Source organism: Cyprinodon tularosa, unplaced genomic scaffold, assembly GCF_016077235.1.
Source record: "Cyprinodon tularosa strain WSP-4 unplaced genomic scaffold, ASM1607723v1 ctg6, whole genome shotgun sequence".
NCBI classification, from domain to species: Eukaryota; Metazoa; Chordata; class Actinopteri; order Cyprinodontiformes; family Cyprinodontidae; genus Cyprinodon; species Cyprinodon tularosa.
In genome coordinates, this window is record NW_024039340.1 from 1,041,837 (window position 1) to 1,186,015 (window position 144,179).

Below are 144,179 nucleotides of genomic sequence, written 5' to 3' on the forward strand. Positions count from 1 at the left end.
TTTACTTTATATTGTTTATTTAAATTAACAAACATGTCCATTTTGGCCTGTATTTCCTCAAGCTTTTGGAAACCACTTTCAAAACCCTGCTTAAAAACTTGGACAAAGTAATGTACTTTTTATTTTCTTTTGCCTGTAAGGCACTTTGACTTTTCCTGTTGTTAAAATTTACTATTAGCTAGTAGTAGATTTATTTGGTACATTTTACACATTGTTGTGCATAACTTTGCAGTGAAAGGAAAAGGTACCTGATTTTGTTTTTTAAATATATATCTGAAAAGTGTGGCATGCATTTCCATGGATCGCATTGATTCATCTATTTCTACAGCTGTTTAAGGGTTTCTCTCCACTAACTTAGCAAAGATAAGGATCTGGTGAGATCTAAGGGAGGTTGGATGGAGACCTGCTTTGAACATCAGTTTTAAAATCTTGCCACAGATAATCGCATTTAGGCCTGGAATTCGGATGGTCTATTCTAACACATCAATATGCTTTGATCTATATTTCACATTAATTCTGTTTCTATAGCACCAATTTCACAACACGTCATCTCAATGCACTTCACAGAAACAGAAGATCATCCGGCCAGAGTGGTTAAAAGTTTTCTCAATTGCATCCAGTCATTGATGACTCCTTCCTCCTCTATGAACATTTGGCATCAGTAGATATTTCCTTGCATTGTGTCATCGACTCTACAGCAATCCTTCACGTCAAGCATGCATGCAGCAACAGGGGAGAGGAAAACTAATTTTTGACAGAAAGAAACCTGCAGAACGAGGCTAAGAGTGAGCAACCGACTTGGGGTTCAACGATACAAAAGCAGGCAAACAAGAGGATCATAAAAGTACTGATCTGTAAATAGCTGTTATATTTGAAGGTTTTAAACCAGTTTTCATGTCCATACATACTCCATCCAACTTTCTGACACCATTGACAGATTAAGTGCACTGTCGTGATACGGGGGGGAAAAAAGCCTAGAACATAAGAAGAGAGAACATAAAGTTATATGTTGAGCTAACAAATACTGCAGAATGGGAGAATAGAGATAGAATGTAACAGAAGGATGAAAAGGGGTCCTTATGTCCTCCAGCAGTCTAAGCCTATAGCAGCATAAATATCGAGAGTTTTTAATTTAGTCAACTTCCTGATAGCAAAGGATTAATTCAATTCAATTCAGTTTATTTCTATAGCGCCAAATTCACAACGCATGTCATCTTAAGGCACTTTACAGTTCAACCAGATCATACAGTCAAATTGATTGCAAGTTTTCTATCTAAGGAAAACCAGTTGATTGAATTGACTCATTGACTCAAATACAATCCCTCATACTAAGCATGCTTGTAGCGACAGTGGAGAGGAAAAACTCTGTTTTAACAGGAAGAAACCTCCAGCAGAACCAGGCTCAGTGTGAGCGGCCATCTGCTGAGGCCCACTGGGGTTCAAGGAGACAGAAGCAGAGATACAAAAAGCAGCTGTAAAAGGCGGCCCCGTCCAGGAAACACACAGCCAGGCAGACGAGCTGGGCTGTGGATCTCTACAGCCCATCTTAATGGTATCATTGGCCTCTTGATAGCTTTTCTTTATTCAGCCTGCTGGTTTAGGTTGATATGCTGTGTCCATGCTCATAAAATGGTTTGAATCTGTGAGATCTTAAATCTTGAGATTTTCTGTAACCAAATCCTGATCTATTCAGCTGCATCTGTAATGAGATTAAATCACACAGAGAGGGACTCTATATACTAACTGGTTGACTTCTGAAAACATTAGGGTTTACTTAGAATTGTAAGAATTAAGGGTTCTCGATAACTGAGAAAGAAAAAAAATGGGGTGAATACTTTTGTATGGTTCTGTATTTGTCCATATAATGTTACTTTTATAACCCCTAATGGAAACTGCTTGAGATTAGTTTCCCCTTTCCGATATACAGTACATAAAGTAAAGAAAATTGATCTGGAAAGGGGACTCACAGCTTTACTCAGAATTATTTGATTACTGTTAACTAGGCTGTAGATACCATGTGATCAAGATGTTTACCACATTTTTGACCCCCTACTCCCAATACAATTGGATTTTCGGTAAATAAGAGTGTCCTTCAAAGGCCAAATGAAAGTGAACTAAATTCAATAAAAAGCTTCAGGAGCTTTTTGTAATAGTCTTTTTAAATAATTTATCGAAATATCAGATTAGAAGAAAGGACGTCATGCTAAATGTCTCTACCTAATTGACTCCTAGTAAAAATAATGTAATCATACCCAAAGTTTTCTGAAGAGAAACAGAGATACTTTGGTTTAAGTTTATTAAACTCACTATTAAAAAGATACATAAATTGCAGCTTCATCAAATGCACAATTGTACAGAGTTTAAAAGGACAAACAAACAACTGAGTCAGCAACGGAAAGCAATGGATTTCAGATTAAATCTGTCTATCAGTCATATAAGACAGCTATAGGAGAAGAACTGTAGGCCTTTGCATGATTATGTTCTTCAGACGACTCAGTGGGAAAAGTACAAAATTACAATAAACAATAAAGCAACTGAAAATGAGCTGAGTGGTCATCTCACAGTCCACAAAGGCAAATGTTTGGTTCTAATTTTCTCCTTCATATGTCAGTATGCTACTGGGCAAGGCACTTAACCCCTTACCTATTGACATATATATGTATATGTGTGAATTTGAGAGGAGGTAAAGTGGCTGTAATGTAAACTGCTTGGAGTGGTCAGAAAGACTTGAAAACATGCAAAAAAAATTTGTTGTTTACTGTATTATAAGTTTTATGCAAAAATAAGATACATTTATTCATATACCACATTTCTGTAACACAACAATCAAAAGTACTCTACCTGTTAAGAAAAAGAGAAGTACATTGCAGTTGCACAAAGGAACAGAAAACATCTAAATAGATAAAAAATGAATAATTCAAATAAGATTATTTTTACTAAATAAGATAAACATTTTGGGGGTTTTGGGTTTTATTTTGAGTAAATTCTTATGGGTAGCTGTTCCAGTTGCGTATGCATAGCAACTCTACATCTCTAATGACTTTAGTCACCCTCAGCTCCAGGACGTTCTAAAGGAGTAGCTACAAGGAGCTGATACATAAGCCAGCACTGCAGCAGCATCATCCCGGACAAGCCCCCAAATATCTTACAGTCCTAAATTAATGTGGCTCTCAGGAGAGAGAACATATCAAGATCAGGCTAGTAGCAAAGGATGAACAGAGATAGTACATAAATATGATGTTTGGAAACAAACAAAAAAGTAAATGAGGGGAGTTCTCTCCAAATTAGACCATCCAGGCTGTTGTGCTTTGGCTCTGAGTTTGTTCTCTGCCTATTTAAAATATAACAAGCAAAAAAATAAAACAGGACTATGGTAAACTCCCAAATGAAAAACAAGCAAGCAAACAAGGAAGTGTTGTGTATTAATCTGTACTAATCATAAGATAAAATAAAGTTAATGTTTTATAAGTTTAAAGTTGTTTTCCCAAAAACTGTTATAAGAGCAATTCGGGGCCAAAGAGGAGAGAAGCAGAGTGAGTGTGTGTATCTGCTGCAGCTGGCGCCAATGGGAGTGAGATCTACAGGACAACGCAGGGTTAAGGCCCCTTAGTGATAAGAAAGCACCCTCAATAAAAATGAAATATTTGACATCTCAAGGTAGCCCAGCTCAGCAAAAATCTGGCCATACAAAGGAGTTGTTATTTTCAAAGCACACGGAGCAGTAATGGTCTCAGAAAGGGTGATTAGACGAGGGGGGAGCAGTATGGAAGACTGACATGGCTTGAAGCAAGGGCTGACATGTTTTTGACTAAACCGTCATAAGTTTCTGATTTGAATGCACCAGATGTTTTCATGGCCTGAGAGAGTGCTCTCACAAGTATGAGATGTGTCTATGAATGTCACCGTGTTTTGCAGATAAATATCAATGTGACCTTTACCAATGACTGAAATATGTTCTGAAGGGGGTTTTTCCACCGATAAGAAATGTATAAAAGGGAGCTGGTTTCACCATTTGTCAGCTTCGGCTCACCGCTGACCAGCTCATTGTAAATGTGTTGTGTTCAGCAATAAACTCACTGAACCTGGACTCAGCGGCCTCTGTCTAAATTTTTTGATCCTTGTTTGAGTCTTTTTCTGCTTTTTAAGAACTTTGAATTTTTATAAAACTTAGCTTCAATTTTAAGTCGTCAAGAAGAGAATTATAGACGACAGAAGCAAACAAACAAACACCAGAGATTGGTTCAAAGGGCAGTAGTACAGAGGAAGTAAGACCTACAAGAGAAATAGTTGTTTCCAATGGCCAGGTGACTTGAAGATCAACATAAAAAATTGGAGCCATTACAAGGATGCTATTTTTTCAAAACCGAATGAACAAATAACAACAGGCAAACAAACTGTAGTGAACCTCTAAGTGCTAATTAGAGAAAATGAGGATGTGGCCCAGAGTTTCAGATCCACAATTTCAGGGAGAAATTTGGAGGTTATGAAGAAAGAAGGGAAAGATTATCTGAATGTTTCCATGTAGTCATTATCTGCTCTCAACTCTTCTTAGAAAAGCTGCGTTACACGTGGACACATAAACCATGTGCAAAATCCACACAGAGACAAGATTAAGTGTAACCAAAGTATTTTGTTGTTTAGGTTGTGCATAAGAACAAATCTGGTATTTTAGAAGAGTATAAATAATGATTTTTTTAAATCGAATTCCAGAGTGGAAATAGTCAGATATTGCTGGTTTCATGTTACAGCATGCACCTTTTTTTTTTAAAACTATGACATTGTAGTTCATTGTAACCCCAATGCACTAGTTAACCATAATGTTGCTGTCAACCTTGCATGAACTGTTTGTGTTTTTGTCAGGTGGTTAGATGTGATTCTGTGGAAGTTTAACAGAAAATATGAAAGATAATGCAATCAAAATCAGTAAATATGATTAAAAAAATACATAATTTAATCTTCACTGATAAATAATCTATACTAATATAATTTTCCTCATCGTCCCTTATTTCTTCAGCAGTTGGACTCTAAGTGTCCCCCTCCCCCCTGATCATCCTGGTCTCTCACATTCTTCTTTCCTCAAATCCCACAGTCTTTTTTTTTAACTTCTCAATTTTTTTTTTATTTCTCAATTTTTAAATGTCCTTTTCGTTGTGCTCTGCAATGTGCAAGAAGTCTGAAATGATTTATCACATTCACACAGGTCACTTAAGTAGTTCTCCTTAGAAATCTTGTGCTCCAAATTTGCCATGTCATATATTATAATAGAAACACATGCTTTAGCATCCATTCATCCATTCACAGATACACCATGGACAGGTCGCTAGTCTGTCACAGGGTGTGCTTTAGTATAATTCATATAATTTTGGTAAATAATGTAAACAATGATTATTTGAAGGATAAGAGGCAAACAAGGGATTAGTAATTCCAAGTGTTTTATTGACATAAAAGTTGTGCCGTTTCAAACCTTCTTACATTACCATTAAAAAACAACTAAGGAGATAAAAAAAGCATTTAACCCTGGAATTTATGGAACAAAACATAATGCAGAAATGGCCTTATTTGAATAGTCTCTTTTAAAGACATTATAAATCTATATTATACCTCAGATTTAGGCTGTCATATGGGAATGATCGTCATTATGAGGTTAATCTTCAAACAGCCGATCTAGAAGAATAATACCAAACATGAATCAAAAGGATATGTTTAAAAAAATATTACGTTGTTTTCTTCAATCCTAGAAGAAACATCATAATATTATATTATAGTGCTGCAGGAATTTATCTTAAATAAATCAGATTGCTGGATAATGTGTTTCTGAAACATTAATAAAATATTTCCCTTTAGGCCAATACTAAGAATGAAGTAATGTTAAATGTGCATGGTTGGCATATTTGATAAGGTCTGTGTCCATATGTCCCTCTTGCTTTGGGTGATTCATATAGTCTACATTTATGTGTGTCATTCTATAACATGATGAATCAACTCAAATATCTATAAAGCACAGAAAAAGTCATGCATGTTTTTAAAATGAAAGTAAAAAGAGACTTTGTTTAAATATAAACTAGAAGTTGAAAGTTTACCGCATGCACCAAAGTCACACTTTGAAGAACCACCTCTCATTGCTGCGGTGGTCAAAGCCTCCATGGAGCCCTGAGCTATTTTTGAGTTTGGGGCCCTCTATTCTGCCAATTATATGATTTACTGCAATCAGATTTTAAGAAAATTCAAACGAACATTATTTTTTGTTTAAAAGATCACTCTAAAAAGCAAACTGTCCCAGACTAATCAAAGTAGCTGGCATTAACAGTGAACCAACATACCTGTCAACAGGTGCAGAAGTTGAACTGAACATTACAGAAAATATCTGATTTCAGTGATTATCTCAAAGTGTTGCTCAACCACATCTTAGTTCAGCTCCATCAGGCTTCTTTACTTGTACACTTGTATGTATATATAAATAAAATCAAAATAAATGTAATTTTCTTTCACATATTTTGTACTTATAATTACTTTGTATAATTGCTTTTATATATATATATGGTAGTGGTTACAGCAGATCCCTTGAAATAGATCAGACATCTCGGGTCCAAAAGAGTGCAGTTCTAGGAAAAAGCAAAGATACTGCGCAGAACGCTCAAGCTCCCAGGACCCGAGGTTGGAGGAAAAAAGGAGAAGATGTGTGAGGTAGAGTTTTTATATATATATATATATATATATATATATATATATATATATATATATATATATATATATATATATATATATATATATATATATATATATATATATATATATATATATATATATATATGTGTAGGTAAAATATATACTGCAGGGTGTAAGAGGCTAGCTGGGAAAGCTTACATGGAGCACCATAACCAAGTGGCTGGAATAGTGTACAGGAACATCTTTGCAGAGTATGGGCTGGAAACCCCAAGGTCAAAGTGTGAAACACCCCCAAAGATGGTAGAAATTGATCAAGCCAAGATCCTGTGGGACTTTCAGATACAGACAGACCGAATGGTAATGATAAACCAACCAGACATTGTGATGGTGGACAAAAAGCAGAGGAAAGCAGTTGTAGTTGACATAACAATCCCAAGTGACTGCAACATCAGGAAAAACGAACTAGAGAAATACCAGGGGCTCCAAGAGGAGCTGGAGGAGTGGTAGCCGTGGGGCACTCAGGGCAGTGAACCCCAAACTTGCTGTTATAGCAGATCCCTGAAAATTCATCAGACATCTCGGTCTAGAAAAGTGTAGTTCTAGGAACAGCAAAGGTACTGCGCAGAACCCTCAAGCTTCCAGGCCTGTCTCTCTCTCGCTCTCTCTCTCGCTCTATATATACATATATATACATATATATATATATACATATATATATATATGTATATATATATATATATATGTATATATATATATATGTATATATATATATATATATATATATATATATATATATATATATATATAAATACTCTCTATTATTAACAATAATCTTTAAATTAAATGAACAAAGAATGGATCATTTTTTTTCAGAGTGCAGCCAAAGTGGGTCTTTTCCCCCTGACTTTAACACATGGAGAGTTTCCCTCACCTTCTGTTGTCTTCTACTACTAACTGAAACATAGATTATATCCAAAATAACCCACTGGACACCAGTTACAGATCACCAGCAAAGAGATAATAAATTAAACCCAGCAGTGAGCAGCAAATATAAGAAATTAGCAGCAACACGTTAACGTCAACCAGTGCCGACAGAGAGAAGCTGACAGAATGTTCAATATCCTAGTCGGCTGAAATTAACACCTCTGAGCTGTGAGATCCCAGGAGCTGCAGACGATTCATGAATCAGCACGGATGAGGCGGAGTTCAGTAACCTGCTGTTAATATTTAACCACCGTCTTTCATGGAACAAAAAAATATGGATATTACTGATCCAGTGCTATACGCTCCGGGACACTTTTCCTCTCGATTTCAAATGGAGTTTGGAGGAACTTTAGATAAAGCTGCAGCTCACCGCCTAGGTCTCTTAAATCTTTTGTGTATTTTTTGTATAAACAAAAATATTGTGTATATATATATATATATATATATATATATATATATATATATATACACATATACATATATACATATACACTTATATGTCAGATTTTATCTCACTATAATTCATTATAGTTTCTGGTCTATGTGTGAATAAATATCCTCCTGAAAACCAAAGAACACAACAGACAGATCGGGGAGAAAGTTGAAAAGTAAAATTTTATTAAGTTCAGTTTATTTATATAGCAGTATATATAGTTATATACCAGTTCAGATGTCATCTCACGTCATCTCAAGGCATTTACAAAAACAATACAGTCGGATTGGTTAGGAAAACTGGTTAATTTCACCCTGTCATTGACTTGCAAGATATGCTCCTCCTGGACGGACGATTTCCCCTTACTTTACATGGGACAGAGGAGAAGAAAAAAAACTACATTTTAACAGTAAAAAAAACCTCTAGCAGAGCCAGGCTCAGGGTGAGGAACCATCTGCTGAGGCCGACTGGGGTTTAAAGCAGGGTTAGGATCTAAAACCAAATCCCAAGCTTAGAACATGGCCCAGTACACTCTTCAATCCATCCGCTATCCTGAGTAGAAGATGGACCAACTGCAGACCTTCCAAGACATGGAGGCACATCTAAACTGACTGGTTAGAAAAGAACAGCAATAATAAAAGACCAACTAAGAGGTCTATTGAATCATTGGAAGAGCTGCAGAAACATACAGCTCAGGTAGAAGAGTCTATTGATGGGTTTACTGTCAGTCTCTCCCTCCTAAACCCCTGCCTTCATGTAAAAGCTGCAACGTGAAGTCAAACACAGAGGATTTGATTGTTATTTTGACTCACCGATAAAATGCCAGATATTTATTTTGGAGGATAGATGGAGCTACACAGTATAATCCACAAAGCTGCATGGTGTCTGGTGTATGCACGTTTGTCCTTCTCCTCACATTCCAGGGAGTGATTGGCAGCCGCAGCCTTGGCAGCTGGACTTTCAGACTCTCATCTCCATTGTTACTTTTTTCCTAGATCTTCTTAACCACACCTCTTGCAGGCCACCTGTTGATAGCTTCACTTATCTAATCCATCCTCTAATGCAGGATTCCCCAAACTCGGTCCTCGAGGGCCGCTGTCCTGCAGGTTTTAGAGGTTTCCTTGTTCCAGCACAGCTGATTTTAATTGAAAGCTGATTAACAGGCTTCAGCTCTACTGCAATCATGATAATCAGCTGTGCTAAAGCAGGGAAACCTCTAAAACCTGCAGGACAGCGGCCCTCGAGGACCGAGTTTGGGGATGCCTGCTGTAATGTGTCAAAGTTTCTCTAAATCTTCACCATACACAAATCTTACCTGTTCCTGAAACTATATCCTCCTCATCACCAATAAGGCCTTTTTTTGCATTGTAAAACCTACTTCTGATGTCCGTAGTTGTTGCTTGCATAAGAGCTTTACTTTCAGAGCAATCCTGCAATAAAAGAGCTAAACAAACAGTCAGAGCTATAATTTGATGGACTAGATTAAAGCATGTTTATGTTAAGAAATTGCCTAGTCAAAGTCCAGACCTAAATCCAACGGCAAATCTGTGCCAAGACTGGAGAACTGGTTTTTAAAACTGCTCTTTTTCCATTTGGATGAAATGATTCTCTTCCTAAAGAAGGATGGTCAAATCTAATTCAGGTGTATGAAGCTCATTGCATTGAAAGGAGGTTCAACAAATTAAGGTAGGCTAATCAGTTTCTTCTTTTAATTTTCTATTAAAAATGTTATGTTATATTTTTTGTAAATTATATAATACACTTATCACTCACAACAACTTTACGCTTACAGGTGCAGAGATTATGTTGTAATATTTTTTTCTCCATCTTGGCACCATTATTGGTGACCCTCCCTCTGGACTCCCACAACAAACTGTTTAAAACAAATCATCAAAGCAATAAGCCTAAAATACTCTTCAACCAGGCTGGAAAATCTTTTCTTACGAATCTGGAGGAAGAACTTCAATTTAATAAGCAGAACCCTCAGCCTGCAAGATGCAAAAGACACACTGTTAATATTTCTGACACTCCAGAATAGCTCCATGAAAGCCTCTTTTGGGGAGAAAAATTATAAAGCAGTTATAATGACCAAAGCGTTGTACATTAAAATAGCAAAACCAATTTTATCTACAGAAAAAAATGAACTCAGGGAGCTCCAGTTTTTATCAGCATGCTTCAAGAGTTAAATGTTTAATGGAGCCTAGGCGGAAATTCAACTGTATAATCTAATTATTCGCCTACATCCACCTACGACACGGCCAATCAGCTTTGAACCACACCTCCACGAAAGCCAATCAGCATCCAAAGTTCATCTTAAAAGGCCTCAGATCCATAACTCGTCTGCTACCTGGTGTGCTGGCGATGGTTGCGGCGTGTGACTTCATTCAGATGACCCCCGTTTCAACCCCCCTCCAGCGCTTCCTCCACCATCGTAGCTAAAACTTCATCAGAGTGTCATTCCATCACATTTCAACCGGTCCGGCAGAAGACCGCCATGTTGAGCCTGGTTTTGCCAGGGGAGTTTTTCCTGTCCACTGTCGCTTCATGCTTGCCCATCATGGACAGGTTCTCTCAACCTGTGTTATCCAAACTGGACTTCCATCTTCCAGGTCCCTGAGTGAAGCTCTAGTATCAGCTCACGCAATCCACTGGATCTCCCCGTAAAGCTCAGCAGACCGTCTCTCCAACCAGCAGTCTACAGACTGACCAACTTCCTCTATCTCCACTCCATCACCAGTTTCAGGCCTGGGGGGAAACAGCCCTGTTCTTTACTCCTGTTCATGCATATCTATCAAAATTCAGTGCTATGTTTCCTGCCGAGGTCTGAGCGCTAAAGACCAAATAATTGTATCAATAAATTTCTTCTGTCATTTCTCTCCGGGTGAGTTTTTCAGATTGAAATAGAGTAATAACCCATTTATCTGTACTTTATTGTTATCTTCATGCACTTTTTATAGGATGTTTTTGAGAGTAAAATCCTTCTCTGACTAATCAGCTCAGTTATGCCCTGACACACACTCATATATGTATTCTATATTCATGCCTCCCTCATTACTTTGTTATATTCTGCAGAGACTGTTCCAGAGGTGGTTCATAATAAGTCAGCTAATTAGCCCTGGTTCTCTGGGAATCTGTTTGCCCTAATCTATTACTGTAAGACATACTGGGTGAGATGTGTATGATGGTGTATTTTCAGGTTATCACGATCACCTTTAGCTTTGAACTCTGGATAAAGAGATTACCCTGACGTTCACTTTTAGATGACATTTGTTTAAGGGACCTTTTGTTTTTTAAATATAGTATCAAACAATGGGTTCAAAATATTTTTGCCTATAAACCTAAACAAATTTGCTCCTGTGTCCTGTTTCTTTGTAAAAAAAAAAACAGATAATTTAACCAATATTTTAACAACTAGGGAATCCCATGCCTGTTGATTTGGGATAGGTGAAGCACCTTTTAAAGATGGCAGTTTAAAGATTGATCATCTCTGCATTGAGGCTCTGAGCGGCCTATTGCTGATGACATAAAAGGTCTTCTTGGCACCTGAAACTGATGGAAACATGAGCCAGAGGAGCAATCCGAGAATAGTTCAGTGACATGTTCGGTTTCCCACAGGAGCAGAAATCCCACCAGAAAAGGCAAGATGTAGAGTTAGGCCACTGGAAGAGCAAGAAAACATTTTTTTTCCAAGTCATCTAAGTGAAAATTATAAACAGCTGGATTATAATGTAATTTCTTTGAAAAGAAAAAGTTGTTTTTAGTGCCTGCAATCATGTCAATTATCAATGTCATGTTGCTCTATAAAGTGGTGAAAAACCATGATTCATCAATTTTCAAAGCAGTCAGAATCATCCAAACAAATCATAAATATCTTTCATTGCCAAATATGAAAAGGATAAAAATATACTTTATTGGCCTTTTGGGAAACTTCCTCCAAACCTTCCCTTCGCATAAAGACAGGCTAATCATTTATGTCTGAGCTAACAAACTACAGTCTCTGTAGTAATTTGATGAGATAAAGACATAATCTAAAATGGGTTTGCCTTAAGGCTTCGTTAAACTGCCAACTTATTAGATATTTTATTAAAGAAAAAGAAAATATACCAAACAATCACATTGAATACAGTTCACAGATGCGGTCTTTCTTAAAGCTTGCCTGGACTCACCATTAGCCTTTTTGACCAAAACAAAAATCCCTTTGAGCCAATATGCATACATTTAAAAAAATTTTTTCTTTGGGCTCAACATTTTGGGATTTTGAGGCAGAATCCGCCAAAATTCCAGGAAGCTAATGTTATATATATTTTTTTCGGAGGACAATTTATTTAAAAACTACAGAAGAGGATTAGGGACACTAGAAAAAAAAAAAAGTTAACTTTTTATTTTATTTCAGTATAGTATGGGAAAAGAGTCAGACTTTAATCTCAGAATTCTGACTTTTTTCTCAGAATTCTGACTTTTTTCTCAGAATTCTGACTTTTTTTTCAGAATTCTGACTTTTTTTTATTGTCAGAATTCAGCAGTGTTGGGCACGTTACTTTGAAAAAGTAATTAGTTATAGTTACTAGTTACTTCTCCCAAAAAGTAACTGAGTTACTAACTGAGTTACTCCACAATAAAAGTAACTAGTTACTAGTAAAAGTAACTATTGCGTTACTTTTGAGTTTCTCGCCCCCGTAAACCTCACCACCCAGCCCCCACCTTCTCGCCGTGTGTTTCCAAAGCCAGCTGAATAGAGCGGACGACAAAGACAAGAACTTGCAGAGAGTTTAGCATTTATTGCAACTCAACGTAAATGACATCAGGGGGGAACGCCATGTGAAGTTTTATAACAGGACATTCAGATCTGGTGAGTATATGAAATTAATAACTGGGGATGTCTAATTCTGAAATCCTGTGTGTTTGGGTTGTTATAGATACTGCAACATCTATCTATCTATCTATCTATCTATCTATCTATCTATCTATCTATCTATCTATCTATCTATCTATCTATCTATCTATCTATCTATCTATCTATCTATCTATCTATCTATCTATCTATCTATCTATCTATCTATCTATCTATCTATCTATCTATCTATCTATCTATCTATCTATCTATCTATCTATCTATCTATCTATCTATCTATCTATCTATCTATCTATCTATCTATCTATCTATCTATCTATCTATCTATCTATCTATCTATCTATCTATCTAGATGTATACTCTGTGTGTGACATAAAATATGGATCTCCATCCCTGCCACAAAGGCCATCAAATAATGTTTAAAATAAAAAAAAACAGTAGGTTGAGAAGGCAGAGTATCCATCCATCCATCCATCCATCCATCCATCCATCCATCCATCCATCCATCCATCCATCCATCCATCCATTCATCCATCCATCCAACCATCCATCCAGATTTCTCCCTTTCTCCATATAGGCTATCATTTCTGGCTGTTGTCAGGTTCATTTGATCGTTCACGCTCTCCATAGTTCTCCTGTGGCGCGAGCACAGGGCGACTGTTGCGCGCCTTTAGCGAGCATGCTCGTTTCCTGTCGCTTGCGCGGTGACTCTTGCCGCCTGCGCTGTGTGGAGATGCAGAGGAAACCGTTATGTGATGGGGAAACGCAGCTCTACGTAACACCGGTATTTCCATGTGGAAAACGCTGTTTTGCTGCTGGAGTCATCCTCACTCTCCATCTCTCTGTGTGTGCTGTACGTTAACACCCGCCAGCAGAAACACCCACCTATTCAACTGACAGACGGAATCTCACTATTCATCAGCCATTCTCATCCTCCCCTCTCAGGACAAGGCGCGCACCTCTGGATGACCTAAAATAAATCTTTAATATCTCTTAAACAAAAGTAGCACAAACAATATTTTTTTCTGCACAAATCTGCACTAACGTTGCACTAACCATTCAGTCTATTTGCAGAGTTTTTTGACGTGGGTGGGGTGTCAGCTTCACGCAGCTGCGCACGAGTCCTATCATGAAAAAAGGTTCATTGTGCGACCTGAGTAACGCGCAGTAACGGGGTGCCTGCAATGGTAACTGCGTTATAGTTACAGTCAAAGTAATTAGTTAGATTACTCGTTACTAAAACAAGGTAACGGCGTTAGTAACGCCGTTACTTTCAACGCCGTTAGTCCCATCACTGGAATTCAGTCAGAACTCTGAGAAAAAAGTCAGAATTCTGACTATTTTTTATTGTCAGAATTCAGTCAGAACTCTGAGAAAAAAGTCAGAATTCTGACTTTTTTCCCCATACTACACTGAAATAAAATTTAAAAATCAGTTAACTTTTTTTTTTCTTCCCCCACTGGCCCTAATCCTCTTCCGTAAAAAACTAATGAAACTATATAAGAAAAGTAAAAGACAATTAAAGGCTTAATTTCTGTCATTACTCTGGGAATTACTGCATGTTAACCATTTTAATAATACGTAATGTGCTTAAACAAGAAAATTTCAGTTGGATTTGATTAAAGACATTGGAAAAAATTTGAAGTTTTAATTGATGCAAACAAAATACCTGAACAAGTAAAATAAGGATATAAAGATGTAAAAAAAAAAAAACTACAAAAGAAACTAAAACCGAATTAAGAGTAACACCAATAAATTATTTCTACAAAATAGCTATGTGCTTAGATGGACGGTGAACCTGTCATGTTTTATTAGGCAGCACAATGATATAGAAAATACTAGGTAGAAAAAACCCCTCAAATGAATAGACATGAGGCATGAAATGACACGACTTGGCTCATCTCGCTGCCTAAATGAAACCTTTCATTTTGGGTAATTAACCCCCATAACTACAGTCCTCTGTCCCATCCACCCTCATCACTCCATCTTCCTCTCTTCACTCTCTTAACGTCCTTTTCCACTGTGACGTCCAGCAGCTGAGGGTGAATAACTTAACTCTGGGAGTTTTTAACTCATCTCCAGATGGTGGGATTATCATGAGACCTTTGATCATTTGTGTTTTCTCTGCATGGAGAGAACTTACTTTCTTATCTCCATAAAAAAAAAAACACCTGGACTCTGATGTGTAGAAAAAATAAAATGCTTCAGTTAACTGTGATGATTTGCTGCAAAACCAAAGGTCACCCTTGAAATTTTCACATATTTCACTGTTGCAACCACAAACGTTAAATAAGACCAACATAAAACCATATGACTATGAAGTGGTCTCAGTACTTTGTATAAGAGAAGTTGATGTTTACTCTCATGTGAGAGTGTTTTCGGGTTAAGTCTCTGACAGCTCTGAAAAACTAAAACCTTCATTCAGTTGACACTCACTATAATTCCATTCACCTGTCTAACCCTTCCCGGTTTCTCATCACTGCTCATATGATCCACCTGCTCCTGCTTCTACTGTATTTAATGTGCTTGGATCCAGACCTGTTCTGCCTCTCAACCACTGAGCCTGCCTGTTGATTGATTGACTTTATTGATCCCTGTTCCTGTCTGATCTCAGTGGTGAGAGTGTTTTTAGCTTACCTCAGTGTTTCTGATTATCTGATCCTGACCTGTTCTGCCTCTCAACCACTGAGCCTGCCTGTTCCTGTCTGAACGGATTGCCTGAACTGTCTTTTGACCCCTGGACCTCTGAACCCACCTGTTTATGTTCTAATCTGTTTGCCTGACCTTGCCTCAGAGTACCACTGGTTCTCTTTTCTCTGGGGCTGCAGCATCTGTGAGACTCTGCGCGGCGCCCACCGCATCTTGTTGGCAGCCCATGGATGGATCCTACCTCGTTCTTAGGAGACGGGCTGAACTGTTAAACCACAGTTTCCTGTGATAGATGCCCTAAATGCTGCTACTTTGATTATAGTTCTAGATTATAGATCATAGTTCTAATAGATGCTTTTTGAATTATCCCATTGTCTGTCTTGCCTTGAATACTGGGTCTTCTGTTCAGAGTCATCACGGTCAGTTTGGATGGATAGCCTCCATCTAATTAAAGTTTCTGAAGTGGATTTAGTTCTGGACTTTGACTGGGCCATCTAGCATCATTACTGCCCCTGAAATTTGTTCCTCCATGATTACCAAGTAGCTCCATCCATCAACTCTAACAGGTTTCTCTGTCAAAGATCCTGCTTTCTAAGCCTCCTAATGTCATTTATAGGCATAAATAATGACATATTGGTTTTAGCATTATAGGGAATTCATTTGTTATGAAATATTTGTTGTTTTCTTCCAATTTGGCAAAAAAACTCACTTGCCTTCACTGAGACTGTCTCTCCTGGTGTCAGTTGTGCCTTCCTCTTTTCATGCTCATATAATGGACAGAGGTAAATTTTAGGAGATGATCAAAGCTTTAGAACCCATAGACACTTATGCTGTGTTCCTTTGTCTCCATGATGCTGTTTGTTCACTAATATTCTCTAACTAACCTCTGAGGCCTTCTAAGAACAGCTTCAAACTACTGCATTTGTTATTACTCTTTTAACCAATGAAAAAACCAGTAACCATCCCAGAACATATAGTTATCAGAACCATTTGTCATTTCAAGTCTCCCCCTTTGCCTTCTTACTTTGTCTCCACATAGAACAATACTGATTGCTTCCTATATCGCTTCACCCTCAGATGCTGGATAAGCTGTAAAACCAGCTATACTGACAGTGAACGCTGTGTTGGTGTTTGCAGTCCTACCGGAGTGAGGAGGCTGCAGTCTGACACCTTCCTCCTTCTTCCTGCAAGATAACTTCAAGGACATTGCATCACAAAGGAGCCTGGAGGGAAGCAGTGTGACGCATCAATACGGTGACCATCACACCTATCAAGTCGTAGGATTGTGAAGTTCATCCTACTTTACTCTACATCAGGGGTCACCAACGCGGTGCCCGTGGGCACCAAGGTGCCCTCAAGGACCACATGGGGGGCCCTCAGAGTCTTCTTAATAAAGAACAACCCACCAGTGGGCTAAGTTTGAAATTTTATTTTATGCTGTTGCTCTTCTTTTTAATCATTTATAGAGATTTTCAAAATGACAATGTCTAAATAAACTTAGAAATTAACAGAAACAATAAAAATATGTTGATAATGAACAAAGTTTAGGCTAACGCTAACCCTTGCAGCTTATGGGTCAGTAATGGTCGCCCTTCCTACATCTCGGTGCACTTGAAGTGGCCCTCAGCCTTAAAAAGATTGGTGACCCCTGCTCTACATGATAAACAGCCAGAACATGATTAATGACCAAAGCATTATTTCAAAATAAAGCAAACAATAAAAACAAAATACTGAACTCAACAGTTTCTGGGAATACTACAAAAGTTGTGTTTTTTTTTTGGCTTTTGACTATTCATAGTTTTCCAAGCTCAAGCTTAACTATATGGATAGGTTATTAATAATTTTACTTCACCTGACCAGGGTAAATTGTAGAACCATCAGTTTAGTTTTTCAATTAAATTCACAACACACGTCATCTCAAGGCACTTCACAGTTCACCAGATCATACAGTCAAAGTGATAAAATTTTCTATCTAAGGAAAAACAGCTGATTGCATTGACTCATTGACTCAAAGGCAATTCCTTACACTAAGAATGTTTGCAGCGACAGTGGAGAGGAAAAACTCCCTTTTAACAGGAAGAAACCTCCAGCAGAACCAGGCTCAGTGTGAGCAGCCATCTGCTGGGCTTTCCAAAGGGAAAGTGTTTTTCTCTGAGGTAGATTTTACTGAAAGGACTGGAAATGAGCAAAGCAGAAGAACATTAGGTCTGCATTGATTGACAGTTTACCTCCTTGACCAAACAGATGTGTCATTATAAGTGACGTGTATGTTTCCTGAAAAGAGCCTTGTGGAGTGGACTTATAAAGCTTGTATTTGTGGGCGTTTTGCCTCAGCAGTCTAAATTTTGACAACACGCAATGACGATGTTGTGTTTCTCCTCCTTCTTAGTCCTGTCTTCCTTTAAAACCGCCTGAGCAGGCGGCGCGAGGCGCACAGCGTGTTCTTGGAGACGTCCGGGAGGTTTACGCACGACAGTCTGGAGCCGGAGAGAGACGCAGTTTAGTTCGGGGTTTAAATCAGCATCCAGCGCTTTCCCGTGTTTAACTCTTCTGACCATTTCCTCCCGGATCTTGGCCTCTTTTGTTCGGGTGACTTTTGCACGGATCTCAGGCTCGCTGTGACTGTTTTAGGCTGGGGGAGTGGAAACCAGCTTTTTCAATCAGAGCGCAGAAGGAGAGGATGATTCCGCCGGTTAACGCAGTCCAGGACGACAGCGGAGGCAAAGAGGACGAACGGGACCAGGATGAGGCTCCAAAATCCCCGACGATGAGCGCCAGCCAGCAGGAAACCAAGGTCTGCCCTGTAGCCATATGTTTTCCCATTCAGCTCACGGTTTACAGCAGGATGCAACTCTTAGAAAACTGCGCAGAGTGAAGAAACTTCTGTCAACAGAGCAGGGGTACCAGTTCACTTAAGATCTTTTTTTTTTCCTGTTATAACCCAAAACAGAAAAAGCAATTTAAAGATAATTTTTAATCAATTGTTGGAATATGTCTGAAGGATCTTACAGTTTTACTCCATGGGGAGAAAAACTGTAAGATCTGTAAGCAAAAGGGGTGAGGAAGTAATCTGTAATTAAACACTATAAATATCACACAACTGATTAATTCATATAATGTTTATCATATTATATCATTATATATTAGTTTAGATCAGATCATAATGAGATGATTTTATAAATGCCTGCTTGGGGAAAAAAAAAAGAGTACCATCTTTACGTTCTGGGGTTTGATGATTTTAAACATTTATTAGAAATATGTTTAAAATGATATTTAAATCTAAGCTTGTTCTAACAACAGATTCCACCATGTCATTATGAATTAAAAAAATATGAGACAAAATATAACCAGATTCATCCTATGGTCCAACACCTTCCATAAGCACAGCAAAATCTCTCCTCAGTCATTCCCTGTTTGTCTTTGTCAGTTTCTCACATTAATGTTGGGAAATGTTGGTCTACTTTTCTCTCCAAACATGCTTCCTGCACTTCTTTTTTTAATCAGCTTAATGCACAGACTTTTACTGGGTTGTTCAAGCACTTTGATTTAGTTTTTTTATGCTGTGCTGTTATAGATTGCTGTCTGTGTTTGACATCTTTGTCCCACTGAAGACCAAGTTTGGGACAAGCTTCAGCGGTCAGACCTGGCCTCAGATTTGTTTATAAACTGTTTATCTACGCAGAGATATTCCTACAGGACTTATGTTCCGTGTCTGGGAAAAAAAGCCCAAATCATCAGCTTTCCATCTCCATGCCTACCTGTTGGTCTTTGTGCTCATAACTATCTTAACTTTGGCCTATTATGTCCAAATTAAGCATTCCAAATCAACTATTTAGATGCATCTTTGCAAATATAGTTTTTTTTTTGGAGCTCCAACACCAGTTGACTTGCTAATGATCTGCGAGTCGATGCGTATAAATAGTAGCACCTGCTCATTTCACTTCTAATTCTGAAGGAAGCAGCATGGAGTATGTTAAAAAAAATCATCTCAATTTAATGAACTATGACGGTGTGGGATCTGTTCTGTGTGTGCAAGTTTGATTTAATTAACTTTAGAAGCAGACTGCGTTGTTATATCCTAACATGTGCACCCCTAGACCTGAAAGAAACTGAGGTTTCTGTTCATAAAAGGAGCCGAACATTAGAGTTCTCTAGGAGACGGAAGAAAACTGTAGGACATTATATTCTAACTTTAGTTTTAGAGTTTTCTTTGTATAGTTTTTTTTTTTTTTTTGCATTATTCTTTTTCTTTAAATCAACAAGTTACAAAATACTTTTTAAAGTCATGATAGAAGACTGGTTCATTTGAGTCTAACGACGTCAGCGGTCTTAGGAATTTGTGCCTCATCAAAAATAGTTTGTTATTTCTGCTTGTGCCTGATGGAAGCTGAGCAGCAGAGATTTATAACTGCCTCCGGCATTGTCTATGTGGGTCACATGTTGGACAGCCTCCTACAATTAGCAGCACATTATTGGACTGTAGTCATCAGTGTGGCAGCAGCAGCCGTCTGCTCTTCTTTTCTCCTGTCCCAAAAACTCCCACACAGGACCCAACAGGCCTGCTCTCTCTCTAATGACCGTATGCGAGGCTAAGACGATAGGAGGTTGGTCCACTTAAGTTTCCTCTGTAAAGATGTTTGGCTGATGGCTGATTTGAAATCAGTTTAACTGTTCTAAAATGAGCCGCAGACCTACAGCGAAGGCTTTGTTTATATAAAAAGGTGGAATAAGTTCCCCCAAAACCAACAAGTAAAGCTGTGTCTGTGTTTTCATTCCTCCTTTTAAGAATACTGTGAGACCTGAACATCACAAGCGCAAGGTGAGCCTCCAATCTTGTGTAAACCCAGCTGATTTTAGCCCTTCCATTATAGAAGCATACCTGCATGCACATATAGATAAAAGCTGTTTTCACATGATTAACATAACTTTTTAAGTCAAATCACTTTACAGGAATCCAGTTGAATCCATCATCACCCGTACATTTAGAAGGCACCTCCTCTGCATGTGGATGTGAATTTACATTTACAGATAAAAGTAGTTGCTGCGGTTTGTTTAGCAGAGCTCCACATGACCCCCATTAACCCTCCTTGCTTTATGATGGGTCCCATAAATCTGATTCCATGAAACTACGCATGAGCTGCATGCGCACATTTCCCTCACTGCTCTGTATCCACTGCTTCGACACAAAGAAGGATGCTTCTATTACTATGATAACATTACACAAATGAAGATAAATCTGCCAGCTGCAAAACTAGAAATGGGATGATCTTTTTTTTTCAATGAGAGAAACTGAGCTCTTTGTTTTATTTAGTAAAAACAAATTGTGTAACACAGCCTTACAAACTTACTTTTCTTCAGATTTTGTTACAGTAAAATTTCAAACCTTGATGTCTTATATTGGGTCAGATTAGGGAGAAAAGAAGAGATCTACTGATGCAGGTATTTTCAAGGCCAATGTAGATACATATTCTTTTGACATTCTAACCGATCCTTGATATTTGCTCTCGATGTTTTTTTGTTTTTTTTTTTCCGGAGGGTTGAAGCCAATATTGCTTCCTCCTCCTTTATTTACATGATAAAAATTTTACAAAAATGTGAAATAAAAAAAATAAATAAATAATTTTGTAACAAATCAAAGAAACCACAGTGATAATGGACAGCAAATGGGGGCAGCAACAGATTTCCAGATGGATTTGCTCCGCATATCCATCTGGAAACCTTCCGTTGAAGTAATTTTGGGAAGGGGCGAAAACACTGGCTAGCTGATTGGTCTATGTTGGTGATAGACGGGCCAAATAAACCAATAAGATCAACGAAGCGTATGACGTACTAACAGAGCGACAAGAGGAGCCAATTGATAGATCAAACTCTTGCCGAAACCAGTCTGGAGAAGAGCAAAAACATCTTTTCCTCTGAGAAAAGCCTCCAGAGCAGTGTTTTGCTCTTCTTTCAGTGAAGAAATACTCTGTAATTCCGATAAAACTTGCTCGATAGCCACGCTAACGCTAGTTTCATCGGCTGTAGCCACCATGTTCTTTAGACTGAACTGTCGCGCTTCTCGTTGCGTCACACCTCAACCCGCCCCTAAAAGCCAACGCTGATTAGACGTTCGTTTGGTGAACTGCTCCAAATTTTCTTTAACGGAGAGTCTCAAGACTGATTAGCGAGTGAAATCTTGAAAGCTCGCGAGATCAGGATGGTCTCACGAGGCTAGCTGAACGCACCAATGAATCGCGAAAGTACACATGTATCAGCCAATTCTGATGCTAGAAAATATACGCTAATTTCAGCCAGCTGCTGTTGTATCACTCTATCTCTGAGTTCAACCAATCTCATTTGGGAGAATTTTTCTTTGAAGAGCAGATATTGGTTCTGCTCTTCACAAATATGATCTATATGAAAGGGTAGCGGGAAGAAAGCGAATGGAGGTCATATTTGGCACACGCTCCCTTTTGTGATCCAGCAAAATTGTGGAGGAAGACGGGTCCTGGTCAGATGAGGCCAAAACTGAAATTGATATGTAGCCTAAAAACATAAAGCATTACTCTGAACATACATTTTCAGAGTGGCGACGGCAGCATCATGCTATGGCGATGCTTCCCCAAACATAGAGGCTGATTAGAGCTGATGACAGGATAGATGTTTCTAGATATGAGACAATCCTGAAAAAATTCTGCCAAAGGGGCGGAGTTTAATCTTCCAACACAATAACCACCCTAACAGGGGCGGATCTAGAAAAATATTTATGGGGTGGCAAGAGGGGGGCAGGAATTTTTTAGGGGTGGCAACATATGGCATTTGTTTACACTGAATTTAATCAGTTATCACAGTTTGGTGAGAATAGTATGTACAGTACTAGTGTTTCATGTGAAACAGTTCATATTAATAATACATCGTACAATGAGATCTCACTTAATGGGAGATAGAAGAATGATAACACTACTTCTAGAGGGGCCTTATGACAGGAAAGGTATTAAGGTAAGACACAGGTGCTGAGTCGCAGATGTATGAGATTGACTGTCAGAGAGGCAGCTTTGCAGCATTTGCACAAGAAGAAACGATACAAAGAAAAAGTTTCCCATCAGAGATCTATGGACTGAGCTGTACTAAAGTGAGCAGAACTACACAGTAGAAATAAATGGGTCAAGGCACCCGAACAAGGTACTGGACATCTATGTAATGTTTACTCTGAACACACATTTACCCCATTTTTTCCTCAGTAACTTGACATACAGCAGTTGAGGCAACATGAAAGGGACATTTCATGCATGTAAATATGCTGTAGATAGAGCTGTATATGGAGGACCAACTCCGCCATATTTAAAAATAAATACAGAAATAAATAAATGCTCAATAAATAAATAAGCATACAATTAATTGCCACCAAAAATACAATCAACAAATAAATGTAATTAGAAATTATATTATAATGGCAGGCAGAAATGTTAAAAGGGCAGGCAGAAAGAAATAGCGGCGAAGAAATAACTAGGGTAAAAAAAATACAAAGGAAGAATAAAACAGACAAAAATATGATAACATGCACATAAATAAATACTTAAAAATATAAGTAATAAAAAAATGAAGTTGAAGATAATAAATGACAAAAAAAAAAATAAGGTAAATATTAAAAAGGCAAAGAAATAAAGAAGCCAATTAAAAGAGTGATGTACCTTTATGACTAGCTGTATAATTTAATTTCTACTTACATTTATTTGTTGTTTGTATTTTTGGTGGCAATTAATTGTATGCTTATTTATTTATTGAGCATTTATTTATTTCTGTATTTATTTTTAAATATGGCAGAGTTGGTCCTCCATACTGCTGTATCAACAAATCAACAAAAAGGCGGGTTCTGTATGTTACATCAAAATCTCCACAAATCTGAAAAGAAGCAACAAATACATTTTGCTTGTGAGTAGGTTCATACGGGTAATTTCTGGATAGTTTCATATTATATATACAAAAAAAGAAACAACAACACTGCTTCATATTAAGCAGGATTTACACCAGTATCACATTTTAACTTTTAACACTTTTGGTTTTATTAAAGGAAATATCAGATTTTCTCAGGTGCCAAAACAAAATGTAACAGCTCTGTAAAGGCTCACCAGAGAGCATAACATAAAGTTAACATGACTATAACAGCTGAATGCAGTGATTTCCATGATGCTCAGCAAAACGCTTCACTAATGTATTTAGATCCAATGCCTTTGTGCGTTTTGATTTGAGTAAAACAAACTTGATCGTCTCTTTTCTGTCATAGTTGACCGCAAATATGTCTTTCTGAGCCTGAGACGTCAGGCCTAACTAACATCATAGTTGGAGAAATAACGTTCTGCAACCTGATTTTTATCATCTCAAAATCAGCATTGCAGCTATGCTAGCAGCATTGTGCTCTCATTATGATTTTATTTCTCGATAGATAGTTGATCAGTTTTTACCTGTTTCATCCCGTGTCTCCTCCCCCCATCACCCCTGGCTCCCTCGCTTTGCCCCATTCGGTTTTCAAAACAATCAGTCTCAGTCGCTCTCACGTCATCTCGTGCTGCATTCACTGCAGTCCGACATTAGAAATTAGCGGTCGTAATTCTCAAATGATCCATAATTTATAAGCCTCGCCACCCCTACCGCCAACTGGGGTGGCAGCTGGGGTGGCAAGGCTGTCATTTAGGGTGGCATTTGCCACCCTATGCCACCCCAGTAGATCCGCCTATGCACCCTAAATATATAGGCATAGATATAGTGTTAAGATCAAAGCATGTTTATGTGTCAAAAATAACCTAGTCAAGGTTACCTAAATCTAACTCAAAATCGAATACAAGCCTTGAAAAATGCTTATAGACACTCCACTTCCAATATTATACCTGCAGCTGAGATTTCTATACATGGTTTTACAAAATTTTGAGTCATGTTGCCTGAATGCAGATGTGAAACACACTTTGTAAATATTAACATGAGGAGAAACCGCATCATTTTGTTTCCATAAGCCAACTATTTTGTTTTGGTCTAATAAGCATTTCCATAAAGCATAACAAAATGATGTGGTTTAAATGTTAAAAATATTTATAGTATATCTATATGAAACACTAATTTCTAGGCTTGACATTCACACAACTTACCTTTTTTCCATCCTTTCTTAATTTGATGTCCACTTTTATTAAAGGAGAAGTGAAGTACATACAGATGTGGATTTTAAATATGTCGTAGATTTACCTAAAGTTTCGGATTCAAGCATTTATCTTTATTTTTTAATGATTTTCCTCTTCATGATGCAGGATAGACTTTGAATATAGAGCAGGTCTGAATGCTGTCACTGTAACTAAAGTCAATACATGAGTTTCTATTGTTTTGAAAGTTCCACTTTACAAATAACTCTCTCTAAATGTAGTTAGACAAGGCTAAGCCTGATTAATTAACCTTAATAGTTTACCACTGAATGCTTTGAATGAAACTCTGGCAAAAAAGTAGTTTTTTTTTTTATTCATCGCTTTACAAATAAAGTCTGTAAAATGTGTGGGTCATTAGTCAAGTGCTAGCTATTCGTTTTGGCGTGACAGAAACTGGGATTCTGACCTCATCTAACTATTTACCATCCATCTAGATCTCTTATTTTCTATTTTTTTTTAAACACCTTTATTAAGGACTGAAACAGTAATCAGATTAATGCTAATTAATCGACTATTAAAATAATCTTTAACTTTTAATGTTCTATCAATTGTAAGCAAAAAAGCTATTACACGGCGTTGGCTAAAGAAACTCCCTCCCCAGCTAGACCATTGGTGGGAAGTTGTGAAGGAGATTCACTCTCAAACTGACATATCTTTGAAATATAAGATATACAAGAGCAAGGAAGCATAACTAGGTATAACATCTTGTAATATTTTCTTTTTTTCGTTCTTCAAATTTAACTACGAATCAGTTCTGTATGTTTCATTATAATGAAAAATCTTAAATATAGAGTATAAAAAAAGAAAAAACTTTAACTAATCTCGTGATTAAATACTTGATAACTGGAGTATACAGACCTTTAAAACCGTGGTTCCAACTTTTCTTGCAGGGTCCCCCGTTTTTATTAGAGAACTAAACAACAACCTCATTTATATCACAAAACAACTAACGTTAATCTTCGTATAGTATGCTTTTAAGCCTTGCCAAGTCTAGGCAACTATAAGATGAAATTCAGATATGTTGTTGTCGTCGTCGTCTTCTGCCTCATCCATAACTGTATTTCGGGGCAGCAATCTTAGCACAAACTCCAAGATTCCCTTCTCTCCTGACACTTTATCCAGCTCTGATGGTAGAAGCCCGAGTTACTTTCAGGCCAGCTGAAAGAAGTAGTCCCTCCAGTGTTTCCTGGGTCGTCCAAGGGGCATCCGAAAAAGATGTCTGAGCCACCACAGTAGGAGAAGCGACTTAAATCCGAGCCTCTACCCAATGACAATGCTCCTCACCCTGTCTATGAGGGACCCTGTGGAGAAAGCTAATTTCAGCCGCTTGTTTTCTTGTTTTTTCAGTCATGATCCAGATTTCATGACCAACGGTGAGGGTAGGAACGTAGACCGACCGGTAAATCAAAATGCCTATCTTTTTGCTTAGTTCTGTCTTCAAAACAACAGACTAGTAGAGTATCCACACAGTTTACCAATACATGGGTTTTCATTTGTTAGGTAATATAGCTGTTTTTTCCATTTTCTTTCAAAGAAAGTGCTCGCTTCTCCCCGTCTGGGTGCTGCCTTTTTCATAATTGGCTATCAAACCACTTATTTAGGTGGAACAATGTCCAGATCTCTAGGCCAAAAACAAATTTTTAGACACTTTGATATTCGCTAAAAAAGAGATAGCTGTCCTGTGCAGATTAGCCACTAGAATCGTCCCTTCTCTGATTGGAGAAAATACATGTTTGCATGGGCATAGTCTGGTTCCTGGTGGAGGCAGTCTTAAGTAGTTATTCTCTGGCTGATGTTTTGGCCACTTTTGAATGTTGGGTGTGCTTTCATGCTACCTCCACCTTTGTTCAAGGAGGAACAGGAGGAGCACTGCCAGAGGCCTGTAAAATGACCCCCAGCAGGCCACATATGTGCATGTGTCTGCACAAAAGTTTAGAAACTGACTCCATGAGGATGGTATAAGGGTCTGACCTGTACAGACCCTTATACCTGTGTGCTCACAGCCCAACACCTATAGGAAGCTTGGCATTTGCCTAAGAACACCAGGATTGGCAAATTCACTACCGGCACCCTGTGCTCTTCTCAGATGAAAGCACGTTCTCACTGAGCACATGTGTGTCTGGCGACACGGTGGAGAGCGATCTGCTGGCTGCAAAATTCTTCAGTTTGACTTGTTTAGCAGTGGGTTAGTATGGTGTGGGGTGGCATTTCTTTAAAGCGCCACATAGCCCTGCATGTGCTAACCAGAGGTAGCATGACTGCCATTAGGTACTGAGAAGAGATCCTCAGACCCCCTATGAGACCATTCCTCCTAATGCAGGACAGTCCTAGACCTCTTGTGGCTGGAGTGTGTCAGCAGTTCCTGCATGATGAGGGCATTGAAGCTATGGCTGGCCTGCCTGTTCCCCAGACCTGAATCCAGCTGAGCACATCTGGGACATTATGTCTCTATCCAGGAGTTGGTGGATACTTTAGTCCAGGTATGGGAGGAGATCCCTCAGGAGACCATCCACAACCTCATCAGGAGCATGCACAGGCGTTGTAGGGAGGTTATACAGGCTAGAGGCCACACACAATACTGAGCCTTATTTTGACCTGCTTAAAGGTCATTGTATCAAAATTGGATTAGTCTGTAGTGTGTTTTTCCCAATTTAGTTTTCCTGTGAATCCATTGAGGATTTTTGTTTGATTTTGTTTTCAGCACATTCAACTTTGTACAGAACAAAGTATTCAATGAGAATATTTCATTTATTCAGATGAAGGATGAGTTATTTAAGTGTTCCCTTTATTTTTTTAATAGGTTATTATAGATAAATATGTTATTTATTATCATCTATGAACTGAGAGTCAATTTTTATGTTTGTGTTGCCTTAGAAATTTGAGGCAGCCATTATTTGCACTTCAGCAGAGCTGACAAAATAGTGACTATAGAGATCGCCATTATGCTTGAATGTTACTGGAGCAAGTTAGGCCTATTATTTATATTAACTAAGCTCTTCATCACTTGACAGAATAGGTGATGAGGATGTTGCAGAAGCCATTTTGTATCACAACAGCCTCTGTATTGTTGGAGGGGGAGAAGCCGAGGGGGAACGGTACATGTCGCTGCAGTCTCACCATTAGATATAACTAAAATTACACACTGTAGCTTTACCTAAGACAATATTCTTTTAGATTTGAAGATGCCTAAAAAATATTGACTATGCTAATTGATGACTAAAATTAACACTTCTCAGTGATGGGTTTCTATTTGACATACTTTCCTGTTTGAATATAGACTAAAATATTCATACAGAATCAACCTATTAGGAAAACCTTTTTAGTTGCAGCCATCTTTTCTGCACTATAAGATTATTGTTTAAACTGAATGACTGATATATACACTCTGGTAAACAAAAGAATAATTTTTTGCTGGTATTTCAGCTTTACTCACCTGTATGATGGTCAGCATTTTGTTTTTAAGGTATGCAGTGAGCTGCAGCCTCTTTCCATTTCTAATTTCTGCATTACCTACTCCCTGTCTGCAGCAGGTTCCTTTAGGCAGTAGCTACAGAGGTGGACTGCAGACAGATACCTATATGTTCGGATGATTGAGACTCAATTATTTATTTAAAAAAACATGAAAGAATTATCAGAGACTAATCCCCATAAAATCAGATACAATGTGAGTATCATCCTGATCTTCACACAGACTCTGATCTTCATATTTATTCATATTTAATATTTATATTTATTTATTTACTTCAAAAAGCAATATCTGCTGCCACATCAGAACAACCAAGCACATGCTAGTGCATGGCTTTTGCACTTGCCTTTTTTGCTCAAAATCCATCTGAATCTGACTGCAGAGGACATCCATTAATTTAAACTTAAGCATAGTATTACCAGAGAACTCCAAAGCTCATGTGACTCTACTAATCCTTATTTCATTATAGTTTTTTAGCACTGCCTGAGAGCTTTATGGTTACACTTATGCAACATTAGTTTCTGGCTATTTTCTTTGCATGGTAATTCTTCTACGTATTACGTAATTTTGCATGAACAGATATGTATCATGGCGAGGCTAGGAATGCTGCTTCTTCTATGACACTTCTTTCTTGTTACAAAACAGTCTCCTTATTGTCAAATTAGTTGTGGACATTGCAAAATTGATCTAGAAATAAATAAAACTTTCTTAATGTAAGTGTATTTACTGAACATTTCAGCAACTAAATACACTTGTTTTCCAATGGAATTAATATTTTAGCCCCTAAAACCAGATAATTAGATATTATGTATGTGAAATAAGATAAAGGAGCTCCTTTTTTCTTATTTTTATCATAAACTTCATCAACTTATTCCATTGGCAAATTGTCTTACTTGTTTAAAGCAAAGGAAAATAGACTTATTTTATAAGACATATATGTATACATATATCCCACAAGTTGGATTAGTTGGATGGGCCCTTCTTGCGTACCATACGATCAAGCTGCTCCCACAACAGCTCAATGGGGTTCAGATCTGGTGACTGCAGTGGCCACTCCATTACCGATAGAATACCAGCTGCCTGCTTCTGCTCTAAATAGTTCTTGCACAATTTGGAGGTGTGTTTATGGTCATTGTCCTGTTGTAGGATGAAATTGGCTCCAATCAAGTGCTGTCCACTGGGTATGGCATGGCGTTATTCAGAATCCCCTTTACCCTGTACAAATCTCCCACCTTACCAGCACCAAAGCAACCCCAGACCATCACATTACCTCCACGATGTCTAACAGATGGCGTCAGACATTCTTCCAGCATCTTTTCATTTGTTCTGCGTCTCGCAAACATTCTTCTTTGTGATCCAAACATCTCAAACTTGGATTCATCCGTCCACAACACTTTTTTCCAGTCTTCCTCTGTCCAATGTCTGTGTTCTTTTGCCCATCTTGATCTTTTTCTTTTATTGGCCAGTCTCAGATATGGCTTTTTCTTTGCCACTCTGCCCTGAAGCCCAGAATCCAGCAGCCGCCTCTTCACTGTAGATGTTGACACTGGTGTTTTGCGCGTACTATTTAATGAAGATGCCATTTGGGGACCTGTGAGGCGTCTGTTTCTCAAACTAGAGACTCTAATGTACTTATCTTCTTGCTCAGTTGTGCAAAGCGGCCTCCCACTTCTTTTTCTACTCTGGTTAGAGCCTGTTTGTGCTGTCCTCTGAAGGGAGTAGTACACACCGTTGTAGGAAATCTTCAATTTCTTAGCAATTTCTCACATGAAATAGCCTTCATTTCTAAGAACAAGAATAGACTGTCGAGTTTCAGATGAAAGTTCTCTTTTTCTGGCCATTTTGAGCGTTTAATCGACCCCACAAATGTGATGCTCCAAAAACTCAGTCTGCTCAAAGGAAGGTCAGTTTTGTAGCTTCTGTAACGAGCTAAGCTGTTTTCAGATGTGTGAACATGATTGCACAAGGGTTTTCTAATCATCAATTAGCCTTCTGAGCCAATGAGCAAACACATTGTACCTTTAGAACACTGGAGTGATAGTTGCTGGAAATGGGCATCTATACACCTATGTAGATATTGCACCAAAAAAAAGACATTTGCAGCTAGAATAGTCATTTACCTCATTAGCAATGTATAGAGTGTATTTCTTTAAAGTTAAGACTAGTTTAAAGTTATCTTCACTGAAAAGTACAGTGCTTTTCCTTAAAAAATAAGGACATTTCAATGTGACCCCAAACTTTTGAACGGGTGTATATATATATATATATATATATATATATATATATATATATATATATATATATATATATATATATATATATATATATATATATATATATATATATATATATATATATAAATTATTGTTTTGTGCTGAAATTAAAGAACAATCGTTGCTGGGTTTTTTTGGTTATTGGCAATTCATTTTATTTCAAGTGTAACAAATTTAAGGTTTTTCTCTTTTTAGCATTTACGAAATACAAAATTTTTCAGCAAATGACCTTTATTTTTATAATCAGTTTGTGTTTAAACTACATTTGCATATATTTTGCAGCAATGAGGCTGCAACAGGAGAAATGGTTGTTGTAGATTTATGTTTGTCTGTTTATTTGTGTAAGAATGTGAGTGTGTGTGGGTGTGTGCATGTGTGTGGGTGGGTGGCTGGTAATGGTAGAGAAAGGCTCTAAATTGATTGTTTCCAGAGTGACCCGGGGAATTGATTCACCATATCCCAGCTGCAGTGACTCAGAAACAATTTGCACAACCATGTTCAGAAAGATGACAAGCAAAACCAGTGTGTGTACAATGTGGTATTTCAGCTGACAGCGCTGCAGTTTAAGTCTTTAATATGTGTGGCTATTAAACTGAATCCATATGCAAGAGAAGTGTACAGCGTCTGGAAAACATATTTATAGCTTTTGAACGATTCCCAATTTGTCACAAATGAACACTAACCGTAAAGGGGCCACATACTTTGAATTTATGAATTTGTAAGACAGTAGCTCAATCAAAGGCTTCACTGCAAAAAAAAAAGGAATTTAAGATGAGTTATAAATCCCTCAAAAAGGTGTATTTAATCTTCATATAGAATGCTTTTCTGTCCTAAAAATCAGATACTAAGTATTATACATTTAAAGTAAGATGTTTTATCTTTATTTTACCTTAAGCATGATTCATCTTATTCCACTGGCATATCGTCTCACTTACCTTCTCAAAGGAAGGAAAATATTATTAATAATTCAAGAAAAACAGACTTAATTTCTTGCTGTCTTTCTGATTAAATTTTTATACCCTGTTGAACTAATAAATATTATTTTCTATGTTTTATACTCTGTTTTTATTTCATTTGTTATTAAGAGTAAGTGTTATTAGTATTTACCATGATAACATTACTTGACAGGAAATACAATAGTGTGCAGGAGTGTAAATAGTAATCAAGGAAGTAATGGAGCCAAGCAACCCGCAGCAGAGATGTGAAAAGAAAGAAGAAAATGTAATTATGGTAGTAAAAGTACTTGTTTCTATATTTAAATGATCAAAGAATGCTAAAATACATCTTATAAAAATTATCTAATGGCTTTTCTGAAAGAACTATTTTAATTTCTCTCCGTTTAAGTGCTTGTGTGACGTCATTGTGGGTCATGATCAGAGTAGTTTGGCAGAATATGATTTCATCGTGTTTGTCTGCATTTTATTTGCTTTTTTTTTTAGAACATACATTATTTATCATAAAAGTACAATGAAAGGGAACCATAGAACTTAAAATTACTCCATTTATTTAAAAACCCAAAGCCTAAAAAAGCCAGAAGAAGAGTAAGATCCCATTTCTGGGACAGATTGGGGACAGACGAGTACATACAGGATGTAAACACATTCATTTTCTCAGAAAATAGATTAATAAAATTTATACAGAATGTAGTTTAGTATACTTATTATGATAAGGGAGAGAAAGAAAATAATTGCAGTCCTTTTTACAAAGCACGATTGATGGTGACTCAGATTTATCTTTATTTTTGCATCCGAAAATTAGTTGCTGCTACGGCTTTTGCGTCCGGATCGGGTAGTTTTTTATGTAGGCATAGTTCCTGATTGGGCTCCTTTAATCAATTTGACTGGGTTTGTGTGCAAAAAAGAACAAATTTTATTTTTCTAACTCTATAAAGTTTGTCATGCATCTGTATGTATCCCAGTTGCAGTCTTTTGTGGTATCTTAAAAGGCTAGCACATGTAAGAACAAAAAATAGCCTATTTCTTCTTTGTAAAACAAGAAAAACTCATGAAAATTTATTTCAAAGTCTTGCCACACGTTTTCAGTCAGATTTAGTTTCAAGCTTTCTATTATATCTACATGAACATATTTTGATTGAAACCACCCGTTTTATCCCTGTCTTTAGAATGGTTTTCCTGGTGAATCTCCACCTCAGGCAAAAGTCTTTATTTTTTAGCCTCATACAGATTTTCTTCCAGAATGTTCTTGTTTTTAGCACTTATTCTTTCGGAAACAGCAGGGTGGACTTCAAAAGCATCATGCTGCCTCCTCTTTGCTTCACAAAATGTTCCTAAATGATGAATAATGGGTTCAGGTTGTTGATTTTCCATCAAATGTAGCTATTTGCATTTAGATCAAAAAGCTTCATTTTGGCCTCATCTGACCAGAGCAACTTCTTCCACATGTTTATTGTGTCCTCTAATTTGGTCTGTAGCAAATCTAATATAGGATTATTTTTAAAATTAGTTTCTTGTTGCAGTTCCTCCACATTAATAGGTCTCCTGTCAAGATTCTCCCACCTGAGCAGTAGATCTGTGCAGCTCCTCCAGATGCACCTCTTTCTGTTAGTCTGTCACGTAAAATCAAACACATTTAAGTGTGTAAAATGAAAAAAGTATGTAAAAATTATTCAAAAGGTATGAATACAAAGCAATGTAAGACACATTTTCATCAAAATCAGCAGTTCAGTATTAATATGTTTTAATATTTTTTGATGTTACCTAAAAAAAAAAAAAAAAAATGTACACTGCAAAATTTTTTCAATCTAAGCAAATCTTATTATCTTACTTTCATACAATAAAATCTTTTTGATCTTTTGGTTTTTGTTTTGAGATTGACACCCTAAGTAAGAGTAGATTAGATTATTAATCTTCTACTAATACGTTTCTACTTATAAAAAAATACAATAATCTGCCAGTGCAGTAAGTGCAGTAAATAAACAAAAATAATAAAAAAATAAAGCATGATTTCAAAAGATGCTATTAACTTACTGCTCTGATAGATTACTAAAATTATTTGCAGTAAAATCTTCTTATTTGTCCTTTTATTGGGTGTTATTCATTCATTGCATGCCAAAGATAATATTAATATATTAGAGATAAATTTCCGATGAAAAGGGTTTCTGTTAAATGTCAAAACAAGAACATAATGTAGCATTTAAGAATAAAAACCAAGATAAAAAAAATCTCAGAAATGTCTGTACTGCAAACCAATTTCACAGGTCTTACAATCTTTTATCAAACCAAAATGTATTTTTAACCTTGTTTTAAGATAGATATACTAAGCAAAAGTAGATCATGTTAAATGATTGATCTTTTGTGTAGAATCTACTCAAAACAAGTACAATAATCAGTGAGGAAATTTCACTTGGTAAGACTTTTTGAAATCATTTTCTAGATTATCAAAACAAGAAATCTTATCAAGTGCATTTGGCTTACTGCACTGACAGGTCATTGCACTTGTTTTGAGTAGAATATTATGAAACGAAGATTAATAATCTATGAGAATCCATTTTGGTCTGGTATATAAACTTCTGAACAAGATCAAAAAGGGTTTTGCTACATATATGTTTGTAAGACTTGGTTAGATGGACCATTTTTGCAGTACAGACACTTCAGAGAAGCATTTTATCTTAGTTCTTTATTCTTAAATGCAACATTATGTTCTTGTTTTGGCATTCAACAGAGCCCATTTTCATTGGAAAGTTATATTTAGTGTGTTAATGTTGTCTTAGCCATGTTAATGAATGAATAATATCCACTGAAAGAACAAATAGGCTTTAGGCTGAGAGGAATTCTGGCTCTATCAAAATGTCTCTCTTTACTTTGTTAGGGACAAACTCGATAAACAAACAGCAGATAAGTTTTTTTCCAGCTGCAGTCAACATAGATCCTTCCCTCCTGACTTTAACTCATGAACAGTTACTCTTACCTTCTGTTGTCCTTTACTACTAACTGGAAAGCTATTCATCTTATGAATTATCAACTAAACCAAGCACTGAGTTTACCAGTTAACTAACAGGAACAGCTGCAAAATATGGTGACTTTTTTATTCCTAACATGACAAAAAGTGAGAAGTGTGAATACCTTTAATCCTTCCAGGTTGTTTATATTTGCAGGGAGGGAGGGATAAGTTTGTTCTTTGGAAACATTTCTACAGGATAATTAGTAATCCACTTCTTTTTGTTGTTGTGTAAAAGAAAAATAACATAAACTCAGCTTGTTTACTGCTTTATAATCAGTGTGAACCTGCATGTAAGTGAATGTCACACGACAGGAAGAGCATGCTGAGAGGTGGAATGAGCTTCTCAGAAAGTTGGCCATTATCAGCAGTTTGAGGCTGAAGCCTGATGAGGTTGATCCTGACTGCAGCCATAAATGGCAACATCGCGTGTAAGCAGCAGTTTAAATTTAATGCACTGACCCAAGCTGGAAATCTTATTACATTCCAGGTAGGAAGCAATCTCCCCCGCTGAGAGGTGATAGGTTGACCCATGTGGAAGTCTTTTATGCCCATGGAGCTCTGAGTCAACGACAGCCTTACATACTGCACTTGTCGTTTATTGGGTTATGACAAACTAATTCCTTTTTCATCAAAGTGAGTTGCTCCACATTGTTCTCTCCTCTTCATCTCCTCCTCTCTGCTTCCAGCTGCAGAGACTCAAACGCTCCCTTTCCTTCAAGACCAAGAGCATCCGCAGCAAGAGTGCCGACAACTTCTTCCGTACTAGCAGCGAGAACAAGACGGAGCTCCTCTCTGATGTGAGCAGCAGCACAGGCCATCTCTGCAACATTGGGATGGCCCCGCCGCACACTACCAGCCTGCCCATTCCTCCGGTCCCTCCAGCCATTCCCTCCGCTCCTCCCCCCACGTCCCGCTCCCAGGCACGCAATCCGCTGCAGGTAGACTCAGCTGGACACTGCTTCATGGAGCATATCTTCAAGAAACCCACGTTCTGCGACGTCTGCAACCACATGATAGTAGGTATGGGTCAAACACCAACTTCTGTTGACAAAGCTTTAGAGAATCTAAAGCAGGGAACACAGTCTTGGAACTGTGTAGTAGGCGCCACTGTATTCCTGGAAGTGGAAATAAAAAGTTAAAAGGCTGCCTCTGCTTTGAAAATGCAATGTCCTGGGTAGGAACTGAAATTAGCTAAAAAGTAATGCAGGAAATTAGGCAAACTTTATTGTGGAAAAATATTTGTCCTCTACAGTTTTTTTGCTTTTTAAGCATCAGATAAATGAATATTATTAAATATTATCATTAAATACAAAAAATAATTGCCAAATTTTTACTATTTTTTTTATTAGTTATCTGGTGTAAAAAAAAGGTATATATACATATGTGTATATATATATATATATATATATATATATATATATATATATATATATATATATATATATATATATATATATATATATATATATATATATATATATATATATAAAGTTATTCTTTTTTTTTAACGAGATCTGAGTTTTCAGTCTTACAACAAATCCATCTTGAAAGACTCCTGCTAGTACTTCTTCTCCTAACCATCAGAGCTTGCGCTTGCTTTTTAGCACAAAACTGATACATTTTTGCTGCAGACAATACAACAAATGACACAGTACTCAGGTAGCACTGCAGCAAAAAGCCAGAACAGCAGAACACAGGCTCAACTGTGTGCTGAACCTCGCTGCAAACGCTGCGCAAACTGCGTCCTGTGAGAAAGGCCCTTTTGAAGGGGATTGATGGAAGGGCCTAACATTCTGCTCTCACTTGTTCACCTACTCTTATCCAACACTATTGCTAACTAACTTTTTTTTTTCCAAAAATCTAATCTAGGGACTTTTCTGTGCATTGTTGGAGACTTTTACGACAAAAGAAAGCATTGATCGCTTTTAGTTTAGTACTCGAGCGAGTAGTAATTGATTCTGTAGGGCAGCCTCACCCTGCAGCAAACTCTTCCTACAGACAGGGTGGAGACCGATTCCAGTCTGTTTCCCCATAAAAAGTCATGCATGAGCAAAGCTTCCGTTGATACTTTCCTGGATTACAAACTGTGGTAAATATTACGTAATCTTTAAAGTAATGGGTTTTTATTTTCACTAAACTCTTCCATGTAAATAGATCACTCACTGCAATTGATTCACACAGCCTCAGTCATTTATTCACTTCATCCACTGTGGACGCCTCTGCTATCCTTTGGTTACATTTGATAATATAACAAAGCCGATCAATGTAGTTTGGGTTCAAGTCAAATTTTTATGAATGCTTACACTTATTTTGTATAGTTCGCATTTTTGTTTTAAGCAAAATTAGATTGTTTTTAATCTCTTTCTGGTTTACCAATTTAGATTTTTTCAATGATAATACAACATACTCTTTAAGATATGGTGTTATAACATTTTCCTTTATAGTTATTCATTTATATAGCAGATTTATTAGTTTATTATATAAAACATTTATTTTGTACCTTAAATTTAATTTGTGTGCCTTTGTTCCAAATTTAGAAAAATAAACCATTTCATTATTTGCCTTTTACTCTGTTGATTAAAAAAAGTATCAATAAGGGTATAAATTAAATACCAGGTTGATCTAGAGAAACATTAAAAGTAATAGAATGGATAAATCCTTATCAATACCCCTCACTATCTATCAGTATAAAATGGGTAATGAAGCATTTCTTTAACTTTGTGACCCCAGTCAAAGAATAATACCTAAAGTGCTTAGAGACTCTCTTTCCCAGTTATTTAATTAATCGAGAACAAATAAGACTGCTGACCAAAAACACCTAAAACGTCTGTCCCACATTTGTCCCACATTTGCTCATCTTGATGATCCCTGGGATTTTGGAAACTGACGAGAACTTTCTTAAATGCACGTGCCATGATCTGGTAAAACCAACAGAGCAGAACAAAAAACATCATAGAGATAGTGAAACATGGCGGTGGTGGTGTGAAGGTCTGGGCCTGCTAGTCTGCTTGAGGACCCAGACAACTTCCTTTGGTGAAAAAACTTTATTCTGCTCCTTTTTGTTAAAATGAATGTCAGATGAAGGTCAAGCTAAGCTTTATTGCTTTATTATTTGAAACAAATGAGAAGTGAAGGTTTTGGAGAAGCTGAGTCAAAATCTGGACTTAAATCTATATCTGTAATAAAAAAAAAAAAATAAAAAAAAAAAACAAGATCTGGCCAGATGATTCAGCCAGAGTATTGTACAGGAAATGAAGATTAAATTTCTTACTAACTTGTAAAAGTATGTGGACTGTTCCTGCAGACCTAATTTTTTTTTGCATACAGAAAGGCTTATCAAGGTATAATAATAGACTATAGGGAACCCATTTAATAGATATATATATTTCAATAGTCATTTATAATTAAAAACAAACATGATTTTGCGTTTTTTTCTTTTTTTTTTTTTTTGACAGTGTCCTGTCTGGCAATGTGGCAATGACAATAATTGTCTTGATGCCAAAAAGAGCACAACAGATTTTACTTTCACAAGTGGAGCAGTATGGCAATTGCCACATCTTGAAACTATCGCTAAAGTAGTATTATTAAGTCTGACTTTGCGTTATTAACAACTTTGATCCTTGACAGTCCTCTACCTCTGCAGCACAATGCTGCAATTTTCTCTAAGGTTTGTTTCTTCAGTGAAGGAACAGTTTGGTTGTAATTAGCATAGCTAATGACCACTAACCAATGCTGAGAAAAATTTTGTAGATAACACAAAAATACATATTATTATTGTATGATTTGTGGTATAGACAAAAGCATTGCTGGTGTTTTGATATTGATATTTGATATTGCTGACAAAGATTGCTGCATGCCAGATGGACAGCATCTGAATACTTAATGTCAAATGTTATCAACCAAACCTGTTTTTTTAATGAATGAGTATTTGTTCTCTAAGCAGGTTAGCGTCAAAGGTTTCCACAGTTTCCTCCGAGACAGTATAACAGCTTCATTTCAATTTCTTAAAAGGTTTCCTTTATTAAAAGTCTGCTGACCTGTATTGGTGTGAAACATGAGGTGCTCATTAAAGAACTAATTACTTGATCTAATTCCAGGCCGACTGAAGAATTGCTGCAGGTTTTGTGCATTGCCTCCTCTGCTGCTGGTGTTGTGGTTATCTGTTGTTGGCAGGCAAATGCCTCAGCTTTTGCTAGGGAGAAAATGTCTAATCATACCAAGATCCACCATCATATCAGCCAAAATCGGCCCAACTCCAAATGATAACTTGTTTCTGCCCAGATTGAGCTTGCACTTCCGAAAAGGAAGGGTGAGATTATTAGTTTCTCCTGATTAAAGAGAAATGTTCTTCCTCAACTTAAGAATTTGCATAGATTTCTTAAGTTATTGCAACTTTAGTCATTAAGCAGTAAAGATTTGATGTGATTTGATTCCCAAACCCCCTCATTCCATCGCATCGCCCCAGGATTACAGGAGCTTAGATGCAACAGCAGCAAAAACGCAAGATATCTGTAATGTTTAAATCTTTTTTTTTTTACATCAGTAGTCTTGCTTTCTGAAAGTCTTCAGTTAAAAGTTTGGGATGTTAATTTTTAATTATAGTCTCGCTCATTGTTCTGTAGTAAGGAAGACTCAAACTACTCTGTTAGTAACACATGAGCCTTGTAAGGAATTTAATCATTTTTAAATAGCTCGCAAATGCGGTTTAATAAAAAAATGTAAGCAAGGAAGTTAAACGCTTTTAGATTTGTTAAACATAGTTCTTTAGGATGGGTTCATGCAGCTTAATGGACCTACTTTTTTGGTATACAGTTCGCAGTCTTTCCTTATTTAATAGCCTCTAATTTTTGCAGGGCTGTTTAACCCTTTAAAGCCAAGTGTATCAGATTTGATACAGGAGATTTTGAAACCTCTGCATCATCAGTGGGATGTTTTGGTTCTTGAAACCCTGACTTACATAATCAGACACATGTAGTGAACAGAAAACATATAAAAGATTATATAGAAATGCGTAATATATCAAAATTGATGCAAATAAATTATGTAATTTAATGTTTTTACAAAATTTATATAGTTATTTCATTTTTCACAAAGTTCAATGACAGTTCTAATTTTGGAAAATGTGAATCTTTTGTCACTTATTTCCTGGTTCAGGCTTTAAAGGGTTAACTGTTAATTGCAGTGATGACCTAATTCTGCAGAACCATTACAATGCTAAACATTTGACCAGATCATCTTCAGTCCTCTCTGCTCTTCCCATGCTTACTAGTGAAAATCAATTGTCCTTTTGCGTAACTCTATTTTCACACACTAACATGAAGAGTTCCTATAGATTATTCTGTGAAGAGCTTGTGATGCATAACTGGAACCACAAAGACTGTACAGTTGTCTACAGTCAGTGGTAGTTTGCTATATTGGGGCTGCTATTATCTGCTATTTAAGTTGTACATAGTGTAATAAAATGAAGCCTGTAGTTATCTTTAGAAAGGTTTAGTTAAAGTACAACCTAAACAAAAAAGTCATATTACGCCATTAAGGATGCTTATTGTGGCTGTGATATAAGTTTATTTCTCTAACTGCTTCTCTTTATTCTGGAATGACTAAGATAAAAATACATATTATATGGTATGCTTGCTTCAATGTTTGTGAATTTCGAAACAATATCAATTATTTAAATGTAACTGAAAGGAATTCACCTGAATGAAGACAAAGGAAGCATTTTCTTTGAATGAAAGTAAAAACATATACATTGCAACTGATTTAAGGAATGCAAACTGAAGCTTGTATCCCGGTGCACTTCAAACATGGCAACACCCTGAGACAAAAAATGGTTCACCCCAAAGACAAGACACCCAGATACAAGACAGACAATTTGGTCTATGCCATTGAGTGTAATGAAGAGTGCACAGGCGTATGGCTCAACACAGGAGGACCAACTCCTCAGGACAGGACTCAGCTGTTTACCTACACCTGAAGGCTAAAAGACACTCGTTTGAGGACAACAACGTTAACATTCTGGTCAAGGAAAACAGATGGTTTGAGAGAGGGGTTAAGGAAGTCATCTTTGTTAAACTGGAAAAAAACATCTCTAAACACAGGAGGTGGTCTTAGATATAACCTGTCACCTACTTACAAAGCACTTTTAAGAACAATAACAAGAGGAATCACCAAACACCTGCCCTCAGGGGGTTAACAACCAATCAGAACTCCCTAATGACCACCAACCCCCCAGGTGACCTCCCCTCCTAACTCTTTGTTAGACCTACAGTATATTAATCTCAGTGCTCTCCACCACTAGTTAGAACTGACGAAGCCTCTTGGATGAAAGGTACTAGCCTCGTGAGACCATCCTGATCTCGCAAGCTTTCAAGGTTTCACTCGCAGATCAGCCTGGAGACTCTCCGTTGAAGAAAATTTGGAGCCGTTCATCAAACGAACGTCCAATCAGCGTTGGCTTTGAGGTGGGTTGAGGTGTGACGCAACGAGAAGCGCTACAGCTCAGTCTAAAGAACATGGCGGCTTCAGCCGATGAAACTAGCATTAGCGTGGCTATCGAGCAAGTTTTATCGGAATTACAGAGTATTTCTTCACTGAAAGAAGAGCAAAACACTGCTCTGGAGGCTTTTCTCAGAGGAAAAGATGTTTTTGCTCTTCTCCCGACTGGTTTTGGCAAGAGTTAGCCTGGCTTGTGGTTGTGTTTTCGTCGTCGCTCTGTTAGTATGTCATATGCTTCGTTGATCTGATTGGTTTATTTGGCCCGTCTATCATCAAAATAGGCCAATCAGCTAACCAGTATTTTCGCCCCTTCCCAAAATTTGTTCAACGGAAGGTTCCCAGATGGATTTGCTCCGCATATCCATCTGGCGGAGTCCGGTTAGAAAGGTACAACCTCTTCTAGAAAAATCTTTTATCCAGTTGCTTAAACTTAACTTTTCAAGGTAGAGTCTAACTAAAAGCATCCTATATCAAAAGTATCTTAAACAAAATTCTATTACCGTATGTAATTACTTTAAAATTATATTTGATTACTTTTGGACCGCTTGGAATATTTTTACACATAACTGCATGGCCATTTTGAAAGGAACCCGACTTCCAAAAAAGAAAAAGTCATTGAGACTGAAAGCAAAATACTGCATAATACACAAAACATCAAAAAAGGCCTGCAGGTGACTAATGGACAGAAAATAGTTTTTGTTTCAGACAAGAAAAAGTAGAAATTTCTCCTAGCCAAATGTTTCTGGAACCCAAATTTCCCCTATATGTCTGATGATCCTGCCATCCTTCTAGTTTTTACAGTATTCCTCATTTACCTTTTTATTTTTTTCTCTTACATTTTCTTTCTTTTTTAATACTGAGACACATCAAATCTCTCTTCTACTGTCATGAAAGTTTTGTTCTCTCCACCCTGTCATTGTAGGTTTTCTTTCCATTCCTGCAAGCTGTTGTTTGTTTAACATTATATCTATGTAATTTCACCCATCTACTAACAAAAGCACAGCTACAGATGAAAGACAGGCAATTAACAAAACTTTAGCTCCTAAATCTTTTGTTCATCTAGAGGTTTCTCTGTTATTTATAGTCAGAGATGATGTTTCAATGCAGACATAGCTCTACTTGTACTTATGTTCAAACTGATTTACAGAGTTGATCAAATCATAGTTATTTTCTGCTCATATATACTTGGAACTGATCCAGATCCTCTTGCTCTGAGGAAGTGTGCAGAGATAGTAAAATCATGAATGATGTAGTATCAGGAAAACTCTACAGAAGATTGAAACTTAAGTTATTTATGCAGGATTTTTTTAACATCTAAACCTTTTCCCACCATTTTTTTGTGTGTGTATCAGGAACAACAGCCAAACACGTGGTGTTCCTGGCAGGAAACACAGCAAAGCATGGGCTGCGCTGCAAAGCCTGCAAGATGAGCCTGCACCACAAATGTGAGAATGGAGTCGGGCAACAGCGTTGCATGGGGAAACTGGTGAGATCCGTGACACAGACGGCATGGTGCATGCACTTTTACCAGTTTAGGAGCGTCTAAGCCCCGTGGATACAGTCATAACAGTGTCGCTGCAACAGAAACCAAAACAGACTCATAAAAATATGAATACTGGCTGTGGGACCATTTCCACCAGAATGTGCTTATTCAGAAATCACACTTTATATGTCAGTGTGCCAGCGCATCTGTGACCAATGTGCACTCTCGTCATCCTCCTCGTTATCGTTATATCATAGCTGCTTCTGTGTTAGATAAGAACACTGTCTAATAACACAGAGCTCTTCATCTCCATCACATCCAGCCAGGGCCAGAGTCGGCTAAAAACAGAAATAAAGACAAATGTGAACGCCTTCGGAATACTTTGTAAAAATAATGGGTCTGTAACTAAAAGATACAAATCCCAAAGTAATGAGAGTAACATTTCAATTTACAAAAGCCTGTGTTTAGGAAACAAACTAATTTAAACTTTTTTTAAGTTAAAATAATTTTTATGTAATGTGCCACTGATAAATCTAAGACGTAGTTTTGTAGTGGAAGGAAAAAAACGTACAAGCCGTTCAAAAATCTTTCATGAAAAGCAAAAAAAAAAAAAAGACAAACCTGAAAAGCGTGGAAAGAATTTGTGTTTATTTTGATAGACCCTAAATTAAATTCACTGCAAGCAGCTGTCTTAAGATGTCCTCTGATTGGTAAATAGAGAAAGGAATTTAAAACATCTATAACTGTTTCTTCCACTTCATAATATTGACACCCTTGTGTTCCTCTGTCACATAAAGCCCAAATAAATACAGGCTTGTTGCTGGAACACGTCAAAATGTTAAGGGGAATATATTTTGTAAGGCACTGTGTGTGGTAGCAAGCTCTTTATCCTCCTGTACAAGTCTGATTTACATTTTCAAACACTTTCTTTGGGCTGATTCATATGCAACATACAGAAAAACCACTATAAAGCTATGATCATGTCCTCATTATGCAGAGGAATTTTTGTAAAATTTGCATGGCAACAAGTTTGTGATGTTAAAACCATCTATTTAGCAATATTAGTCCCCAGAAACTAATCTTTGTCACTTTCATTGCAGAATGTAGATCATTTTCTTATAGATTAAAAACAAGGATCTGGAGTTAATATGTCACACGTTTTATCACTTTACATCATTCATAAACTACATTAAAACATTATCCTCTGGTTAAGGGATGAATCGGTCAGGGTGGTCCTGGTGTTTTTACAAGGCATGGTTTGGCCACGCTGGTAAAGGCCAAGAAGCACTTTCCATTGTCATACTGAAGCAACAAATTAACAGAAAGGGCTAAACTGGGAGACTGCACCTAAGCTTCTCAAGTCCTTTAAAGTTGGACGATTTATGATTACCTCCTCTTGTTTTAATGGCCCTTTGTTGCCTCTATTATGCAATAATAACTGGAACTAGTTAGGAAAACCTGGAATGGGCTGAGTTGGTGTCAAGCAAGATAAAAGCGTATAAATGTCATGTGGAAACGATGTAGCAGTAAAATCAACAATACGGCCCAGGCTTTCTCTTTTTTTTTTCCTTGTTATGTTTTTTTTTCTTTTTTCCCTGGGTTGCTTGAGGGATGAGGCTCGAAGATATGACCAGCTCTCAGGAGTGGAAAATCAGGCTGAGAGGTCAAGCATATAAAGAGAAGTTTTCCCAGAGGAGTATGACTCTAACTTTTACAAACTCTATACTTGGATGCTTCTGCTAACATGCATGTTTCTCTTGGCTAACTGAATGCACCCAGTGTAAAAGCAAGTTACTTCATGCTCCAAATCTGTATCAGTGCTGCAGCTTATTTTTTCCAATAATCTTCTGATTTTTCTAAGAACTCATCACTCCGGAGAGCAATGACATGGATGTTAAGATTCATGAACTTCAGAATCTTTTTTTTGTTTGTTTGTTTTGAATCAAACTTGAGTGGGTTACGTCATCCCTTTTGGAAGTTAATACAATAAAAGTTCAAAAATATTGATATTTGCCATTCCAAGTTTGATCTAAAAAATTATAAAGATATAACAGTTAATTAGCTGCAAGACCTTGCAGCCTGGTACCCTACTCTGAGATTTAAAAGCTCACTCTGGTAACCCCAAAATCTGAAAACTGCAGTACACCACAGTGCTGAATACTGGCTTCTGACAACAAACAAAAAAACAAAAAACAAATTAGAAACATAAAGTTTCTCTGTACATTCAGAGAAGTATTGGTTCTAATGCAGTTTAACCAGCATGATTAGCTTACAAAATATTAGCCTAATAACAGCGACTAATAACAAAGATGGCTCAGGCACCGCAATGTGGAGGAGGAGTTATGTGACCAACGGGTAGCAAAAAGCAGTGATCATCTGTCCAAACGGTAAGTTAACTGAGTTCCCTATAAAGGCCACTATATAGTCCCAACTCTGTATAGGGATTGTGGCATTTAGGGGTTGGGGCAGACGTTTCGGCACAGTAAGCTTGTATGAGCAATGAGAACAGCAACTTCTAAACGGAGTTTGCACGAGGAGAAATGGGCTCTTGCATGCACATTTCTGATGTAAGATGGAGCTTGGCCATTTAAGGCTTTATAAGTGAGAAGGAGGATTTTCGGATTTTCCGATTTAATAGGAAGCCAGGATAGGAGAGAAATAATCTCTCTTTTTAATTTTCATCAGAACTCTGGCTGCAGCATTTTGGATCAGCTGAAGGCTTTTAACTACAGTTTATGGACTTCCTGACAGTAAAGAATTACAATAGTCCAGCCTTGAAGTAACAAATGCATGGACTAGTTTCTCAGCATCACCCTTGGACAAGATATTTCAAATTTTTTAATATTAAAGAAGTATTAAAGAAGGGACCTCTTTGATATGGGATTTAAATGACAGGTCCTGATCAAAAGCAACACCAAGATTTTTTACTTTATTATCTGAGGTCAATTTAAACCGGGCCAAATGAAGTGACTGACTAATTAGCTTCTTTTTCAGACTCTGGTCCAAAGACTATAACTTCTGTTTCATCTGCAATCAGTAGCAGAAAGTTAAGAGTCATCCAGGTTTTTATACTATTAACAAAACCTCATGGTGGCTTTGATGGTCTGGCTGCTGATTCCCTGCTGTATCAGCAGTAATTATAGCATAACCCTAAGCCGTTTATATTATTCATGCACTTGAGTGAGATTCCAAGTATTTTATATTCTTGGATCCAATGATCTTTTTTATGTGGGAGAGTCAGGAGAGGCCCACGCCCACCTTAATGTTTTTTTTTTTTACTTCCCTAGAGCTCACCCACATTTCCCATATGTTTAGATCCAGAATCTTTAAGGCACAGGGCTCACTCTGCCACTTTTCTGTACTGCCAATAAGTGATAAAACATGCATATTCATTTAAAGTAAAATTATTTGTTGTAAGAAGGCAGTCTTGTTCAACATTGTATTTAGTTACAGGCTGAGTAACCATATTTACATTTGCCTTGACTTTGTCAATATATGGAAATTCATATCTGGATTTCAAAGTGATTCAAAAGGCTTTCCTTGTGTCTTAAAATTTCTATTTCAAAAACACAATTTGACTTTCTCACACTTTCAATATTCTTTATTTTTCTGACTGTGAAATAGGGAATTTTCTCTTCATCCAAACCAACATGTCTTAGTTTTCTCTGAGTCACTGAAACTCTTGACAGCAGTGCACTTGTTGGACAATATTTCCAGTGACAAGCTTTGAAAAGGAATCAATTTGATTCACGCTCATGATGAAATCAGTGATTCACTTTTCTGGATTTTTGGTGATGAATGTTTTGTTCCCAACATTGAGAAATACTTGCTGCAAACCTTCGCAGCTTTCTTCAGGTTTCTTCCAAGAACAGCAAATGTCTTTCACTACATAACTGTTTTTATTATTTATTTGACAGGGACAGTGCACATTAAAAAGCAGTCCTGCAAATGCACCAGAATTAGCAAAAAGGCTATTTTTCATCTGTTGTCCCTGGACAGATCTTAAAATTGTCTACCTAAAAAAAACAAAAAAACACAACAGTAAACATTCTACAATGAAATAAAAAATAAAATAAAATACAGAATAAGTGTTCGCTGGAATAGAATAAAACCTTTAAACTACACTCACCGGCCACTTTATTAGGTACCCCATGCTAGTAACGGGTTGGACCCCCTATTGCCTTCAGAACTGCCTCAATTCTTGGTGGCATAGATTCAACAAGGTGCTGGAAGCATTCCTCAGGGAGTTTGGTCCATATTGTCATGATGGCATCACACAGTTGCCGCAGATTTGTCGGCTGCCCATCCATGATGCGAATCTCCCGTTCCACCACATCCCAAAGATGCTCTATTGGATTGAGATCTGGTGACTGTGGAGGCCATTTGAGTACAGTGAACTCATTGTCATGTTCAAGAAACCAGTCTGAGATGATTCCAGCTTTATGACATGGCGCATTATCCTGCTGAAAGTAGCCATCAGAAGTTGGGTACATTGTGGTCATAAAGGGATGGACATGGTCAGCAACAATACTCAGGTAGGCTGTGGCGTTGCAACGATGCTCAATTGGTACCAAGGGGCCCAAAGAGTGCCAAGAAAATATTCCCCACACCATGACACCACCACCACCAGCCTGAACCGTTGATACAAGGCAGGATGGATCCATGCTTTCATGTTGTAGACGCCAAATTCTGACCCTACCATCCGAATGTCGCAGCAGAAATCGAGACTCATCAGACCAGGCAACGTTTTTCCAATCTTCTGTTGTCCAATTTCGATGAGCTTGTGCAAATTGTAGCCTCAGTTTCCTGTTCTTAGCTGAAAGGAGTGGCACCCGGTGTGGTCTTCTGCTGCTGTAGCCCATCTGCCTCAAAGTTCGACGTACTGTGCGTTCAGAGATGCTCTTCTGCCCACCTTGGTTGTAACGGGTGGTTATTTGAGTCACTGTTGCCCTTCTATCAGAACAGCTCGAACCAGTCTGGCCATTCTCCTCTGAACTCTGGCATCAACAAGGCATTTCCGCCCACAGAACTGCCACTCACTGGATGTTTTTTCTTTTTCGGACCATTCTCTGTAAACCCTAGAGATGGTTGTGCGTGAAAATCCCAGTAGATCAGCAGTTTCTGAAATACTCAGACCAGCCCTTCTGGCACCAACAATCATGCCACGTTCAAAGTCACTCAAATCACCTTTCTTCCCCATACTGATGCTCGGTTTGAACTGCAGGAGATTGTCTTGACCATGTCTACATGCCTAAATGCACTGAGTTGCCGCCATGTGATTGGCTACTTAGAAATTAAGTGTTAATGAGCAGTTGGACAGGTGTACCTAATAAAGTGGCCGGTGAGTGTATATATATGCTCTATACGGTATATATATATATATATATATATATATATATATATATATATATATATATATATATATATATATATATATATATACACACACAGCAGGGACACAAGTGGCAGAATGGCTTGTTAATGATAGACATTCAACTAATGCTGACATGACTGATGTGTTATTTACCAATTTTTTAGATGCTTTTTGAAAATAGTCTATGTTATAAGTTCTCTGATGTTCTGAGGAACAGAGTTCCATTCCTGAGATGCTGTAACTGCAAAGGCTCTTTGACTAAAAGCATTTAAAGCTCTTAAATATACTGATATCAAGGCTGCTAAGCAAATATAGCATAGGTGAAAAGTTTATACACTTGCTCATTAAGGGCATGAATCAAAATGTTTGCCTACTCTTATCATTCCAAAAATTTGTTTTGGTGTGTGGTTGGGATCTAGAATAGACCAGAATAGAATAGAATAGAATAGGCAAAAACTACTAGATAGAATTCAATTCAATTCAATTCAGTTTATTTATATAGCGCCAAATTCACAACACATGTCATCTCAAGGCACTTTACAGTTCAACCAGATCATACAGTCCAATTGATACAAAGTTTTCTATCTAAGGAAAACCAGTTGATTGCATTGACTCATTCACTCAAATACAATCCCCCACACTAAGCATGCTTGTAGCGACAGTGGAGAGGAAAAACTCCCTTTTAACAGGAAGAAACCTCCAGCAGAACCAGGCTCAGTGTGAGCGGCCATCTGCCGAGGCCGACTGGGGTTCAAGGAGACAGAAGCAGAGATACAAAAAGCAGCTGTAAAAGGCGGCCCTGTCCAGGAAACACAGCCAGGTAGACGAGCTCCAAGGCAGCTCCCATGCCAGAGGACGAAGAGAGCACATCCACTCAGTCACGGTCAGAGAAACAGGACCACACTGGAAAACAGGCCGATCTCCAACATCTATAAACAAGGGTGTTGATAGAAGCAGCACAGCTGATGTTTCTTTCCAGGATGACGTCACAGCCAAACAGGAACAGACAAGGCAAAGCTACTCTGAGGAAAAGCAGAGAGAGCAGAAGGTTAGAGATTGAACTAACAGATTCTGCAGAATAGGAGAACAGAGAGAGAATTAAGCAGAATGATGAAATGGGGGTCCCTATGTCCTCCAGCAGTCTAAGCCTATAGCAGCATAACTATAGAGATACACTATATTGCCAAAAGTATTTGCTCACCCATCCAAATTATTGGAATCAGGTGTTCCAATCACTTCCATGGCCACAGGTGTATAAATTCAAGCACCTAGGCATGCAGACTGTTTTTACAAACATTTGTGAAAGAATGGGTCGCTCTCAGGAGCTCAGTGAATTCCAGCGTGGAACTGTGATAGGATGCCACCTGTGCAACAAATCCAGTCGTGAAATTTCCTCGCTCCTAAATATTCCACAGTCAACTGTCAGCTGTATTATAAGAAAATGGAAGTGTTTGGGAACGACAGCAACTCAGCCACGAAGTGGTAGGCCACGTAAACTGACGGAGCGGGGTCAGCGGATGCTGACGCGCATAGTGCGAAGAGGTCGCCAACTTTCTGCAGAGTCAATCACTACAGACCTCCAAACTTCATGTGGCCTTCAGATTAGCTCAAGAACAGTGCGCAGAGAGCTTCATGGAATGGGTTTCCATGGTCGAGCAGCTGCATCCAAGCCATACATCACCAAGTGCAATGCAAAGCGTCGGATGCGGTGGTGTAAAGCACGCCGCCACTGGACTCTAGAGCAGTGGAGACGCGTTCTCTGGAGTGACGAATCGCGCTTCTCCATCTGGCAATCTGATGGACGGGTCTGGGTTTGGCGGTTGCCAGGAGAACGGTACTTGTCTGACTGCATTGTGCCAAGTGTAAAGTTTGGTGGAGGGGGGATTATGGTGTGGGGTTGTTTTTCAGGAGCTGGGCTTGGCCCCTTAGTTCCAGTGAAAGGAACTCTGAATGCTTCAGCATACCAAGACATTTTGGACAATTCCATGCTCCCAACTTTGTGGGAACAGTTTGGAGCTGGCCCCTTCCTCTTCCAACATGACTGTGCACCAGTGCACAAAGCAAGGTCCATAAAGACATGGATGACAGAGTCTGGTGTGGATGAACTTGACTGGCCTGCACAGAGTCCTGACCTCAACCCGATAGAACACCTTTGGGATGAATTAGAGCGGAGACTGAGAGCCAGGCCTTCTCGTCCAACATCAGTGTGCGACCTCACAAATGCGCTTCTGGAAGAATGGTCAAAAATTCCCATAAACACACTCCTAAACCTTGTGGACAGCCTTCCCAGAAGAGTTGAAGCTGTTCTAGCTGCAAAGGGTGGACCGACGTCATATTGAACCCTATGGATTAGGAACGGGATGTCACTTAAGCTCATATGTGAGTCAAGGCAGGTGAGCAAATACTTTTGGCAATATAGTGTAGCTCAGGATAACCTGAGCCACTCTAACTAGAAGCTTTATCAAAAAGGAAAGTTTTAAGCCTAGCCTTAAAAGTAGACAGGGTGTCTGCCTCACGGACTAAAACTGGTAGTTGGTTCCACAGGAGAGGAGCCTGATAACTAAAAGATCTGCCTCCCATTCTACTTTTAGAAATTCTAGGAACCATTAGTAAACCTGCAGATTGAGAGCGAAGTGCTCTGTTAGGAACATAAGGAACAATCAGATCTCTGATATAAGATGAAGCTTGGCCATTTAAGGCTTTATATGTGAGAAGGAGGATTTTAAATTCTATTCTTGATTTAACAGGAAGCCAATGAAGAGAAGCCAGGATAGGCGAGATATGATCTCTCTTTTTAATTTTCATTAGAACTCTGGCTGCAGCATTTTAGATCAGCTGAAGGCTTTTAACTACAGTTTGTGGACTTCCTGATAGTAAAGAATTACAATAGTCCAGCCTTGAAGTAACAAATGCATGGACTAGTTTCTCAGCATCACCCCTGGACAGGATATTTCTAATTTTTGTAATGTTCCTCAGATGAAAGAAGGAAATTCTAGAAACCTCTTTGATGTGGGATTTAAATGACAGGTCCTGATCAAAAATAACACCAAGATTTTTTACTTTATTATCTGAAATCAGTTTAATCCCATCCAAATGAAGTGACTGGATAATCAGCTTCTTTTTCAGAGACTCTGGTCCAAAGACTATAACTTCTGTTTTGTCTGCATTCAGGAGCAGAAAGTTAAGAGTCATCCAGATTTTTATGTCTTCAAGACATGCCTGTAATCTATGTAATGGGTTAGCTTCATCTGGATTTATAGACAGATAAAGCTGGGTATCATCAGCGTAACAGTGGAAATTAATCCCATGCTGTCTAATAATTCTACCAATTGGGTGCATGTATAAAGTAAAGAGAATTGGTCCTAGCACTGATCCCTGTGGTACTCCACAGGTAACCTTTGAGCGTGTTGAAGATCTATCATTAACATGAACAAACTGAATTCGATCAGATAGATAAGATTTAAACCAGTCTAGTGCTGTTCCTTTAATTCCAACAAAATATTCAAGTCTTTCTAAAAGAATATTATGGTCAACTTTATCAAATGCAGCACTAAGATCCAACAGGACGAGCACAGATACAAGTCCATTATCTGAGGCCATGAGAATATCGTTAGTGACTTTCACCAGAGCTGTTTCAGTGCTATGATGAGCTCTAAAGCCAGACTGAAACTCTTCAAAAAGTTCATTATGGTGGAAGTGATCGCAAACTTGTTTGGCAACTACTTTCTCAAGAATTTGGGATAAGAAAGCAAGATTGGATATAGGTCTATAATTGACCAAGTCATCTGGGTCAAGAGACGGTTTCTTAAGCAGAGGTTTAATTACAGCAACCTTAAAAGCTTTAGGTACATATCCCTGTAACAGAGATAGATTAATCACATCTAAAATGGAGGAGGAGATCAAAGGGAATACCTCCTTAAATAACCTGGTTGGAACTGGATCTAACATACAAGTTGAAGGCTTAGATGAAGACAATAATTTTGCTAATTCAGAGAGTTCAACTGGATCAAAGCAGTCTAAACCCGGTTCAGATTCCATGACTACCTCAGGTACAATCGCGGATAGAGGAGTGCTTATGATCTTATTTTTAATAAGATCAATCTTATTTATAAAGAATCCCATAAAATCATTGCTGCTAAGAGCAGGTGGAATGGACGGTTCAACAGAGCTATGGCTCTGGGTGAGTTTGGCAACTGTATTAAAAAGAAATCTAGGATTATTCTTATTCTCCTCTATTAATGAGGAGAAGTATGCTGCTCTTGCTTTACAAAGAGTCCTCTTATACAGCGGTAAGGCATGCAACTACACAAGACTACATGATATCAATATAATAGCCTTTCAAAAGGTAAGGTAGAAAAAAATTAACCTGACTCCGCCAGATGGATTTGCCCCGCATATCCATCTGGAAACCTTCCGTTGCAGTAATTTTGGGAAGGGGCGAAAATACTGGTTAGCTGATTGGCCTATGTTGGTGATAGACGGGCCAAATAAACCAATCAGATCAACGAAGCATATGACGTACTAACAGAGCTACGACAAAAACACAACCACAAGCCAGGCTACTCTTGCCGAAACCAGTCGGGAGAAGAGCAAAAACATCTTTTCCTCTGAGAAAACCCTCCAGAGCAGTGTTTTGCTCTTCTTTCAGTGAAGAAATACTCTGTAATTCCGATAAAACTTGCTCGATAGCCACGCTAACGCTAGTTTCATCGGCTGAAGCCGCCATGTTCTTTAGACTGAACTGTCGCGCTTCTCGTTGCGTCACACCTCAACCCGCCTCAAAGCCGACGCTGATTGGACGTTCGTTTGGTGAACGGCTCCAAATTTTCTTTAACGGAGAGTCTCCAGACTGATCTGCGAGTGAAACCTTGAAAACTCGCGAGATCAGGATGGTCCCACAAGGCTAGAAAAAAATCAGGATAAGGAAGAAAAAGCTGTGCAGTTATTAATAAAAAAATGCTTATATGGGTAAAAATTAGAGAAAACCATCCACCCATCCATCCATCCATCCATTCATCCATCCAGCCAGCCTCTCAGTGGGTGCACTGCCTATCTCTGGCAGTCTACGGGTGCATACTGTGCAAATATACAGTAACATTGAAGAACATTCATGTTTGTAGACTTGTGGGAGGAAGCCAGAGTACTGAGAGAACCCATACATGCACATGAACTCCATGCAGAAAGACTCCAGGCCAGGAATTTAACCTTCTTGCTGCAAGGCAGCAGGGCTACAAACTGCACCACCTTGCAGCCCCAAAATTTTCAAGTTAAAAAGAAAAACAACAGCTGGTTTGCAGAATGACTGGTGAACCGTTCAATATGCTCAAATCTAGAAAGGAAATGATTGCAGAAGCAAACACCTCCAGAGCAGAAAAAAAACTGCACATTATCTGCTGTAGTTTCTATCTGTCATTTTGAACATCTGTTTTCCACATGTATAGGGGTTAGAAAGAGTGAAAATGTTGCTAATCAGACCAAGAACCTGTGAAAGATGTTGCCACACTTATCGGGCTTGTTGGGAGCAGCAAGGTTTAAAAAGGGGAGTCAGGCAGAGTCATCTGGAAACTTCTGAAGATGGTAGTCTGAGGAGTTACAGAAGAAATCTGCAGCCTGGAGGGTAAACAAGAACGGGGCCAACATGGTTCCCAGCATGGTGTTGAAAGCAGTAGGAAATCAATCAGAGGGATTCTTCCAGTGCATCCAAACTTCTCTAGTTAGGTCAGAGCTTGGTGCTGCTGATAAATGATGGCACACCTACCCTGATTCCAGCCTGGGAGGCAAACTGCAGTGGATCCAATGAAAAGTCCTCACCAGGGGAGACCAACTTCTTTAGGGTCTTCAGATGTGGTTACTGCTTCCATCAAGGTGTAAGACTGGTCTTCCACAGATGTTACCTCACACATTCACTGCAAAAACCAATCTAAAAATAAATGAGTTTATTTTTGCGTATTTGAGCTGATAAACAACATGATCCGCCAATTGAATTAGTGCTTAAGTCTTTAAAATAAGATAATTGGTTATTATGTACTTCAAATACGATAATGATCTTTTTTTCTTATTTTAAATATTAATTGTCTTATTCCAATGGAAAACTGTATCACTTACTTGCTGAAATAAAAGGAAAACACACTTATTTCAAGAAAAGTTGCTTACTCATATCTACATTTTTTGCAGTATTGTATTCTTACAATCTAATTTTAACCCAACATGTGTCGATATAACAATGGAAACAGTACTTTGCTGCAGTCACAGAAAAACATTGTCCACTTCATGACGGATGTTTCGAGTGAATTAAAACCATTAAAGGTATAAGTGGAGAAATTTTGCAAATTTTTGGAAAGACCCGCCCTCTCCACTTTTAAAAAAGCAATACACTGCAAAAACGATCTAGAAATAAGTAAAAATTTCTTAAATTAAGTGTATTTACCCTTAATTTGAGTAGGTAAATAATATGATTTGCCAATGAAATTAGTATCTTTACTCTTAAAATAAGATAATTAGATAATATGAACTTGAAATAAGACATTGCAATAGTTTTTTCTTATTTTAAATGTAAATTGTCTTGTTCCATTGGCAAAGTGTCTCACTTTTGTCCTCAATTCAAGAAAAAATTCACTTATTTTAAGAAAAAAATGATTTACTTAGATTTCATTTTTTTTGCAGTGTTCACATGCACAACCCTGCACCTGCTCACGAGAGGGAACGCCTCGTGCACGCTCTGTTTAAAAATTGCTGTTTGCATCGCTCATACAATTTTTCCACTATATCAGACTCGCCACCGTTAAGTGAAAATGGGAACGAGCACGTAGGACAGCCTTACGTCAACATATCACCAAAATGATTTACAATTAGGAGGGCCACTTATTTTGATGATCCACCCGGGAAAAGAGCATCTTCCGCTATACCTTTAAGTTCTTGAATAACACCAGCAAACTTAACCCTGCTGAAGAAGAACGACTTGTCGGCTCCTATCTGTCTTGTTCAGAATTGTTCATCTTAATTCCAGATGCTACTGACTTTCTGCTGCATCAAGCTCAGTTATATAAAGTATTATATTGTAATGACTTCTTCCCATATTATTTATAGGAAGACAGTTACCATATAAACTGTTTGAAGTACATTAAATATTTCAAATTAGTTATTACCTATCAGTCATTCACATCGCACAGAGTCTGCTTAAAGGTTGTTCCAAAAACAACTATTATTAAAACAACAAGAAATCAAAGCACTTATAGGAAACCTAAGTTGATCAGGCCAAATTAAATCTGTCATAAACATTTGTTCATCACAAATGGATGTGCATATGTTTAATAAAATGTTTTCTATCTCAAAAATATTATTCACTGAGCTCCATAAGTGTAATCAAAGCTGATTATGTTTGGGAAATCTGCTCCAAAAACATCCATTCATTTTTAGTAAAGAAACCAGTGTTTCAGTGTATTCAAGATATATATGAAGGAATATTTGTTCCTTATTTTATGTAATGCCTTTAAGTTTAAAGGCAGTTGAGTTAAAAACTGATGCTGTAAAAAGGAAAGTATTTCCAGCTGAGACATGAATGTATGTCAACATTGTAACATTAGGTGTGACAAAATAGATTTTACTTTTTAACAAGCTTGGAAACTATAAAATTGTAATGACAGATATTTTTCCATTTAAACAATATTGTGATAAAACGAATGCATGGAAACGGCGATGCAAGTTAGCCTGAGGGCAGCTCTTTGCTGACTGTGACGTCCGAGTCTGACATCGTTTAGTTAACAGCATCGCCTCCAGCATCTGTTGTTCACTTTGCCCTTGGACTTCCTTTTATATGTGGCCGTCTCAGCATTATGATTTTGCATGAATAGTGAATGAAGGGTTTGATGAGTTTATTCTGACCTTTTCTGATCTGAAGTGGGAAAATTAGTGTCATTTGCTGCAAAGTTGCATAAAAAACAGAAATCTGAAAACATTTCCACTAATCTAATAAAAAATTTAAATGATGTGACTGAATGCTTAGTGCTCCTTATTTCTTTTTCTTTAATCTAAGGATTTTCTTCTCTTTTTGTGGCGGTGGGGGTTTTATTTATCCAAAAAAGTTCTCAGACTCACACCTTTTTCTCTTATGTATGATTTTCTCTGCAGCCTAAAGGCTTTCGGCGATACTACAGCTCCCCATTGTTGAACCAGGAGCAGTATGGATGCATTAAAGAAGTCATGCCCATTGGTGAGCTTTAAACACCTAATATTTATTTCAGCTTTTCATTATTTCCTCCAAATTATTTTAGACATTTCATGCAGAACGTATCTATCTAGTATTCTTTTTTTTTTATATGGTTCTGTAAATAAAATAAAAAAAGACAAAAAAACTTGACTGAGAGGGAGGTTTAATATTTGTTTGCTCATAAGCTTATTTTATATCTTGTGATATTCTGCTTCAAAGCCTGTGGGAATAAAGTGGACCCGGTGTATGAAGCTCTGAGGTTTGGGACATCACTTGCACAAAAAGCCAAGAGGGCCAGCGACTCCGATTCTCCACACAGAAACTCAGTAAGAACCCAACGCTTAGCTTTATGTGATATCTCCAGCTTTACTTTTGTTTGGGCTTCATGTAAATTTTATCCCGCCTTAGCAGACACGATGCAGCTGATGGTTTAAAGAGATACGGACTTGCAGGGCTGCAAACACTACCAATAAAGGCAGTGTGGCCGAGGCAGGCTTGCTGGAAGATGTCACAGTGAACTGCGGTGTCACAGCTCTGAAGATGAATCATGTAGAATCTGCTTTCATACTCTATGATATCGTACTGTAAGGTGAACTGCATCTGGATGTGTGCCTCTGGATGATGACGTCTGAAAGCTGTTGGGTTTGGGCCGTCATCTGGTGTCCTGAGCAGCTGGTGGAGACGTGTGTGTATCTTTGGTTGTTTGTGAGGCTTTAGAGACAATGTGATCTCAGCAGGGGCTTGATAATAGCTTCCAAATGTAGACTATGAAACAGCTTGGTTACTCCCATCTGCAGTTCCAGATAGAAAACAGATTTGTTTGTTAAGGTTTGTTTGTTGAGAAATGCTCATTTGGAAAAGTATTCAAACCCCCTTGAGCTTTTTGGTGAATTTTTTAATCAAAACAACTTTAAGGTTTTTTTCACTGAAATTTTGTGTGACATAAAGTTAGCCATAATTGTCAAGTGGAAGTAAAGTGACACGTTTCTGCAAATTTATACAATAAAACTGTCAAACGCGTGGTGTGTATTTTCATTGATTCCTCTGAATAAAATCTAGTGCAGCTGACTGCGTTTAGAAGATCCCTAATCAGGGATGGTCTTGAATGTAGGGGTAGACAGTAACTTGTTAAATTAAGTAACTTTTGGACAAAAAAAAAATCTAGTTTTAGAATTAGTAATACTTTTCTAGTTTTACTTAAGTAATATCTTTATTAGAGATGTCCCGATACAATTTTGTTATAAATAATCAGATTTCAGCCAAAAAAATTAAAGACTGCATCAAAATCCCTCCAAAATCTCCATTCTAAAAAGCTAATAGAAACACTTCACCTGCATCCGGTTAGGTTTAAAGCTTACATAACTCTTTGGTAAATAAAAAACGAGTCAGTTCCTCTCATATCTGATGTAAAGTGTTGTTCTTTGTTTGAGAAATATCACTTTAAGCCATCTATCATTCTATACTATAAATTATAAAAGTATGTATAATTCTTGCTGATATCATGATGGTTCAACATCGGTATCGTGTATTACTCAAAGCTGCAATATTGGTAACATAGTGAGATAATTTTGTTGGGACTTCCACAATAAAATATCACTACTATTACTAAAGTAACATCTTTTTTTAAACAAAAGCGATCCAGATGAAGACACACAGCTAACGATAAAATTAGTGTTTTTGTACACAAGATTACTTTGTATCAGGTGAACCTATCATGACATTTGGAGGTCAAAATAATACAGCAGATATTGTCGCTAGATTTACTGGTTTCACGTGTTTTCTCTTTTAAAGAAAATTGGTTTGGGGAAGAGTTTTTGTTTCTGGATTTTTTTTCAAATATGTTATTTGTTTGTATAATGATTTTTATTATATACTTAAAAAAATGAGATTTGCACATAACTTTCAAATTTGCTGTATTTGTCCACATAATTTCAAATACTAAATTAGATATTATGATGAGCACTTGAATAGCCTTTTACAAAATACTTATTAACTTGTGTAATTTCTTGAATGACTTCTTTTTACTATTGATACAATAAAGTAATGTTAGTCTTAGTTTAATAAATCTGCTTGAATATTTGATAATTCTGGAGATTATTTACAAATTTGTGATTGAAGTTGTGAATTTTTATTGTTTTTTTTTCTGCTTGTCAAACAATGTTTATGATCTACCATGATGTACATGTGGTGGGGGAGAGCTTCCCTCTTTTCCTGTTATATTTTAGGTAACTAGCTGTTATTTTATCTGTAATATTTGATGGAAAATGTGAAGTTTAGTGTCCCTCTTATCCTACAAGTCCTAGAAGACAGGTAATTTAATAAGGGGGGGGGGGGGTTATTGTATTTGTAACAATGAGTGAGAGAAAAATGAAAATAAGGCAAAAGCTGAGGTGATTTGTTAGATATTTGGAAGAGTTGCAGTAGTTTATTATTATTTATTTTTTTACAGTGTCCTGTCTGGCAATGTGGCAATAAGAATAATTGTCTTGATGCCAAAAAAGAGCCCAACATATTTTACTTTCACAAGTGGAGCAGTATGGCAATTGCCATATTGCTACAGTTGTTTCATGCATATAAATTGCTTTATTATAATTATGCAGGGAGTTTTACACTTTATATGGACACTGCAATGTAAACAGAGCAGAAAAACAGAAGAAGGAAAAAAGGGAAAAACAGGATAAAAGATAAAAGAAAGAAGAGATAGAAAGGAGATAATGACAAAACATTTTCAGTCTGCTTCATCACCAGCAACGAGATGAAAAAAGAACAGCACAACCGAAAGACATGGTACGAGACATACAATAAAGCAACACCTTGAAACTATCGCTAAAGTAATATTATTAAGTCTGACATGTACTCTGTGTTACCTGAAGATATGAATGTGGTAGTGATGAGTTTAATGGCCTAGTCAAAGTCCAGACCTTCAATTAGAATCTGTGGCCGGACTTTAAAGGCTTGCCTCTAATATCTGAAATTTATGTGCAAGTAACTGTTTAAATATATAACAAAGAATTGTTATTGATCTTTTCCTAATAAACGTTTGCACTGATTTATTGTTTTAGACCAGTGATTTGGATAATGTTCCAGAGGAGGTTGTGGCTCACAGCAGTAGGCAAGAGCTGTCGAGAAAACACAGCGATGATGGTGAGTACCTCTTCCAGAAACCCGTCCATTTCACCATAACACGCATTTCTTCATCCATCAATTCTTAGAAAAGACTTCTTCCAGATTTCCACTATGCTGAGAGTTCAGATTTCTGCTGTGAGCCATTTTTTATTTCTTGTTTGTTTTCTTAGTATTTGCAGTCATTCAGAACGGAGCGGAGTGTTTATACCTGCCAGAGAGCAAAGCAGATGACTTGTCGGTGAGAAACTCTCCTCCAAATGTTTCTGCATTGCATTGAAAATGCATGACTTTCCTTTTGATCATTTAGCAAAGTCCTCAGCATGTTGAAGTCTCAACATTTCTCTTACATTTTTCCCAAGTTTTCACAGTGTTTTGCATTCTGTGACACTACTCTTCGTTTCTCTGAAAACCTCTTAGAAGCGTCTCCATTTATTGACCAGTGCTTGAACTCTGCATAGTTTGTTTGAGAATTTATACTCTACCATTAAACCCCCCCCCCCCACCACCACCACCACCAATGCCTTGGAAAAACTCAGTTTTCATCCTTCTTCAGCAAATGCTGACGTGACCCTGTGCGAGTACAGTCAAGCCTTGACCTTAAACTTTCGATCTGCTGCCTTTCTCTATGCTGCAGTTGTGCTGCCATGCTGCGCTGATGGTGCACATTTCAATCTGCAGAAAGAAAAAGGTTAAGCCTCTATGAACCACCTCCTGTAGCTCAGCAATGAATATTTCATGGTCTGCTTTCATTAGCGTTCCTTCGTCCTCTCTATACTCTCCTTCATGGTGAAAATTCTAGAAAGGACGGTTTTAGTTTCGCAAACCTGTATGATTCAAAAGACTAAAAACTATTTTTTTTTAAATAGGGCGACCCCCAAATTTTTGCCAGATTGAGTGCATGACAACACATTTACGTGTCACAAACTTTAATGTATTGTTAAATGGACAACTTTATGCAACCTTCTCTTGGGTATATTTATTGGGATTTGTTATCTTGACACTGAAGCCTTTCCATTGACTTTACAGAATATATTGACTATATTTAGGTCTGGGCTTTGACTAGGCCATAGTGTTAAAGTGAAAAACTTTGATTTAAACCATTTTGTATGTATGTTTTTGTTATGGTTCTCCACTTTTGGGACTCAGAGTTTTTAGTTTTCAGTTATTCTGTGTTGTTAATCTTTGGTTTATTTTCCATTATATTCAAGCTGTCCCTTCTCATCTCTTCCATCCACACCTGCTCCATATCAGTTGATTACTCCAGTCTTTGTTCTGTCTCCCATATATACTCTCCATGTGCGGTTCTTCAGGGCTGGTTTCTTGTTGTTTGTTGCTTCCTCGCCTCTGGCTCCCTACGTGAGTTTTCTCTGATGTTTGCTGGTTTTTGGTTCTCAGTATTTTTGTGTGTTTGGATGTTTGCCTCGGTTCTTCTTCATTAAATCTACACAATTTTTTCTCTGCTTCACTCATCTCTGCATTTGGGTCCTCAAGCAACCTCACCTCCCACATTGACAATTTAGGCCATGTCTTACTGAAAGGTTTTTTTAGCCTCTGACAGGCTGTCTTTTACCAGTTTGAAGTTCCATAACTGTTTTGTCCTTAAAGAACCTGGAGGCAGAATTAAAAAATGACACTGACGAGAGACACACCTGGTGCTAAGGATGACTGCAGCCACCATCCAAGCTGAAAGGCTGCTGAAACCCTTCACATAAAGGCTGTCTTTACAGAACTACACTGCTGTAACGCAGTTTTCTGTGTCACAGTTTACTACAAGAACACTGTGCATATTTTAGACAAGCAGCATGCCAAGTGAAAAAGTGTTGAAGCAGCCTTCCAAAACAGCTTCTTCCTCACTGCGATCATACAGTGGAATGTTGAAAAAAATCGAATGTCACAGACTCTGCATCAAATTGACCATATCTATTAGTTTTTTTGTATCATGTCTTTTCTCCCACAGTTTTTACATTTGATCACGGCTGCACTTTAAGAATTTACAGAATTTCGTTTTATATACAAAATGACAATAAATGTTGTCTAAGACTAAGTCTAAATCTAGTAAAGGTTTTAACTGGTGAAAGCATTTTATATTGTCTTGTTATACTAAGCTTCTCAAATGAATGCTCTCCTTGCCTGTAAGGAGGAACTCAGTGTTTTGGTAGTTCTACATTTGGGTCCATCCTCTCTCTGTGTTCGGATGGACTGAACAGAGCCTCCTGGAGATTTTCAAAGTTTGCCATATCTTTTAGAACCTAAGCCTGCTTTAAAGTCTCCACACTTTTTTCCCCTGACACCTCTGCTTTGTCTATTGGCCTTTCAGATGCTTTTTATTTCCTACTAAACTATCATAAGTTTGAAATAAACACATATGGTCTCTGTCTGTCTTCTAAAGGCATTTGGTTACACTAGTTTAATTCGAGGGTTTTAGGCATAAACTGTTGACTTTTGCATTATAGTCAATATGGTTTGCATTTAATTAAAGTGCACACTATATTGATATATGGGGCGAGGGGTAGATTTAGTTCCACTTGATAGCTACATTTGGTCTAGCTCTCAAAATGCCAATAATATGCATGAAAGGTTGTGGTTGGAAAGAATGAAATGGGAAAAAGAGGCTTTTGTGGATCCGTCTCTATACTGCTTCAGTCATCTGTTACAGGGAGGTGGTTGGAAGTGTATTGGGCAGTGCCATCACTCTGGAGCGAGCACAGCTGCAGGCAGGCTGTTTGTCAGCCGACAGGTCCATTAGCTCGGGCTGGCGAATGGGCAGATGGAGGCTCTGTGGGGTAATGAACATAAAAACCCCAAAAGAAAACTCATTCTTCTCCAAAGAAGAGGCTTAGATACTGGAGGATGGAGGATGATCGTCCACTAGCATTTAAAGGTACAGAAGATGATCTTTTATTTCCAGGTGGATCATCTAAATAAGTAGTCCTCCTAATTGTCAATCATTCTGGTGATAATTCGCACTTTCAGGCATATATTAGTGGTGAGCTATGGTTTCAGTCAATGAAGCTCACCTTTCTCACAGCGGTCCTTTGAAAATGGCCATAGGAGTAAAAGTGTCTACGAAGTGTATGAGAAGAAAAGAAAGGCCTCACAAGAGGCAGATATATACCGAAATTCTTTGCGGGTAGAGCTTTCCTAAAAAAATATTACGGTATTTGCTGTCACAGTGGCCCACTGTCACCACCCGACAGCGGCGACTAATAGGCACCATACAGTGGAGGAGGAGTTATGTGATCAACGGAGCAAAAAGCAATGATCATTTGTCCAAACGGTCAGTTAACTGAGTTAGCTATAAAGTCCACTATATAGTCCCCGCAGTATATAGTGATTGAGGGATTTAGGGGTTAGGGCGGAGGTTCGGGCACATTAAGCTAGTATGAGCTATGACAACAGCAACTTTTAAACAGATCATGCATAACAAGAAATGGGCTGGTGCAAGCTCTCGCCTGCATATTTTTTTTTTTAAGTGAAGAGGGCGGGTCTTTTAAAAATTTCGCCAAAAGCCTCCACCATACCTTTAAAGCTACAGTGTGTAATTTTCAGCGACATCTAACGTCCAGACTGCAGACCGCAGCAACATGAACATCTCCCCCCCACCGCTTCTCCCCCCCAACAGTACGGCAAGCGTTACGGGACAAAATGTCTTCCACGACGTCCGCATCACCTACCTTCTCAAGTGATGAGGTTTGTTTACATAGATAATTTTACAGATAGTATTTCCTTAGTCTGTGTGTTCAGTACCGTCTCAGTTCATCTCTCTCAACTTGCCGTAGTTACTTTCGAGCGTAATGGGCGATCTCGCAATCGCTAGTTTGTTGGCTCTGCGCTGCCGTAACGCAAAGATGTCTGCCTCCATGGCTGCGAGACCCGCTCCTATGTAATTATAAATAACGAATTCTAAGGCAACGCAAATATTAAGGTTAAGAGGCTGAGCTCGTAGATGTTGATAAATAACATAGTTATGTATAATATATTACATTTCTGACTGTATATCCCTGTAATTATTACACACTGTAGCTTTAAGTCAAACAGTGATTGTTTGAGGAGGTTTTTTTTTTTCATCACTGGTGGATCTATTCAGTGTTTTTTAGGTTTTATAAGTCTCTACGGTATATCTATTAGAAAAAGGAAATAAAGTAATGCTGGTAGTGTTAACAGTAATTAATATACAGTATGTATAGCATGAGATAGCCATGGGATTTGGGATATTTACCTAAAAATTCTCTTTGCTCTCTTACCAGCTTCAGCTAACCAATATTATTTTATTACTTTTTCAAAACAACTTTTTAGGAAAATACTGTTTTATATTAACCTTAAAGAAATCTTTGCACAGAGTTTGGTTCAATATATGCTAATTAAGGAGGAGTTAAAGTCTCTTAACTTTCCAGAGAGGAAAGTGGTTAGAATTAGACTCCCTTATATGAGGCGCAAAAAGTCTGCGTTTGATTGGTTGATCAGCCCAGATGAAGCTGGCTCAGATCAAAGGTCTCAGAAAGCTTTTGTCTAACAGTCAAAACCACGATTGTTCGTCTATTTGAACGGTGATAATCTTTTTTTTTTTTTTTTCATAGTATTTGATTTTCAGATATTCAAACTGAAACTTACACCTCCTGAAGCGAGTTTGGAAATCATCAGTTTCGCCGTCATGTTTCACACTTATGCTCACAGGGTTGAAAGCTTCTGCTTTTTTCCTTCAGAGGCAACATTGGTCATTAAGGCCAAACACTCTAAATGCAGCTTTATTAGACTAGAGAACAAGTATCCAGGCTTTAAGGTGTTTGTTCCTGAAAACATCTGCAAACTGTAAGCAGGCTTGTTATGTTGCTTCAGGACTTAAGGCTTCTTCCTCTCTGGGTGGCCTTTCAGTCAATCTTCTTACAGAACTCAGTTGACTGTGGATCATAACACTCTGCTACCAGAAGGCCTTTTGGTTTAGTTCTGGCGTGGAGCCAAAGCACATTCATCTCTGGAACACAGAACCAGTCCCCTTCCTGAACTGTATAATGACATAACACTCCTTTGGCGTTCATACTGACGTAAAATGGTTTGAACAGATACAAACAACCCCATGAGGCATATGGAACTTGTACTCAAGCAAAAACCAAACTTGTTGAGGTCTTATTGATTTAAGTGAGTACTTTTGATTTTATCATGATGTTATATAATAAAGCAGTAGCTTCAGATGTTACCTTAAAAAAGAACCACACTGCAGCTTACATTTACGCAAATACTGAGAATTACCCAGCTTACACATCTATGAAGTGATGATCTGGGTTTCATCACTGCTGGAAGACGGTGACTATAGTACTGAATGTTTGTCTTTTTATGCAGTGTATATAAACGTTTACTTCAACTGCATATCGAGTAAATGTACAGTCATAAAAACAGAGCTGGTATTTTGGTCTTCATTTCTTTATGCGATGTGCTGCGGTGGAATAGTGCCTTATATCAAACACAACAGAAATGATTCTATTATCTTGGCTGTGAACCATTCCAGCATATAGCATCTGGAGCCCTTTTCAAGGCCCCAGAGGAGCTTTTCATTGGCTGTAATAGATAGCTACTATCATGGTTTGAGCCCTGAGGCCATTGAGGCAGTTTACCTCATGGCTTCTGTTGATTCGACTCATCCATCATCAACATTAGCCGACCTTGTTGGTGACGCTTGTGAAGCCATTTGGCTTTAACATAGCTGTCGCTTGGTGTCCCCCAAGAAAAAAAAGGGTGATTCAGTTTCTGAAAAAGTTATTTTCTCCTCAAAAGGGAAGAGTTTCCTGCTGTTTCTGTGCAGGAGAAGCTTCTAGATGAATTCCAGGGAAACAGCAGGTGGGAGATTAACTGATAAGGCATTGGGTGATGAAGCAGGAAAGCCCACCCACCCGCTTTCCCAGCGGTTGCTGGGAATGCCATAGAGGCGTCAGACAGCGTCTTCACTGCTAACTGTGCAAATAGTTCTGTGAAAAGGCTCTCCTCCCTACACCTCCTCCATCCTGTTTTAATGAAGTTAAAACAGGATGCCCACTGCCTCTCCTTCTCACATTAACAAAGGATTTACAGAGAAACAGAAATAAGTGGCTCACATTGATACAGGACAATAAAATGTTACTGTTTTTGGCATGTCGGACTAACATTTGAAACTAGATAATAAATGCAATAAATAAGAATACACACAAGTTTAACTCATCCTGGCCACTGAGGGGCGCACTTGCATTCTGCTGCTCTCTTTCTGTCCCGTTCCCCAGCCATTTGCCTGGTCCGTTATGGCTAAAGACCACCAACTCAAACATCCAAAGCGGCAACCTCAAGACCTGTCAAGAAATTATAAAATAATTATGTACTATTGTTTTCCCAATGTCTGCTTTTGAGTTTAACCTTTTTAATAAGTAAGTAATAATAAATTATAATATCAAGGCTATTTTAATAGGCCAAAAAATATTTCATTAGGCTTTATTTGTAAGAAACAGTTAATTAACTTTTCAAAATAACTTTATCTTTAACCCTATAATGCCAAATGTATCATATTTGATCCACATGGTTTCTGAAATATTTTGCGTCTGACACCTTTTGCATAATTTAATGGTAAAAACTTTGCTCAAAATCCTATTGTACACAATCAGATATACCTGATAACAGAGGGCAGAAGACTACACAAAAAATTATCTTGACTTATCACATAGTAATAAATTATTAATATCAAAAATGTATTTCTGTTTTTTCTTTTTACATATTTTGTTAAAAGGCCAAATAAGGACTTCAAACCAAAAAAAAGTAATTTTCTGTTTTGTTTTATTGTTGGATCAGGCTTTAAAGGGTTAACAAAATAATTTATATAGCTTATGTGAAATTATATTGGTTGGTGTTTCTTCACTCAGTGAACCTGTGCAATGCATATGATGCGATTACATTTATTCGCCCCATCCTCCATGTTGACCACAGTTTGGTGCAGCACCTACTGCTTGAGTGGGCAACAGGTCCTCTCTCGCTGTGGCGGGCCTCAAAGGCACTGACACTCGTGCCTAATTGGATTCAGACAGGATTTAATATGGCTGGGCACGGGAAAGGCCCTTGGTGTTCTTACCAATTTGAGGTATTTGGATCAACTTTGTGTGAACTTTAAACATTGCTGAATCATAAAAAAAAGAAATACAAAAAAAAATATGATTATCTATTCCATTATTCAGACATTTAGCAAACAGAGACAGTTTGACACAAAATGGAATTATAGATAAGTTAATTCTTCCCTTGATTTGAGCAGGTAAGATAATTTTCCAAAGGAATATTTAATATTTACATTTAAAATAGGAACAAACATCTCCATTATCTTATTTGAAGTATATTATATGAGATTTTTTTACTTTAAGGGCAAAAATATTCGTTCTGGCAGATCATCTTATTACAGACCCTTATTCTATATAAACAAATACTTTTTAGATTAGTTTTTACAGTGTAAATATTAGATTAGATTAGATTAGATGAGCTTTATTGATCTCACAGCGGAGAAATTCACTGGTCACATATTGGCATAGTAATTAAAGAAGGTGCAATCAAGGAGGAAAAGGTGCATTAGGAATAAAAATAAATGAAAATAAATAAAAAGAATAAAAATAAGAAATAAAAAAAAATACAAGGGAGTAACACAGAGATTTGAGGTGACATATGTACAATCAGGATGGCTTATACACAGGTGGATTGACTTTTACATTAATGTGAAGTAGGTAAGGAATGACGGTGAGGTAGTGGTATAACTATTAAATTCAAATATCCCTGTGGAACCAACACAGGAGAGGTTTAATGTCACTTAAGGTTATGCGTATGTAAATATTTGGTTTCAGCTGTGTCTCTGTTTTGTTTAGATGGAGCAGATCCAGCTGCAGAAAGATCCTCTGAAGCTCAACACTTTGGTGGCCTTGTATGATTTCAGCGCTCAAGAGAGCCATGACCTGGAGATGAGGTTCGCTAGCTCACAAGAACACACACACGCACACACACACACGCATACCATAACAGCCACCAGCTTTCCAGGCCGGCGGGTGAAAGATTGCTGACTGATTGAGTCTGACATGTCCTCAATGATTTTTCTTTGTTGTTCAAAATGTGAAATAAACAAAGAGGCGGAGGCTAACTGTGCACAGCAGTCTCACCCCTCAGGGGGAACTAAGATTCAACTTCAAAATAAAACTTTTGATGAAACTGTGAGAGATCTGCTCCACTTCTTAAATATAAGGGTTTCAGTTCAGTGATTTGAATTTAATAAGCAGCATCACATTCTGCTGATTTATCCTTGATCTGTTCTCATTAGCAGGTCAGATCCTGAAAAATCTGATTTTATTTTCCCCTGTTCATTACATCCATTAGTGCTGAAAACTCCCACCATCTTTTTTCGTCAACAAATTAATTAGCAGCATGTATCTTGATGCACTTTGCCGAGAGATAAAAGATAAGGGCATGAACCGTGTTTAGAGCAGCAATTATCTTACAGTCTCCTATCTTAATGGATGCATCAAGCATTTTCTCTGTTGTGTCTGAGCTGAGTGTCAAAGTCCCTTAAATTCAAACATCAGTATGAATCAAAATGGACAAGTTAGTTTTTAAAGGGTCTATATCATGCAAGATCAGATTTAAGGAGCTTTAACTACGTTATAATGTTATTCCTTTACCAAAACCATGCCAAAAATTTTATTCTGCTTGATTACTTTGTTCAGCCTTTCCTACAGAAAAGTTTAATAACATGAAGTGGTGTAATACTGTAATGTCATTAAATGGGCAGCAGAAACATGAGGCATTGTTGAAGCAAAGGCAAGCGTCTTCCTCCTTGATCGGAAAAACAGCACAAACATTTCTTAACAAACGTATACGTATACTTCATAGTACCAAAGACAATGTTTCCTCAATTGCCTAAATTTGACTTCGGAAGTCTTAAAAAAGCATGATATAGGACCTTTAAAGAGGCATTTTGTTATGATACCGCCACCTGTGGTCAAAACACAGAACTGCAGCACTCTTCTGCTCATTTTCTTAGCACGGTTTCAAACTTAATTCATTTTTTTATTTCTCTTTTCACCTCACCTGGAGTTGCCATTGGTAACTGAGTTAAGCTGGATTCCAGTCACTTTTAAGTATCCACAAAATCCATCTTGAATATAGATTAGATTTTTAGATTAGATTACATTCAAATTTATTGTCATTACACAGGTACAGGTACAAGGCAAGGAAATGCAGTTTAGGTCTATAGCTCTTCGTTTGCTAGATTGGACCCATTTTACATGAGCACGCTTGATGTCACATCTGCAGAAACAGTGCGGGAACTTCTGATCAGAAGTACATGATCATGCACTGAACTGCTCATTAAACAAGGTTTTACTTGGAAAGTGTTAAATAAAAAGGCTATTTTAAAGATATGTTTCAGTGAAAACTTACAAAATCTTTCTTTGAAGTAACGTATCCCTACCAGTATGTGTCATCCAGGTAAAACCTCATTAACCTCAACTCCTATGCTCTGTCTTTATGTAGTAAGTAGCTAAGTAAATAAGTATTAATTTATAAAGCACATTTCACAGACAGGATGTTACAGAGTGCTTGACAAAAGAATAACACAATGTCTTTACCCATCCAACGCCTGGGTTCAACAGCTCGGAAAGAGCAGTCACTACCAGTTCTGAAACGGTTGTGGGGAACCACGTAAAGATTTTTATTTAATGATCTTAAAGTACAATTAAAGTTAAAACTAGAATTTTAAAATGAGAATTTGATCTGATAGGAAGCCAATGCAGCAACCAATCTAGCTAGTTTTTTTGGAGACTTTGGTGACAACACATAGAGCTTCTTCACCAAGTAGTTAATGAGCGAGCCCCTCCCTCACCCAAAGAACAGGGACTCCGATGCAGCAGCTGCAGCCCATGTCTGCAGTCAGAGAGTAGAGCAATTCTTCCCTGCTTTTCCGTTGAACATAAGTCAGACATGCACGAAGACTCCAGTGATCCCTCCTGAATTATATTCAGAATGTAATAGAGATGGAACGGTTTATGAAAACCGTCCAAACCGTTCGGTTCGACTGTCTCGGTTCGATTCGCGTGTGTTGCGTTCGGTTCATGCGCTGCTCCTTTTTCTCATAGGTGAAGCGTTTACACTCCAGAGCAGAAGGTGGCGGTACTGCGATCAAAGCTAACCACCAGTAGTAAACAAGAAGAAGAAGAAGTGAAGCAGCGAAGCCGGGTGTAGCAGAAAAAAATCAGTTGTGGAGAATTGTGTGGGTATGGCGAGTGAGAAAGAACATGATCTTGGGTTTCGGCGGATCATTAAAATAATTGCAATTCATTAAATTTTTTTTATTTTTTCATTAATTTCGTTAATTTTTATGGGATTTATTTATGGGATATATATATATATTGTTTGTTTTGTTTATATTACTATTTCATATCACTATAAAGGATGTGTTCCACATATTTATAAATGAAACAAAATAATGTTTCACGATTCAGATCTGTAGTGGCCTCATTAATGACACCTGCATGAGTGAGAGGAAACTGGGTAATCTATTAACATTTAATCAGTCTTTATTTATTTTTAACCTGAATGAGATGGATGATGTCCTGAAATTCCATTAATAGTTCTCATCAGCGTATTACACTGTCAGCGGCTATGATGGACTATGCCGTGTTTAAAAGCTAATACAAATATGATTTATAGCCCTGTAATGGACAGATAATCATCTATTTCAGCCCAGCACTGAACAAGATGCTGCCTTCATTTAAAATGTGAGGAAGAGTCAAATAAGAGATAAATCAGAGGAAAATGAAGCTTTTTTGTTCACAACTACTTTTAAATGATATTCTCTGCTAATGCAAAATGTGTAACATATTTGGATTTTGGGCTATAAGCCAATAGAAATTCATGCATAGCTTTAAGGGAACATAAGTTATTTGCTCAAAACTTCTTATATTTGAAATTCAGACAAGTTTTCTTTGCATATGTTTTCAGCTCCTCTCTACTCTGTCACCAAATGGTCTAATCTGACTGAGCTGCAGCTGTTTTGTGTCTACAGGTGCTGGTCATAAAATTAGAATATCATGAAAAAGTAGATTGATTTCAGTAATTCCATTTAAAAAGTGAAACTTGTATATTATATTCATACATTACATACAAACTCATATATTTCAGATGTTTATTTTGTTTAATTTTGATGATTACAAATGACAACAAATGAAAATCTCAAATTCATCATATCAGAAAATTAGAATATTACTGAAGACCAATAAAAACAAAGGATTTATAGAAATGTTGGCCAACTGAAAAGTATGAAGATGAAAAGTATGAGCATGTACAGCACTCAGTATTTAGTTGGGCCTCCTTTGGCCTGTATTACTGCAGCAATGCGGCGTGGCATGGAGTCGATCCGTCTGTGGCACTGCTCAGGTGTTATGATAGCCCAGGTTGCTCTAATAGTGGCTTTTAGCTCTTCTGAATTGTTGGGTCTGGTGTATTGCATCTTCTTCTTCACAATACCCCATAGATTTTCTATGGGGTTAAGGTCAGGAGAGTTTGCTGGCCAATTAAGAACAGGGATACCATGGTCCTTCAACCAGGTACTGGTAGCTTTGGCACTGTGTGCAGGTGCCAAGTCCTGTTGGAAAATGAAATCTGCATCTCCAAAAAGTTGGTCAGCTGCAGGAAGCATGAAGTGCTCTAAAACTTCCTGGTATGTGGCTGCGTTGACCCTGGACCTCAGAACACACAATGGACCAACACCAGCAGATGACATGGCACCCCAAACCCATCACTGACTGTGGAAACTTTACACTGGACTTCAAGCAACGTGGATGAAGTGCCTCTCTTCTTTTCCTCCAGACTCTGGGACCTTGATTTCCAAAGGAAATGCAAAATTTACTTTCATCAGAGAACATGACTTTGGACCACTCACCAGCAGTCCAGTCCTGTTTCTCTTTAGCCCAGGCAAGACGCTTCTGACGCTGTCTGTGGTTCAAGAGTGGCTTGACACAAGGAATGCGACAGCAGAAACCCATGTCTTTCATACGTCTGTGTGTGGTGGTTCTTGAAGCACTCACTCCAGCTGCAGTCCACTCTTTGTGAATCTCCCCCACATTTTTGAAGGGGTTTTGTTTCACAATCCTCTCCAGGGTGCGGTTATCTCTCTTGCTTGTACACTTTTTTCGACCACATCTTTTCCTTCCCTTCGCCTCTCTATTAATGTGCTTGGACACTGAGCTCTGTGAACAGCCAGCCTCTTTAGCGATGACCTTTTGTGTCTTGCCCTCCTTGTGCAAGGTGTCGATGGTCGTCTTTTGGACAACTGTCAAGTCAGCAGTCTTCCCCATGATTGTGTAGCCTATAGAACTAGACTGAAAGACCATTTAAAGGCTTTTGCAGGTGGTTTGAGTTAATTAGCTGATTAGAGTGTGGCACCAGGGGCCATCAATTTTGAACCTTTTCACAATATTCTAATTTTCTGATATGATGAATTTGAGATTTTCATTTGTTGTCATTTGTAATCATCAAAATTAAACAAAATAAACATCTGAAATATATGAGTTTGTATGTAATGTATGAATATAATATACAAGTTTGTCTTTTTAAATGGAATTACTGAAATCAATCTACTTTTTCATGATATTCTAATTTTATGACCAGCACCTGTAGATGTGCAAAGCTTATAGAAGCATAACTCTGGAGACTTAGAGCAGCGAAGTTAAGTCTGATTCAAAGATGTTTTTCACATTTTAAAGATGTTTATTTGCAAAAAGGAAATTATTAGTGTTTACCTTGTTGACTGTGGTGGCAACAAATTTTTTTTAAAGTTTATACATATATAAAAAGAAACAAAATTTGGGAAGTATTGCATTATCGCATATAAAATATTCAGCAAAAAAGAGATAAAAAGTCACTTTGACATCATTGATCAGCTAAAAAAGTGTGCTTTTCTTGGCAAAGGGGTTGATATCCCACCCAGAGGAAAAAAGGTATCTAGTGAAGTGAGTTAAAACAATTAAAGGAAATTAAGCCATTTGATTGTAGCATGTTGAATGATCGACAAATCTTAAAATTTAAGGGCAGAGTCTGAATCCCAGAAGTATTATAAATGTATTTCATTAATTTCCATTAACACTTCAACATCTACAGTACACATGCCGTAATCAAAGGAAAGGTCACATAGAGGTCAGCAGTATTCAGTATATCCTTGCTGTGTGGTAAAAAGAGTGAAGGTATATACACTTAATCCTCCCCATCTTAAGCCCTGCCATCTTCCAACCCTGTTCCAACACAACTGGATCAAACAAACAGCTCATTATTAGACCTCTAAAGAACTTGGTGACTTGAAATATGTCAAACACTTCAGACAGCTGTGCTGGAACAGGGATGCATAAACATTGCAGGACAGTGGTTCTCCAGAATCAGAGCTGGAGACAACTGCAAAAAAGCAGCAAACTCACCTGAACCCGGCAAAAAACTTGTTGGTTTACTGACTTTATAAACCCTGGAGGTTGACATGGATTTAATACTTGTGATCTCTTCTTTAAAATAAAAAATAACCAATGCTTTACCTTCAAACAATGGGACACAGGAGGGATTTCTAATTCTCAGATTGTTATTTGTCCTTTAAAGTTAACTATTTACAGGTTAAACAGTAAAACTTGGTAGACTTATGAGGATTATTTGATTGTTTCTGTGACTTTCAGATAAAGCTTGTGGAGGACATTGATGGATTACTTCTTGTTTTCCCAAGACTTCTTATAAGGTCTAAATGTTTTCCTCTGTCCAAGGCTTGGCTTGTTGGCTATGATCTACAGGATGCTTTAAAATAGGCTTTTGGGAAGGATGAGTCCTTCAGCCGAAGTATCAATTTGTTTCCGGTTCTCACAAAAATCTCCTGAGGAAACACGAAATAAGATGCACTTGTCCTTCTCTTGTCTTCCTAAAGGCCCTCACAGTTTTTTTCTCTGTAGTCACATAAACTAAAAAAAGCTTAAAACTGAAAAACAAAAAAAGCTTTAAAATACAAACTTAATCCAAAACTAACTCTACGATCAGAGAACATTTTAGGACATCCTCAGTTCTCATGAATCAGTTGTCACTTCTTAGAAAAACGATATCAGTTCTCAGAAATAAAATGGTAGATGGTTTTATAAACTTCAACCGAAAGCAAAATCAACGAATATGGGACATTACATAGGGGAATTATTTACAGCAAATGGGATTAAGATGTTTATAATGTCCCATTTTTTAAGAGTAGCAGGAAAACTCGTCTTCGGGGAGTTACTGGACCGATTAGATGTGAATTAATCATTTATTGTGTCATGCTGCCCTGGTTAATTGTCCTATGACACAGTTTACAGCACATCAGGTAGATTTTTTTGCCTTAGGATCAAAACCATTACAGGGAACATTTATTACCATGGGGACAAGCCTCGCTCTAGGGCCCCCTAGTGGATCCATTTGCTCATTCGCATAAATATATTTTTTCTCATTATATATTGTTTGCTTTTTGTTACAGAGCCGGAGACAGAATATTGCTGGCAGATGATTCCAATGATGACTGGTGGAAGGTAGGTATGAAAAATAATTCAATTTTATACTTAATGATGGGAAACTGAGCAGTAAATCACAGTAATAGCAGAGACAGCATGTTTCTACCAGACTTTGCTGAAACTTATCATACATTTTAACCTACTTTGCTGCATAAATATTAAGTCTTCTGTCTTACTGTAGACTTTAGACAGGAAAAAAAGGTCAATAAGTTTTGATATCTTTGAAGTTTATCCTTCTGAGATCCCGTTCTGCAAATTTATGTCGTCGTATTCATGCATGAAAAATGTTTTGGTTGTTTTTAGGGGGTGATTGAGGACAGGATCGGCTACTTCCCAGCAGCCTTTGCTCACGAGCTGCAGGAGGGAGATCAGGTGTTCAGGTGCAACAGGACGTTTATCGGCTGCAAAGAACAAGGACAGCTCACTCTGAAGGAGGGGCAGGTACTAAAGCTGATTTACCCCCCATCCACCATTATGGTAGTAGGACTAACTGCTATAGTATTCGATCCGGTGTTTTGCTAAATACGAAATATTTGTTAGTTTGCTTTTTTACACTTTTGTGTTTAAAACATATCTCGAGTCAATGTATTTGTTCTTTCTGCAAGCAGAAAATGATTACAACATCTGCAAATAACATTTTTTTCTTTAACAAATAATTAGTCATTGTTATGAAAATCCTGTTACCTGTTTTGTATTATTTCTACAACTTACAGTGCCTGTTTACAAATTATACGAATGTAAGCTAAGTCCTTTTTTAAACATATTGTCTAAATAAAACCAACACTACTGGGATAGTACGTTATAGCCTTCACTTCTTTATTTTCAAACAGAAGAAAAATAAACAATTTTCTATTTCTTTACAAATCCACTGTGAAAATAATGAGCACTTTTTTCCACCCAATGCTTTTTAGAACCAGCTTTTAGACTTTAGACAGATTTTATTTGTCATTTTGTTTACACAAGTGTAATACAAAAAGAAATTTCGCTTGGAAAAACGTTAACAAGGCAGAGACTTGTAAGTCTATAACTTTAGACTTTATAACTAAAAAGTCTTTATAACTAATGATGTTGGTCCTGGATTTTTATTTAAGAGCATAAGAATTATGGCGAGGGGTCACACATGATCTTTTGTTTGTAGTTGCAATGGGACAAGATGTTAAAAGATTTAGACTTATAAATGCAGTTTCTTTTCCTTCATCTTTTTTTTTTTTTTTTTTTTTACAAATTCAAGCTACAGTGTCCACCTGCAATAATATGTAATTATAAATAGCAAATTACAACTGACGCTTTCAGTTCGTAGATGATAACAAATCACATACTTTTGTGTAATATTTTACATTTCTATCAGTTAATCCCTGTAATTATTAAAGACTACTTTTAAGTTGATGTTTGTAAGATATTAAAAAATCAGTGCATTCCTTCTGCTGTAGATCAGTGCATGGAAAAACAAATTATAGCGCAGATGTTTGATAATTGCCGTCTACTCATGCAGCTGCAGAGCTGTGATGCCAGAACTCTCCCAGCCCATCAGGATTTCATCGTCTTAGCTTCAATTTACATTTGCAATCATCTTCATATTTTAAAAATAGATTTTTGTTTATGTCAAGATTTTCTTTGAGTGCAACATGGTCAGTTAAACACAATTATATCCTTATTTAATGGTAGGAAGTCTCACTTAACATTACTAAGATGTGCCAAGGTTTAAAGGAGCAAAGACCTTCAGATGAAGCTGCATACATTACACGTGTCGAATGCAAAGTCACAGCTCAGCTATTAAGAACCTCAGCCTCAAATTATCCAACAGCTCTTTTGTTAAATTATTACCTTCCTCTAACTCCCTTGCATCCACTTGTTTAGAGGAAAGTTCATCTGGAGTCGACATACGATTCCTCTCAGGAGTTTTCATTGAATTTGGATTTTGGGTTCAAAGCAGATCTGAGACCAGCCCTTCTTTTCCCACAATTCCTCTCAGGGCATGTTGTGTCGATGACACTGAGGATGCCTAAAGTAAGCAGGCCCCAGTGGGGATAAAACCAACTAAGCAAGATGGATCTGTGACCTGTTGACTCTCTTTTCCATTCATGCAGACCCGGGGGGAAATAAGCTCAGAGGAAACATGGAGATTCATACGTTATGTTCCATTAAAGGGCCGATGCTAGAAATGCAAAAGTTCAAAAAAGGTGAAAACTTGGAAACAGTCTTTTCTGATTTGAGGAACAGAAAGCATCAAGGAGTAAAAGGATTTCTGTTGGTTAATCTTTATATATGGTATTTCCCTTCAGTTATCCATCCATCCATCCATTATCTTACACGCTTGTCCCAATTGGAGTCGCGAGGGTTGCTGGTGCCTATCTCCAGCAGTCAATGGGCGAGAGGCGGGGTACACCCTGGACAGGTTGCCAGTCCATCGCAGCCCTTCAGTTATAAACGATGACAACTGTAAATTTACTGATTATAGTGTCCACCTTTTTATTAAAAACATAAGTGAAGATGCAGTAAGTAATAACAGTAGGAAGAAAAACTGAGTTAAAATTTTTTTAGGAGTTTGTGAGAAACAGAAAAAGTTCCACTGTACCAGTATGGCAATCAAAAATGTTGCTTATGAGCAATAATATACTTATGTATTTTTCTTTTCACCTTTTTTTTCCCTATTCTATTTTCTTCTATTTTTAGTTGTAAGCCCATTACCTGGGACAACGGAGAGGGAGAAAAAAAAAGCTGAATGTTTGAAAAACTGTAAATCATATCTCAGTCTTATGTTTACATTTGATCACCATGTTTACATTTTATCACTGCTGCACTTTAGGAAATAAAAAAGTCTTGAGAGCTGTACTGAATGACATTTCGTTTTGTATACACCCTGTGTGTACAAAATGACAATAAAGTTTAAGTCTAAGAAAACTAGGTTTTAATGATCCCAGGATGGTTTGATTCCCAACCTGGGATCTTTCAGTTTATATTTTCTCCCTTTGCATTTCTGGGCTCTCCCAGGAACTCTGGCTTTCCCCCTAAAGTCCAGAAACACAACATTTAGGTCACTTGGTTTCTATAAAATGCTATATGAGGAGTGTATGCATGCATGACTGTGAACAATTCCAGCAACTCATAACTGGAACAGAGCTTTCCTGGCAATTTCAGCTCATTCTTTTGTACAAACAAACAAAAAGAATCATCCAACCTTTTGTTTATTTTTATTTTCCTATCTAAAATTCTCCCAATGAAGTTCTGCCTTTATTCTATAGCACCACATGCAGGAAAAACTGCCCCACCATCATGTCCCCACCTCCAGACTGTACTGTTGGAATGCTGTATTTGCAATAAAATAAAAAAATAATTTTTTTTTTAAGATGAATGAAAGCCACCTGTCATTTAGACAGAAAGTATTTATCAGCCTGATCACTCAGTAGCGTACAGACTAAAAATTAACTGTTTCAACCAGATTTCTTACAGTTAATCAAGAAACCGCTCATCTTGCAGACTTCTGATCACCTAATTTGGTGAGGTTTTCCCATATTTTAAAGCTTTGGCAGAAGAGGCATTTTGAAGTCATTAGTTTGTTTAATGTGGCTGCAGAACACTAACCTGACTCTGCCAGATGGATTTGCTCCGCATATCCATCTGGAAACCTTCCATTTAAGTAATTTTGGGAAGGGGCGAAAATACTGGTTAGCTGATTGGCCTATGTTGGTGATTGACGGGCCAAATAAACCAATCAGATCAACGAAGCATATGACGTACTAACAGAGCAACGACGAAGAGGAGCCATTTGATAGATCAAACTCTTGCCGAAACCAGTCTGGAGAAGAGCAAAAACATCTTTTCCTCTGAGAAAAGCCTCCAGGGCAGTGTTTTGCTCTTCTTTCAGTGAAGAAATACTCTGTAATTCCGATAAAACTTGCTCGATAGCCACGCCAACGCTAGTTTCATCGGCTGAAGCCGCCATGTTCTTTAGACTGAACTGTCGCACTTCTTGTTGCGTCACACCTCAACCCGCCTCAAAGCCAACGCTGATCGGACGTTCGTTTGGTGAACGGCTCCAAATTTTCTTTACCGGAGAGTCTCCAGACTGATTAGCGAGGGAAACCTTGACAGCTTGCGAGATCAGGATGGTCTCATGAGGCTAGCAGAACACTTAAACAGTGACAAAAAGTTGCCTGTCAAAAGGGAAAAGCCTCTGCAGGGATCAATTGTGAGACATTTAATTGGTTGCACAATACAGCAGGAGGAAGCGGTGAGGCTATGTTTTTTAATCTCATGGTAGAGGTGGATTCTCTGCTCAGCTTTTTTGGAATGGATTTCATTGAAATGAATAAAAATAACTTTAGATGGTTTAAATATTAACATAAAAAGATATAGTAATGGGTGGAGATATTTTTTAACTTGTCAGTAAAAATGACAGAGTCTGAAAACCTAGTGCAACCTCTGGTCCTGTGTAACCTGACTACTTTACTGTATTCTATTATATCCTTGATTTATTCAAAAAGGCCTGTAACAATCTAAACAAGCTTAAAACAGCTTTTTCTTCAATAGTGCAGACTTGTGCAGCAAGTGTTCACTAATGCCACTAATGCAGTACCTTTTTTCTTAAAAAACAAAACAAAATAATTACTATTTTGATGTCTTTCTGAGGCTATCTGCAGATATTCTTTGGGTCTTTAACAATGTAATTCTCCTCCTGTAAGGGATGCCTGGGTTTGCCTAGTTTATGTTGAATATTTCTTTACCCTCTAATGTTCAGCAGAAACATATTCAAAGAATATATTTATACCAAATGTTTAACTGTTGGCTGCATGGTGGCACAGTTTGTAGCACTTTTGCTTTGCAGCAAGAGGGTTGTGGGTTCAATTCCCGGTCCGTGGTCTTTCTGCATGGAGTTTGCATGCGTGGGTTCTCTTTAAGTACTCTGGTTTCCTCCACAGTTCAAAAACATGACTGTTAGGTTAATTGGCATTTCTAAATTATGGGAGTGTGTCTCTATGTTGCCCTGCAACAGATTGGCAACCTCTCCAGACTGTACCCTACCTCTCACCCGTACACTGCCGGAGATAGGAACGGGCTACACTGACCCTGTCAGAATAAGTCGGAGAAGATGGATTGATGAATGTTTTCACTGTATAATTGTTTTAATTATTATTTTATAATAATCATTTTATAATTGCTTTCTGATGAAAACTCCTTCGAATCAAGGAGGAAAAGGGAAACATGTTAAATTCCAGAAGCTTAAACCAAAAACTTAGAAAAGAAAGTCTAAAAAGGCTTTATACAAAATTTCAAAAGACCAATCACAGAGCCTGTGCACAACAAAAGGCTCCAACAATCCAGTGGAACAAAAGGTGGATATTTGGTTTGCATCTGGCCTGGAATGTGAGCAGGAGGATGGACCTCCATGCTGGTTAAAAACATCAGCACTCCAACTACAGTTTCCTCTGGGGCGAGCCAACAGAATTTACAAAGACTCTTCGATAGGTGTCGAAACGTCATCAAAAAACTGAGCAAAAGTCAATTTGCCTTCCATTTTAAGCCTGTTTGTTTTAGACAAAAAGTACATTTTACCTGATAACAGATCAACACCAAACTGTTGATCTTCACTGTCGTCTCATTGGCTTGGCAGCAATCCCTTGTACTTTTATTGAGGGGAGACATTACTACCGGTAATAAATTTATCAGAAATAAAAAGCAAGAAAAATTCCATCATATTTTACATTTAGGAATAAATTTAAATGTGACATTTAAATTAGATAGTTTTTAATTGATTATATATTTCTTCATAACTGTTACATCGTCTTACAAAGCTCCATGATGTGAACAGGCATTAAAAATAAACAGGAATAAAGCACAGTTTTTCTTGGATGCCTTCAGTTTAAGCTGTGTTACATTTAGTAATTCAGAAAGTGGCTGTAAAAGGTCAATTTGGCAAAGCTTAGAAACCATAAAACCTAATATTACAGACAATAATTGATGATTTTTCTTCTGGTGTAGATCTGTGTGAGCAGCGAGGACGAGCGCGGCGGCTTCATCAGAGTGGCATTTGGAAAGAAGAGAGGCTATGTGCCCTGTGATGTCCTGGAAATCATCTGAAACAAAGACTCAGAGAAAGGATTACAGGAATAAGAGCAAGGCTGGATCAGCCACCTGGATGTAAGGGTATGGGAACAAACTGAGCAAGAGGAGAGGAAACCACGTCATCACAGACCTGTGTTTGTACAAACAGTGACACTTCTGGCACCAAAAAACTCCAACCGGGCAGTCCTGCTCTAGCAGACACTACAATGAGAAGCTGCTTTCTGCTTGTGAGGAGACAGGAGATCACTGTGTTACTGTTTTTGTTTTTTTTACTTTTAATTTATAGAGCCTGTCGTTTTTATTTCCTGTTTTTATTTTTCTGTAGTTTATTTAACTAGATGCTATTGCTGAGTTAAAAGAAAATAGCTTAACATGTAAAAACACTTACTCTTTGTAATTAGTTTTACAGCTTTTACTACAGAAACAGAGTCCCCCTCTTACATATTTAATTTCTCAATGCTTTTATACAATTGAATTTTCCACATAAATGGTGCATTTGTACATTAATTAAGCCTAGTAATTTAGTTTTTTATGGTGAAATCCCCACAGTGAGATAAGGATATGAATATATCTATTTACATTAGGAAAGTAAGAACATTGAAACTTGATTTCTTCTGAAAGTTTAGGTATGTTCTCATTGCATATTTATACTTGCTATTTTGACTAATGACTAAACATCAACAAAACCATATTAGGAAATCAGAAACAATAAAACAGAGCAAGACGAGGATGCATGGAAATAGAGTTACTCCTTTTTCTTTGGGGTAAGATCCTGAGAATTTAAAAACATTAATGTTAATGTAAATCAGTTCATAAAACAGTTTGTTGATCCCAAATGGAAATTAAAAGTTATGGAAACTGTAATTCTTAAATTTTTTCTTATCAATATCAATGGCTGTTGTCATGAAAGATCTCCTGTCACTGTCTGTTTTACAGTGGTTCTAGAGAAGACACTCTGCTGTCATCAAATCATTTGTAAATTAATTGGATAAAGTATGGAAGTAAATCTGTGTCGCTGGGATTTGAATTAAAAATGCTACTAAAATTTAAATGTTGTATGTTTGTACTTACTGTTTCAGTGTTAAAATATATTCAGAACACATTTTTGACCTAAAAAAAAATTCATTGTCATTATTTCTACAAAGTTGAAATTTAATTTGTCATTTTCTCTTTAAGCTAAACATTTACATTACTATTTCATAGTGATTACATTTTCAATACTTATTTTTCAGTTTAATTTTTCAGTGTTAAAAAGAATCTGCATATAAAAAAATTCAACCTTTCAAAATTCAAACTCAATATTTTCAGCCTCCTGAGATTCAACTGGCTCTATTGCAATGTCTTAAATTCAGCGTCAAAAATCAGTGTAAAAAGGGAAGGATTACTTCGGGTCAAAGACATTAGCAATGGATTGTGGTGTCCAACACCCAGCCAATCCCGTTACGTTTTCTTGGTCACGTGACGTGACGTGACGATGCAGTAAGGAAAACCAGCATGACGGAGCCGGTCATGCAAGCTAACTCTAACTTAACTACAGAAAAATGAAAGTAATAAACTCACCGTTGAGTTAGCTTGCATGACCGGCTCCGTCATGCTGGTTTTCCTTCGGTATGAGCGCCACAAGCGTCACATGACTAAGAAACCGTAACGGGATTGGCTGTGTGTTGGACGCCACAATCCATTGCTAATGTCTGTGACCTGAAGTAACCCTTCCCTTTTTACACTGAATTTAGACGCCAAATTTAAGACAGTGAAATAGAGCCAGTTTAATCTCAGGAGGCTGAAAATATTGAGTTTGAATTTTGAAAGGTTGAATATTTTTATATGCAGATTTTTTTAACACTGAAAAATTAAACTGAAAAATAAGTATTGAAAATGTAATCACTTTGAAATAGTAATGTGAATTTTTAGCTTGAAGAGAAAATAAAAAATGAAATTTTAACTTTGTAGAAATAATGACAATGAAATTTTTTTTTAGGTCAAAAATGTGTCCTGAATATATTTTAACACTGAAACAGTAAGTACAAACATACAACATTTAAATTTCAGTAGCATTTTTAATTCAAATCCCTGTCGTTTAACAGAATAAAAATTCTGTTAAATTCCCAAAGATTTTTTTAGGCGTCTGATAGATTAAAAGACAAGTAGAGATTCTGTCATATTTCCAAAAAAACCTCATTGGACTTAATTTTGACTATTTCATATTGAAATAACAAAAAAGCAGAAGAGGACAGACACTGCTGTGTTGTAAAAATTAATGTAAACAATGCACACGAGAAGTGGCATGATTTTCTTTCATGTTTTTCGGGGGGGTGGGGGGGTATTCTCATTCAACAGTGTCAAGAACAGACAAGGTAAAAAAAAAAAAATCCAACAAATAAGACTAAATGACATGTGGCCTTTCTATGAATCATAGCTTGCAATTATAACTGTTTTGCAGGTGAATTTCAAACGTAATTGAAACAGTGAAAATAATTCTGAACTGAATTAAATAAAACAATTTCGGTTGATATAGTGATTTATCTTAAAGCCCTTGAGCATGTTTACTTAAAGCTACAGTGTGTAATTTTCAGCGACATCTAACGTCCAGACTGCAGACTGCAGCAACATGAACGTCTCCCCCCCACCGCTTCTCCCCCCCAACAGTACGGCGAGCGTTACTGGACAAAATGTCTTCCACGACGTCGGAATCACCTACTGTACCTTCTCAAGTGATGAGGTTTGTTTACATAGATAATTTTACAGATAGTATTTCATTAGTCTGTGTAGGGTATAGATTTCATGTAGACTTTAGATAATAAATATACCCGTTATTTTTTCTACATCGTTGTGACGTTTTGGTGAGCTGCTTTGCATGGTGATATAAACAGACGAAGTAATTGTAGTCATTAGTTTAACAGCGAGATTGTGTTCGCTGGAAGAATATATATTCCCCGTTTACAGAGTCCAAGTCTTGTTTGTGGCACGGGGGTTACAAGGCAAGGAAGAGGGAAAGGAAGAGGGCAGAGAGGCCGGGGTGGGCGTGCAGCTAGGGCCAGGCGAGGGAGGGGAGCCAGCGGGGTGACTAGAGCAGAGGAGGAAAGGCTTGAAGATCTCCAAAGGAGCCGGAGAGAAGTAACCGAGGTATATATCCAGAAAATTATTTTACAGAAAATTACTGAATCATTACCTGTGAAACGTCAGGGACGTTGCTGAATAAGTATACTGGAGAGTAACAGCATCATCACGCAGCATGTTATTGTTTTAGACAGGTCTGAGCATCCTGTACTCCAAAAACTGCAGTGATATTAGACAATTGTGTGTGTAGGATTAATTACCTGTCCAAGAGAAAACTGGCAACTTGAGCATCACTTTGAAAACCTCCATCAGTGACTTCCATCGTGTAAATGCCGTGCCGTTGATCCGTGTTTTTTGTCGTTTCTTGTCACGCTTGCGTTTATTCTCGTCGTGTTTCCGCTTCTTAGATGACGGGGGTTCGGTGTCCGCCGCTTTTTGTTGTGATACAGAGTAGGCATGATCCTCCATTCGTCTGATGTTTGGCCAAACAGTGCCAAACAGTTTGCAAAGTCACTCACGCCTGCCGCCTTGTTCACCTTTCTTGTTACTGAGGCGCAGTATACCTGCTTCTTCTTCTTCTTTGGTTTCAGGCAGACTAAACGCTTCTCAGGCATAATACTGCCATCTACTGTTCAGTACCGTCTCAGTTCATCTCTCTCAACTTGCCGTAGTTATTTTCGAGCGTAATGGGCGATCTCGCAATTGCTAGTTTGTTGCCTCTGCGCTGCCCTAGCGCAAAGATGTCTGCCTCCATGGCTGCGAGACCCGCTCCTATGTAATTATAAATAACGAATTCTAAGGCAACGCAAATATTATGGTTAAAAGGCTGAGCTCATAGGTGATGATAAATAACATAGTTATGTATAATATATTAAATTTCTGACTTTATATCCCTGTAATTATTACACACTGTAGCTTTAATCTTTTTCAAAGGTATTACCTAAAGTGCTGCATGTCCCTCGATCGAGTGTTTTGCCATGACAACAGGGAGGTAAAAAAAAAAAGGAAAGGTATCAAATCTCTGGGATAATTTGTGTGGAATGGGCATGTGTCACCAATTACAAAATTTATTCAAGCAACGAAATCACTTTAATAAACTATATGTATATCTTACCCAATGTCAAGAACACAACTGTAACACTGTGTGCAAATGTGCGCCCTGTAAAGAGTGGGGACTTTATGTTGCACTCTGTTCAGACAGATAATCACTACTTTTCACTCCCCAGTGGTTGTTTGGCTTAGTTAGATGATCCTCGCATCTAACTAAGCCAAGTTAGGTACGAATGTTCTCTCTCACCCCGCCCAATAAAAATCCCATGATGCTTTTCCAGGAGAACTCATGCAAAGCATTCTAGAATATATCTGCTTATCTAGTGCCCATCAATGAAGAGTACGGTTCAAGGTGCATTTTTGGGAAACTTTGAGTGCACTACTTCTTCACTAAATACTCGGACGTCCCTACAAAACGGTGTTACCCTTATATAGTGCCATATATTTCGGGGTTAAGGGCGCACATTCAGATGCAGCTGCTGTCTTATATAAGCTAAATTGCAAAATTGTTGGAGACGGCCTATTTAAATGATGGTTTTGCGCGTTTTGTGGTTTGCGGCAAAGTAGTTTGTAGTTTGTGCAAACTAGTGCATTAAGAAATTTTAATCTTACAGTGACACCCCCACCCAATCCCAAAGAAAAAATTATATATATATATATATATATATATATATATATATATATATATATATATATATATATATATATATATATATATATATATATATATATATATATATATATATATATATATATATATATATATATATATAATGCACATATATATATATGCATTAATCCCTGCGATGGACTGGCGACCTGTCCAGGGTGTACCCCGCCTCTCGCCCATTGACTGCTGGAGATAGGCACCAGCACCGCTCGCGACCCCACTTGGGACAAGCGTGTAAAGAAAATGGATGGATGGATGGATGGATATATATATAAACTTTGGCAACCTTTATTCCCTAAGGTGGAATGTGGCTGAATTTCTACTTCACTGCAGTAAAAAAAAAAAAAAAAACAGGTGTTTTGTATTGGCCTCTAGAAAAATGCACATACCAAATGGCTCACAAGAAGTGACTGTGGATAAGATGACTGCGCGCACTTCTGAAAAACGAGATTGGGAGATCCCAGATGCAAAAAAGTGCAATGTTGCAAGGAGTTTTGTGATATCTGGTATTGCGTGGATCCTCCTTGTGGCTGGCTCCAAATCCATTCGGAGTTCCCCCAACAGCTCCAAAATGGCAATGCTGGATAAACGATATGTTTTGATGATCGTGTCCTCGTTCATTCCAAAAATATTCACACGGAGTGAAAAAATGCGTTCTCTGCGTCTCTTTGCTTCAGATGTCTCCTTCTTGCGACAATAACCGCTGCCATGTGTGCGCAATTACGCATACAGACCATTTGCACCTTCTTTTGAAACGTGTTTAATATAGAGTCAGATACCGTTAGCAAAATTGCTTTCAGGTTTAATAAATCACTTTGCGAGTGCTAAATTAATATATTTACACGTTCTCCTCCCACAAGACGCACTTTTGCGTGTAAACGCCCCATATTGCATATTCATTGCAGAAAAAGTAATAAATGGATAAGAGGCGCTATTTAGCACGTTTTAAAGACCAAATCCTTTTAGCACGCTGTTGATAGATCAGTTTGTACATTTTTTAGCGTGCGCAGTGAAATAGCTCACGTTTTTATACACGCAAACCTTTGATAAATCCGGCCCTTAGACTCCTGAGTGTTGTTCAGCATGGGGGTGAGTAGAAAATGAAGGCTAATCATGTTTTGGGTGTACTATTCCTTTAAAGAGACACTGCATAACACTTGACCCAAGTATTAGCTTAACTTGTGCTATACTCAATTATTTTTTAAGGTCAATATACTGTAAGGCGCATGGTCCTTATTAATGCTCCCTGCAGGCTGCTCTTCTTAAAAATTAGTCATGTGACCCAGAGTGCCCCTTAAACACCAGATCTAACTAAGCTAAAAGTTGCTGTTATCCAACAAATCATATGACACCTGATCAGATATACTTCTTGCTCTCTGATGTAGGATATAATCTAGAGCAGGGGTGCTCAAGTCCAGTCAGGAGCTACCATCCTGTCACTTTTAGATGCATCTCTTCTCTAGCACCCCTTGAATCTAAAGTCTCAATCCCCTCATTAAGCACAGCAGAGGCGTATTAACGAGCCACTTAATTGATTCAGGTGTGTTAAAAAGGGTTGCATCAAAAAGTTGCAGGATAGTAGCTCTTGAGGACTAGACTTGAGCACCCCTGATCTAGAGGGGTGAATGGGAACTTCAATTTACCAGGAACTCCATGACTTCTCAATGTGCTGGTTCCACAGTGGTCTGCAAGCAGTTTCCAAAGCAGAGGGAAGCTATACTATAGCTACTGTTACTGCTGTTAACAGTGTTACTGCTACAGTGTAATATTGCCAGTTTCTTTCAGAGCTGCTAAACCTGGAATTTAAAGGTCTAGCAACCTCTAGTGGGCAAAAGTTACAATAGTGTTGCTTTATTATAGCTGCATTTATACACTTTTCAGTATTACTTATTAACGAAGCACTTAAAGCAAACACGTTGGACAAGTGCTGTACATATTTTAAAAAATGTCACCATGTTAAATATGAACATACAATGAACATAAAACAGCATTTGCATTTATCATTGTCTATATTTACTATAGCTGAAGGTAAAAACCTTAACCAAACCATTGTTCTGATTATGTTTTTTCGTGGTGACATATGTTCTTCTTTGAACATACACTATATTGCCAAAAGTATTTGCTCACCCATCCAAATTATTGGAATCAGGTGTTCCAATCACTTCCATGGCCACAGGTGTATAAATTCAAGCACCTAGGCATGCAGACTGTTTTTACAAACATTTGTGAAAGAATGGGTCGCTCTCAGGAGCTCAGTGAATTCCAGCGTGGAACTGTGATAGGATGCCACCTGTGCAACAAATCCAGTCGTGAAATTTCCTCGCTCCTAAATATTCCACAGTCAACTGTCAGCTGTATTATAAGAAAATGGAAGTGTTTGGGAACGACAGCAACTCAGCCACGAAGTGGTAGGCCACGTAAACTGACGGAGCGGGGTCAGCGGATGCTGACGCGCATAGTGCGAAGAGGTCGCCAACTTTCTGCAGAGTCAATCACTACAGACCTCCAAACTTCATGTGGCCTTCAGATTAGCTCAAGAACAGTGCGCAGAGAGCTTCATGGAATGGGTTTCCATGGTCGAGCAGCTGCATCCAAGCCATACATCACCAAGTGCAATGCAAAGCGTCGGATGCGGTGGTGTAAAGCACGCCGCCACTGGACTCTAGAGCAGTGGAGACGCGTTCTCTGGAGTGACGAATCGCGCTTCTCCATCTGGCAATCTGATGGACGGGTCTGGGTTTGGCGGTTGCCAGGAGAACGGTACTTGTCTGACTGCATTGTGCCAAGTGTAAAGTTTGGTGGAGGGGGGATTATGGTGTGGGGTTGTTTTTCAGGAGCTGGGCTTGGCCCCTTACTTCCAGTGAAAGGAACTCTGAATGCTTCAGCATACCAAGACATTTTGGACAATTCCATGCTCCCAACTTTGTGGGAACAGTTTGGAGCTGGCCCCTTCCTCTTCCAACATGACTGTGCACCAGTGCACAAAGCAAGGTCCATAAAGACATGGATGACAGAGTCTGGTGTGGATGAACTTGACTGGCCTGCACAGAGTCCTGACCTCAACCCGATAGAACACCTTTGGGATGAATTAGAGCGGAGACTGAGAGCCAGGCCTTCTCGTCCAACATCAGTGTGCGACCTCACAAATGCGCTTCTGGAAGAATGGTCAAAAATTCCCATAAACACACTCCTAAACCTTGTGGACAGCCTTCCCAGAAGAGTTGAAGCTGTTCTAGCTGCAAAGGGTGGACCGACGTCATATTGAACCCTATGGATTAGGAACGGGATGTCACTTAAGCTCATATGTGAGTCAAGGCAGGTGAGCAAATACTTTTGGCAATATAGTGTATGTCACCACTTTTAGTTTTTTGAGCCAATCATTCTCCAATAGCATTATATTTTACTATTTATTTGACAAATGAGTTGTTACCAAACTGTGTTGTCTTTATATTTTAACATGTGCAGACCTATATAGAACATGAGCATTGCATGACATGCACTTAAAATAAAACTTAAAATATACAGAAAAAAATCTACCAAAAATAATACATCTGATCTATTGATTGAATTCTGTTTCACAAAGCAAAGCAGTATGCATGTCACAAATGCAATTTTTAAGCATAATATATCTATATACATATATCTACGTGTGTATATGCAAAAAGTGGAAGAATACTTTTTGTGAGCAATCTTACCAATTTCCTGTAATTAGTTTCCTGTCTTTTTTTGTACAGTATATATACCCTCCATATGGTCGCGTACAAAAAAAAAAAAAATCAAAGAAACTGATTGAATTTTGACCTGCAGTGGACCAGTTTCAAGCAACAGCAAATATATGAGCCACAATGGAAAAGTCAGGTTCCAGTTTATGTTAACCTAACTAGAGTAAGCAAAACGACAGAACAAAAACAAGAGGAAACAGAGGGGCTATCGGAGGATGAAAACAAACATTTATAGGCACGGATTACGAGTTTTGCCCTAAAACTTCTGTAAAGGAAAGCTCTGTTTTTTCACCTTAACGCTTTAAAGCCCGATCCAAGAATAAAACAAAACAGAAAATTACTTTTTTTTTTGTTTGAATTCCTTATTTGGCCTTTTATTAAAATATGTAAAAAGAAAAAACAGAAATACATTTTTGATATTAATAATTTATTACTATGCGATAAGTCAAGATTATTTTTTTGTGTAGTCTTCTGCCCTCTGTTAACAGGTATATCTGATTGTGTACAATAGGATTTTGAGCAAAGTTTTTACCATTAAATTATGCAAAAGGTGTCAGACGCAAAACATTTTAGAAACCGTATGTATCAAATATGATACATTTGGCATTACAGGGTTAAAGCTTTCTCACTCCAGTTATTTTTCTGAGAAGAGATCACTCGGGACAAACTCTTCAAACAACATTTCATAATGTATATTTATTAAATAACCGTGAGACATGACAACAATATTTGATGGAAATTTTTATCTTACTCAGACCAGAGAAGTTGCTATAGGTACAGAACGCAGAACTTACCAACGGGCTCACGTTTCTTTGGCCCAGAATCACAGTTAAAAAAGCATTTTATACAACACCATTATACCACATCACCACATAAATTGCATCATACACGTCTGTAAATGAGGAGACATCCCTGCTCCAGCCTTTTCAAAATATAGCACTTATTAGATAAAGTACCCCGCTCTCATTCCATTCCCAAATCTTTACCACATGCATAATGAAGAGGACTTCTTATCCTGACAGAGGAACTGTTCTAATTAGATAAACCACTCGGGAAAACATTAGTGCTGACATGCAACAGGCAGATATTATTTGGGTTTAACACATCTTCAATATAATCGTATTTGATATAATCCTAACACTTCTAGAAAAAGTGTGAAGCCTCATGATATGTGTCCTGAACTAAAGAAATCCAAGAACCGTTAAGAAGAAAAATCATCTAGATGAATCACTCTGGATGGGATTACAGAACAATTTCTAAGGCAACATCTACAGCTCTGTAGGCCTAACATCACTCAGTTAATGTCAGAGTTTATGCTTTTTCTACTAGAAAGAGAGACGGGGTAAAATGGGATACTAGGGGAGAGTTTCTAGCGCAAAATCACTGCTGACCAAAAAGACAGATCTCAAATTAAGCAGGAAACTTCTTAATGATTCCCAAGGAGCTAAGACTCATAAAGCCTGCTTTAACACATGGCATTTCAGAAAAACACCATTCAGAGAATCCAGAGGGAGAAAGGAAGACCATAACATTGTGACTTTATTCTCAAGCTTGCTTACTAGCAGGACAGTGATCACCCCGAAAAAAAAAAAAAAAAAAAACTAAACTAAAAGATATGGTTTAAAAGCTGCCCAGGTCAACCTTTTTCTTAAACCATTTCAATTTGAATTTAATCCAGCATTTCCTTTTTAAATAAATTACATTTCATTTGCTTTAAAGCCAAAAAAGCTTCCAGTATGGCTGAATTAAAACCGCTGCTAAAGTTTTTTGGTTCACGCCCCACAGCCTTCTTCCCCTGGCTAGGATTTCTATGTAGGAATTTCACAAAGATCGAGTTCTGACCCACATTTTTCATGCATCCTGTTTAAATGCATTCATTGCTTTATATGCAAGCCAGGATCTATGTACTATCCTCTGCATGTTTTCTGAATTAATCTGCTGATTAGTATATTTAGATATATAGGCATTCCAGGATAATTCATACGCTTTGTTTGTTTAAGTAGCATTATCACCTTGTGCAGTTCATACTAATTAAAAGAGGTGAACTAAACACATGTAGCCACTGAATAAAAGTAGTATCTGAAAGGTGTGATTACATGATACAGTCTTCAGTCTCATGGCAGCACAAGTTGTTGGGTTTAGAGATCACATGCACTGCAAAAATGATCTAGAAATAAGTAAAAATTTCCTAAATTAGGTGTATTCATCCTTAATTTGAATAGGTTAATAAGATGATTTGCAAAAGGAATTAGATTTTTACTCTTAAAATAAAATAATTACTTCAAATTCTTTGCAGTGTGGGCCAGGTTAGCTTGGTCCACACAACCCACCCCCAAAGAATTTAGCCATCATATCAAAACTGCATTCACTATTTAATGATAGCTTATCTCTGTCTGAAATCAAGAGGGCAAATTGAAAGCCTCATAACCTGAGAACAGAAGCTCTGCTGTCTTTTCTAACGATTCTTTGTTTGGTTTGTTGGCTACAGCCTGTGAAGATGTAAGATGACAATACATTTCTAGTTAGGAGTTTAAATGGGATGTGGAGGCCAAGTTAATGTAGAAAATATTCAGTTATTGTAAAAACGTATTTGTTTAATTAATAATTTAATAAGTGAATTTGTTGAGGTTTAGGAAGCATTATTATATTGCATGTAGTTAAATTCATAACGTTTTGTGAATAAGTGTTTTATTTTAAGTTTGTATGCCTTATTATGATTAAGCCAACAAGAATATGTGTAAAACAAGATGGTACTAAAACAGCTACATGTATTGATCACATTTTTACAAACTCTCCAGAAACAGTTAACAAGATATCATCGGTCCCAATTGGAAGCAGTGACCATAATCTGATTATAGTAGAAAAAAACAATAAGGTAGATAGGCAAGGACCTACAATAATTTTTAAGAGATCATATGCATCTTTCAATCCTTATTCTTTTGTTGACAATGTGAGAGAAATATGTTGGTCTAAAGTGTTGACTGAAAGAAATCCTGAGCTTGCACTGTCAAAGTTTGATGATTTATTTCTACCTGTGATTGAGAAACATGCACCTTTGAGAAGGTTTACCGTCAGAACATCGAAAACACCCTGGCTGGACAAAGAAATGAAAGAAGCTATGAAAATGAGAGAACAAATGAAAAAAACTGCAATTATAACTGGGAATAAGGAAGACTGGTGCCTCTATAGGAAAACAAGAAACGCTGTGACCAAGCTAAATAAAAAGAAAAAAAAGAATTATTATGAAGATAGAGTAAAGAAGGCGGGGAATGATTGCAAAAAAATGTGGAAGATAGTTAATGATTTGACAGGTAGGAAAAATAGAACGCATCCATTATTCCTTGAGACAAATGATGGCTTCATAACTGGATCTAGAGAAATTGCTAATTATTTAAATAATTATTTCATTAGTAAAATAGCAAAACTAAGAGAAAATATGCCTAACCTAAGTAATGAAATATCTCACTTATTAATAAGAAATGAAATAATGAAAGGGAAAAGGTCCAAGTTTAAATTAGAAATGGTTAACTTGCAGAGGGTAAAGGATTGCCTGAAAAAGTGCAAAGATAAACCACCGGGTGTTGATGAACTGGATGTCAGACTTCTCAAATTGGTTGCTGATGAAATCGCTCCTGTAATTACTCACATTATTAATTTAAGTTTTATGTCTTCAGTGTGTCCACAAGCCTGGAAAACAGCCAAAATAATCCCATTACAGAAAAATAAGAAACTGCCCTTTTCCAGCTCAAATAGTCGTCCGATAAGTCTACTACCTGTGTTAGGAAAAATAACAGAGACCATAGTATATGAACAAATTAATAATTATCTGTCGATTAATAACATAATTTGTCACTCTCAACATGCTTATAGAAAGGCTCATTCTACAGCAACAGCACTAATTAGTATGTCTGATGACTGGCTTAGGAGTATTGAAATGAAAGATATGGTGGGAGTTGTGTTTCTAGATTTTTCAGCTGCTTTTGATTTAATTGACCACGATCTGCTATTAGAAAAACTTTCCTGCTATGGTTTTGAACAATCTGCACTTACTTGGTTTTACAGTTATTTAACTAACCGGTCACAAACGGTATATTTTAATGGTGCATTTTCTGAAAAACAAACTGTAACATGTGGTGTACCTCAAGGGAGCTGCCTGGGTCCTTTATTATTTTCAATATTTACTAATGACTTACCATACATACTCAAAAGAACTAAAATAATTATGTATGCAGATGATTCCACTATATATACATCAGCAAGAACAAATAATGAATTAGAAATTATTATGAATAACGAACTAGTGGGAGTGGATAAATGGGTGAAAGCAAATAAGCTGGTATTGAATACAGCAAAAACTAACAGCATGATTGTGAGGTCAAATTACAACGTAAACAGTAATCATATATTGAATATTAATATCAATAACGTCTCGATAAGGAATGTGCATGAGTCCAAGCTTCTGGGAGTGACGGTGGATAACACGTTATTATGGAGAAAACATATTAATAACATGATTGCAAAGATGGGTAGAGGAATCACAGTCATAAGAAGACATGCAACCTTTATGTCCCCACATATTCTTAAAATGATAATCCAATCATTGATTTTTTCTCATATGGATTACTGCCCAGTCGTCTGGTCAAATGCCCCAGGAGAGATGCTAAATAAACTACAACATGTACAAAATAGAGCTGCCCGAATAATATTGAAGTGTGATTTAAGGACAAATATCATAACAATGCATAAAAAATTAAACTGGTTGTTGGTTAAAGACAGACTTTCATACTCATTGACTGTTATGATTAGAAACATATCTGTATTAAAAACACCTTATATGTTATTTACAAACCTTACTTTTAGTTCAGAAAATCACGAATACAGGACTAGGCATGCGACTGAAGGAAACTTTAGTTTGCCTAAAGTAAAGTCAAATGCCCTAAAAAGAACAGTTATGTATAGAGGTATGAAAGCATGGAATTTACTGCCGAATTACATTAAACTGATAACTGATTTAAGGAAATTTAAAAAATCATTGAAAGAACATTTATTAAATATAGAGGTAAAACATGATTAGGACTGTCTTCTTCACTTGCTGTGCTTTGTAGTTTGTTTTGATTAGTTTGGATTGTTTCTGTTTATGTATATGGGTATATATGTATATGTATATATGTATCTGTATATGTGTGTATGTATATATGTATATGTATAGATTATGGGAAATGTTGTTTTAATGTCCACATAATTTTATTTCATTTGTAATTTTTTTTTATTTCATGTTTTGTTGTTGGACCCCAGGAAGAATAGCTGTAGCTTGCTACAGCTAATGGGGATCCTAAATAAACTAAACTAAACTAAACTAAACTTATATCTTTATTGGCCACTTTGCAATTTATGCAAATGAAGTGCGCAGCCTGGCGTTAAGGAAAAAAAAGAGAGAGGAAAAAAGGCGACGGCTGCAAGTGAGAATCGACAGAGCCACACGGTTTTTCAACCGTAGTTTGTTTGTGGAGGTTATTTAAGATTTGACTGCTCATGTAAAGGATAACACAAGAAACTGTGGAATAAATCTTTTTGTTTTTACATCTTTACATCGGAGCGCTGTGGAAGTTTTTTTTTGCTTTTCCTCCTCAAACGCACGAGTGAAATCAGCGAAATTAACCTTGTGGCATCACATTCGTTGAAAAACCTGCTCTGTGGATTAATTTTCACCTGTGGACGGTTTTCAAGCAGCAACAAAGGAAAATCAAAGCTGGAAGAAACGTGAGTAGTGGAAATATTTAACAAGAAAAATGCTGAGTCTTAGTGGATGTTAAGCGCTTTCCTATATGATCCACATGCTTTTCGGATGAACGAAGGAGTTTTCTGCTGTTGTTATTTAGAAAATTTAAGTCATGAATGCTGAAAAGGAAGATACAGTGGCTAAATTGGAAGATAGAGCAGTCAAAGTCACACCGAAAGCTTTGGAAGAAAAGTTGCAGCGTGCAATTGGTTTACGAAGAGCCAAGTTGGAAAAGTTAACATTCACAGTGAATCAGGTGCGACGGCTGATAGAAAATGAAGATGATATCAGCTTAACTGAAGCAAACCAGTTAATGGAAGATTTTAATAGACTGTTTGGAGAATTTTGTGGGTTGAACACAAATGTAAGCCAGCTTCTCCAACAAGTATCAGAAGAAGATTTAAAATTAGATCAAGAAAACTGGTTTGAACCTAAGGCTGATTCTTTCAAGGCGTTTGCAGAGACAGCTTTGATTTGGATTGAGGAAATGGCTAAATGCACAGCAGAGGCTGAAAAATGCAACGATGAGATTAATTCATTCGATAGTGTATCTAATACATCTTTGTCGAAACGAAGTCATAAGAGCTTTTCTGAACAAGGTTCTTGTGCGTTATCGTCTGTATCCTCCACACGAATGAAAGCAGAGTTGGAACGAGCTAAGCTGTTGGTTCAGGCATCTTCTTTGAAACAGAGACACTTACTGGAAGAAAGAGAGGCTAAACTCAAGGCTGAAAAGGAGGAGCTAGAAATACAAACAGCTCTAGCAGCAAATGAGGCAAAGATCAAGATCCTGTCAGAATATGATGGACGTGCATCTAAGGCATCCAGTCGTGCATCCAAAATATCCAGGTGTTCATCCAAACCAGATGGAATGAACTCCTTCGTGGCATCGCACAGAGCTGAAAGTTTGTTTGCTCAGCAGCAGTCAAATAGTCCTTTGCCAACGCAGGAGAGTCAAGTGAGGAACAATAACATTGTTCAAAACATGCATCAAACACATGCTGTTACCTCTCAGCCAACGCAGACACCAAGTGCTCTGCAGAATGTAGTCGAAGTGCTAACTAAGCAGCAGAAGTTGGCAGCATTGCCCCCTCAGAACATTTCCGTTTTTACAGGAGACCCATTAGAGTATCGGCTATTCATTCGGGCATTTGAACATGGGGTGGAGGATAAAACAGAAAGCGACAAAGACCGGCTGTACTACTTGGAACAGTACACAAGTGGACAGCCACGAGAATTGATAAGAAGTTGTCTTCATATGGAACCAAAGCATGGATATAATGAAGCTAAAAGACTTTTGAAAGAGCATTTTGGAAACAGCTACAAGATATCTGTAGCTTATATTAACAAGGCTCTTGGATGGCCTACAATCAAATCTGACGACGGAGAGGCTCTTCATGCATTCGGACTCTATCTCACGGGATGTCGTAATGCAATGGCAGACGTAGAGTACATGGAGGAGTTGGATAACACAGCCAACATGCGTGCCATCAGTGCCAAGCTCCCATACAAAATGAGAGAAAGATGGAGAACACATGCTTGTAGAATCTTGGACAAAGAAAAGCGCAGAGTCAAGTTTGCCGATCTGGTGGATTTTGTCAATAAACAGGCCAAAGAAGTTTTACATCCTCTGTTTGGTGATATAAAGGACAGCACCTTAAAGCTTCAAGTTAAAGGACAAGTGGATGAGAGGTTGCAAAGAAGAAGTGGCATCAAAAAGGTTTTCACTACAGCTGCAACTATTACCACTTCCCAGGATACACCTACCAAGTCAAAGAAAAATGTCAACGGAAATCAGACATGTGCATTTTCCAAGCCTTGTCTCTTCTGTCATGGCGAGGAGCACTCTATGGAACAATGTAAGAAGATGAGGAAATCACTTCACAAGGAAAAGATTGATTTCTTGCGAACTAAAGGATTGTGTTTCAGCTGCCTTAAAAAGGGACACATGAGTAATTTGTGCAAAGAAAAGGCCAGCTGTCAGGTTTGTGCACAATATCATCCCACAGTACTACACATAAAGAAAAGGTCCAGTATTGTTAACAACGAAGCAGGGCCTGAAGTGGGAACGGATGACGGAGAGGAACAACCGACAGAGTCAGTTGTGAATGGATTTGTGGGAATTGATGCACCCATTTATGGTACAGAGAAACCAGAACACACATTGGCGATAGTTCCAGTCAAAGTCAAATCGAAAAGAGGTCAAAAGGTGACATATACATATGCTTTTCTGGATCCAGGCAGTACAGCTTGTTTTTGTACTGAAGAGCTGATGAAGGAGCTTAACCTTTCAGGCAGGAAAACGAACATTTTGCTGAAAACAATGGGAGAAGAAAACATCGTCAGTAGTCACATGGTTTCTGGTTTGGAAATAAGCAGCTTAGACAGTAATGATTTTTTTGAGATGCCAGAAATTTACAGTCACAGCAACATTCCTGCTTCTGCCGATAACATCCCTTCACAAGATTATGTGAACAGGTGGCCCTACCTTTAGCAGGTGTCAATACCTAAGATTGAAGCTAAGGTTAGTCTTCTGATAGGGGCTAACGCTCCTAAAGCTATCGAACCTTGGCAGGTTATTGCAAGTGAAAATGGTGGTCCATACGCCGTGAGAACGAGGCTTGGTTGGACCATCAGCGAACCCCTCCAAGGACAAATTTCACTAAGTGCAACACAAAGGTTGATTCAAGTTTCAGCAAATCGCATATCAGTAAGCACATTGGATGAACTCTGGAGTCAACAGTTTAAAAGTGATTTTCCTGAGTGTAAAGGAAACGAGAAAGAAGAAATGTCAAGGGAAGATTTGCAGTTTATGGAGATTACGACACAGTCAGCTACCATCGTGGATGGACATTACAGGATCTCATTGCCATTACGGAACAAACATATTAAGATGCCCAACAACCGTAAAGTGGCTGAGCAACGTGCTTTAAACCTAAAGCGGAAATTGGAGAAGAACTCTTCGTTCCACACTGAATACTCAGGTTTCATGAGTAACATTATAGACAAAGGTTATGCAGTGAAGGTTCCGAAAGAAGACCTTGATCGTGATGATGGGAAGGTTTGGTACCTGCCACATCACGGAGTTTACCATCCTAAGAAACACAAACTTAGAGTGGTCTTTGACTGTGGAGCATCATACAAAGGTACTTCTTTAAATAACCAATTATTACAAGGACCAAATCTTACAAGTACCCTTCTTGGAGTGATTATTAGATTCAGGCAAGAAGAGGTGGCCATTATGGCAGATGTGGAAGCAATGTTTCACCAAGTAAGGGTGCCTGATGATGATTCTGACCTTCTCCGGTTTCTGTGGTGGGAATCTGGCGACATTACTCAGGAAATGCTGGAGTACAAGATGGTGGTTCACATTTTTGGTGCAACTTCATCACCAAGCTGTGCCAATTTCGCTCTCCGTAAATGTGCAGAAGATAACCAAGACCAGGCCAGCAATCAAGCAGTTGACACAGTGCTACACAACTTCTATGTAGATGACTGTTTAAAGTCTGTGAGTTCAGAAGATGAAGCCATCCAGTTGTACCACACTCTGAGAGCAGTATGTCATAGAGGCGGATTCAGACTTACAAAATGGATTAGCAATAGCAGAGCAGTGCTGTCAGCTATCCCAGAAGAGGAGAGGACATCAGAAGTTAAAAATCTGGATCTGGACCAGGATATGCTACCCATAGAGAGGGCTTTGGGAGTCCACTGGTGTATTCAGTCGGACAGCTTCAGGTTCAAGATCATAATGACAGACAAGGCTGCCACTCGGAGGAACATCCTTTCCATCGTGAGTTCCGTCTATGACCCATTGGGTATCCTGTCACCAGTCATTCTTCAGGCTAAGAAGATTCTGCAAGAGCTTTGCAGGCGGAAGATTGGGTGGGATGCCATCATACCTGAAGACTTGGCTCATAAGTGGCTAGAGTGGAGGACCCAGCTCCACCTGCTGGAGAACATAAGTGTTCCAAGATGTTTTAAAACGTCAGGATTTGGACTGTCGGTATACAACCAGCTGCACCATTTTGCTGATGCCAGCGAAGAGGGCTATGGTACAGTTAGCTATTTGCTGCAGAAGAATATCAGTAACGAAGTTCATTGTGCATTCATGCTGGGGAAAGCAAGAGTGGCCTCACTTAAGCCTGTAACGGTTCCCCGTATGGAGCTTACTGCAGCAACCATGGCAGCACGCATGGACAATGTTTTAACATCAGAACTGCAACTTCCACTCCAGCCATCTGTGTTTTGGTCAGATAGTACCACAGTGCTGAAATATATCAATAACCAAACTAGTAGGTTCCGCACGTTCGTTGCTAATCGTGTGGATGCCATCCTGAAGTGCTCCGATCCACAGCAATGGAGGTATATCAACACCTCATTGAATCCCGCTGACTGTGCATCCAGGGGTCTCAAGGCAGAAAGCTTCATTCACCACCACGTATGGTTACAGGGGCCGGACTTTCTTGTGAAACACATGGACGAATGGCCAGAGAGTATGCATACCAGTGGAGATCTGACTATACAAGACCCAGAGGTGAAGAGTACACTGATTTGTGCTCACACTGTTGAGGAATATAAAGATGTAGTGGAGGAATTCCTGCAGTACTTCTCATCCTGGTTTCGACTAAAAAGGGCGGTCGCATGGATGCTTAAAGTTAAGAGTATTCTGCTGCAACGGTGTCGCAAAAGGAAAGAGCTAAGTTCTATTAAGACCCAATCAGATGTTGAAAAGGAAATGAAAGGTTTCAAGGAAAGTCAGTTTAAAGCGAACATCAAGAAACTAACTATGGAGAACCTTGCAAAGGCTGAAGAAGCAATTGTTTGCTATTGCCAAGCTAGGGCATTTTCCGAAGAGATCACTGCACTTTCTAAGGGTCAGGGAGTGAAGAGGACTAGTTCTCTTTTCAAACTGAATCCAGTACTTGAAAAAGGCATTCTCAGGGTTGGAGGATGACTTAGGAAAGCTGCACTCCCGGAGGAGTCAAGGCGCCCAGCAATCCTAAGTAAGGATCTACACGTCGTAAAGCTTATCCTCAGAGAAATTCATGAGAACTTGGCACATTGTGGTCGTAATCATGTAATCTCAAAGTTGAGAACTAAATTCTGGGTTCCCGGTGCCAACACTGCAGTAAGACAGATACTCTCTAAGTGTATTGTCTGTCGACGTGCGCATGGAGTTGCAGGAAAGCAACAAATGGCTGACCTTCCTCAAGACAGAGTTCTTCCAGATGACCCACCATTTACTAACTCTGGAGTAGATTACTTTGGTCCATTTGAGGTTAGACGTGGACGAAGTGTAGTGAAAAGGTACGGCGTCATTTTTACCTGTCTAACTACTCGTGCAGTACACTTGGAAATGGCAGCCTCATTGGACACAGATTCCTTTATTCACGCCCTTCGTCGCTTTATTGCTAGACGAGGTCAAGTAAAGATCCTTCGTTCTGATAATGGAACGAATTTCATTGGTGCAGAGCGTGAACTTAAGAGAGCCATTAATGAATGGAACGTGTCCAAGATTGAAGGCCACCTTCAACAGCAAGGCATTCAATGGATGTTCAATCCTCCCACTGGATCCCATCATGGCGGTGTCTGGGAGAGATTAATAAAGTCGGTGAAGAAGATCTTAAATGTCACGCTAAGACTACAGACACTGGACGAAGAGGGCCTGCATACACTTCTATGTGAGGCAGAAGCTATTATTAATGGTCGGCCAATAACCAAGGTGTCCAGTGATCCAAACGATTTGGAGGTACTCACTCCTAATCATCTATTGCTTCTGAAAACCAAACCATCGCTTTCTCCTGGACTGTTTGACAAGCATGATCTCTACGCAAGACGGAGATGGAAGCAAGTACAATATATGTCAGAAATATTTTGGAAACGTTGGACACGAGAATATTTGCCATTGCTTCAGGAAAGGCAAAAATGGACCCGTCCATCTCGCAACTTTGCAGTTGGAGACATCGTGCTTATTGTTGATGACACAGCTCCACGCAATTCTTGGGTCACAGGGAAAGTAATCCAAACCATCTCAGACAAGACAGGACTGGTGCGTCAAGTGAAGATCAAAACCAAGACAAGCACAATGGACAGACCCATAACAAAGATTTGTCTTTTACAGGAATCAGGCTGAAGCAATCATTGGTAGAGACTAATAAGTTCGTTTTATATTTTTATGTTGTTCATTGAAGGGTGTTTGAGTACCTCGGCTCCACAAGTTTTTAAGTTGGTAATTGTGTAATAGGGTCACAATTAGGGGCCGGAATGTGGAGGCCAAGTTAATGTAGAAAATATTCAGTTATTGTAAAAACGTATTTGTTTAATTAATAATTTAATAAGTGAATTTGTTGAGGTTTAGGAAGCATTATTATATTGCATGTAGTTAAATTCATAACGTTTTGTGAATAAGTGTTTTATTTTAAGTTTGTATGCCTTATATCTTTATTGGCCACTTTGCAATTTATGCAAATGAAGTGCGCAGCCTGGCGTTAAGGAAAAAAAAGAGAGAGGAAAAAAGGCGACGGCTGCAAGTGAGAATCGACAGAGCCACACGGTTTTTCAACCGTAGTTTGTTTGTGGAGGTTATTTAAGATTTGACTGCTCATGTAAAGGATAACACAAGAAACTGTGGAATAAATCTTTTTGTTTTTACATCTTTACATCGGAGCGCTGTGGAAGTTTTTTTTTGCTTTTCCTCCTCAAACGCACGAGTGAAATCAGCGAAATTAACCTTGTGGCATCACATGGGAGAAGTTTTTATATTTTTAAGAGGAATTTATGGGACATAAGTATAATTTCTCACCTGGAAGAAAGAGCAGTTTGTGGATCTTGCTCTGTTTATGGAAATATGGTGATTTTTAACCAGGAACATTAACAGGACATTTTAACTTATTGGAACAATAAAAACAGAGTAACAGAGTAAAACAAAACATCACAACAAAGAGTGGGATCAAAATATATTTTTAAAAATGAGGCATGGAGATTTACATGATAACAGATTAGATCTTTTCAGAAGGAGATTTCAGAGAATCTCAGGAAATAATTTCAGACTGGATTTATGATTGAGATTAGAATAAAAAAAGATAAACAAATTAAAACAAAATAGAAAGATTCAGCAATGGTGCTGTGTGAGGAAACGTTAGACCTACAAGCAGATGTAAAAAAACAAAAGCAACCCACCATGCAGGAAATGAAGATTCATGACAAGAACACACAACCCCCTGAGAACTGATCAAAAGGTTAATAAACCACAGTCCTGACTCAGACAGGATGCCACACTTTTCACAAAATATATAAATTGCTAAAACTGAAAATTTACCTTACATGAACTACAGTTACATTTTCTTCTCTGCTTAAATTCAGAAATGCAATTCTGCATCAATAGACTGTGGTTAATGTTTACATTTTTTGCATTATGCATAAATATCTTAATACAAACAAATAGACAAAAAAGTGGACCTAAGAGAAAGTGGCTTCCCCAACGTCTTCAAATTGAATACAATTAGTGTCCAGCATCTGTGCAATAGATGGAATAACGGTACACTCTATACACCAACTGAATTAATCCTTTAATTAAGTTATTTGATACTCATATTAGCAGCACAAACATAGTTTGTTAAGCCAAAGATGGAACCCCCCCCTCCCTCTTAAGATCTACAGCAAATGGTGTCGAGCATTTTTAGGTGTTAGTTTCAACTTGCAAGAATTAATTTTGACTGGTTGTTTCTTCCTGTCATGTGATTGGTTGATGTCTTGTCAATAATAAATTTACCAACCAACTGTACTACCCAGCCAAACTCCACCTGTTATGATACGGACCAATCAGCAGAGAGGGAGAACACTATCTCTGACACTATCTATGGCAGCGGAAAACTGAAGTTTTTCAGTTTTCCGCTTTTTATCTGTAGATAAAAAGCATATTTTGACAAAAAGAAAAAAAGTTGTGTTATTTTCTTTCTTTTATTTACAAAAACAATTTTGTTTTAAAATTCTATGAATTCTTATCTGTTGTCACACAAACAAATATCAGACTTTGGGGTTTACCAGGGTGGTGATTCATGTCTCCATAGTCAGATTTTCGAGCACAGTAAAACTTACCATTAACTTATTATAGCGCTTATTCCTCTCTACGATTACACAAAGCTCCTCAGACATTTTATCTTCTAACGTTACTCATTTGTGACTGTACTCAGTGTCATTTACCAGGACAGAATATATATGACTGGAATCTGCACCTATACATGGACTTCCTGGAGGAAAAAGATCAGAAGACGGGTGAATGGTGGTCATTAAAAGGGTGTGTAATGTTCATCACCAAGGCTCAGTTGATATTAATGAGTGCAGCAATCTCTCATTCTTACAATACCTCCATCATCCTGAACCATAATGCAAGGCTGAAAAGAACCATTATTTTTATTTTTTTTCCCACCCTATTCTGACCAGATGATAAATATGTTGCAGCTGATATTGACACTCACAGGACCAGGCTGCTTTTTTTTTTAAATCACTTGTATAGACTGTTTAGATTGAGCCTCAATTTCCTTCCCTTAAAACAGGGGTGTCAAACTGGCTCCAGAAAGGGCTGTGTGGCTGCAGGTTTTCTTTCTAACCAAGTCATCATGTTCAGATTGGACTCACTTGATGAGATGACTGGAGTCTGTGTGCTATTGCTTGGTTGGAAAGAAAACCTGCAGCCACACGGCCCTTTCTGGAACCAGTTTGATATCCCTGCCTTTAATCAAAGCAGTTGCCCCCAGTGTGCTCTCTTCAGCATCCCTCAGTCAAAACTAGAGGGACTTTTGTCATTTACACTCTAATGTCTGACAAGTTAGCAAGTCATTTCTGTCCTGTTAAATCCAGAATAGAATTTAAAATCCTCCTTCTCACATATAAAGCCTTAAATGGCCAAGCTCCATCTTATATCAGAGATCTGATTGTTCCTTATGTTCCTAACAGAGCACTTCGCTCTCAATCTGCAGGTTTACTAGTGGTTCCTAGAATTTCTAAAAGTAGAATGGGAGGCAGATCTTTTAGTTATCAGGCTCCTCTCCTGCGGAACCAACTACCAGTTTTATTCCGTGAGGCAGACACCCTGTCTACTTTTAATGCTAGGCTTAAAACTTTCCTTTTTGATAAAGCTTATAGTTAGAGTGGCTCAGGTTATCCTGAGCTATCTCTATAGTTATGCTGCTATAGGCTTAGACTGCTGGAGGACATAGGGACCCCCATTTCATCATTCTGCTTCATTCTATCTCTATTCTCCCACTCTGCGGAATCTGTTAGTTCAATCTCTAACGTTCTGCTCTCTCTGCTTTTCCTCAGAGTAGCTTCGCCTCCTGTTTGGCTGTGACTCCATCCTGGAGAGAAATATCAGCTGTGCTGCTTCCATCAACACCCTTGTTTCTAGATGTTGGAGATCGGCCTGTTTTCCAGTGTGGTCCTGTTTCTCTGACTGTGACTGACTGGATGTGCTCTCTTCATCCTCTGGCATGGAAGCTGGCTTGGAGCTCGTCTGCCTGGCTGTGTGTTTCCTGGACGGGGCCGCCTTTTACTGTTGCTTGTTGTATCTCTGCTTCTGTCTCCTTGAACCCCAGTCGGCCTCAGCAGATGGCCGCTCACACAGAGCCTGGTTCTGCTGGAGGTTTCTTCCTGTTCAAAGGGAGTTTTTCCTCTCCACGGTCGCTACAAGCATGCTTAGTGTGAGGGATTGTATTTGAGTCAATGAGTCGATGCAATCAACTGGTTTTCCTTAGGTAGAAAACTTTGAATCAATTTGACTGGATGATCTGGTTGAACTGTAAAGTGCCTTGAGATGACTTGTGTTGTGAATTTGGTGCTATATAAATAAACTGAATTGAATTGTCCAAACAGCTGCCGCTTACTAGAGACCTTCTTTTTTTCTTTTTACATTTTTATAAAGCGTAGTGTAGTTTTATGAAAACATGCTCAAGTTTTTGAATAGGTGCACCTAGTAAAGAGCTTTTGGATTATGTATTTATTTCAATACAGCTTAATGTTCAGTATATTATGAGACATACTAAATGCAAAGCTGTGAAAGCTGAAATGTTTATCAATGGGCCTTGAAATAACATCTGACTATTATGAGAATCAGGAAATTAGATGATTAACCTTCAGAGTCTCTATTTATGTTCTCTAAGAGAGTCCGAAGCAACTGGAGATGTCTTCCATTTAAACATTGCATAGAACTTCAAAATATATTATTCTGAGAAAGATCTGTTCTATTGGTTTAACTTCGGGTTTCGTTTGTCTAAATTATAAAATCTAGCTGGTTAAACGTAGAGGGCAGGAGAGCAAATATTTAAGATGAAGAATGAAATTAGGTTTTACTTTTATGTTTGAGATTTTGGCATTTTGACTTAGAGAGACTCATAAGAAGGAAATTAGAGAATGTATTGAGATAAATTAATATAGATTTTATAGGCGCTCGGACCCTGTGGCACAGTGTGGATAACAAACGTTTTTTTCTCTGCTCAAACGTATTTATAGCGTCACACCATGGCCTAAAAGAAAAAGCTGTCATATGTACTGTGTATAACCCATGCACCTTTATTTTTTTCTTTGGCACATTCTTCTTCTTTGACTTTTTGAGCTGATAAAGAGTACATTTCTCCACTGTGAGATCAATAAAGTCCATCATTCAATCTACGGCAGCACAGAGCTGACAAACTATTCTCAGATGTGACTGTGGCAAGTATATTTAACACATTTAAATCCATCCATAGAAACTTCACTTCTGCTCCAATCGTGGTTCGACGTGACTTGTTATTGTTTTTCTATGCATGTGGGTCACTTCAGTGACACATTTTGAGACATTCACGTTAACAGCTTCATAAAAAAAATCAGAACATTAAGATCTGCAGTGTGAACGTAGCCTATAAGCTCATATAGCAGCTTTGCGTAGGGTAAATGGACTGCATCCCTGCAGACTCGAAAAATTTGGCAGCGGGTACAATGACGACCTAATAGTGTAGGAAAACACCTGCATCTTTGTCAAAACTGACAGAAAATTACAAGTTAGGAAGAAGAAAAAAGTTACCAGAAATGGGCAAATGGTTGGTTTCCTGTCAACTTGCACCACAGAGTTACAGCCATGCACATGGAATGTTTCTGTTTTGCCACAGCAACAGCTGCTTTCCTTTTTCGGCAGTGGAAAGAAGGTGTCCCATTCTCCTTAATACAGCCTCCACCTTCAATGGAGGATTCCTCAAGAGCTGCAAGTGTGACTTCATTGGGAGTGACAGTTGATAGTTAAAGGCTAGTGCTCAGTGGGCCGGTTTGCGATAAAGCCTTATTGTTTGTCAGTAGAACTCAACAAGCTGTGATCAATGGAGACCAGACCAAAGGAATCTTATTCAGATTTAGCACTTTTTAACATAACACTGTAACAACAGGAACCCTCACATACAGCCCAAAGAAAAGGAGCAAGAAAATAGCAGGAACTCAACATCAAACAAATAACCAAGTCTCATCCAGTAGCCTGTTCAGCATCATGGAGAAACAGAACTCCTGTTTTTGATGGAGATCTGTTGCAATATCACCATTTTATGAAAGCATTTGAGCAAGGTATAATATGAGAGGCCAAGAAAGTAGACTGTATCTATTATATAGAGCAACTTAGAAGGACAGCAAAGGGAGCGGGTATGTAGATGCCAGCGTACGACTCCCTAACGTGGATACATCATGGCCAAACACTAAAGTAACACTCTGAAAATGAGGTCAAGCTTACTAATGCATTTGAATGGATTAAGTGTTTACATGTCATAGAATAAAAGCAGAGGAGGCCAAATTCCCTCAAGCACATGTTTCATATTTTAGTGGATGTTGAAATGTGATGTAAGAGCTCGAATATATGGAGGAATCAAACATGCCAAAAAAAACATAAAAATGATGCTCTCTAAGTTAACATTCAATGTGTGGGAAGGATTAAAGGAAAATTACGGTTTTTAACACTTTTAGCCCATTTTCTGTAGTGTCCAGGATGAAATTGAATGATCGACACCAAAATTTTGACGATTGGTCCTGTCTCTGCTATTTGGCTCATGCAGAATCCCCCCCTGGCTGCTTCAGAATGGCTTCCATTGTGCATGTCCAATAATGTCCTTAAAACAACCTTAAACGTTCTTTTTTTTAAATATGCTACTCAACGGGTCGTCAGCGCTGTTCAATGACGTTCCAAAAAAAGTTTCGTGAAGAAAAACCGTTCCTGTCTTGTTTTATTTAGCATTTTGTAAATCCCAGAACTATTTTTTCCGATACATCACAACCGCTTATAAACTTCCGCTTCCCGTTCGAATCTGAAGCGTTGCACACTCCAGACCACTAGTTGGCGACGGTATCCTCTACCGTCAAACTCAAAGTCCAATATGTCCTCCTCAAGAATCCACCTTTCGTATTCCATTTTCAGAGTTTTTTAAAGTGTTTAACAGAGACGTTAGCACCTCGACGGCGGAGTACACAGAGTGAAGCAGAAACACTTGGGCCTTGCGAAAAGACTACAACTAAGCGTAAACAGGCCCCATTTCCGTTTCCGGTGGCGGAGGGATATTGACTATTCCAACAGAACTCAATGGGATTTACAAAATGCTAAATAAAACACTACAGGAACGTTTTTTTCTTTGCGAAACTTTTTTTTGAACGTCATTGAACAGCGCTGACGACCCGGTGAGTAGCATATTTAAAAAAAAGAACGTTTAAGGTTGTTTTAAGGACATTATCGGACATGCACTATGGAAGCCATTCTGAAGCAGCCAGGGGTGGATTCTGCATGAGCCAAATAGCAGAGACAGGACCAATTGTCAAAATTTTGGTGTCGATCATTCGATTTCATCCTGGACACTACAGAAAATGGGCTAAAAGTGTTAAAAACTGGAATTTTCCTTTAAGGACAAAGGCCTATGACATTATGAAGCAATATAATCAGAAGGCTAACTAGCATGACTTAGTGAAATCTTTGGAACGACATGCAGAGACTTTTAATTCCCATTTATGGTGATGAAATGGTTCAAAGGCATCCATACCCTAACTACAATGTTCAGGAGGAGGAAAGGGAAGCTTTGCCATTACTGTAAAACCAGGGAACTCTGACAACAAGTGTCGGTTGGATGGCTCTCAGAAGCAGCTGTGTTGCTGCTGTTCATATACAGTATTCATAGCCTGGAGAACTGTCAACAGTTCAAGTGTAAAAAGTCGTAAGTGTTCCATCCGAGTTGTTGAACCTGTGACCAACATCCATCCATAGTTCATAGTAATACAACCAACCAATCCAATACAACCATTGCATTTACCTGTCAGTGTTTATCCAATCCAACACAGGCATGTGGTCACACAGGGAGTGGGAAAGAGTATTTCTATTCATCATTGCAGTTCGTGTCAGATCTACCAAAAGAAATAAAAAGCTGCAAAGTTTCACATTTCTTTGCTTAAAGGAATAGTACACCCAAAACATGATTAGCCTTCATTTTCTACTCACCTCCATGCTGAACAACACTCTGGAGTACTTTTTTGATATCTCAAATGCATCTGGAGATCTGGGAGGCTTCTTGCTGTCTGCTGACATTCAAATAATGGAGGTCTATGGCGCCCGAGGCAGAAAGGTCCATAAAAGTCCACAAAAAAACGTGTCAATATTCCTCCATACTGCTCGTCCAATATATTCCAAGTGTTCTGAGTGGGTAGCGTCCATAATTTACTCGAAACGAAGTCATTTAGAATGTTTTTAGAGCATAAACAGTAGTGTATAGGATTTCCTAAAAGCGCGTTCACGACGCTACGGAAACCGCGGCAGACCAAACCAGATGAAAGTGCGCATTCAGCGTCTGCTCTGCCGATAATGCAAGCGTAGAAGAAGAAATGTGCTGTTTACCTGTGCAAAGAAAGAAACAACGAAAGAAAAATGTCTGAGGACTTCAGTGTTGAGGAAGAGCATGAGTTCTTTGCCGAGCTGAATGTGCACTTTCGTCTGGTTTGGTCTGCCGCGATTTCCGTAGCGTCGTAACGCTTTCAGGAAATCCCATACACTACTGTTTATGCTCTAAAAACATTCTAAATGACTTCGTTTCGAGTAAATTATGGACGCTACCCACTCAGGACACTTGGAATACATTGGACGAGCAGTATGGAGGAATATTGACACGTTTTTTGTGGACTTTTATGGACCTTTCTGCCTCGGGCGCCATAGACCTCCATTATTTGAATGTCAGCAGACAGCAAGAAGCCTCCCAGATCTTCAGATGCATTTGAGATATCAAAAAAGTACTCCAGTGTTGTTCAGCATGGGGGTGAGTAGAAAATGAAGGCTAATCATGTTTTGGGTGTACTATTCCTTTAAAGGAACAAAAAAACTATATTTCTGTTGACTACCATGGGACAAGAAAAGGTGGTTCCAACACACCTGCTGTTACTTGGAAGATGGTGGCAAAAATGTAAAAACTTTTCACCTGCTTCTGGAGGTTTTAACACTCACACACCAAAGGCTATTAATAAAATCTTCACACCCTCACACATTAAAACAAATTAGGTTTTATTGTGTGAATAGCTTCTGCAAAAGTGTTGCCATATAGTTTGCAGACAGGAGGATGCATCACACACTTTCCTGCAATACAGGAACTTGGTCAATAAGCTGATGATAAAGAATCTCTTTGAAAGATCTAGCTGCAACTGGAAATGTGTTTCTCTGAAACCAGTGTACTTTATAAGTACACTCCTTCAATATGCAACATGTTGATTTGGAAAGCTTGTTTTTAGTTCACATAAACTCCTATCTGGATGGATGGATAAACTCCTATCTCCCAAATTACATTTATACTTAAATAAACATCTTTTAACAACAGAATTGACAAGTCAGAAGAGTTTTCACCCACGTTAAGCCTGGATTTCTTTCAGTTAACAAAATGTACTTTTTGCGGAGCGAAAATTCAGAAATGTATCGACTGAACAATGTTAACCTGAGGCTTCATGACATGATGGTGGAATGAGGTGTCATCAAGTATTGAACCAATTGATCCTGCAAGACTTTAATTTCTGGGAGCTTCCTTTGCACATGAAACCACCTACAAGCCAACTTCATAATCACAGTAAAATGCTTCTTTAAATTGTTATTCAGGGTTGCTGCTGACTCTGATGAATCTAGTCCAACGGTACCTTCGTATCCATGCAATATCTATGGTCTGAGTAATATCCTTTCCCACTGACCAAAAAATCCATTGAAAACAATGAGCAACAATCAGCTTTTAGTGGCAGTGGGAACATCTCACTGACCTGTGTCTGCCTGGGTCAAATGACTCGGAAAACTATGCATGTTAAAATGGCCTTGGCTGTAATCAGCATGCCAGTGAGCGCATTGCACGGACGGCAACACACCTAACCAATCATTCTGATCTAACAAGCTGAAGCAACTTTGTTTAAATTTGATAAACACGGTGCAGCTCTGGTAAGAGAGATTCAGACAGATAGAAGGGCAAAACCATAAAGCACACTGACTACGCCATGCCTTCCTTACATTTATGGAAGCAAATCGTTACCATATTTAAAATGCAAAAGCATTTGCAGAAATGCTTTTGCATTTTAAGAATGGGGCTGCATTGTTTGACTCATAAATGAAATTAGTAATCAATCATCCTATTTGCATTTTCATTTTCTTCTTCAACACTGCTGATCCTTTTACTTACTTAAAATTAAAAAGAAAAAGACATTTGAGATTTATTTTTCAAAATGTACCCCAGCAAATACATACCAAAATTCAATTTGAAATGTAAAATTTGACAATGGAAAAGCATTTCTGGAAATGCTTTTTCATTTTAAGAATGTGGCTGCATTACTTGACTCATAAATGAAATTAGTAATCAATCATCCTATTTGCATTTGAATTTTCTTTTTAACACCACTTCATGGTCTGCTTGCAAAGAACTGTCCACAACTCGAAAACGAAAAAGCATTCTGAGCGGCGGGGGCAGCAGCGTGACGTCAGCAGCCGCTCTTCCTGAGGTCCTTGCTGACCGGTGTTATGCCCAAAACAGCTATGGTCCTTTGCTGCATGTCTCTCCCCCTCTCTTATACCCCCTTTACTGTCAGCCTACTATAAAAACTGGGGAAAAAAAGTGAGTGGTCTCCTCTCAGGAAAGAATCGTGTAGAGAAAGCTTAAAGATTTACACACAGAGCTTTCCTTTACAAGAAGCTACTAGAGACGGCCCCAAGGGATGTCTGAAAGCTCACTTTGTTCTGGAGGTTGTAAGTGTTACATCCTGTAATAACGCCTTTACAGCTATTATTTGGTACCCTTTACAGGTTTATCATAGAGCACTGACGAAGAAACAGCATGATACCAGAGAAACACAGCACGCAGGTTAGGGGATGAGCTTAATACAGGCTATTTGTATAGTACAATACAGTACATGGACAATATAAAGTACTTTACATAATTTAGATAGTAAGATAGAAGGAAGAATAAAAGCAGAATAGAAGTAAAAACATATGTAAAACAAATACAACTATTGGACCACAACCTTAAACTAATACTACCTCAGTTAGCAGTTTAGTTTCAGGTTCATCTGTCCAATCTGTCTAATCTGTCCATGTGATAGGGTTTTCCACCTAACCTGACAGAGTTCCGTAAAAGTTTAAAAAATTCACTGGACTTGGTTATCAAGATTTGAAGACATTTCGCCACCTCTCCAGGAAGCTTTCTCAATTCAAATGTCTGGATCCGCAGTGAGTCTTTATATAGACAAGGCCTTGTATTGCTTGATGTTTCCAAGCAATAAATTGAGAAAGCTTCCTGGAGAGGTAGCGAAACGTCTTCAAATCTTGGAAACCAATTCCAGTGGATTTTATAAACTTTTACGGAATTACTATGAACTGGATGACTGAGAATTTTCATCAGCAACCTGTCAGAGCAGTTCAGAACAGCAGTCTGAGGATAGGACAATTACGTTTCAATTCTGGACTTCACAAGTCTGCCTCTAAAGGGATCATAGAATCCAAAACCGAGTTAGATTGTCATAGATGAATCACAACATTTGAGTGGATGAAATGGTGAAGCTTGGTAAAACATCAAACCACTATAATTTAATGGCTCTAATGGAGGATCACTGTTATATGATTGCAGCGCTGTTATATGATTTTATGCACAATATTGGAAATCAGATAACGGCTCATTATCTGTTTTTTTTCCCTTTTTGTTTTAAAAACAAATAGTGAGAAAACGAGTTAGATAAAATAAATCCCTAAATTATTTCAGTTAAATAATGATAAATTCAGTAAACTAGTATCATTTTAGTCAAAGAAATCTAAATAAAACTTTTAGAGGCAAATAACTTTAAGTCAAAATGTTGTAGTCAGAGGAAATGTAATGTTAACATATTTTTTTCAATATATTTTAGTTCAAATATATAACTGGTATTTATCTAAATGGATTTATATAAACCCATATATGCATTAACACATCAATTAATTATTTCTATTTACATTAGCACAGTCATTTTAAGTTGCCTTCTATTTTTTAAATGCAAATTTAACACCATCATGAAAAAAAAAAAGCAAAATGTTCAATATTTCAAAGACCCTTAATTAGATTTATATCTTTTCAGAATGATTTGGCATCCATGGGGTCACAATGAAAAGCGAAAGTTGTTTACAGGATGTCGTTTGGTTTTGTAGTTTTTCTTTGCGCACAGTCATTGATTGCAAAGCTGGATTGTTCACTGTTATAAATAGAAGCTTACCCTCCTTGTCTTCCCAACTCAGTCAGAAATGAAAGCATTTCACCTGAGTGTACTCTGATTGCCTTTGGTCTTTTACACTAATTGGCGGTGAAGAGGGACAGGTTTTCAGGCAGTTCACCAGAACGCTGATAAACGAGGGGGAAAAATCCTCTAAAACAGTGGATCCTGTAACTGTTCTTACTTACTTCTCCGTTGGTTTCCAAGAATATAGAAAAAAGCCTGTTGCAATACATAAAAGTACAATCTGCATTAAATCTCCAAACTAACAGCTACCAGTGTACTGTTGCACCCAATCTAACACCTTGTCCTCTACAATCACAGTCAGCTAAACTCTTTCGTGCATCACTTCCTCCAAGGAACAGGCATGTGTTGTACTTGAAGATTCTTTAATGCAAAAAAAGTGCGAAACTGAAAAAATACGAACTACACAAAAGTACTTAGTACAAGAATCGTACACCAAATTAAATCAAATAGACATTTATTTTGTGTAAAAGATACTTTAAAGAGTGTAATGGAAAGCTCTTTGTTTACACCTTAAAGCTTTCTCTCTCTTCTTCTTTTATCCTGAGAAGAGATAACTCTGGACAATTTTGACATAAATAGTAATCTTACTCAGATCAGAGAAGTTGCTTTGGGTTGCAGAATGCGCCGCTTACCAACCGGAAGCACATCTTGTGAAGTTACCCTGAATCACACTTAAAGAAGAAGTCAGGTCATATTCAGAATTCAAACTCCTGAAAGTACTTTAAATATGAAATTATTCCATACTTTTTAACAAATAATAAGTGTTTTTGATTAAGAGTAATTGACCTGTCCAGGGTGTACCCCGCCTCTCGCCCATTGACTGCTGGAGATAGGCACCAGCACCCCTCGCGACCCCACTTGGGACAAGCGTGTAAAGAAAATGGATGGATGGATGGATGGATGGATTAAGAGTCATTTTCATTTGACTGTAGTTTACTGGAGGCATCCATGTTTGTCAAAGAACACTACTGCCACCTACCAGTTTGTGATATCAGGGAGCGGTATCGGCTGTTGATCAAGTCCCAGTGTTTTTTTTATGCAAATAAACTAGTACATTATAAGAATTCCCAAAACATGCATGAAATAATATGTTTCCAGCAGAATGCCCTTTTAACAGGTCTGCACACCCAAGATAACATTTCCAAATTCCACTAACAGGCAATAATGACCAAAGGGATCATTATGGAGTGTTTATTGTCTGACCTTGGTGTCACGATTTGTATGGAGGTTGGTTGAAGACCCAAATACAGAGACCAGAAGGCAGAGGTGAATCTTGCAAATTTAATAAAGTAACTGAGGAAAAGTCCAAAAATACAAAGAACCCAAAATACCGAAACGTCAGGGAAATCTGATGTAGGAAGCCAGAGACGAGGGAAACAACAAAACAAGGAAACAGAACTGAGTGCCTGCAGAGGTGGAGTATATAAGGGGAACAGAACAAAAAACGTTCCTCTGCATGTTGAGCTCTAAATAAACAAACAACTTCACATACATGCGGTTAAGCCTTGGCAGGATTCAACACAAATTCTAAACATCGTGCCCTTACGTTTCCAGGGGAGGACCCGCTGAAAGGCAGAGAGCTTCTGTCCACTCTCCCATTTTGTCTAAAAGTCAGCCAGGAAATGTCTCCCCCAAAACCCCCAGTCAGCATGTAGGCCTTCTTACAGCGTATAACATTACCACATACGGTGATGCTGGAGCTTTTCTGGCCATATGTCAGCATAAAGGGCTGGTTATCCTCACGCAGCAGTGTGTTGCAGTGAGCTTGTCGCAGAAATTTTTGATCTATGCCCTATTTTGAAGCGTGATCTGCACTTTGTTATTCCACTCCACAATGCAAGAGGGACAATCATGAACTAGCTGTGGGTCTAGATACGGCAGAGGGTGAGGAAGTTGGGGGCAAGTTTGTGCGACAACGGAGCAACATGAGGGCGAAAAAGAGCGGGGATCCAGGTGGAAAAAGGGTCCCAGCGTTCTCGCACACCTCGCTCTTCTAGCTGGTCCAAGTCATTTTCCAGAATGGCAGTCATACAAACAAAACAAGCCTGTAAGGTACCAAACAATAAATACACATATTGTAGAGCGGATGTAGATTTGACCAATCAGAGGCCTCCTGTCTGCGGCGCTGTCTGCGGTCACCTACAATGTGGGAGAGGTGCATCAGAGTGTCTGCAGAAGGGGCGGGAGCATATTTGCATTCGCTGCGACACACGCAGACGACCTGGTTTCTGAGTATCTTAAGAATGTTTACTTTGACCCGCACAGAAGACTGAACAAATATACAAATGAAGAGATGTAACAGTTAATTAACCAAAAAAAAATAAAAATGAATTCATCTTCAAAAATACAAAGTTTTTCTTCTTTGTTTTTAAATTAAGAAAAACACAGGATCTAATGAAGTTCAGTTCAGTTCAGTTAGACTGGTCCAGTTAAAATTCAGACATAAATCCAAAAAATCTCATCTATGCAATCTGATTAGGCCTCAAGCCACATTGTAAAAAAAAAAAAAAAAAAAAAATAAGCAAACATCTTTATCTTTGGATCTGAATATCTGGTAAAGAAATAAACCACAGGGACACCCTTTTAATTTTACCAATAGTAAAAACATTTCTAAAGTCCTCCTGTAGAATCAGCATTGTCTTTTAGGATGACTATGTATATTATTAAAGTGTTAGACAATGATAAAGAATATGATTATTAGCTAATGCCTGATATGTGTTTGAACAAATCAAGAAATTGTCCTAGCATGCTGGTTTATCTCTGGGACTGCTAGTATATCTGCAGTTTTACTGAACATCTTGCCTCTAAATACTGAGTAAGCTTTGCCTTTCCCTTCATTATTTATTTTTTATTTTATTATATTTATTTACTAGCCTGACTTTTCTTTTTTAAAGAAATATGTTTTGTTTTTGGCTGCCACCTTCCTTTCTTTGGTTATTATTTGTTATTTTCTGTAATCCCTCATTGCCTTCATGCAAGCTGCATTACAAAAAAGCTGTTTGTAAAGAGACTGACAGGCTAGTGGGCATCTTTCAATATCTTTCAATCTTTTTAATATTCTAATTGCAAAATTATCCAAATTAAAATTTTCATCAAAAACTTTACAGTGGTTTGAATCCTACTTAGAAGGAAGAGAGCAGTGTGTCACAATAAACAATGAAAAATAATCATTTTTAAAGATAAATACAGGAGTGCCACAGGGATCCATCCTTGGCCCTCTACTATTTACATTATACATCAATGACTTGCCAGAGTCTTGTCCAACAGCAGGTTTTCAGTTATATGCAGACGATGCAGTAATTTATGTTCGTGGAAAGACTGTGCAAGCAGTTTCTAATGAACTGTCAGGACATCTACAAACTGTGTCAGTGTGGTTCCATAATGCAGGGTTGTCTCTGAATGTTAAAAAAACTATGTCTGTCTGTTTCTCTTCTAGGACCAAGCTCATATCTCAAGAACTAAATTTACAGATAAATTGAGCTAGAATCCAGCAGGTCTCAGAAATCAAGTATCTAGGACTAATACTTGACTCACAATTGAAATTTGACAGCCATGTAAAAAAAGTGTCCAGAGTGACAAAAGCAAACTTGTACACATTCAAACTGATTAGAGATTCCCTACCGTTTCACGCTGCTCACAGTTTTCTGCACTCCATGATCTTTTCACATCTAAGTTACTGCATTAGTTCTTGGTCACAGGCCACAATCACTACTATCAAGCCTCTTCAGATGATCTATAATAGAGCTATAAAAATCTTAGATAAAAAACCAATCAGGTCCCATCACTGTGTTAGTCTGAACAATTTAAAAATGCTGAATTTCGAAAACTTTGTGAAATTTGCTCAGTTAAAACTGGTACATAAATGCTTGCATGATAAGGCCCCTAAGGTTTTGAGTGACTGTGTAGTTCCTCTCAGAGCTGTGGGCTCAGTCACAAGAGGAGCCCACAGTGGAAACTGTCAAGTTCCAAGACGCAAAACCTCTTTCGGTCAATCAGCTTTCATTGTACAAGGCACCAAAACATGGAACACATTACCTGCAGAACTGAAGGGAGAGTCAAACTGGGTCCTTTTTAAACATAAACTTAAAGACTTTTTATTGAGAGGTCAGTCATGTGAACATTAATAACCTAACTGACCTGATTTTATTTCTGTGATGTTTTAATGTGTAATTTGCTCTGTTCTTCTTGTGTACAGTCACTGTGTTTGTGTAAAAGCCTAACTGGGGACAGACATTGAGAATTAGCCTTAGCTAAAATGTTATAGTGTGTGACATGATGCATGAAACATACTTGTCCCTATCAAATAAACGAATAAATAAATAAAAAATTATCGACTTCACGGTTTCTTTATTAAGTCATTTTGTGACTCAGAAGGAAATGTTTTTCTGTTCTGTCACCATGAAGTGAATGGGGGGAGAGTTAACAGTACAGAGGGGATTTAAAAAAATGAAGGTCTAATTGAATTAGAACCAAACAACCTTTTCAGGCTATATTGATGTTTGCAGACTTATGCTACACATAAAATCAGTTAAAATGTGAAATACAGGATAATACATCTCTCCTTAGAAATCCTACTATTTCCTGTCAAAAAGGCAAGAAACAAAAATCGTTTTTTAATATTTTAAGTTTTGAAACATAAAAAAATGCCAGAGTTGTCCTTCAAGACATAAACTAGTGACTCCAAAGCACTGCTCACCTCATTCAGTCATTATCTGTGTTTTCCTTTTTGTTTTGGAAACGCATATTGAGAAAACCAGTGTGTTTTTTGCTTTTTTAATTTTTGGTTTTAATTTGAAAAATGAAAGAATGAATGAGAAACGGATTCACACGGATTTACAAGGATTAATCTTTCACCCATTATATATGTGTGCGTGCCATGATGCAGACGAAGTGTTGAAATTATCAATGTTTGAGGAACATATTAAGTTGTCAAGTGTCACCTTTTTTTGTGTGACAATTCTGTGGTAGGAAAAGAGACCACTGCAAAGAGGCCGTGAGCATGACTCAAAGTAAATTAGACAGTGTCAGTAACACATCTTTAGAAGAATAGGTTGAGTGGTTCAATGAGAATTTGACAGAGTATTGATAATAGTTTTATTGCTTTCAATAATCTTAGTAATGCATGTATAAATATGGGTGAAGAGTGATCCACTCTCATCTCCTTAACTATAATGCATGGTTTGCATGTGAGTCTGCAAAGGATTTTGAATTTTTTTCTATTTTTACATACAAATATACAAGAACAATGAGTTCAAATACAGAAAACTTTTGCTTTTTAATTTGTCTTGTTATTAAACAAATTTCTGTAAATGTATTGGATGTTATGTGACTAGTAGTGGATAACTGAAGTGGATTAAAAAGGAAACCAGAATTTTACAAGTTTTCACATGTGTAACTCTTAAATGTAAGAGCTTTCTACAGAGGTACAGCCTGCTCTCTGTCCCAGTGAGACTTTGCCTCCAGTTGAACAGTGAACACAGAGGTATTTATTTATACTCATTCAGACACCCCCAATTCTTCTCCCATGATTCTAACAGCATTGAGCTTCTTGCTGTTTCTTCTGGGATCTACAATAATATTCTTGCTTTTTCCACACTCAGAATCAGATCATTGCACTGTGCTGCAAAGGGGATTACTAGCTGGGAAGAAGCTCCAATGAGGCATTTGACGAGGAATTTGACGAACCATTAGAATCCCCTAACGACCATTAACCTCCTTGACCAATCCAGTGGGAGGGATTAAACCCACCTTTTGTCCCCCATAAATCTTTGTTCCACCTACAGTTTATTAATCTCAGTGCTCCCCACCACCAGTTAGAACTGGAGAAGCCTCTTGGAAGAGAGGTGAAACGTCTTTTACTAGCTCCATTTACTCAGCTTTTTGTCCATCTTTGATGCATCCAACGATGACAAAGGCGTCCTTCCCCTGTGATGCTCCTTTCTACCGGATTCGACACTTAACCCTTCAGTCTAACAAAGTGCGATCCATTTTTCAGGTAGTCTGTGATCCGGGCAATCGCTGTGGCCTCCGACCGAGATTTCTGGAGATTCTGATAAAGCAAATCAGACTGAATCGTGTGAAATGCCCTGGGGAAAGAACATGATCCTCATTGTGCTGTTGGCCTTGTCTTAACGACAGTGGGGTTGTTGAACCAGGTTTCCGATGACATCTTCAACTCCACAGCGATAAGCAAACTACAGGGGATCCTGATGATGTGGGATGTCGGAACAACAGGTGTTTAGTCACTCGGATTAGTTTTCTTTTGTACTGGAACATGCTTTAACATAACTGGAACTGTCTTCTTTGTCGTATTAAGGTGAAAGAAGTGAGACAAACACTTCCTCTGCCGTTTGTGGAACAGCAAAGGTGGCATAGAGGTGGTGGTGTCTGATTGTGGGTGGGAGTGTTAGGCTGTGACCACTGCCTGTGACTCAGGGAGCTGCTTGAATGTAAAGCCCCATCCACTCCCTTTTCCTGTGTTGGCCTATAAATGTATCATCTCCACTCTGAGCCACACATGGAGAGGACACTGGTTATAGTTAACAATGAAGACGTTCTCATTCTTCTTTCTCTGCATCATCTTCATGGCAGGTTCTGGTGAGGCTTCATCACAAATCTTCTTTGCATGATAAACATTTGTGAAAATATCATTTGTGAAAAATCGATGTTTTCATTAATTATTCTGTTTAAAATCTTTTTACAGTCTGGGTGGTCCAGGGAAGAGGTCTAGAGGTCAGGATTGATGATACGGAGCTGGAAGAACCTGTTCTAGAGCAACAAGGGGTAAGAATAAAGAAAGATTATACTTCAAAGATTCGGAAAAATTATTTTAACTTAAGGTGAGAAAAATATTTAACAGTTAGAAGTTATATGAAAATAAAAAATTTTATCAGTAAAACTACTTGCATGTTTTTTTTATTATGTGTATTATAGCTTTGTTATACAAGTTTGATCATAATTTATTTAAAAAAAATTATGATTTATTCCTATGTCATAACTGAAATCATCCACGATGAATGGATGTTTAAAGTCGCCAAGGGTAATTGTGATTACTGAGATACTAATAATAATTACTAAACTAAAACCAAAATGAAGAGAAATGTTTTGAAACTCAAATCTGCACTTAGCTAAAGATCTTAAACTAAATAGCTTTGGCAGAAAAGATTGTGGTGTTCCAGGACCTTCTAAGCTAATTTTCTAACGGGAATTGTTAAGATGAAGTCTTTTCCTTGAGCAGGGAAAAAAATATGATGAACTAAAAAAAAAAAAAAAAAAAAACATGGAGGTTGTGACTTTTGCTTAGAAAATCCTCCGTGTATTTTCTGTACCTGGATTGCAAAACAGCTATAATCCATGTCTGGAAATTAGTGTTGGAAATCTACTGGTTGTCCATCCATTTTGATTTCAAAGGTGGAGTTCATTTTCTTCTCTGGAGGAAAGGTTAGAAGAGATTATAAATTAACTTGCCTGGAAGTTGCAAGTTTTTCTGGTGTTATTCGTTTAGAGAGGATTGATGCTAATGAGCTGGGAGAACCCTTTGCAGAGCCACAAGGCATAAACACAAAAAATAGGTCTCAAAGATTCTGGCAGTTCTTTTATGGCAAGGCATGAAACCTATTATTAAAAATAATAATATTTTTATAATAAAAATGATTGAAGTTCTAGATATAATGTTATTGTTTTTTCCATGTATAAAATGTCAATAATCACCATATAAAAAATAAGGCAAGAAAAGTGGTAACTACCTGGTACAGTGCAAAGAGTTGCTAAAATAAAAAAAGACTTAATTTTTGAAAGACTGAGACGTATTCAGTTTTACACTGAACATTAAATTCTGTTCCTGTTTAGCAATGTGGTGCATTGAAGATATCCTTCCATTTAATTAACCACTACTCTGGTTTAAATCCAGTTAAAAATGTAAGAATAATTTTTTCTGAGGTGAAGATTTAACTTTTTTTATTTTCTTACTTGTTTTTAGATTCCTGGTCTTTGCTGGGCATGCAAATGGGCTTTGAACAAGCTGAAAAAAAGCCTTTCACAAAATGCCACTGCAGAGGTAAAAGTCATAAGATGACTGCATAGAACAACATCTCATCTGGGCCATGTGAAGATAAAACTCTCCTTTCGTTTGTGTTTGTGCAGGCCATTAAGGCAAAACTGAAAGCTGTCTGCAAGGGGGCGGGATTTTTAAAATCAAAGTGCAACAAGTTTGTGGAGAAACAGCTGGGGGTTCTGGTTGAGGAGCTCACAACCACCGATGATGTGAAAACAATTTGCATCAACACAGGAGCGTGCAAGTAAGTCACATTAGATTAGCTTGGAAGGAGTATTATGAGAGCTATATTTTGATTTCCCTATTTTGTTTATTCCTTTTTCTTTTTTAGGTCAAAGGAACCGCTGGACCTGATCTTCTTCACAAACAGAGAACCCCAGCGTATCAAGATCAGTGAACTCCCTTAACCCAATATGCAACGATGTAAACCAGCAACATAAAAGAAGCTTTATTTTTGCAGGACTAATCCCATGATAAAAGCTTATGATAAATGGTAAAGTCAGGACAAAACACCTCTTCCAGAATTAAAAAAAATTACTTTTCACTTCTGGACATCCAAACATTTTCCAGTATTTATATTCTGCAATGAGAGTTAAAGTAAATCTAACCCTCTTTAGTAAATTGCTTTAATCCGATGGAGGTGCTGCTCAGAAACACACAAAATTAACTTTTTTTTAATTTTGCTTCCTTTCAGGCTTGTGGATGTATAGCCTATGGTTTCCATTGCCCATGTGTTCGTTTCTCACTGTGGCCTCACAAAGCGGTTAACTTGTTGCAACCACATACTGCCCTTGCAGATGGTTGAAAATGAGTTTTGTGTGCAGTTCAAAGCTGCGTGTGTGGCTGTGCTGTGTCAGCTGCGATAGTTTCATACATGCAAAGAGCAAATAATGAACCTTTCTGTGTTGTTTTTCTTTCCTTTTTGCAAGCCATCTTTGTTTTGTATTTCATGTCCATACTGTGGACAGCAGTTAATGTTGTTTTTTTGTCTTCAATAAACTTGGCAGAACAATTTCTTTGGTTTGACATCATTTTAAACAGTCTTTTACTATGGAAGAAAAACAGTCTCATTGGAATCTACCCTTTTTTTTAACACCACATTTTAAACACTGAATTTTTTTAACACCGAATTTTTTTAGACATTGAATTCCTTACACTACATTTTTATCCGGTAAAAATTCACCAGAAAAAATACAGCTGCGAAAAAATTCAGCTGCAAAAACATTAAGCTGCAAAAATTCAGCTGCAAAAAAAATCAGCTGCAAAAAATTCTGCTGCCAAAATTCAGCAGAAAATCTTGCAAGTAAATCTTGACCTCAGAGGTCAAGGTTTAGGTTAATTTTTCATTTTTGTGTGGAAAAATGACCCAGCAATTAATAATGGTCTATAAAAAAAAACAAAGAAGAAAAAAAAAAAAACTCTGATGTTTCCTTTTAACTGCAATGACGGAGAGAAGAAGGTAAAAAAGATCTGTGAGTGTGTGAGAGGGTTTGGGTAGTCTGTGGTCATTACAACCACTGTCTGTAACATTTAGAGAGTTTCTAGCATGCCCAGCCATGTCTATATAACTCCACCTTGGTTGGGTTACAGATATTTCATCTATACTCATGCAGTAGATACAGCTGACTGTTGGCCATGGAGAACTGGTCCCTCTTCCTCCTCTGCTTCTCGTTGGGTTGTTCTGGTGAGGCTTAAACGCACCGTTTTTAATATAATTAACATTATTTGTTAAAATAACTACAGGACATTTTAGCATTAGGTTTTCATTAATCATCCTGCGTAACTGTTTTAGTCTGAATGGTCCAGGGAAGTCGTCTAGACGACAGGATCGATGAAGATGATCTGGGAGAACCCTGTGCAGAGAAACAAGGGGTGAGGATAAAACATTTTTTATTTCAGATTTTCTGGTATTTATATCAAAGCAAAGCCATAATGAAAAATAGCAAAATGCGGACATTATTATTTTTGAGTACTTTACATCGAGTATTAAATTGTCACCTTTGAGGTGGAATAAATTTAATGATGAACTTACAAATGCACTTACTGTTAGGATTGTCCAATTAATCGTTTTAGCTTTCGGGGCTCTGCTGGGCATGCAAGCTGGTAATGAAGAAGTTGAAAAGGATCCTCGGACCAAATGCAACTGAAGAGGTATGAAGTATCAGGTGTCTGCAACAGCACCCCAAATGAGCTATGTGAAGAGAAATCTCCCATGACTTTGTTTTGTTTGTGCAGAGAATCACGACAAAGCTGAACGTTATCTGCAATGAGCTGGGATTGCTAAAATCAAGGTGCCACAGATTTGTTGAAAAACATTTTAGTGTCCTAGTTAAAGAACTGACAACCAATGACGACGTGAAGACAGTTTGCATCAAAATACGAGCATGCCGGTAGGTCATCATAGATTAGCTTTAATCTATGGGGGGAATTGTTGGAGTTCAGTTTTTTCATGAAAGCCCTCAATTTCCCGTTTTTTTGTATTTGTATGTTTCTTTTTATAGATTTTTTTTTTTTTTTTTAGGTCAATCTAAAAATAATCTCAGCATATCAAGATCAGTGATCTCACTTGAAATCCCATGGAAAGATGAAAGCCAGTAGAATAACTGCAGCTTTTATTTGAAGGTCTAACTCTGTTAGCAACTGCACACAAGTTAAAAGCATATATGAAAAGCTTTTTAGCTTCCTTTTCTTCAAGCGGCTTCAGGCTTCATTTCATTTCTATATTGTTCTTCAATAAATAAACATGGCAGACCAATCACTTTGGCTTGACATCATTGTGAGATATTTTTATGAAATCCCAGATTTTCAAGTTCTGGTTGTGTTATGGTTCTTTGAGTTTTGACCTTTCAGTTATCTATGTTATTCTGTTTTGTTGATCTTTAGTTTATTTTTCATTTTGTGTTATAGTTAAGCAGTCTTTATTTACTCCATGTCGCCCCCTTGTGTCCATCTTCTTTTCCCTTGCTTCCTTCTAGTCACTTCTATCCATACCTGCTCCATATTAGCTGATTACCCCAGTCTTTGTTCTGTCGCCCATATATACTCTCCCTGTGCAGTTCTTTAGTGCTGGTTTCTTGGCTCCCATGTGTGTTTTCTTCTGACCTCTCCTGGCTTTTTTTGGTTTAATTCTTAGATTATGTTTCTGTTTTCTTTTTAAATTAATTAAACCTGCAACACCTCATCTCTGTATTTGGGTCCTCAACCAACCTCCACCCCATTTAACAGATTGCCTTTCTTTGTGCAACCCCCCCACTTGAAAGGGATGGCCTCTACATGGAAGTTTCAAATAGATTTCCCTCAATAAAGTGTTTAGATTTCTTAATTTGCTTTTTTTAGGTATCCTGAATGATTCATTTAGATGCAGTTTGTTAAATAGGATAAAAACCTCAAGAGAGAGAGAAAAAAATTCAAATGCAACCATTACTTTGACTATTAAACTGACGAAATATACAATCGTTATCACGGTCAAGAAAACATATTGCTTACCCTTAAGATAAAATAAATCCCCTAAATATTTTAGTTACTTTCATAATAAATTCAGAAAACCAGTATCATTTTGAATAAAATAAAAAATCTAAAAAAAGCTTTTGGAGCCAAAGCATTTTAGGACAAAATGTAGTAGTCAGAGGAAATTAAAGCTTAAAAACACATTTTTTCCATATATTTTAGCTCAAAAATTCAACTTAAAGTTTATATATTTAGCCAAATGTATTTATATAAACCAATATATGCATTAACACATCAACTTATTCTTTTTAAGTTGCCTTAATCCAACAATTCATGGAAAAAAAGCAAAATGTTCAATATATATAGAGTCTTAATTAGGCTCATATCTTTTCAGAATGATTTGACATCCATCAGGTCACAATGAAAAGTAGAAATTCCTTTACGGAAATCTGTCAGTGTAGTAGCAAGTTTTTCTTCGCACACATCAGCTGAATCCCTAACCACCCTCTGAGCACTAACCCTTAACTATCAAGTGCCACTCGCATTAAAGTCACACTCACAGTTATGGAAGGCGCCTTCCCTCCAATGGAACGTGCTTGTTCCTATGGCAACACATATAATTTTCTTAAAAATAATGTATCAAGACAGTACTTTTTCCTTGCCTTTGGTCTTTTCCACTCATTGGCAGGGAGGAGGGACATCTTCTTCAGCATTCGACTATTAAGCAATTGTTTTATTTATGTTTTCCCTCCAACTGCTGCTATTACAAAAAGAACACCCACTAGCACCAACTCAAATTAAAGCCGCAAGCAGCATTGCAGCTCAGCTTCGCTCGGCCTAATGCAAACGTGGGAACCAAGCAACGGCCGCCTCCTTGCTCCTTCCCAGCAGGTAAAACAAGTTCCGCACTTCACATGAAAAAAAACAAGAATATATACTTGTGATGTACACACACTGAAAAAAAAATATGATCAAATTCAAAGTGTTCAGTCCTGTTTTGTTTTTGTTTTTTTCCCCCCAGTTTTTTTGTTTTTCCAGAGTTAATTTAGGAACACAGAATCAAAGTGTTCTAAGGAGATTGGAAATTTAAAGAATCCTATTGCATTTCTTACTCCATTTGTGCATTTGTTGAGAAAGAGTCAAGGGACACGGAATAAACAAAAACACAACAAAGGGGAGGAAAAAGACCTATTGAAAAAAATATAAAAAAAAACTAAATCTATCTATATAATAAACTTTTTTTTTTCCAACACAAAGACATCAAATATGAAGCTTCATCTGAACAAAAATAAACCAGTTATATTCAAAATTAATTCTATAATCTTCATACTGCTGGTGTTGATGCGGACAGAACTGTTGCTCCATGTTGTTCTGAGAAGTCCACTTTCTTATGTTTTGAGCACTGTGTTTCTTTGTCATCTTCTCTTGCTATGGCCAGTAGGGGACCCATTTGACCTCTTAGTGGAGCAATCCATCAGGGTGATGGTCGATTTAAGTGTGTTCCAGCTAATATTTCTCAGACATGCAGTTTCTTACCACTAAGCAACATGGAAGGTTGCTTACCACCTGTAAAATTAAAGCGTAAACTAACATTTAAAGGCTTTTATGATTATCAGTTTGTTGATACAATGCATGTTCAAGAAACTCTTTAATACCTCAAACATTGCAACTTGCATTACGAAGATGTACAGTTCAATAAATCTTGGATAAATGAGTTTCCCCATGAGGAAAGTGAGCCTGTTAATGAGGAAGTGTTTGCCAAGAAAAAGAAAGTACTACTGAAATGGAAGATGGTAGAGGATGAGTTACTGCATGATAGACAACCACATTGTATGTTTCAAGACCCTTGCCTTATGCCAGTAGATATTGGTCAGGAAGCACTGGATCAATATTTTGATAATGTATTAAATCTTGCTCCAGATAAGTGTGAGCTGTTGCGTTGGAAACCTGTTACTGCAACTAGGATGTCTGATTTCTGTTTTTATGTTTTCCTAAAAGAAGTTCTTATGTCCTCTGCAAATCCCGTTGTTAAGATTGTGGATTACTGTTATCGTGTTGAGTTTCAGCAGCGCGGCAGTCCCCATTGCCTGTTTTGGATCGTGTCACTGATGAAGAGGTCATTGCGTTTATAGATAAGTATGAGGTAGTTTCATCTGTTCAGCAACATTCAAAACGACATTCAAACACTTGGAAAAAGAAAAATACTGTCTGTCGTTTCAATTTTCACCGACCTGCATTCAACAGATCATTTATTTGTGGAGGAGAAAATGATCTGGATCCTGTTAAAAAATCAGTGTAACAGACACAGCGTTAAAGTGTGTTCAACTAAGAAAAAGCCAGAAGAGTTAATGAAAGTGCTATATTGACTAAAGTGAAAATTGCTTTGTCAGATGAGAGATTTCCATATAGTTCAGTGGAAGACATGTTTGGAGGCAGGGATGGGCAGTATTTGTAATACAAGTATTTGAAATACGTATTTCAAATACAAAATACTATTTTGTAATTTGTAGTTTGAGATATCAGCGCAAGGCTGATGAAAATCAAGATTAGAATTATTTTAATAATGTTTATAACTTTGTTAGTTTATTAGTATTGTTTGTCTATAAAAAACCTGCTGCAACAAGGCAAGGCAAGGCAAGGCAAGGCAAGGCAAGGCAAATGTATTTGTACAGCACAATTCAGTACAAAGACAATGCAAAGTGCTTTACATTATTAAAATATCGGAAAATAAAACTGAATCAAAGCAAGTAGGAAAAAATCAAATAAAAAATGCAGAAACAAAAAAGAATATTAAAAACAGCTGGACTAAAGAAAATAAAAAAGTTGAACTAATGATGTTTCAGTTGAACTGTTTAACTAGAGCAGTCGAAGGCAATCCTAAACAAATGTGTTTTTAGTCTTGATTTAAAGGAACTCAGGCTTTCCGCACTTTTACAGTTTTCTGGAAGTTTGTTCCAGATAAGTGGAGCATAGGAACTAAATGCTGCTTCTCCATGTTTAGTTCTGGTTCTAGGTATGCAGAGCAGGCTGGAGCCAGAAAACCTGAGTGGTCTGGAGGGTTGATACACTGATAGCAAGTCTGTGATGTATTTAGGTGCTAAGCCATTCAGAGATTTATAGACTAACAGAAGTATTTTAAAGCCTATTCTCTGAGATACAGGGAGCCAGTGGAAGGACTTTAAAACTGGGGTGATGTGCTCTACTTTCTTAGTCTTAGTGAGGACACGGGCAGCAGCGTTCTGGATCAGCTGCAGCTGTCTGATCCACTTTTTAGGCAGACCTGTGAAAACACCGTTGCAGTAATCAATTAGACTAAAAATAAACGCATGGATTAGTTTTTCCAGAGCATGCTGAGATATTAGTCCTTTAATCCTGGAAATGTTCTTCAGGTGATAGAAAGCCGACCTTGTAATTGTCTTTAAATGCTTTTGGAGGTTCAAGTCTGAATCCAGCACTACACCTAGATTTCGGGCCTGATCAGTGGTTACTAGCTGAAGCGACTGAAGCTGTGTGCTAACTTTAGATCTCTCCTCTATTGGTTCAAAGATTATTACTTCAGTTTTGTTTTTATTCAGTTGAAGAAAATTATGGCACATCCAGGCATTAATTTCTTCTAAGCATTTCCTCAGTGCTTGAATTGGTTTATAATCACCTGGTGACATGGTGATGTAAAGCTGTGTGTCGTCTGCATAGTTATGGTAGCTGATGTTGTTGTATTTTATTAACTGAGCGAGAGGGAGCATGTAGATATTGAATAGGACCCAGGATGGACCCTTGGGGAACCCCACATGTGATTTTTGTCATCTCTGATGTAAAGTTGCCTACTGATACAAAAAAAGTCCCTGTCCTTTAAATAGGATTAACATACATGATCAAATCCTTCCAACTATTTGGATTCCACTTTACAAAATGCCAAAATGTTTGTTTTTACTAAATGTTTCCTGGTGACCAATGGTCTGGACCAGGAAATTACAGGTGCTGGTCATAAAATTAGAATATCATGAAAAAGTAGATTGATTTCAGTAATTCCATTTAAAAAGTGAAACTTGTATATTATATTCATACATTACATACAAACTCATATATTTCAGATGTTTATTTTGTTTAATTTTGATGATTACAAATGACAACAAATGAAAATCTCAAATTCATCATATCAGAAAATTAGAATATTGTGAAAAGGTTCAAAATTGATGGCCCCTGGTGCCACACTCTAATCAGCTAATTAACTCAAACCACCTGCAAAAGCCTTTAAATGGTCTTTCAGTCTAGTTCTATAGGCTACACAATCATGGGGAAGACTGCTGACTTGACAGTTGTCCAAAAGACGACCATCGACACCTTGCACAAGGAGGGCAAGACACAAAAGGTCATCGCTAAAGAGGCTGGCTGTTCACAGAGCTCAGTGTCCAAGCACATTAATAGAGAGGCGAAGGGAAGGAAAAGATGTGGTCGAAAAAAGTGTACAAGAAAGAGAGATAACCACACCCTGGAGAGGATTGTGAAACAAAACCCATTCAAAAATGTGGGGGAGATTCACAAAGAGTGGACTGCAGCTGGAGTGAGTGCTTCAAGAACCACCACACACAGACGTATGAAAGACATGGGTTTCTGCTGTCGCATTCCTTGTGTCAAGCCACTCTTGAACCACAGACAGCGTCAGAAGCGTCTTGCCTGGGCTAAAGAGAAACAGGACTGGACTGCTGGTGAGTGGTCCAAAGTCATGTTCTCTGATGAAAGTAAATTTTGCATTTCCTTTGGAAATCAAGGTCCCAGAGTCTGGAGGAAAAGAAGAGAGGCACTTCATCCACGTTGCTTGAAGTCCAGTGTAAAGTTTCCACAGTCAGTGATGGTTTGGGGTGCCATGTCATCTGCTGGTGTTGGTCCATTGTGTTTTCTGAGGTCCAGGGTCAACGCAGCCACATACCAGGAAGTTTTAGAGCACTTCATGCTTCCTGCAGCTGACCAACTTTTTGGAGATGCAGATTTCATTTTCCAACAGGACTTGGCACCTGCACACAGTGCCAAAGCTACCAGTACCTGGTTGAAGGACCATGGTATCCCTGTTCTTAATTGGCCAGCAAACTCTCCTGACCTTAACCCCATAGAAAATCTATGGGGTATTGTGAAGAAGAAGATGCAATACACCAGACCCAACAATTCAGAAGAGCTAAAAGCCACTATTAGAGCAACCTGGGCTATCATAACACCTGAGCAGTGCCACAGACTGATCGACTCCATGCCACGCCGCATTGCTGCAGTAATACAGGCCAAAGGAGGCCCAACTAAATACTGAGTGCTGTACATGCTCATACTTTTCATGTTCATACTTTTCAGTTGGCCAACATTTCTATAAATCCTTTGTTTTTATTGGTCTTCAGTAATATTCTAATTTTCTGATATGATGAATTTGAGATTTTCATTTGTTGTCATTTGTAATCATCAAAATTAAACAAAATAAACATCTGAAATATATGAGTTTGTATGTAATGTATGAATATAATATACAAGTTTCACTTTTTAAATGGAATTACTGAAATCAATCTACTTTTTCATGATATTCTAATTTTATGACCAGCACCTGTAAGCTGTAGTTTAATAAACCCCGATCCAGACTGGGTTGCCCACAACCAAAATAAGGAAATTTCAAAAAACCGTAAGGAATTAAATTGTACAATTTACTTACGAATAAATAAGTGTCATTTAAAGTAGAATCTCTGTTCAAAAACAGTTACATTATACCTTCATCTGTTATTTTTGTTGTCTTTCCAAAAATTACTGCATGAAGAGGACTATCGACTTGGTTCTTATTCAAGCTACTCAAGTTTTATAAATGACCATAACTGTGACTGAAACAAAGCTGTTAAAAACAATCTACAACAAAACATCTTCTATTTTTTACTTTGTATGATCTACCAAGCCTATGCTGTCAATTTTTTGAGAAGCTGCGAAAGTTCCTATTGAATTCAATATTAATATTTCTGTCATGTTTTTTTCTCCTTTCATTTTAAACATAGATTCCTTAAATTAGAGACCAAATAACTAATCATCCTTTATCTAAAGCTATGAAAAAACTGCTATCAAACTATGAAACTCTTAACTCCTTAATGATATTTTTGAAGTTATAATCTAATTTTAGAGCTCATCATACACTGCAAAAACGATCTAGAAATAAGTAAAAATCTCTTAAATTAAGTGTATTCACCCTTAATTTGAGTAGTTAAATGAGATAGTTTGCCAATGGAATGAGTAATTTTATTGTTAAAATAAGATAATTAGATAATATGCACTTGAAATAAGACAATGCAATTGTGTTTTCTTATTTTAAATGTAAATTGTCTTGTTCCATTGGCAAAATGTCTCTTTTACCTCCTCAATCCAATAACAAACGCATTTATTTTGAGAAAAAAATGACATATAGATTTAGATTTTTTGCAGTGTAGCATTGAAACAGCTCTGGTGAAAGTCACTAATGATATTTTCATGACATCAAATAATAGACGTGTATCTGTACCTGTCCTGTTAGATCTCAGTGCATTTGATACATCATAACATTCATTAACAAAGGCTTGAACTTTCTGTAGGAATGGAGAGAACTGCTCAAGGCTGATTGAAGTGTGATTTTTCTGATAGCCAGTCAATATATTCATGTTGATGATTGACTCTTTTTCAGTGTGCAGGTTAACCTGTTGACTACAGCATGGATTCATGCTACAACAAAGTCCTTACTAGATATATGCTACAAATTAGTAGAATTATCAGACACCAGTTCCACTGTTATGCTGGTCATACTACATATTTGTGTATAAATGTTGATTAGACTAACCCATAACAAAAACTACAAGCATTTCTTAACACTTTCCATTATTTGTCTTCATTCTGTCTGGTTTAATACTTAAATTGATGTTCTGTATGCCTTCTTCGCATCAACATAGTACCTGTTCTTGTTTCATTGTGATGACATCCTAGATTTAAATTTTGACTGCACTGCAAAAAATTTAAATCTAGCTAAGTCATTTTTTATTAAAATAAGTGCATTTGTTCTTGAATTGAGGAGGTAAAAGAGACATTTTGCCAATGGAACAAGAGAATTTACACTTAAAATAAAACACAATTGCATTGTGTTATTTCAAGTGCATATTATCTAATTATCTTATTTTAAGAGTAAAATTACTCATTCCATTAGCAAACTATCTCATTTACCTACTCAAATTAAGGGTGAATACACTTAATTTAAGACATTTTTTACTTATTTCTAGATCGTTTTTGCAGTGTGGGCTGCTACCAAAGATTAAATGTTTATCTTATTTAGCTTATCTTCTTTGGCTTTCTTTTTAATCCATAATGGATTTTAAATTCCTTCTAATGTATAAAACCCTTAATAAACAAGCACAATCTTATATCAGAGATCTTAATTTATAGAGGAACAGGCCTGAGTGAATGGATGCATGCCACTGTTTCTTACATGTTCTTGTTGTTAATGTGTGTTACTGATTTACTATTACCAAATAAACATTCAAGCTTGTCTACTAGATATGAGGCTAAAGGCCTCTAAATTGGCCGTTCAGTTGTCAAGAAAAAATAATAAACAGTACAGTTACAATAGGCCTTTGCAGCGCTTTTGCTGCTCGGGCCTAATTAAAAGTCAGCAAAAGCTCAGTTCAAGCATTAAGGGGGTGAAGATGATCTGCTGAGCTGCATGCATCATAGGTTAGTGGTTTTTAACCACCGTCCCTTAGGTTTCTATGCTTAGATGATTCAGCATATTCAACCACATTTTTATACCTCCTCAGCAGGTATCAAGCATTGCAGCAAACTTTGAACCAAAATAAATAACCAAAAATACCGTAAAATAATGTTTAATACAGCAGACAGACTTATAACAGACTTATAAATAGAATTAAGGGAATAAAAAACAAACAAATACAAAATGAAATTAATTGGCCGTTTATTTCTTTTTAATTTCGATTTCAGTTTTTCATTATTTAAGGGACAAACAAAACAACACTTACTAACACACACACAGGCTGGATATAAAATAATCCAAGTAGATATTTACAGACGACGTCCATTTTTAGTGGATTAATGCCTCCTCATGATGATGGTGCTGCTGCAGAGAGCAGAAACCTGCCGTTTCTGTTCACAAAGTGTCCATCTTGGAGTTTCTGGTCCCAACTCTGCTTTAAGGCGTCTCTGTCCATCTTATTTAAGCCCTGGGAGCAAAGCCGAAGATCCTGCACCAGTTCAGACAAATCTTCCAGTTCCTCATGGATCCAAGGACCAGACACCTGACACCCTGGTGGAGGAACACAGAGACAGGATGTCATTCATGAAGCTCCTGTATGCAGAGGAAGCGTCCTGAAACCTGTGTCCACCACTTTGCACACAAAGGTTGGGATCTCTGACTCATGCATATATACATTTTGGAGGGAAAAGGAAAATGGCGACAGAGATGGTAAAGTGGAGAACTGATGTAAGATTAAGGCCCCGTCCACACAAAGTCAAAACGAACACGAAACGCTGATATTTTCCAAAACGTTTGCCGTAAAGACGGAGACGTAAAATAAATGTGATCGTCCACACGAATGCATGAAAACGCTGCAAAATGTATGCCAGGCCTGTAAGTGGCGCTGTGGTGCCAAAGCAAAAATAAGCGACGAAATGTTGGGCATGCGCACTAATATTTATACATGGTGGCCCTGCGGGTCCATTTTCGTGGTTCAGTCAAATTCAGGTGCTGAACTATGTCGTCGATATTGCTCTGTTCTTCCTGGAGATATTCCAGAAGAAGAAGATTCTGTTGTAAGCCCGACAGCAGGGTGAGTAGCATTAGCAGCAACGGCGCCATTGTTGTTGTGATACTGGTCGCGCATGCGTGTTTAGAGGCGACGCCATGACGCATGCGTGTAAAAAAAAAAAAAATGCGGTTAGAGCGTAAAGATGGAAACGCGAAAACGGCGTTTCAAAATCTTCCCACTCTGAAGGCCGGATTAAAAAAAAGATCGTTTACAGACCCCCGAAACGCCGGCTTCGTGTGGATGAGAGGCTGGTTTGGTGAAAAATTTGTGCGTTTAGGCCAGGGTTCGTCTTCGTGTGGACGGGGCCTAAGTCCTCTCAGATGTTCACTTAACACAATTTAACAAAAAAATGTGCAGGTGGAACAGTAGCGTGCACGATCCATGTACAGAGGCCTTAGTTCTCGACGTGGCCGACCCGGGTTCAAATCCAACCTGTGGTCCTTTGCCACATGTCTCTCCCCCTCTCTCATCCCCCCTTTCCTGTCAGCCTACTGTCCATAAAAAAGAGCCACTAGTGTCGCAAAAACTCCCAAAAAAAATGTATTAATAAATAATCAAAGATCGACTTCATGAAAGCTTCCAGTATCACAGGGTACTTTGTACTTGTATTGGTGAATCATAACTATAAACGAGGACCTGCCAAATAAATAAGGCCATAAGTAGCTCAGATCCCTAACGTGCAATATTTCTGTTTTCTTAACATCCTTTTCCTCAAAGATCACCAGGGTGAGTCGTACAACAGATCAACCTATATTTAACAAGGTGTTAGGGCTGAACGATTTCTCCAAATATCAAAATTGAGATTATTTTCCCCCAATATTGTGTTTGCAATTTTATTTCGATTTTCCTTTGCAGTAACCCCAAGTAGAACTTTCATTGCAGGCTTTCAATTTTTTTTAAAACTGTCCATTGTTGCAAGATTTTAGTAGAAACTTTGATAGAAAAAGTGCTTACTTCTACTTGCATGCATGGATCTGCAACTTTCTTGACTTTTCGGCAAACCCATTTTAAACGTTTTTACTGCTACCTAAAGAGCCGGAGTGAGAACCTTGCGTTGCGGGACAGAAAGAGACTGAATAAGCTGGTGAGGAAGGCCACTTCTGTCCTGGGCTGCCCTCTGGACTTGGTGGAGGAAGTGGCTGAGAGGAGGATGCTGTCCAAACTCACATCCATCATGGACAACACCTCTCACCCCCTGTACCAGACTGTAGAGGAGCTGAGCAGCTCCTTTAGTCAGAGACTTAGACACCCTGTCTGTAAGAAGGAGCGCTACCTCAGATAAATCATTCCTGCTGCCACCAGACTCTATAATAATATACTATAACCACAATAACTCCTGTAAAAACCACTGTGCAGCTATATTATAGTTTTTTTTATTTATTGACTGTGCAATATTCTGAATGTGCAATATTTCTCCCCCTGTATAAGCCATCCGGATTGTACATATTTTTATTTATCATTATTTTTTTATTTCTCATTTTTATTTTCTTTTTCATTGTGTGCAATACATGTACACTTGCACCTTAATCCTATTTATCTTGATATACTGTATATACCTGGATATATATTGCTTATTCTTAATGCACCTTTTTCCTCCCTGTTTGCACCTTCTGTAACTTCTATGCAAATATGTGACGAGTGAATTTCTCCGTTGTGAGATCAATAGAGCTCATCTAATCTAATTTTTTAATCTTGCTAAATGTAATGGCATTAAAATTGAGTGCCTCTGCGATTTGAAAATTGCATTTTTATTAAATTGCTATTTTATTGCACACGCAATTAATTGCCCATCCCTACAAGGTGAGAGGCATTCATATTGAATGCTGTAAACATTTCAATACCATTGTAATATTCCTGCCTAATTTAGTGTGAAAGATGCATCAGCTTTGCTGGAGGATGCTGAAAATGGGAGAATTTACTGGGAATCGCTAGGATTTCTCAGCTTATGATGATGGCTGGCTTTGGAGCCAATTAGACTCCCTGGACCAGTGGCTTTAAAAGTGGGGACCACCAGGGAAGGAGTCCAAAAAATAGATTTAAAAAAATGGTAAGAAAAAACATCACATTTGATCTAAGCTTTAAGCCTAACTATTAGGCCAGACAAACACGATGACAAAAACAGCTGTTAATGTTAGCCTTCCTGTGTTTACTCTGTAGGACCAAATCCAGCAAGATCAAACTGCATCATCAACCCAGCATGCACTTCACTGGTTTAAAATGACCACCTCCATTGGTGAAAAATAAAACAAGGGCTGTAGAACTTTTGAAGTAATTCTGATTTTCTGCATGAGTTAATAGCAAAATAACTACATATTCAACTAGTTATGGATCCCTTCAACAGTATTATTAATAATCCCTCTTTTTGAAAGTGGTTTATTAGGTTTATGCTTTATACATCATATGCATTGTTACTTTGCTAGCCGGATTAGAGAGAGTAGATGGCCTTCCTTCACATTGTGGACAACGGACACAATGTGAAGGAAGGCCAACTAAGCATCCACAACTAAGCATCCACCTGATGCAACACATAGACTCATGAGCTATAAGAAGCAGGAGATGACCTTGTTCAGGGCTCAATCTTTTCCGGACGCTCGCGGACGTGATTTTTGAGCCCACAGCTGTGCAAGCTCCAAGCTCCATTTTCTCTGTCCTGTAACGACCTGATCTGGAATAAACTCTTACTTTTTTGCTCCTGTTTTATAGTCCTTTTTTATATGGTTTTACCCAGTTTGAGTTAAGAGTAGTAAATAACTTGCTCCCAGGAGAAGAACCGTGAGGAAGCCCCCGAGGCGCAATGGCCTTTTTTTAGGGGACATAACTTCCTGATTTTAACAGGTTTTTATCTGTTCTAGTTTTATTTCCTTTGGACCTTTCTTTGTAACAGCAGCATGCCTTTTACCTTATTTAACTTTATAATCAGTATGCAGAAAAGTTTACATTATTTCAGCTTCAGGTTTTACTAATTAACCCTTACAGGACTGTTTACAGTCAGATATTCACTGGATGTTGCACTGGGGTTTAGTTTAGCGGGATCCAGGAATATTTTGCAAAAGCACCAACTGATGCGCACCCTGAAGGTTAAGAAGGGCCAGCGGTCGAGAAGCATCTCTCATGGACGCCAGGATGCTGTGGAGACCCGCCGAGGTCACAGACGGGTTCCCTGACAGGTTCAGACTCATCAGGGTTGGACACAAAGGAAGGCACCTGAAGGAAAACAAAGACAGACCCAGCATTCAGAGGAACAGAAGACGAGGAGCCCTAAAAAGGTTTGGGAGAGTTAAAAAAAGAAAACAGAATAACACGGCATAAACCTGGCCAAGACAGCCACACTGCTGTCCGTCAGTCCGTTTGACGCCAGACTCAGGTGGCTCAGAGAGCACTCGTCCTGTAAAGAACAAATACAAGAAGAGAGACATACTGGTTGTATTATACAGTGAGACAGAGACGGTTGTCATGTGGTCCTAACACTCATGCACACCTGAGACAGAAGCTTGGTGAGATGTTCTAGGGCGGGGAAGTCAGCAGGACCTCTGCTGACAGCTGACAGGTCCAGATGTGTGAGAGTCTGCATGGGCAGAGTCTTCAGGACCAATTCAAAGCCCGTGGAGCCCAGTGCATTGTGGGACAGCGATACTGACTTTAGGTGGCCAAGTCCTGAGAGTTTAAGGATATGAAAAAAAATATTTAATAGCAGACGTTTGGTCTAATTTAATTAAAATGGCACCATCTCATATTTCTCAATCTTCGGCTGATTTACATAATTATGTAATAACCAACATCCTTCTGAACAGAAAACAATATAGATTGAACCCAATCGTGCTCATCAGGGGTACCTGTCAGAGCGCCAGCAAGCAGCAGCCTGTGTTGCTGAAGGAAACGGGCTGTGAGGCGACAGGCCTGCAGAGACAACTTGGAGAGCAAAGGGCAGCCGGACAACAGGCAGGACAGCGACTCGGACACCGAGTCTCCGAGAGGGTTGAGGCTCAGATCGAGCTCCTCCAGGCACTGCAGAGAAAAAACACGGCAAAGTTCAGGAGAATTTCTAACAGAAATAATCCTCACTAAGTGTGATGAAGTTTTTTTTGAACAAACAAAAATAAACAAGAGGAAAGAGGTCATAAATAACTAATTTCAGCCTGTTTTTTTTTTTTATGATCATGCATTAAGCAGGAATCCTCATGAAAAATACCTAAACTTACGTTTAAAGTGCTAATGTGACAGGAGTTTCCTCCCAGTGTTTAAAACACAGGCAACAACACGGTGTTGTCCCTCCCCCACCTGTTGCTGCGCTTATTTCAGCTCCCTTACTAAAAAATACAAATTCTAATAAATTTAAATGTCACTTAGAGATCCTTTAAGATTTCAAAAAAGCGATGCAATAAGTGGGCATGTTGTAGTTGATCTAAAAAGATTTATTTGCAAATGTTAGGATGTTCAAACTGGTTTATTAAAAACTGTGTGATTCTGGCACTTTGAGATTGGCTGTAAAAGAAAGATGAGGTTCTAAGCCATGTAGTTGGAGGTAATAAGGATAATAATCCTTTTAAAAATAACTATTATACTAAATATCATTGATTGTGCACTGAATGTAGATGGCTTATCTCACAGGGCTACTGACAAAAAAAAAAAAAATGAAAATACCAAAAACAAATATGGTGACTGCTGATAATATTTTTTAAATTATCTTTATAAACATTCCACAATATTTAATTTTAGTGATTTTCTCTATTATTACTAGTAATATTGTTGGCCTAGTTGGTAGAGCAGTGCACTTGTGCTCTGAGAAGGTTGCATGTACCCCCAAAGCCTCCACTGTGGGTCCCTGAGCAGGACCCTCATCCCCACACTGCTCCCCGATCGCCACACAATGGCAGCCCACTGCTCCCCAAGGGGATGGGTTTAATGCAGAGTAAATTTCCCCATTGTGGGACAATTTACATTTTTTACATTTTAATTCTGACAGACCAAATAGGTTTACATGGGCACAGAAGCTCTCTCCTTTGATGCTGCATTTCCCACTGTTAGCTTAAGCACACAGGGTTTTTCCTTTAACTCAGCTTTCCATTAACAGATTGTTTATGCAGCAAAAAAAAAAAAAAACAGTATCTTCACCAAAGGATCAGCAGTCTTCCCACCTGATAGAGGAAACCCCAATATAAAATTTTTCTGTTAAAATCTTTTTTATTTGGCTTCCCTACAGAACCTAACATGTGGGACATTTACTTGGTTAAATCATCCATGTATGAGTTTATTTTGTCGACTGAATGACTTAAATAAAATAAAACATATTTGGCTAACAGGTTTTATACCTATCATTTTTCAGTTGAGCTTTGAACCAACACTGACAGGAATGCAAGCGATGCGGTAAAGATCATTTTCAACCAGTGTGGTTTGAGTCATTAGATCAGAAACAATGATGGGACCTCAAGATAATTTTTTTTAACCAATGTTTCGTAAGGAGAAAAATTTAGACTTTACTGAAACACAAATAAAGAAAATAAAATAAAGAACAAAACTAATAAATAAAATAATTTTCCAAAAGCGATGAAATAATAAGTTAGGACTACTTCTCTTAACAGATTCCACACCCAGCAATGAAACCTAAAACTGCCTCGTCTAAAGCATTCCTTCCAGTCAAGTTGATGAAATTCTTTTTTTTTTGTGGGGCTGTCAGAGTAAAGGACTGGTGATATAAGTAATAATCAATTTTTAAAATATTTTTAATTGTAAAAAGCTTCTGAAGTTCATCTGCGTGTACTTTCACAAATATGCACGTCTTTATCTCTGTGTTTCACAACTAGACTTGTGGTTGGGATGTAACAAACAAGTAGTGTGAACATTTTGCGAGGCACTGTACGCTTTCTGCACTTTAAAGAAGTGTTTTTATTGCCCAGTAGCAGATTTACCGGGAAGGCAGGATGACTGAGTCCCTTCAGAGCGTCCACAGCCTTCTCCAGCCCTTCCCCTGTGATGCAGTTGGCAGAAACGTCGAGCAGCCGGAGGCGGGGCATGGTGATGGTTGTGGCGACCAGCTCGGGGACCAGGCCGTCTGAGAGCCGGTTTCCCGAAAGGCGCAGCTCAGTGAGGCTGGCCTGAAGTTTGAGGGCACGTAGCAGCGGGCTGAGGGGGGAGGCGGCCAAGCTGAGGCCACATACTGACACAGAGGAGCTCCCATCCTGGACCTCAGACAGCCGGGTCAGGCGTTTATCCTCGTCTGGAGACACATTTGATAATAACATAATAAAAATACTACTTAAAAAAATAAAAACTAAATAATTCCCGGGCTGTGCGTAACGACGAGTCGCTCACCCACTGCAAGACTCTGACAGGCCCTCTTGTAGCGCTCAGGGAGGGGAGGGAGATCCCAGGAGGAAACCTCAGCCAGAACCTGCAGAACCCAATTAAAATAGGAACAAATAACTTAGCAAAGGTCAACCTGGGTGCAGATTCATACAAGCTAATTTAGATGTTTGTACAGGGTTCCTACAGCATAAGGCAAGTTAAATTCAAGACTTTTTAATGCCACTTGAAATAAAAATTTAAGACCAAATTCACAAGAAACACAAGAAAAACCTGCTTGCGACAACTTAACCCAAAGGTTTATTTTAACATAAACCACTGCACTAATGTTTCAAATGTTGAAAAGCTTCCCATACAGGAAGAAAGCAAAAAACACACAAATGACAGATATATTTGAACAATTATTTAACTGAATTCACAAACTTTGTTTTAGCAGGGAACAAAACAAATCAGTTTTAAAGCCAAAACATAACCAGTGCTAAGTCTTTTTTGCAGCTATTTTTCTTTGTATGGTTTTCTTACTATGTTTGATTTGGTGATAAGTGGAGGCGTTGCAGAGACAAGGGTGGAACTAAACTGAGAAATACCGGCTGTTTCTCTGTAACTCCATTTTGACGCTTTGTGTTTCGTGCTTCGCATGTGTGACTCCACCGCCTTAATTCCCATCGTTCTGAGCTTGAATGACTTCTTGCACAAAATCCACTGAGCCTCATGTATGTTCCCTGGTTTTAGCCATGGAGAAAACTCTTGGCTGGAGACAATTTTGGTTACATTTACACTTGCTCATATTTTCCAGACAAAAAGTTAATGGTGCATCTCCCAAATGTCACCGGCCGCAACAACGCTTTATTGGTTCTGCTATCGGGACACAACCAATAATGGCGAGCCATTATTTTTTTTTTATAAAAAAAAAAAAGGTCAATTATAATGTTTTATTTAGATTCCAAAAATAAATAGTAATAAAAATAATCCTATTTATGATGTTTTAAAAATTAAGACCTATGAAAGACTGATTTAAGACATTTTAATACCAATTAAGGCCATAATTTCATTTTGAAGAATTCAATGCCTTTTAAGACTTTTTAAGGACCCGCAGGAACCCTGTTGTATGTGATTGTGCAGATATCTCTTTCTTATTTTAACCCCCCCACCTCTTCATTGGTGTGCAGCACAGCCAGCAACAGGTCCTGTGGAGAGAGCAAGGCCCCTTCCTTCTGCAGCGAGAGGCGAGGCAGCAGGCCACACTTCTGGTAGTAACGCTGGGCTGCTTGCTCACAGAGCCACGACACGGTGCAGGAGTCTGCCTCACTGCAACAAAACCCAACATGACTGCTTTAACATCAAACACGCTAAAGCAACCACATCCTGAATCAAGTTTGAGTCCAGGCAGATTTGACTGCATAAAAACACGAGGATCCATATAAAATAACTGAATGATGAAGAGCAATGATGAGGATTCAGAATAAAACAAACCTCTGGGGAACAGGGATGAGGAAGACGTCATCCTGCACTCTGACCCTCATCCTGATTGGTGGGGGCGGGGCTCCTTGTGCAGGAGCAGCAGGACAGCGAGCTAAGGGCTGAAATATGAGAGCAAACAGACCAGGATGAGAAACAAACATAACAGGGATAAGTTTTAATATCAGCTCAGCAATCATAACTCAGCCATCAGGGTGAATGCATTCTATTCAACCAAGAAAGACACTTCATGTGTGTTGGACTGATTCTAAATTATTTAATTTTAAAGCTGCTTCAAAAACTTTAGTAAAATAAAAAAATGAACAAATTAGAGGGTTTTTCAAATTATTACTTTAAACAAACCTGTGCAAGTTTAAGGCCTGAAAGAGATCGAACCTTTATTTAGAAATATATAAAAAGGAAAATGACTTAAGTTTCTCTTTGCTTTCTGTCATATTTAGAAGGACTGGATTTTCATAAAAAAAAACTGATTTGGATACAATTCTCTATATTTAGAGTCAATACTTTTCAATCCAGTCTGATCTCAAATTGGGCTGCTGGTATTGAATGACATAACTGTGTATTTATGCAACATATTAATTAACATTCAACAGCTAATTGATAAAGCAATGATATTCAATGGCAACTGTAATGACATTGGGAAATATAATTGGTTGGATGAATCAATCTCTGGAGATTAAAATGTTTAGTTGGTCAGAATTGAACAATTATTTTAACAGTTTATTAAAAACAATCAAGAGTAAAGAGGGTAAAAGCAATAAAAACAACACAATTTAAAATAAGTATATTAGCAGCACTAAGTATAAGTATAACCGAACGGTGGATTTTGTGAACCGTTCCACCCCTTATCTATATATATATATATATATATATAGATAAGGGGTGGAACGGTTCACAAAATCCACCGTTCGGTTTGGTTCACGGTTTCGTGGTCACGGTGTTCGGTTCAATATATGTTGATTGTTACCCCGAAATCCCATAAAAATTTATGAAAAAATCTAAAAACATTAATGAATTGTAATTATTTTTAATGATCCGCGGAAACCATGGATCATTTCCACATGTTTTGCTGCTTTGAATTTAATCATCTGGCGCATGCCCTCTACGATCTCCAAGGAACTCAGAGCGGAGCGGACGGGAGCCACAGTAGAGGCTGTATGCTTTGCTTTGTGCAGGCGGTCTGGAGCGCAGCGGGGCGGAGCGCTGACGGAGTATGTGGGATTTTGGGGTTAGCATGACATGTTGGTCGTGTTGCTGTTAGCATAAACAAAACGTGTTGCACAATGCTTGCACACTGTTGCACTTTTATCCACAACTTTCTTCCCGCCGTCATCGTAGGTCACTCTAAATGCAAAGTGGTCCCATACAGCAGACCTATAAAGTGCTGCTGGCGCGTCTTCCAACTCCTGTTCTTTCCCACTCACCATACCCACACAATTCTCCACAACAACTGATTTTTTTCTGCTACACCCGGCTACGCTGCTTCGCTTTTTCTTCTTCTTGTTTACTACTGGTGGTTGGCTTTGGTCGCAGTACCGCCACCTTCTGCTCTGGAGTGTAAACACTTCGCCTATGAGAAAAAGGAGCAGCGCATGAACCGAACGCAACACACGCGAACCGAACCGAGTAAGTAGAACCGAACAGTTTGGATGGTTTTCATAAACCGTTCCATCCCTAAAATATATATATATATATATATATATATATATATATATATATATATATATATATATATATATATATATATATATATATATATATATATATAAAAAGAGTGATAAAAAGAGGTTCAGAGAAGGACAAACCATTTCACGTCTAACCAAGGAAGGAATAATAAATATATACTTTTATACATTTAGATCTCAAGGCATGGATGTTGAATGCACTAATGAATCAGCGAGCACATGCATGTGTCAGAGGATACTGACACAAAAAATAGATAAATCATGCCCCGCTAATGTCCAATACTGGTCGGTTGATGCATCAGCCGACTTGAGAGAAAGTTTACATTTCGTTCTGCTGCAGATTTCTCCCTTTTAAGAAGGACGTTTTCCTGCATCCTCAGGAATCAGGGATCTCTGCAGAGTTGGACTCAATGCATCTAGAAAGACCTTTCAACAATAAACTAAACCCGCCTGCATCATAACTCATTTTGAAAACTGTTAAAAAAGGTAAATGTCCCAAAACTTGCTCTGCTTTGCTCTTTATTCAGTTAAATTCCTAAAAGGACAAAAAGCTCCCGTTTCCAAAAGTAGCTCCGTCTGTAGCTCACCTGGTAGATCATCTGCGGAGGAGTCTCAGGTCTCGTGTCTTCATCGTCTGTAATGGACGGACTGCTTGACCTGCCGACCTCTCTGGAGCCTAACCTCACCATCCCTGGCATCTGAGTCATCTTCACCTGACGAGGCTTAAGTGAGCCGTTCTTCTTCAGACAGAGACTCCGGCTGGAGGAGCTGAACACAGAGCCTGGAAGAATAGAGCATAAGGAAAGTGACATGAGCAAGGAAAAGGCGATAAAACCTCCAAACCAAGTCTGAAGCGTTACCGCTGCAGGATGCGTCAGAGTTCAAATGATGGTTCTGATTTCTAGCAGCTGAAGATGAAGCCGCCTCTTCCCTTCTGGGTCTGTTAGGATCCGTGTGAAGCCTCCTCTTTTTCTTTGGCTGCATCTCCCCCAGATCGTCATCCAACCAGTCGTCAGCCAGATACTCGTCCTCCGGAACCAGAGCGGATCTGCTGGTGGATGAAACAGCAGGCGTGCTGGAGAACTGAGGCTGTGAAAGACCCTGACGAAGAGTTTTGGAGCTGCCCAAGCTGCGAATGGTGCTATGGTAATCGTCTCGTTGGAAGACGCATGTCGCCGGGGCCTCCCTGTTACCCTCCCCAGAGGAGTTGGGGGGCCGCAGAGGCTCCTTGTTAGAGGGATTGTCCCTTTGAGTCGGCGCTGCTGGGAAAGCGTTTCTGGGACGGACAGGGCGGAGAGGACTGACCGGAGCATCTGAGTCGCTGTCATCTGAGCTGCTGCTGGTAATCTAAACAACACAGAAATATTCTGGTCTTATCATCTAGAGATCACAAAAAAATAAAAAATAGCTGTTTTTGTTTTGCTTTCCCCAAACATTACCCCGTATAAAACAGGGCCCTCTGTCCCTCGCACTTTGTGGCGCTGCGACGAGCCACCGCTTGACCACTGTCTGGGACTGCCTGCTGCGCGTTTCCCCTCAGACGTGTCGCCGTTTCTGGGTCGGTCCGGGTTAGAGGAGGAGCCCCCTCCAGCGGGCGTCAGAGGCTCAGAGTTCTCTGCGTCAAACAGCTGGCTGTCCTGCAGGGCCTCAAAGGGCTTGGCTGCAGCGGGGGCAGCAGGAACTGTGGTTGGCAGGAGAAAACAGAAACTAAAGGTCCTGGCAGGGAAGTGTTAAAAGCAACATTTTCCAGCTAAGCTAAACGCTCACTTCCTCCTGCAGCTGACTTCTTCAGCAGCCTCTCTGTAAAGAGACATTCTTGCCTCGTCTCCTCGTCCAGCTCTCTCCTGTAAGTCCGCTGCCAGTGGCGCAGGGTGTCCATTGGAGTCTCTCCCTAAAAAAACAAAATAAACATGGCAGATTGAGAGTTGGGGTTACCAACAGGTTTTCTACAACTACAGACTCTTCAGAAGCTCCAGAGAGAAGCTTGAACTGGGAATCTATGGAAAAAAAGACAAAAGATTGAAACCTGGTTGACCCAAACCAGACCACAGGTGCAATTTTTCTTTAAAGTATTACCTTAAAGTGAGATATATTTAATATTTTTTCAGGTCAACATTCAGCAGTGTGATGCTCTGTGCAGGCTGCCCTTCTCTAAAACTAACCTTAAAAGGGATGGATCCATCACTGAACAGGTCATGTGACCCAGAGCACTGCTTCATGACCGTCTGAGCTCCCCTTAAGCAGGAGAGCTGACCGAGTTAAAGGGGTTGTTAGGCATTAAAACATACATGATGCCTGATCAGACTTTATTTATTCTATGATGTCGGTTTTAATCTACAGGGGTGAATGTGGTCTCGTCTTTAGAAACATTTCTGTCAATATCTCAATCTGTTGATCCTAAATGGTCTGCTAGCAGATTCCAAAAAAAAAAACCGTTTCATTTTTTTATGTTTTTGCTGTTGGCCTTCATGGGGGCTAAAGCTAGAAGCTATTGACAGATTTTATTTTGTATTTCCTCAAAAGCGGATGAGATTTACTCTGAAACGTCGTGTCTCTTCGTATTAGACCCATGAAAATGTCTCAGAATTGCTGCGTAGTCTGACTAAAATAGGCATCGGGTCTATCTCAGTTGC

At 38.1% G+C, this 144,179-nt stretch overlaps 4 protein-coding genes across 5 annotated transcripts in view; 3 read left to right on the plus strand and 1 right to left on the minus strand.

The window, feature by feature from the left end:
• The first annotated feature begins 17,928 nt into the window (after positions 1-17,928).
• On the plus strand, positions 17,929-80,607 carry stac (SH3 and cysteine rich domain). 2 transcript variants are annotated; one of them, XM_038307005.1, is made up of 12 exons: positions 17,929-18,378; positions 20,371-20,403; positions 35,137-35,470; positions 42,298-42,431; positions 55,930-56,011; positions 56,228-56,334; positions 59,071-59,152; positions 59,305-59,372; positions 66,994-67,091; positions 73,647-73,698; positions 73,984-74,121; positions 79,660-80,607. In XM_038307005.1, exons 1-12 carry the CDS (start codon positions 18,265-18,267, stop codon positions 79,756-79,758), a joined length of 1,341 nt encoding a protein of 446 aa, XP_038162933.1. In that variant the 5' UTR covers positions 17,929-18,264; the 3' UTR covers positions 79,759-80,607. The 2 variants fall into 2 exon arrangements, with proteins under 2 accessions (XP_038162933.1, XP_038162934.1); XM_038307006.1 differs by lacking the exon at positions 20,371-20,403.
• A 37,643-nt stretch (positions 80,608-118,250) lies between these two features.
• LOC119797838 (antimicrobial peptide NK-lysin-like) lies at positions 118,251-120,866 on the plus strand. Its single transcript, XM_038307065.1, has 5 exons — positions 118,251-118,381; positions 118,488-118,567; positions 119,763-119,840; positions 119,927-120,081; positions 120,169-120,866. Exons 1-5 carry the CDS (start codon positions 118,330-118,332, stop codon positions 120,242-120,244), a joined length of 441 nt encoding a protein of 146 aa, XP_038162993.1. The 5' UTR covers positions 118,251-118,329; the 3' UTR covers positions 120,245-120,866.
• A 755-nt stretch (positions 120,867-121,621) lies between these two features.
• LOC119797809 (antimicrobial peptide NK-lysin) lies at positions 121,622-122,231 on the plus strand. Its single transcript, XM_038307024.1, has 3 exons — positions 121,622-121,709; positions 121,911-121,988; positions 122,073-122,231. Exons 1-3 carry the CDS (start codon positions 121,635-121,637, stop codon positions 122,229-122,231), a joined length of 312 nt encoding a protein of 103 aa, XP_038162952.1. The 5' UTR covers positions 121,622-121,634.
• A 9,035-nt stretch (positions 122,232-131,266) lies between these two features.
• The window catches only part of tonsl (tonsoku-like, DNA repair protein), a 31,175-nt gene continuing 18,262 nt past the window's right edge, over positions 131,267-144,179 (minus strand). Inside the window, exons 16-28 of the mRNA XM_038307076.1 lie at positions 143,314-143,437; positions 142,986-143,227; positions 142,407-142,893; positions 142,134-142,327; positions 139,856-139,962; positions 139,534-139,690; positions 138,392-138,470; positions 137,989-138,296; positions 135,916-136,087; positions 135,561-135,736; positions 135,394-135,467; positions 135,153-135,286; positions 131,267-131,580 (exon numbers count right to left, since the gene is read on the minus strand). Coding sequence (XP_038163004.1) covers positions 131,378-131,580; positions 135,153-135,286; positions 135,394-135,467; positions 135,561-135,736; positions 135,916-136,087; positions 137,989-138,296; positions 138,392-138,470; positions 139,534-139,690; positions 139,856-139,962; positions 142,134-142,327; positions 142,407-142,893; positions 142,986-143,227; positions 143,314-143,437 — 2,457 coding nt within the window. The 3' untranslated portion in view covers positions 131,267-131,377. The remainder of the gene's footprint in view (positions 131,581-135,152; positions 135,287-135,393; positions 135,468-135,560; positions 135,737-135,915; positions 136,088-137,988; positions 138,297-138,391; positions 138,471-139,533; positions 139,691-139,855; positions 139,963-142,133; positions 142,328-142,406; positions 142,894-142,985; positions 143,228-143,313; positions 143,438-144,179) is intronic.

Excerpts from the sequence above, each read along its gene's own strand:
- stac (XM_038307005.1), top strand. The coding sequence starts at position 18,265 with ATGATTCCGCCGGTTAACGCAGTCCAGGACGACAGCGGAGGCAAAGAG. Across the intron at positions 35,471-42,297 it reads CTGCAACCACATGATAGTAG|GAACAACAGCCAAACACGTG; the intron begins GTATGGGTCAAA and ends TGTGTGTATCAG. Across the intron at positions 67,092-73,646 it reads AGCCATGACCTGGAGATGAG|AGCCGGAGACAGAATATTGC; the intron begins GTTCGCTAGCTC and ends TTTTTGTTACAG.
- LOC119797838 (XM_038307065.1), top strand. The coding sequence starts at position 118,330 with ATGAAGACGTTCTCATTCTTCTTTCTCTGCATCATCTTCATGGCAGGT. Across the intron at positions 118,568-119,762 it reads CTGTTCTAGAGCAACAAGGG|ATTCCTGGTCTTTGCTGGGC; the intron begins GTAAGAATAAAG and ends ACTTGTTTTTAG. Across the intron at positions 120,082-120,168 it reads ATCAACACAGGAGCGTGCAA|GTCAAAGGAACCGCTGGACC; the intron begins GTAAGTCACATT and ends TTTCTTTTTTAG.
- LOC119797809 (XM_038307024.1), top strand. The coding sequence starts at position 121,635 with ATGGTCCAGGGAAGTCGTCTAGACGACAGGATCGATGAAGATGATCTG. Across the intron at positions 121,710-121,910 it reads CCTGTGCAGAGAAACAAGGG|CTTTCGGGGCTCTGCTGGGC; the intron begins GTGAGGATAAAA and ends TAATCGTTTTAG. Across the intron at positions 121,989-122,072 it reads GACCAAATGCAACTGAAGAG|AGAATCACGACAAAGCTGAA; the intron begins GTATGAAGTATC and ends TTGTTTGTGCAG.